The sequence below is a fragment of the Pyrus communis genome, chromosome 3 (assembly GCF_041283825.1).
Source record: "Pyrus communis isolate YQ-2024b chromosome 3, ASM4128382v1, whole genome shotgun sequence".
Taxonomy (NCBI): domain Eukaryota; kingdom Viridiplantae; phylum Streptophyta; class Magnoliopsida; order Rosales; family Rosaceae; genus Pyrus; species Pyrus communis.
In genome coordinates, this window is record NC_142567.1 from 9,351,804 (window position 1) to 9,495,041 (window position 143,238).

Here is a 143,238-nt window from a genome sequence, read left to right on the forward strand (position 1 = left end):
GGTTGGATCGTTGAAATTAATTTCGTAGAATGTGCATCCCATCAGATCAATATATTCACTAACACTTAAGAGTTTATTCATACTTTCATTAAGTATAACATAGGATTTTGTAGTATCCACTAGTGTAAATATTTTAAATTGAAGATCGAGTTCATTCATTGTATTCATATAGGGTCAAGGAGTGTAGCTGTAAAAAATCATCAAAATCAGAGTTAAAATAACTGTTAAATCGTGATTTTTCATTGATAACCGTCGAAAAGTTTTGTCTCGTTACTTGATCTCTGAATGTTTGTTTTTTACAATTTTTGGCGTATGCGATCTCGAAGTATATACAAACATGTTTGACAGTTGGATCGTTGAAACTAGTTCCGTAGAATGCGTATCCCATCAAAACAATAGATTCACTAACACTTCAGAGTTTATTCTTACTTTCATTAAGTTTAACATAAGATTTTGTAGTATCCACTAGTGTAAATATTTTAAATTGAAGATCGACTTAATTCAATGTATTCGTATAGGGTCAAGAAGTGTAGCTGTAAAAAAATCATCAAAATTGGAGTTAAATAACCGTTAAATCGTGATTTTTCGTTGATAACCGTCGAAAAGTTTTCTCCCGTTATCTCTGAATGTTTGTTTTTTGCAATTCTTCGCGTATGCGATCTCGAAGCATATACAAACATGTTTAACGGTTGGATTGTTGAAACTAGTTTCGTAGAATGCATATCCCATCAAAACAATAGATTCATTAATACTTAAGAGTTTGCTTATACTTTCATTAAGTATAACATAAGATTTTGTAGTATCCACTAGTGTAAATATTTTAAATTGAAGATTGAGTTCATTCATTGTATTCATATAGGGTCAAGGAGTGTAGCTGTAAAAAAACATCAAAATCGGAGTTAAAATAACCGTTAAATAGTGATTTTTCGTTGATAACCATCAAAAAGTTTTGTCCCATTACTTGATCTTTGAATTTTTTTTTTTTTGTGATTTTTAGCGTATGCGATCTCGAAGTATATACAAACAAGTTTGACGGTTGGATTGTTGAAATGAGTTTCGTAGAATGCGTATCCATCAAAACGATAAATTCACTAACACTTAAGAAATTGTTTATTTTGTATGTATAACACTTAAGAAATTGAATGGTATGTATATTTAAGCCGATCTTGTCACATCCCGGCCCAGGGCGGATCACTTCCCGGGCCTGCTCCACCACCGTAGCACGATATTGTCCGCTTTGGGCTTACCATTCCCTCACGATTTTGTTTTTTGGGAACTCACGAGCAACTTCCCAGTGGGTCACCCATCATGGGATTGCTCTAGCCCCCTTCTCGCTTAACTTCAGAGTTCCTACGGAACTCGAAGCCAGTGAGCTCCCAAAAGGCCTCGTGCTAGGTAGGGATGGGAATATACATTTAAGGATCACTCCCCTGGGCGATGTGGGATGTCACAATCCACCCCCCTTAGGGGTCCGATGTCCTTGTCGGCACATCACGGCCAGGGTTAGGCTCTGATACCAATTTGTCACATCCCGGCCCGGGGCGGATCACTTCCCGGGCCCGCTCCATCACCGTATCACGATATTGTCCGCTTTGGGCTTACCATTCCCTCACGGTTTTGTTTTTTGGGAACTCACGAGCAACTTCCCAGTGGGTCACCCATGATGGGATTGCTCTAGCCCCCTTCTCGCTTAACTTCGGAGTTCCTACGGAACTCGAAGCCAGTGAGCTCCCAAAAGGCCTCGTGCTAGGTAGGGATGGGAATATACATTTAAGGATCACTCCCATGGGCGATGTGGGATGTCACATATCTAGTGGTCACCAATTTTTAATATTTAATTTAATATATATATATATATAATTATTATAGTTTTTAGGGGTATAAAATTGTTAAATTAATATATATAATAATTATAATATTTTTTTAGGGTTATAAAATTATAAAATTAATATTTTGCTTATCGTCTATCGTGTTACCCACTTGTATACCCGAACCAACCCGTTATCATAATAGGTGTTTATCGGGTTACATGATAACGACCCGATTCATTATTGTGTTGACCTAAACACCTGTTAATTTCGTGTCGTGTCGTGTCGTGTCGGGTTATCGGGACATGTCAAGAATTGCTAGGCCTACTCACCCTAACTCATTTTCGCCTCCATTTGCACTGAACTTGCACTCCATATATTCTTTCTTTGATCAGCTTAGGTGAAGACCTTTTGATTCCAACACTTCTCTCCAATGATTAAGCTTCACATTTACCCCTTCTTGAGTTTCATCTATCAATACTATATCGTCTACAAAAAGCATACAACAAGGAATATCATCTTGAATATGTCCCGTTAATGCCCAGAAAAATTTGGAATTGGGAACATGATGGGGCTTTAGGCAATACCTAAGTTCTATAATTTTTCCCGTTTGTTGTTATTAGCAATTTCTTCGAGCATGTTAGTTTGATAGTGTTTTGCTGCCCAAGATTTTTTTTTTTAAATTTAAAATATCATGGGATTGAGGTTTTAAGATTTTAACAACAATTGGTAAGAATTTTGGTGAAATTTGATGCTCAATGGACTTTGTTGAAAATTTGGAATTGAGAACGTGATGGGGGTTTTGGGCAATACCCAAGTTCTGTAACTTTCCCCATATGTTGTTATTAGTGATTTCTTCGTTCATGTTAGTTTGATAGTGTTTTGCTGCCCATAATTTTTTTTTTTTTTTTTGAATTTAAAATATCATGGGATTGGGTTTTAAGATTTTAACAACAATTGATATGAATTTTGGTGAATTTTGATGCTCAATGGACTTCGTTAACAGCTTCTTTGTTATGCTTTGAAATATTGGTGGGTTTTTGTCAAATTTTGCTTTTATCTTTGTGCAGTGTGTTGATTGTATTATCTGGTCACAGATGCCTTAGTTCGGTAATCTGAGAAGCATGGGGAGATAATAGACTAATCAAAGAGATGCATGTGATCAACGATAAACAACTAAGCATCATCCTCTTCCTTTTTTTTGTTATGATTGGTTGTATAGAGAATTGAGAAAAAAGTTGAAGATAATTCCACACTTTTGAGTTGTAGCTATTAGTAAATATAAAATGACATTGATTAGTTCACTCAAGTGTTGAATCCTTCATTAGTTTATCTGTGGTGTGGGCTTGAGAATGAAACCAATGGACAATATATGGAATTGATGTTCCTTTTAATGTCAGTAAAGAAAGGAAGTGTTCCTTTATTAGCAATTATATGAAGCAAGCATATTATGCAATACAATGTCTACAATCGACTATTTTACTTTTTGTATATAAGTACAATTGTTGATCGAAAACCACATAAACTACCTAAGACCATCTCCAATGGTGACCTAAAACTTAAAAATATTTAGCCCAGAAAATTTAGGTTTTAGCCCAGAAACAGCTTTTCTACTCCAACCCTTCTGGCTAAAAATTTTAGCCCCAGATTATCAAAAAATGAATTAAGGCTATTTTTTTTTTAAATTAACTTTTTTAAAAAAAAATTTATGTTGACTATCCTAAATTAATTTTATGAACATTTTAACCTAAAAATATTTAAATTCCGATAAATTTTGAAAAATCACTAAATCAATACATGAAAATCAAGATAAACCACATAAACTTAATACCAACAACATTTAATAAACCACATAAACTTAAAAAATAAAAAAGACAATTAATAAACTACATAAACTTAAAAAATAAAAAAAACAATTAATACTACATAAACTTAATACAATCGAAAACTCATAGACTACATAAACTTAATAATGATATTCACCATCTTGACTTGGTGATGGACTTGGGTGATAGTCTTGAAATGAATCATCATCTTGAAATATACTCCTTGTGGCATTCCTTCGTAAAATTTCCTTTTGCTTACCACGTAAGTATCTCTTCCTCTCTGGAGTGTATTTGTCGAGGTCCTCCATTATCAAATTAGTTTCGTACCTTTCTTGCTCCCTATCCCCTTGTTCCTTCATGGCCAAAAGCATTTGGGCCGATTCTTCTTGCCGACGGCACTGGATTTCGTTCATTATTGCCATTTCGCTAGCAAATTGTGCACGTGTCGGATCTTGGGACTTCCCTTTTCTCTTTGCTTCCTTTTGCTTATCTCTACCCGGGGGCCTTGCAAAAGAAGAAGTTGGGGCCATTTGTTCGATACCTTCATTGTCGGCAAAATTTACACCTTCATTGACATCATTTGGGGGTGGGGCTTCATTATGAAATAATCTTCCACATTGTTGGTTCGCATCGGTTCCCCACCTCGGACAATCCTTGAGGATGTTCCAAGCATGATGCAACTTAAAAGCTTGATTTTTTGGTGTAGTTCTTGTCTTGTAAATTGTCATTGCTTTGTCACCCTATGCAACAAATACATAAAAACAATTAGTTGCAAAATACTATTATGTACATGACAACTAAAATATCAACAAATAAACTCACAATTTCTGAGGCGCCCCTTCCAATAGGCATGTCAACCATGGCTCTCTCCAAGCTTCCTTTCCACAAAGTGCACGCTTTGTTGATAATCTTCCACCGATCATAAACACCACCAACTTCCCTTCGATCGGCGTTGGAGTTTTCATGGAACTTATCAACGATTTTACCCCATAAAACCTTTCTATTTTGATTGGTGCCGACGGCACCATCTTCACTAATCGAAATCCATGCCAAACATAAAGCAATATCTTCGTCAAAGGTCCAATTACGACCTCTAACATGCTCTTTTGCCATCTTGAAAATTCTAGAAATGAGAATAAATGGTATAAAGAAAAATTAGAAGAATTGTAGGAGAAAATTGAGTTTTGTGTGGATGTTTGAACAAATACATAGGTATTTATAGAGTTTTTGGTTGCATTTTAAGTTAAATAATTTTTTAAAATTATTCTAGCCGTTGGATTTAAATTTGGACCATTAGATCTTTTTTTTTTTACCGTTATATTTAATTATATTTGATCTAAGCCATTGGATTCAATAAATACATAAATATAAAACTAAAAAAAAAAAAAATTGAACCTGGACCGTTGGATTAACCAACGGCCCAGTTAAATGCACCGTTAGATATAAAAAGTAGCCGTTAGGCTACCTTTTGGAATAATTGCTGAGGTAACAGCCCACGTGGGGCTGTCGGCTGGAGCAGAAGGGCCTGGCGCGTGGGCGAGTGACGGAAAGGAAAATGGGCTTCACAGCCCGTGTTTCACTCACAACAGGTAAGGCCCATAATGACTTTTGGCCTAAAAACGGGCTGGTATTTGGCCTTCTTTTAAGTTTTGGCTTTTAGGTTTTATTTAGCACATGGGTTGGAGTGGGTTTTGGGGGGGAAAAAAAGGGGAATTTTAGGTTATAAGCCATTGTTGGAGATGGTCTACGGGACGACGAACTGTTTGTGTTAGAAGAACAGAATATGGTGTAAAGCTTAAATTTTGGGCACTTCAAAGTGTGTATGTGTGTGTGTGTGTTTTTTTTTTTTTTTTTTTTTTTTCAATTACAATAACTTGCATGAAAATTCAATTGGGTTTGTTAGTCTCCAAGAATTTTGCTTTGTTTGGTTACTAATTAATTTATGTGGTGGGAGTTTAGTTTTTCCTTTTCTGCCTATGTATGTATGATTCGAAATGGACCATTCAATTTGCTATATATAAATTTGTAATCGAAAAGCTCGAAAAAGAGGTGAATCAGAAACAGTGGTGGTAGAGTGATGGAGTTGAGGAGTTGGGAGTTTACGAGGTTTACTTGAATTTTTGTATGATGTCCCTGGTATGTTAGATCGTTGAGACTAACTATCTGGTTAATCACTAATTTGAAATATTTGAAGTGTAACTTTTCTTTAATTCCTTTTCCTTTTGTATTTTCCTTGGAGTGCAGATAAAAGATATTTCTTTTATCTTTTTCAACCACAAACTTTTTGATGTCTTCTTAGAGTGGTCCAACTAGAGAATTGGATAACAAGTTTAGGTTTAATATATTGGAACTTTAACGAAAAGCTCCGGTACTGTTCACTTTAACGAAAAACCATATTTTTATACTAAAAAGTCAATCCGGGTAGGCTGGTACTATTCATTTTACCATTTATTTTGTTTTTATCGTTAAAACTCAAAGTTTTCAAGCTCTTTTTATTAGTTTTCCTTCAATATATACTTGAGTTCCCACAAGAAAGATGGTATTTTAGAAGTTAACAAATTAGACCCTAACGATAGACTTCTTAGAGCTACTGCTAAAGTACCCCAAGCAGGAAGGAATAGAACTAGATAGACGATTACCACCCAAAATTAACTCGGCTAGGTTGTTTAGTTGACAGAGTTCATACAGGATATGTCCTCCCAGTTCATTATCATTCAAATACAAACCTTGGAGATTTTGTAGCCTTTGCATTGAAGTTGGAATTGCTCCGCTCAACTAATTATTTCCCAGGCTTCAATCTATCAAGTCGCTGAAGTTACCAATATCAACAGGAATGTTACCGTTGATGTTGGAAATGCTTAAATCAATAGTTAGAAGGAGTTATACCAATGAATTGAATTGGGTAGAAACAAACCCATTAGATTAAAGAAGTTGAACACTACTCATTTTTTCTTATTGTAGATATGGCTTGTAAAAAGATTTCCACATGTATATTAGTATATATGGCTTATCATAAATATATATTTAAAACTTTCTACATGTTTTATACAGTTTCAAAACCCGCAGTACTGCACGAGCACTCTTGCTGGTATAAACTTATTCGTTCAATGAAAGATTTGTCTCATTTTGGAGTTTGGTGTTGTGAACCCTTTTGTACATACAAGTTTATATATATCTATATCTATATATATATTATATGCAGGTTGCATGAAGGTGAATGTTGACAGACATGAGTCCTCCCCATATGCTGCCATGCTTGCAGCAGATGTTTCACAAAGATGTAAAGTCTTGCTGCATTTTCAATATATTGTTCTTGGCTGTTCGTGTTTTCTTTTGATTGATTTGTAAAAGATTTGTTTCAATTTAGAAAAAGTTGTGAGACTCTTTAAAAGTTATATGTAAGAAGGGATTGTGGTTAAGTGAGCTTCACCGCATGAAGAACTTGGGTTCAACGTGGGATTCTGAAGGACTTGGTTGTAAATTACGTAGGATTTGTCGTAAATTATGTGGAATTTGTTGTACATTATTTTTTATTTTAGGAAAATTTTTTATTTTGTGTTTTATTTCAAATTTTTACATTTTTTTGGTTTCTGCATTGTTGCTATTGCTCTATGGGCACAAGTGGGTGCCCTTTGGCATCACCCCTTCTAATATTGCATCCCGTTTCATTTGTCTATTAATCATACGAATCAACAATATTTTGTTTGCTTTGCTCAAGTTCTATAGGACGGAATAAATAAATCTAAAGAAAATCAATACAAAGCAAGATATTGGGGGTGTAGAAAACGTTTTCCTACTTTTCTTGGTGCATTGTAGGGATCAGGATTTTCTCCCATTCTTTTTCCATCCCTTTCCATCCTCTGCTATCACATTCTTTATTTTGTCTTTTTCTTTCTATAAAAAATTAATATAAGATATTGACATGGTTTAACCGTGATTGTTCAAATAGGAGGGGAGGGAAGGAGAGGAAAAAAAAGAAGGGAGAGAATCCAACTCCCACTGCAGATGCCTTTACAGTTGCTACAACTAAGGCTCTGACCTATTTAGTCTGGCTTCTTTGATGCAATAATATCTCAAGTTAATCAAGTATTTTATGTGAAAAAAAGTAATACGCTAAGAGACTACAGTGCGTAAATGAATTTGAGGAAGGGCTTGGTGCGGTGATCAAAATTTTGGAATGGTTTTCAGTATTCATGCCCAAATGGTGAATTAGATGGTCTATATGCATATAGATTTTTAGAACAAAAACAACCGAAAAAAGCAGACACAAAAGAAGATTCCTCCCCAAGAATTTGGCAACTTCATCCTCCTCCTGCAGCTCCTTGTATTTGCATTTCTCCACAAAACCCACTACTGAGTCTCGGTTTCACTCAAGTGTTCCTTCAGTTGCATTTACAAGTTTCATAGTCTCCGATGTTGTATTTCCGTAAAGCTTGACACATTGGTGAAAGCAAGATTAATTAGTTGTAGGTGTGAGTTGAATGTGTTGATATATTGTATGAATAATGAGTGAACTTAATGATACATTTATGCATATAGATGATTTTCGTATCAAACTGAATGTTTAGGAGCAGGTGATTGATCAAGTATATATAGAAGGAATTCATGTTTGTAGAAAGTGTAAGTTGTACAAATAAATTTGTAATATCCCACATCGCTCAGGGGAGTGGATCCTATAAGTCTTATATGTATATACCCATCTTTACCTAGCACGAGGCTTTTTAGGAGTTCACTGGCTTCGGGTTCCGTAGGAACTCCGAAATTAAGCGAGTTCGTGCGAGAGCAATCCTAGGATAGGTGACCCACTGAGAATTTCCCATGTGAGTTTCCAGAAATAAAACTGTGAGGGTGTGGTCGGGGCCTAAAGCAGACAATATCGTGCTACGATGGAGTCGAGCCCTGGATATGGTGGAGCCCGGGTCGGGATGTGACAATTTGGTATCAGAGCCAATCCCTGGCCGGAAGTGTGCCGACGAGGATGTCGGGCTCCTAAGGGGGGGTAGATTGTTAGATCCCACATCACTCAGGGAAGAGGATCCTCTATGCCTTATATGTACATGCCCACCTCAATATAGCACGAGGCATTTTGGGAGCTCATTGGCTTTGGATTTCATTGGAACTCCGAAGTTAAGCGAGTTTGGACTAGAGCAATCCCAGGATGGGTGACCCACTGGGAAGTTGCTTGTGAGTTCCCAGAAACAAAACCGTGAAGGCGTGGTCGGGGCCCAAAGCGGACAATATCGTGCTACGGCGGAGTCGAGCCCGGGTTGGGATGTGACAATGTTAGATCCCACATCGCCCAGGGGAGAAGATCCTTTATGCCTTATATGTACATGCCCACCTCTATATAGTATGAGGCATTTTGGGAGCTCAGTTCCGTAGGAACTCCGAAGTTAAGCAAGTTCGCGTGAAAGCAATTCCAGGATGAACGACCCACTGGGAAGTTCTCGTGTGAGTTCCTAGAAACAAAACCGTGAGAGTGTGGTCGGGGCCCAAAGCAAACAATATCATGCTACGGCGGAGTTGAGCTCGGGATGTGGTGGAGCTTAGGTTGGGATGTGATAGTTTGGTACCAGAGCCAATCCCTGGCCAGAAGTGTGCCGACGAGGACGTCGGGCCCTTATGGAGGGTGGATTGTAACATCCCACATCACCCAGGAGAGTGGATCCTTTAAGCCTTATATGTATATTCTCATCTTTACCTAGCACGAGGCATTTTGGGAGCTCATTGGCTTTGGGTTCCGTAGGAACTCCGAAGTTAAATGAGTTCATGTGAGAGCAATCCCATAATGGGAAGTTCTCGAGTGAGTTCCCAGAAACAAAACCATGAGGGCGTGATCGGGGGCAAAGCGGACAATATCGTGCTACGATGGAGTCAAGCCCATGATGTGGTAGAGCCCGGGTCAGGATGTGACATACATGCCCACCTCCATATAGCACGAGGCATTTTGGGAGCTCATTGGCTTCAGAGTTCATCGGAACTCCGAAGTTAAGCGAGTTTGGGCTAGAGCAATCCTAGGATGGGTGACCCACTAGGAATTTGCTCGTGAGTTCCCAAAAACAAAACGGTGAGGGCGTGGTCGGGGCCCAAAGTGGACAATATTGTGCTACGGCTGAGTCGAGCTCGGGTTAAGATGTGACAATTTGGTATTAAAGCCAATCCCTGGCCGGAAGTGTGCCGACTAGGACGTCGGGCCCCTAAGGAAGGTGGATTGTTAGATCCCACAACACCCAGGGGAAAGGATCTTGTATGCCTTATATGTACATTCCCACCTCCATATAGTACGAGGCTTTTTGGGAGCTCACTGGCTTCGGGTTCCGTAGGAACTCCGAAGTTAAGCGAGTTCGCGCGAAAGCAATCCCATGATGGGTGACCCACTGCGAAGTTCTTGTGTGAGTTCCTAGAAACAAAATCGTGAGGGCGTGGTTGGGGCCCAAAGCGGACAATATTGTGCTATGCCGGAGTCGAGCTCGGGTTAGGATGTGATAATTCGGTATTAAATCCAATCCCTGGCCGGAAGTGTGCTGACGAGGACGTCGGACCCCTAAGGGGGGTGGATTGTTAGATCCCATATTGCCCAGAAACAAAACGGTGAGGGCGTGGTCGAGGCCCAAAGTGGACAATATCGTGCTACGGCTGAGTCGAGCTCGGGTTAGGATGTGACAATTTGGTTTTAAAGCCAATCCATGGCCAGAAGTGTGCCGACGAGGACGTCGGGCCCCTAAAGGGGGTGGATTGTTAGATCCCACATCGCCCAGGGGAGAGGATCCTCTATGCCTTATATGTACATCCCCATCTCCATATAGTACTAGGCCTTTTGGGAGCTCACTGGCTTCGGGTTCCGTAAGAACTCCGAGGTTAAGTGAGTTCGCGCGAGAGCAATCCCAGGATGGGTGACCCACTGCGAAGTTCTCGTGTGAGTTCCTAGAAACAAAATCGTGAAGGTGTGGTCTGGGCCCAAAGCAGACAATATCGTGCTACGCCAGAGTTGAGCCCGGGATGTGGTGGAGCCCGGGTCGGGATGTGATAAAATCAATTTGGAATATCAAAGAGTTTGTTCAACTAAGTTGTTGGGTGGGAGTTCTATGCAGCCCTTGGGATGTTATATCCAGAAATTTGTTAGTAGGCTGCTTCTACCCTATTTTTTCTAGTGTTTCCCTTTGCTTTCACATGAATATACAAATTTTCTTTCACATGAATATTCAAAACTAGCAAAACTTAGGTTGGCAGCTGTTCTCGCTTATGGTCTGTTTGATGCAGTTACATATACCGCCTTTTTCGTCCTTGCATTTCTCGGGTTCGAGAAAAGTACATGGAACAATCCAGCAGCTAGTATGAAGGCACTTTTAGGGATTACTTGTTACACCAAAAAAGGTTAACTGCAAAAATACATTTGAAAGGTTTCGTTTGGCTACTAAGAAAGTTGGGAAGAGGTCAATTGTCATAGGTTGAGATTACATATACAAGGGTGTGAGGTTTACGTAATGGGTTTACATAATGAGTTGTTGATGACTACATACATATTGAGAATTTAGCTTATGTCTTTGTGTCCGATGCGAAGAGTGGGTTTTTTTATTTTTTTATTTTTTTGGAAGTAACGAGAGAAGGAAATCGATCAAATTTCAATTTTTTACAGTTTGATTGTTCTTATAAGAAGGAAATCCATCAGTTTTTATCTTCCAACTCTCTATTTTTCAATTGTATTTTGGTGTCATTCCATTTTAATCTTAGTCCATTCAAATGAAGACATTTGAAGAACCTAACGTAAAACATCCGTACAAGCAAAACGTAGCTTAGCAACGCCAATAAAATCATCTATGAGAGTTAATCAAATCCAGGTAGGCCACATGGGGGGTTACTGAAGATAAAGCTGCTGAGATCCATATTAAAACTCCAATTTGGCAACTGATGAACAACACATTTCCGCTCCCTAAAAACATGCCTTATGCTTCAGCACAGCTCACATCTAACCAAATTGACTCATCAATGTTTTGCATCTGCTCACAGTTGTATCAAGAGGATAATAGCTATCAACCAAATTTTGTTAGAACAAAGTGACAGCAAACACATCTGTCAATAAAATCTCCTTGTCCCAAATTGGCAGAGAACTCCACCCGCACCAATCTTGAACCATCAACATAAAGCATTTACCAACGAATATCAGGAGGTTCCCAAGCAATGGGAGCAGCCTTCTATTAGGTTTATGGGGGAGAACCAACTCAAGCTTTCGCCAGTTCTCGACTTTTTGCGTGTTTACTAACAAGCATGGAATTTGAAGGGTTTGTTGATTCGTAACTCAATACCTAAAATTAGGAATCAAATCAAAATGTTTATTTTTTATTGGTAAAACATTTGCAAATTTGGTTCAAAATTTTGATTACCTGATATTATCCTAATACAAATATCTTTTGACAAATAAAAAATATACACAAAGATAATTTTCGGGGGTAATATTTAGACACTCTTTTTTACTTTTCACACACATCTACTCTTTCCCGTAGGTTGATCAATTGAAACAGCCAAATGACATAAATTAATAAGTGATGTCTGAGAAGTAGAAATAAATGTGCGAAGACGCCACAAAACTAAACATACACCCAAAAATACCCCAGCACACAGAGTCAGTCAGTACATTTTAGTTGCAAATGAAAAATACAAACACTGGGATTTGCTCTCTCTATCGCTGAGAGATTCTCTGTGATCGATGGCAATGGCGGACAATGGGCGAGTCGTCTGCAAATGCACAACATCGAGCAAGAGCATCTTCTGCTTCAGATAATTCAGTTTCGACGACAAGCCCAACCACCGAAACCTCATCCGAAACGTTTCGACCCTTCCCGTCTTTAAAAAAGGCCTCTTCACTCGTTGCAGCCCATCCCTTGCCGGAAACAGTATTCTCAGGTTTATCTCACATAATTACGGGTTTTTTCTGTTTTCTTTTGAGTTGCACTGTCTGTTTGGTTCCCGAGAAAATGCAGGAAAATTTATATAGTTTTTGAGCTTATGTAGGGTTTACTGAAGTGAATACTTAACTAGGTTCAATTGGGTTGTTGATAAATTCAAACAATGAAATTTAGACGCGAATGCTTTTAATTGATTTGAAGAGAAGTTTCTGAGCTAGTTTATTGCTTCGAATGTTCAAATTGGATCATATAAATGTGTCTATGTGATAATTAGATGATTTGTTGCTTGCAGTATGGATGCACAGGAGAATTCGAGGTCCTCGATATTGCCATCATCCCTAGATAAGAGAATTCCCATATATGGGATGATGCCTTCTGCATTGATGGTACGGGGCGTCCAAGGATTAGGAAGTAAGTTTTTTATGACTTTCTGTTGATAAGGCTATGATGCATTTTCATTCTTCATTTAATTGTTATACTCTTTTAAACGACGGAGTATAATTAGCTACAAGGTTGCAGCTAACTATTTTGATCTCTTCCCAATATAAGTTATATACACGTATGTTTCAAAATGGTTCTAAATTTATTTATTTTTAATTTAGTTTCCTTTTAAGTGAGACAGAATCTCCTTATATATTGCTCGATTTATTCTTGTTTCAGAATCAAGGCCTTAACTGTAGCACTGAAAACACTCAAGTTGGCAGGTGTCCACAGAATTGCAGTTAAGGTTTGGTGGGGAATCGTAGAGCGTTGTTTTCCTCTTGCATATGATTGGTCTCTATATGAAAAGCTTTTCAAATTGATTTCTGACTCAGGTTTGAAGTTGCATGTTGCCTTGTCTTTTCACTCAAACGTTAACCCTTCTTCTAGCAGAAAAGGGTGTGTAACTCTTCCGCTTTGGATCATAGAGGTCTGTTTTCTCTGCAATTTTGAAATCCCATTTGACTGCTTGCCTTTTATTGGTAAAGTGCATGTGGGTGTATTGGAATGCTTAATTTACCCGATCATACTCTGTTGTGACAACATAAGAAACATAACCCATTAGCATACGTGATTTTAGCTTTGATGTGCATAAAAAGTTTATCTTTGCAAAGGGATGTGACAGAAAAATGATAGTTTGGCCTTCATTACATGCCCATCAGTTTGAATCCTGAATTTAGATAAAGAAGTTGACCTCTTCTGTTTTTTATCTCCCAGATTGGTGATCAGAATAAGCATATATTTTATCAGGACCCAAATGGATTTTCCAATGATGATTATCTTACACTCGGAGTTGACCATGTTCCTCTCTTTTGCGGCTGGACTGCCCTCCAATGTTATGAGGATTTCTTGTCAAGTTTTGCTAAGAAATTTGAATCCTTAATTGGAACTATGATAGAAGAAATTAGTGTTGGTCTTGGTCCTTCTGGTGGACTTAAGTATGTTACTGTTACACTAGAACCACAAGTATGAAGCCAGTCCAATGATTTCTTATGCAATATTGGGGAGAGAAGGGGCCACAAAATGCTGGCTGTTGCAACAATCTCCCATCTGAAGTTCCTTTCTTTGAAGAGGGAGAGGAAAGCATTCTTTCTGATTATGGGTGTTTTTTCCTTGTATGAAACTGATGGAAGCAGCTTGCTTTATTGTTTCCCATGAAAAAATTCTGTATAACTGAAGCCTAGTGTAAATTGCACGAAATCATTGTTTGTATTTCATCCTCGAACTACTACATTGTTTCTTTAGCCAGGAAACACTTCTGTGTAAGTGCCTGTAAACAATATGGGCCTGCAATATATATTTTCAATCTTTAAATCATGTATGGTTCTTTATCATGCAATACTTGGCATAACATAATTAAACTTATTGGAAAACAATGTGGAGCTTAGGAGATCTGACAGTGGCTTGACTTGTAGTAGGGATGGTACAGTGGTTGGTTGCTCCATCATGCAGATGATATTCTTGCAAAGGCAGCTAACATTCTGAAGAAATATCAAGAATAGAAGCAAACTTCTATTCTATTGGCAGCTAAAATTGGTGGTACCAGACGAGAGCACACCCTGCTGAATTGATAGCTTGATACTACAACAGTGCTCTTAGAGATGGTTATGATCATGTTGCTTCCATTTTGTCTCGTCATGGAGCTACTTTGCATGTTTCGTAAGATTCCAAGTTTTAAGGTTCTGACTGGAATTTTGTTCATTGTCTACCTGATAATTAGGGTTGCTTACACATTCACTTGATTTCAAATGTATCTAGTCTACCATGTTCACATACTAAATATTTTCAGGAAAACCAATGAAAAGGGATTGAAAACTTTGAGTTTTAACGATAAGGACAAAATAAAGGATAAAGTGAATAGTACCAGAATTGACTTTTTAGTGTAAAAATGTGGTTTTTTCTTAAAGTGAACAGTACCGGAAGCTTTTTGTTAAAGTTCCCAATATTTTATTGCAGCAGCTTAGCAATGATGGATGGTGATAACCCAGCATCCTATCTTTGCAGTTCAGAAGGATTACTCCAACAGGTACGAGGCCTGTTAATTAATAACGCTTCCTTAGCTTATTGCTTTGTTGGTACTTTTTTTTAACTTACTTTCGAAATTTTATCTGTATAATTCAAGCTTTTAAGTTAGGTAGGACTAACCCATGCAGCTGTGCTTGTCACAGCAGGTCATGCAGGGCCTCTAGGTTCAACATGGGCTTGGAACGGGCCAATATGAGCTTTTTCAGTATTACAGATATTGGGTATTTTTTATCTGTTTTTTAGGCTTCTTTTAGTATCTTATAATTCATTCTGAAGTAAATCTTTAGTTTTAATTGGGTTGGCTTGCCCAGATATTAAAGAAGAAACATATGACAAGTTGATCAATAACCATTTTTCTGTTTTATTGAAGTTTGGAATACAATTGATAATTTGATATTACTAAACAACAAAAATAGAATTGCATCCGTATAATAGTGTCGTACTACTTTAGATTGGCATGGTCTGTCCATTTACACCGGTGGGTGGTGGTAGTGCCTAGTGGTGGCTTCTGTTGTCTACAATTCTATCAGTCAATTGGTTTCTTCAATAAAATGTCTGCCTTATGCTTTGTTTATTGGGTATATATCATATTATACAATTCCAATGTAGTCTAACATGATTCGATTTGCACCAGATATGGAGTGTTTCAAAGAAAAGGGTACATTTGATCAGGAGAAATACCAATGAAGGATTTGACAGGGTAAGTTCTTCCTTTCCTCAAGAACAAAAGCAAATTTCAGCTACCATTTATTTCTATTAGACATATATTGGATATTGCAAATGTCTTATAACTAGAAACACATGGCTTCTTCTTTTGCCCATTCTGTGTTGCGTGTTCACGCGTCTGCTTCTCTTGCACGTTGGTTTATGCAAATACATACTAACTATTACCATTCCCAGGCCGAAGCTGTAAGATCATTTACATATTTCAGAATGAATGATAAGATATTTAGGGCTGAAAATTGGAGTAATTTCGTTCCTTTTGTTAAAAAGATGAGCACAAATTGGTGAAGCAGCCAAAAATCCCAACTTAAATAGTAAATTTATTGATCTAGAGTAGCAGCCTCATTGCCCTATAATTTTTTGTCAAGGGCATGTGTAGAAGTTTAGAAGTTTGTCACTTCCTGATATATTGACTGAAATAACTTTGTGTTTCCATGACAGGTGTTCTTGACCTGGAAGTGTAAATTTTTTAAACGGATTTGGTTGGCCATAGAAACTAAATGCTTTACCATCAAAATATGAGAAGAATAATTGGAATTGCAATCTTGGTACTGCTAGTCATATTGCCTAGTCAAATACAGGTACAACATTTCAATTTAAGGAATATCCACATACTATCATATCCGTCACTATACGAAACTAATGTAGGCTTTGCAGATCGAAAACAACAATAAGAAAATGGATCCGAAAATATAGAGAACAAAAAGAACTAAGAGTTCACACCTTCACAGTCCTTCAAATACCTAGTCTTGATTTTGGTGAGTGAGATTGCAGCATCTTTCATGTTAATTCTCTCTCTCGGCAATGCTGCAGTGCAAGCTAAAGCTAATCTCATAATGGATGATAAGCAATCCCTCTTGCTCACGAAATCACCATCTTCCTCTGTCCCGAGTATATCGGCATCCACAACTTCATCTATAGCAGCATCTGGAAATAATGAATCTGCAATCCATTGCTTTAAATTCATTTCCCCAACAAACATCTCATCTGTTGGCTTCCTTTTTGTGAATGTCTCTATGAGTACAATACCAAAACTATACACATCCCCACTCATCGAAATGCTTCCTTCGATCCCGAACTCTGCAAAATTTGTATGTTAATTTAGTTATATATGATAAAAAGGAAATTATAACTCCTAATAAGACCAACATATACAAAATTGAAAAAATACATCACCTGGAGCCATATATCCAACTGTGGCTAGAGTCATGGTTTCTGTCATCGAATCTCCACCGCTAACGAGTCTTGCAATGCCAAAATCAGCAACATGTGCAACCATATCATCATCTAGTAGTATATTGCTTGGTTTCACATCACAATGAACGATAGGTATCGAGTAACCATGATGAAGATATTCTAGTGCCAATGCAACATCTTTCATTATATCCAACCTCTGCAGGATATTCAAGGAGCGTTTTGGAGAATACAACCACTGTTCGAGGCTTCCATTAGGCATCAATTGAAGTACCAAGGCTTTGAAATCAAGTTCATCGCAATAACTTATGATTTTAATAAGATTTCGATGACGGATATTGCTTAGCATTTCACATTCCTTATCAAAACTCTTGAATGCCCCTTCTTGCTGTAAATTGAAAACCTTGACGGCGATATGTATCCCGTCTAACAGTGTTCCTCTGTATACTGAGCTAAACCCCCCTGTGCCTAGTAAGTTACTCTCGTGAAGTCCATTTGTCGCCTTTACAAGTTCTAGGCGCGAAACTCTTCTCCAAAGAACTTGATGTAGCAAGGCAGTTTCTCTTACAACTTCGACATTCCTTTTCCTGCATAGTATCAGAATCAATGCAGCAGCGGCTAGGAGTATTACTGACATGACCCCTGAGATGATACATTTAGCTTTCCTCCAATTGGGCTTAACTGCTGTTTTATATTTGCACAATGGAACGTGGAATCGGGAAGCACCGCAAAGTGCACCGTTTGATATAAATGAATCAGCAGAGAAGTTTCCGAAAGGCCCGTCGGTTGGAATTTCTCCTTGGAGTTTGTTGAAAGACAAATTCAAATGCTTGAGATACAAAAGTGCTTCCAATGACTTTGGGATCTCTCCAGATAGATTGTTTTTGGACAAATCCAAGAATTCTAGGCTTAGCAAGGTTTTAAATGAACTGGGAATAGGGCCTTCTAAATAATTGTTTGCCAAGGACAAATTAATCATATTTTGAAGACCACCAATGCTACCGGGAATGTTTCCAGTGAAGTGATTATTTGATAAATCTATATCCACCACATCTTTTAACTTTCCGATGTCTTCTGAGAGTGGTCCAACTAGAGAATTGGATGACAAGTTTAGGTGCAATATATACTTGAGTTCCCACAAGGAAGATGGTATTTTAGAAGTTAACAAATTGGACCTTAATGATAGATCTCTTAGAGCTACTGACAAAGTACCCAAGCAGGAAGGAATAGAACCAGAGAGCCGATTACCACCCAAACGTAACTCGGCTAGGTTGTCTAGTTGACAGAGTTCATCCGGGATATGTCCTCGTAGTTCATTATTAAACAAATACAAACCTTGGAGATTTTGTAACCTTTGTATTGAAGTTGGAATTGCTCCCCTCAACTGATTGTTTCCCAGGCGTAATGATATCAAGCTGCTCAAGTTGCCAATATCAACTGGAATGTTACCCCTGATGTTGGAATTTCTTAAATCAACATATAGGAGTGACGTAGAGAGATTCCTGCCAGAAGCTGGAATCGTGGTGTTTAGTGGATTATTTGACAAGTACAATGCTGTCAAATTTCTAAGATTAAACAAGCAAGAGAGAGAGCTTACTGCTTGTGGAGTAGAAGCATCAATTGTCAAATTATTCGAGTGCAAGTTAAGGTACTCGAGGTTTTTCAAGGAACAGAGTGTGCTAGGAAGAAACCCGGTAAATGAGTTGTGGCCCATGTCTAGCTTCTTGAGCTTGGAAGCATTGGAGAGGTTAGGGAGTAGTCCAGCCACGAGGTTATTTCTTTCTACAAAAAGGAATTCTAGGTTTGGAACATTAAGACCGATGTTTGCTGGGAGGCTACCTGAGAGCTGATTAATAGGAAACGATATTATTCTTATCATGGAGAGATTGAAGAGTTTGGATGGGATGACGCCACTGAGATTATTAATACCCAGTGACAACGCCTCTAACTGTAGAAGATCACTAATCTCATCCGGTATTGTACCTGTCACAATTGCAGCACGTTTGCATTAAATTTTTAACTTCAGTTTAACTAAAAACTAAAAGCGAAATGATTATCAAACAGTCCTAAATTTACTACCTGTTAAATTATTTCTACCAAGATAAATCTTGGTTAAGTAGGTCAAATTGCCAAGACTTTTCGGTATGCTTCCACGGAAATTGTTATCTTCTAATGTCAATTTACGAAGCTCTTTGCATTGCCACAGTTTGGAGGGAATAAGACCGTCAAACTGGTTTCGACCCAAATTAAATATTCGAATACTCGGAAGATGCTCACATATATTGTCCGGAAGATTGCCACTCATGTTGTTTCCATATAGAGCCAAAGTAGTCAAAGAAGATATGTTGAGGACAGGCACAAGAGCAGAGCCTTTTAGGGCATTGGACTGCACATACAACTCCTCCAGCTGGCCTAAACTGCTCATCTCGTTTGGAAGTTCTATAAATCAATCAGTATATATTGTTAAAATCATGTAAACATATATACGAGTTGCTTCTTACTGGGAGTCCCATTCTACCATAGCAAAAGAGGGATAACATTATAAGGACCAAGCGCTCACTATATAGGTTCTCTTTTTGCTCCAGCATAAGAGGGGTCTTACACAATAAATATATGATTCCTATGATAGTTATAGTTCTCTTATTGTATTTTTATTAAAGTGGAACGAGATTCCTGCTAAGAAGGGGCTCGTATCTAAACTACTTAGTACCTATTAATAGAACTTTGCTCTCAACCAAAACTACATGAAATTACAATTTTAAACCCCACACCAAAATTGCACAAAAATAAAAAACTATGGGTAATTTAGTAATTACATGAACATAAATTTTGTTGTTATTTAGGGCAACCTCACAGCCAGGTCACCAAAGCATGCCATATTTAAAAATAAAAAATAAAATAAAATAGTAAATAAAAAACATGCCTACTTTAGAAGAAATTGCTCATCATTTTCCTAATTTTTATAAGGGGTGTGCTATTCACGCACCCATTTTTACTTCTCACACGCCCCTTGTTCATTTATGTCCATTGATCTTCTTCATTTCATCCAATCCGACGGCCGAAAATTAGAAGGGTGTGTGAAAAGTAAAAGGTGTGTGGATATCACATCCCTTTTTATAATTGATTTATTTTTTAGGAAAACTAATGAAAAATGTTTGAAAACTTTGAGTTTTAACGATCAGGATAAAATAAAAAGTAAATTGAATAGTACCATGATTGACTTTTTAGTGTAAAAATGTGGTTTTTCGTTAAGTGAACAGTATCGTAAGTTTTTCGTTAAAACTCTCTTATTTTTTTAGAATTTAAAAAACTAATCACACTTCATAGTAAAAAAAAAAACAAAATGAAATGAAATTATTCACAGTGTGTGTGGGCATCTATGAGTATACATGTGACAAAACCTAAGTCATACAGCATACCTTCGAACTTGTTGTCTTTAAGGCTTATGACCTTCACCATTGTTAAGTTGCCTATTTCTCTGGGTATGCTACCTGTTAAATATGTGCATGCATTCCAACAAAAAGGAAGGAAAAAAAAAACAAACGAGATGATTGTTATACATCTTATATATAGATGTTAAAATGAAACAAAGTTGTTAAAATGTAATCATGAAGCAAGCAACATTAATTTATATTCCTAGGTGGTTGGTAATGGTGGTACGTACGTACCTGATAGTTGGTTCCTGCTCAGATTAATTATTTCGAGTCCAGATAAGTTGAAGATAGCAGCGGGTATGAAACCAGAGAAGCCATTACCGTACAATTTGATGGTTTGAAGTTTAGGAAAGGACCCAAACCACGAAGGAATGGTTCCCATAAAGCTGTTGTTTCCAAAGTTAATCGCCTTCAACCGGCGCAAACGAGATAGTTCTTGCGGTAGGGGACCATGAAAGCTATTATTCTTAAGGCCCAACTCAACGAGAAATGAGAGGTTGCCTAGATGCGGAGGAATAACTCCGGCAAGACCCATGTGCGAGAGATTTAACGTCGTGACTCTGTGGTGGCTAGCACCACAGCTAACGCCAACCCAGTTGCAAATGTCGAAATTGGAGGTAGACGACCAGTTGGCGGTCAAGATGTTTTGAGGATCACTAGTGATGTGAGCCTTGAGAGTAAGAAGCGCAGACTGATCTGTGCTGAAATTGGTATGAGATATTGCTGATACACCTGTAGTTAAGTAATTAGCCATAATCATCATATTGATATAACACAAGCAGTGTATCATTGACAACATTTTTGATAGTAGGAAACGACTTCTCTCCTTAATTGTAGTAGTTTTCGTCTTTCGGTTTAAATTCGATTGAAAACTAGAACTCAGTACATTCACATAAATAGGGAAGCAAGCAGGTGTTACCAAGACTAGTCGAACGAAGACGTGTGATTTGGATTTTTGAACATATCAAACACACACCATTCATTTTTTGCAGATAGGTTAGCTAGGAGAGGAGGAATAGTCTACGTCCGACTTTTTCGTCGAAGTGAGGAGACTTAGCTAGTGGAACGTAGGCTTGTGATTTGGATTTTTACATATCTAACACACTCCATTCATTTTTTGCTGATAGCTTGAAGGTGACGTACGCCGTAACACCTACCAACTGCAACTTGGAAGTGCGCAATCAGTGATAAGGATGTTTTGGCCTGTCGGGGTGATATTTGGTAATTGGTGCTGCTAGCCGACGAGTTCTGTCCATTTTATGGCCACAGCTGGAGATGCCCAAATGTGGAATTTTAGGCTTCAGTTCACCCTCAAAACAAACAACACCATAAATTTCAAGATTGATATTTAATGATGACTACATTTTGATTCAAATGCAAATGCAAATGCGACCAAACACATAACAGTTACATTCTTCCGGACGAAACGTTTTCAACGACGTTTACATATAATCAAGCTCTAGTTGAACACTCTTCGGATTCGAAAATCATCTAAACTTGGCTAAATTAACATAACATAATGTATGGTGGTAGCATAGGGGATAATATGAAATGACCAGAACAATATGAGGAGAGCAACTTCATAATGGAGGAAAGACAAGAAAAAAAACTACACTTGCACCCTCAAGACATATAGAGAATGTATCTAATCAGAAATTGTTTTTTCCTAAACCACAACAAACAGGTTTTCGACGTCCTCAGAAGGAAAAGTAGGAACAAGTATAATGAAGCAACTAAACACACCAGCAAAAACATGATGAAAATAAAACGCATGGAAACCAGATTCTAAATTAAAAAAGAAATTTGTTTCCAAGGATAAGGTGGTCGTATCTTATAAGCCTTTTCGAGTACACTAGCAAAAATGCCCGCGCTCCGCTGCGGGGACTTCTAGAAGTATGATCTTGTACCATCTGATTTCTTTTGCTATTCCTAGTTCTTTTTGGCATCATGTGCAAAACCAAATTGATAGATAGGAACAAAAAATGAAAACACCTGCATAAATTATATTTTCTATCACCCTATATTATAATTAAATAAAACAAAACACAATAATCATCTCACAATTACAGAAGCAAGGACTTTAAAATGCCCCAATTATTTAACAACTACTATGCATAATTCTTAAAAAATGAGTATAAAATTAACCTCTTTTGAAAAACGAAGGAAAAGATGAAAGCTTAAGTCAGGGAATATAACTATGTTGAACTCAATTATTTGACATTAATTACACAAACCCAATTCCATATATATAGCCAGACAGAAGCTTTATCCTAGAGAGAAACCATGCCCAAATGATTATATAATCTCCAGACTGAGTGTGAATTCAGAGCATGAAAGGGAAGTGAGTTCCTTGGTTCCCACATTGGAGAGACTAAATCTCAAAACTTTGCCAAGCATTACAGGAAACCATGGAAAGAATAAAAATGACAACAAAGATTGCAAAACATTTAACCACAGGTGGTGTTTATATGCCCACTGAGAGAAAAAAGCTTCTGCAAGTGAAAAAACATATTTATATAAAACAGGCAAGTACCATCTGAAAGAGCCTCTTGTATCCATTCCAATTATCCTTATGTCTACCATATCCCTCTACAATTCCCCACCACCAATCCACCATAACTGATTTCAATACCCTTAGCTGCTTTAGTAGACCATCTAGTGACACCTAACTGCCACCAAAATAAAAGACATGATCAACACCATACAGATTACAGACTAAGCTTAAAAACAACTGTTATCTATTAAGCAAAACTCGAACTCCTTGACATGGCAACCTCTTAATCCAGGATGTAGAGTAGAAAAACAAAATTATTGACAAACCGAAAAATAACAATTTAACTTGCATAGTAAACGAATATTAGTAAAGTTACATAACTCAATGGATTACATATACCAGTAAAAAAGCGAAACATCAGTATTTGGGAAGTTACCTTATTTGAAATGTAAGGAGCATCTGGTGTGCATACAGGGTAGACTGTCCTTGCAAAATTCAGGGCTTCAAAATAAATTCAAAAGAAATCAAAACTATTAATCCTAACAACTGTTTAGTAAAGGATAAAACAATCTTTCCATCAAACAAATTTGAGAAACAAAAAGAGGGAAATAAATTTAAGTTGAATAGAGGTGACAATTGCCTACCCAGAAATCCAAACGAAATCCCCAAAAATTCACGCCCCCAAAACCCTACAAATCACCAGAGTTGAAAACCAGCGCTACACTGGGATCATCCACACAGCGACGAACTCCGATCATTGTCACCGATCTCATCTCCTTCCAAAGCCAAAACCCTTTTAAGAAAAAGAGGGTAATGAATATGATAAAGCCAGTAATGAATGAAATAACCCAATTTCTATCGCCAATCACCCTTGCTGAGTGATGATTCACATACTTCCTCATATTTGTTTATGGGTTCCTATCCAACAAAATTTCGACTTAGTACCCAAATACTGTATCAGCTCACGAACACAGAGATGTTTATCAAATTCAAAGCAAAACCCACACATATTCTGAAGATTCTAGAGTTAAAAGAGGAGCAAAGAGGTTCGGTTACGGAACCTAAAACGCTATTTTAATGAGCAAATGAATATCTAAACTGGGGTTAACAATTTTCAGCAATAAAAAACATGTCTTTCGATCGAAGTTGCATAAATTACAGAACTTTGGGATTAAGGAGGAACAAAAAGCCCAAATTCCAATCAAGAAAAATAAAAAAAATTGTATGTAAATTTAAGATTTACCTGTAGATTGGCAGACGCAAAAGCATACTGGATCCAACGGGAGCCACATGTGAGAACTGGATGCCCAGCCTTTGACACGTTATCGAGTGAGTTTAGGGATCTGGGTTTTGTGTTTGCCGTTGAATTTTGGAATGATCTGGAGAAATTTGGGTTTTAGGGTTCTAAGGATTTGAGTGAACCGAAATTGATTTGGATGAGCAACTTTTAGTTTCGATTCGCGGTGGAGCAACGATGAAGAGGTGGAGGAGGAAGGAATGAAAGACTTAACTTCTAAAGTTTCAAGTGCTCAACAAATTTCGAACAATGTATGTTTCAATACTTCAAAAAAAAAGGACATGCATCAAAGACTCTTAGGTGGAAAAAATATGCATTGGCTGAAATGGAGATAATTAGGATTTAAAATGTTAAAAATTTTCTTTTTGCCTCACTAATTAGATGCAAAAGTGAGATTGTATGAATAATTTTACATTCAAAAACATGAACTACACATAATCACAACTGATCTAACAATGAGAAAGTATATAAGACAATACACTATCAATAGGCTAAAACACTCTTTTAATTGATCTAACAATAGCCTAATAGGATTAACTAAACCATTAGAGACTACAACAATGAGAAAGTCTGAAGATTAAAGTTCTAGTTGAATATCTTTGAACCCCTAGGTGTTGGAAACATTTTCAGTAAATTTGTTCAGGAAAATATAGAAACTCATGATGCAATTCCATTGTCTGGGATAGCACGTATTTACCTAGAATCCAACCTTAAGCTAATATTTTTCATAAGTTTATTATTTTTGTTAACTACACTGGAATTTATAAAACAATTTTAGAAAAACTCGAGTTTAGATAATGGACTTTTGTTGCAGTTTAAAAATTTTTGACTTGTGTTCTAAGCACAATAATGTATTCACATTTCAATTGTCAAAGGCATCGCAATAATCCCCGACTGAAGATATTAAATAAAGACAATAGCATGCCAAAGATTAAAACCCCTCATTTCAAACTCTGCGAATGCACAGCTCTGTTTAGTTTTCTTCTCCAGAGACCAGACTGAGCGAGGAGTCAAGTTCTCCAGTGCACCATCAATCTCCCGTTCGAGCAGCCATCACCACCTCACTCGCCACTCCGGCGAGGCACCACCTTGCCACCACCCTCATGTCTCACTTCCTCTCTACCACTCTCCCTATTTCCCTCACCTCTTTCTCTCGATACTGTGCTCACTGCACAGAAACAGCAAGGTGACCACCATCACCATTTTTCACGGCGAACTAGGCGGTCACGAAACCATCACCATTAATCTCGCCACCTAGGCGAGTTTTACCATCCCCGAACCCACCCTCTGCAAACTGCCTTCATGCCTTCTAATTTCAATCCTTGCATTTCTTGTATGGTATCCATGTTTTGCACATTCAAATACTTGTATACCGACTGAGAATAACAATATAAATACCACACCCACCTCTTTTTCCCCACTTGAAAAAATACCTAAAAAGCACATTAACCACCATAGTTTAAGAATCCAGACATGGCTCCAAATTTCAATCTAATTAATTAAATTACAGAGGATTCTACCTACCTCATGAAAACAAATATGTTCAGTTAAAGAAATTCCCTAATCATTGCAGTGCATCTTAAACTACTTTTTAACTATGTCAGCCATACCAATCTAATAAAAAATCCATGTTTCAATCGATTTTTATTAATTCCAACTCCAAGTATTTCCGCATCTAGATTATCGAAAAATCGTAACAAAACAAAACTCAATCTTGGTGCTAAAGCACACTTCGTTAACCTCACCTTCCTCAAGTCCATGATTCCTGCCATGAGATCTTTCTCTTAATCCAGACTCGGCTTCAGATGCAAGATCAAAATAACGAAGCATTCAGTTCCATTTCTACGCACAGCAAATTGAAAATTGAAATATGTTATAATTTACTCGGAATCTTCATTTGTATTATGAAAGCATATAAACAGATACATTTGAAAACTTATAAAGCTACCTAATTAAGTTAAAAAGTCGCTAATTAAGATCAGGTGCCAGTGCATCCAGTGAGCCTTCCAAGGAAAGATGGCCCCGTGGACTTAGACCTTGAAAACTGAGGCTTGTTTTGCCTTGTAATTGTATGATCAGTAGCATTCATATGGATTGTAATTGTATGATCAGTAGTATCCTTATGGATTCCCAGATGAATCCTCAAAATTTTGTTCTCATCCGTTAGCTTATGCACATGGGACAAAAGCCGCTCAATTGTTTCACACTTCTCCTTGTTTCTCCTTATCAACTCAGCTCGCTGCTGCATATTTCGTCAATGAGTTCCGAGATCTTTTCATGCAACATTTTATCTTTTTCAACCACATTACCATCAGATTCTACACCATGATCAATATTCTCTTTTTCCATATATTCTTCGAAAGTACACAAACCAACCTTTTTTAGGATAGACCAGCATTTGTTTGTTTTGATGGCTCTGATTTTTGCTTCCGTTTTCTCTTTTGTGGTGGTCCGATCAAGATGCACCACAAAAAATTAATTTGAGTGCCTACACAGATGAACGTCGCATAAAAATAAAAAATAAACAGCATCAGAGATCAAAAAAAAAAAAAAAAAAAAAAAAAAAGGAGAAAAAGGAAGATAATAATGCTAAAAAAAATTTAAGTCAAAAGTTGAAGGAAGCTCTGTGAGTTAATTTTTCGAGAAAAAAAATTTTCTATCAATGCATTCTCATACAAAAAAATTCTTTAAATACTAATTTCATGCAATCCAGGAGCTAAATGCTTAAATCAGAAAAATTTCTCTAACCAGATACTTTTATATTGCAGTGCAGCAAAGTTTTTCTTGAACCTTGACGAATATCACTAAAAAATTATCCCAAATATATCTCAGAGATTCCAGAAATTCAGACTATCAATAATGAGACATCCAGAATGTTCTTCATTCGTTTGTCCTCTGTACTTTACCTTAATCTTCTTAGGATTTTAGTTAAACAACTTGCTCCTGTAACAGCTATATTAAAGCATAAATACTCATGGACACTCATCACCAATAGCAAAAAGACACAAAGTATTTTTCCAAAAATCTAAAGATCCCTTTTGTGCCCCAAACCCAGGTTTGTCCTCCCTTTGTCTTCCTTCTTCAGGGCATAATTAGAGATACCAACCAACAGTATAACAAAAAAAATTGCAGTGAGATTTTAAAATACGAACTTTATTTGATATTGCAATGAAATATAACAAAATGTACAAAAATTATTATTTTGGTAAGGGTGAAGGGCCGGTTTAGTCATTGAACTATCACCTTAATGAAAATTAGGTCCTTGAAATATTTTCGGTAAAATAAATCTCTATTCATTAAAAATTGCTAATTTCATCCCTACTCTTATATTCAAAGTCTTTTTATCCAATTTTTCATCAACTTAAGCCACTTGACACACTTTAGAGTGTAATAACGTCATTTTCTTGCCATGCCCTTAATGTTTCATATAGGGTGCGAATCTAACATCTAATTTAGCCTCAAAGTTAACTTCATACACTATTTCTTTATAGAAAATTACCAGTCTACCCTCCAATGTGTATCATGTGACATCCCACATCGCCCAGGGGAGTGAACCTTAAATGTATATTCTCATCCCTACCTAGCGCGAGGCCTTTTGGGAGCTCACTAGATTCGGGTTCCGTAGGAACTCCGAAGTTAAGCGAGAAGGGGGCTAGAGCAATCCCATGATGGGTGACCCACTGGGAAGTTGCTCATGAGTTCCCAAAAACAAAACCGTGAGGGAATGGTAAGCCCAAAGCGGACAATATCGTGCTACGGTGGTGGAGCAGGCCCGGGAAGTGATCTGCCCCAGGCCGGGATGTGACAATTTGGTATCAGAGCCTAATCCTGGTCGCGTGTGTGCCGACAAGGACGTCGAGCCCCTAAGGGGGGTGGATTGTGACATCCCACATCGCTCAGAGGAGTGATCCTTAAATGTATATTCTCATCCCTACCTAGCACGAGGCCTTTTTGGGAGCTCACTGGCTTCGGGTTCTGTAGGAACTCCGAAGTTAAGCGAGATGGGGGCTTAAAGCAATCCCATGATGGGTGACCCACTGGAAAGTTGCTCGTGAGTTCCCAAAAACAAAATCGTGAGGGAATGGTAAGCCCAAAGCGGACAATATCGTGCTACGGTGGTGTAGCGGGCCCGGGAAGTGGTCCCTCCCGAGTCGGGATGTGACATATCACATGCAAGTAACATGAGTTAAATTGACGAAAAATTGAATATAGTACATTCGAATCTAGTTAGGGATGTAATTGGCAGATTGTTATAATTCAAGGACTGATTTTTTTTTTTAAAAAAGTTTAAGGACCTAATTTTTACTCAGGTAATATTTCAAAGACTAAATTAGCAATTTACTCTTTTGGGAAACAAATAGACAGTGGAATACCCGAAGAAGCTGAACCCAAAAAATAAAATACACATACTCACAGTAGAAGAAGCAAACCCAAGAAAATACAGAAAATAAAATAAAAGGGTGCAACTTTTATTGGCGGTTGAATGAGTAGACAATAAAAAAAATGCATACTTTGAGTTCAAGACAAACCTCGTACCGTTAGAAATTTGAGACTTGGAGTCGCCCACGGGAAGGGTTTTTTGAGACGATAGTATTAGGCGTGCTGAAGTTAGTTTATGCTTTTAGTTGTAGATTCATATCTAATACTAATTGAACAGGAATTTTAGCAAATACGCAGAAGAAATAGCAAGAATTGATTTCAGAAATGGGAAAAAATTAAATTAAAAATAGAAAACGAAAGTGTCAAAAAGCAGCGTACCTAAACACCATTTCATATAATTTTATCCTCTTCGAAGATCGATCGATTCCAGAAAGAGGGAGAGAGGAGGAGGGAGATGACGAAGGGGAGAGGAGGGAGACGGAGGCGAGAGGAGGAAAACGACGGAGGCGATTTACTGTCTGCGTGGTTCTTGCGGGGACTGTGAGATGAAGGGGGTGGCTCTGGGCTCGAGGGCAGAGAGAAAATGAGAGACACAAATGGCTAGGGTTAGAAATGAGAATCCAGGCTCAGTGGCACAGAAGATTTGGAAATGATTTTTACCTTTCAATTTGGAAATGATTCGTGCTGACCACTGTTATGTTCTGTGATTTCTTTGATCATAAGAAATCAAGTTGGGGTCAAATTGTAATAGTTTGCGATCAATTTGCAATTTACAGTTTTTAAGTGGTATTTTATTTTACTAGTTTGTCTGTTAGTGCCAAGTGGCAAGTCACGCATGTGTAAGAGCAGTTCCAGCGTGTGAAACCTCCCTCCAGGCAATACACTATGCTATCCACCCAGTAAACAGTAACTGCCCTTAATGAATAGTAATCGCCTTTTGCATCTCCACCTTTGCACTTCAATATCCCTGTCAATAAGCAATAAAATATTAGTATTTTTTTTATTTATAAAATAATAAAAAATAATTTTAATTGTAATTTCGGATAAGATTTTTAATCGTTCTTGTTGCGCCACATGTCATTATCTGAAAAATTATTAAATAATACAAAATAATTTTATTTGTAATTTCGGATAAGATTTTTAATCGTTCTCGTTGCGTCACTTGTCATAAAATCCGAAAAGACAATTATTGGGGATGGATTTCGGATAAGATTTTTAATCGTACTCGTTGCACCACGTGTCATTATCCGAAAATACAATTATTGGTGATGGATTTCTGATAAGATTATTAACCAATCACGTCGCGCCACTTGTCATAATCTGTTTACAATCTTAGAGGATAGTTTTCCATCAGATTTTTAATGAATGACGGCATGCCACGTGTCATTATCCAAAAGTACAATTATTGGTGAAAGATTTCTGATAAGATTATTAACCAATCACGTCGCGCCACGTGTCATAATCTGTTTACAATCTTTGAGGATAGATTTCCATCAGATTTTTAACAAATGACGGGACACCACGTGGCATTATCTACAACCTAATCCTTTCTGAATCCTCCATATAATCTACCATCCATCCTCACAAATCTCACACCAATTTTCTCAAGATCTCTATCATTATTCATGGTTTCTACTTCGTTCTTCACCAAAATCTCTATCATTATTCATAGTTTCTGCTTCCTTCTTCACAAAAATCTCTATCATTATTTATAATTTCTGCTTCTTTCTTACAATGTCTTCTTCTTCGTCAAGGATGATGTGGGAACTCGATCAGCAAGAGGAAGAATTGTTTAACCAATCAGAAGGAATGTTCAATCTCCAGGTGGCAAAAAATGAGAGAGAAGAGGATAAGGAGCGTAGAATGAGAGATGACGAAGCAAGAATGGGCAAAGCCTCACATTCCCGTTGAGTCATTCAAGCTGTGGGTCAGATCTGCAAGCCCAGCCATTCCAGAAACCTTGATAGAAGCAGGCAACGACAAGGTATGAAACTCTTGGACGATTATTTTGTCCGTAATAGTGCATTCCCTGATACGTACTTTAGACTTCGTTTTAGAATGGAACAATATTTGTTCAACAAAATCATGATTGCTGTTTGCAACCATGATTCTTACTTTGTCCAAAAGAATGATGCTTTTGGTGCTATGGGTCTCCTTCCTCAACAAAAAATTACTGCTGCCTTGCTTATGCTTGCATATGGAGCAGCTGCAGACCAAGTGGATGAGATAATGAGGATGGGGAAATCAACCATTCTTGAGTCCCTGATAAGGTTTTGCGGAGCAATCGAATATATCTACACCGCAGAGTACCTCCAGAAACCTACAAACATGAACTTGCAAAGGCTTCTGAAGAAGGCCGAGATGCGTGGTTTTCCTGGGATGATTGGAAGCATTGATTGTATGCACTGGACATGGAAAAACTGTCCAAGTGCATGGCAAGGTGGTTATGGGGACAGAAAATGATCAAAAAGTATCATTTTGGAGGCGGTGGCATCTTTTGATACATGGATTTAGCACGCCTTTTTCGGGGTTCCAGGAACTCAAAATGACTCAACGTCCTTACCCAATCCCTAGTGTTCAACGATGTCCTGCAAGGAAAGGCACAAAAAGTCACGTACTATGTCAACGGACGTATGTACGACGAGCCATACTACTTAGCTGATGTCATTTACCCAAGGTGGTCAACATTTGTCAAAACAGTGCCACGTCCGCAAAGTATAAAGGAAAAACACTTTACAAGCTATTAAGAGGGGTGCAGGAAGGACGTGGAACGTTGTTTTGTATCCTCCAAGCTCGTTGGACAATCGTCAGGGGTGCTGTCAGATTGTTTGATGTAGAGTCACTTCGATCCATCATAATGACGTGCATCATTCTTCACAACATGATTGTGGAAGATGAGTACGATTATGATGCCATTGATGAATATGAGCCGGACACGATGAACAATTCAAGAACACGTATATGTTGCGCTCATGACGCCACCAAAGAACCCGTGCAACATGAGCCATTAGAAAGGGATGGACGTTACAATGAATTGGTCATTCAACGATATACTGCACTTTAAAGGCCATGTATGCACAATGCTCGGCAAAATGACTTGATAGAGCACTAGTGGGCATTGAAACAAGCTGAAGATAATTAAGTTCATTTAGTGTGTTTGTTTTTATTTGGTGTGTTTATTTAATTTTAGTTGGTGTGTTTTTTTTTAGTTCAGCTTTAGTGAGTTTTTTTATTATTCGGTATGTTTATGTAATTTTATTCGGTGTGTTTTTGTCATTTAAATAAATATTCTCTTGGTATAAATAACTTACCAAATTCAATAAATTTATTCTTACTTTAAATAAAGTACTAAATTCATTAAATTGGAAACAACATAAAGTACTATATTCAATAAATAATAAATTACAACCCAAAGTGATTGGAAAATTATGAGCTCCGATTACAAAAACTACTCTATTCATCATCACTTAACCAATTTTTGGTGCTAGGATGATCTTCTATTGTGGTGCTAAGACCATCTTGTCTTGCTCTCGCTTCTCTTGCATGCCTCCTTCGCACCACGTCCGCTTTCTCCGACTTCCAAAAAAATTTAGAATTTGGAGACTTCCCTTCTAAAGGCATGTTCATAATCTCACGATCTCGTTAAGCCATTCTTTCTTCTCTAACATGTTCCCTTTCTTGCCTAAGTAGCTCTCTTTCTCTCTCATTAGCTTGAAATTCTCTCTCAATAGCTGCAGTTTTTGCCTCCTCTCTAGCCTTATCAGCCTCAAATTTCGCCATTTACTGTGCCAAAGTCAATTCACATTGGCGAGCAAGTTCTTCCATGTACTTTGCATAATCATTCTTGGAAGCACTCCCTTTTCTATTTAAAGCCTTCTTACCTTTAGGCCTAATTGGATAATGGGTCAAACCCGACGCTTGTTCAGGGAGGGGCGTTTCGGGCACTTTTTCTGCATCATCTTCATGAACATGCAAGCCATGATCGGGTGTAGAGTGTAGAGGGGTGCTGTTCATGAAAACTTCTGGACCGACAAGCACAACTCTGAATTTAGGACAATCTTTGACAATATTCCAACAATCCCACCGATTGAATGATTTATTTTTGCTTTTGGTTTTGGCACCGTACCAAGCTTGTGCTTGAAGTTGGTACACAATGCGGGAGAAGAAATAATTATAATGAAAATAGGTAACAAATAAATAATACAAAAAAATAATTATAATGTAAGTAGGTAACAAATAAATAATACAAACAAATAATTATAATGTAAATTTGGGTATAGTACAAACAAATAAATAATATAGTGTTACCTAATCCGAGTAATTTTCCCCACTTCGAATATTAGTACTAGTTTGTGCCAAGGCGTTTCTCCACATACTAAACGATTGGCTAAGCAATTTCCAACGACTGGACATCGATTCTTTGGTTCTTTTCCCACCCATTTTCTCAAGATAATTGGTATGAATAAGACTCCACATTTCTCGCAACTGCATCTCATTACCCGTAAGCAAACTATGAGTAACTTCAACCCAGCTAGTACAAAACACAACATCTTCAAGAAGTGACCAATTCGTCCCTGCATCAGTAATCATTTTGTTGAAAAAAATTGGATTGAAACTTTGAGAGAAAAATAGGAATGTGATTGAAAGTAGTTGAGAAAATATGAAATTGTGGTGTAAGGTAGATGATAATGAGAAGGTATTTATAGAAAAGTAAAAACAATTTTTTTTAAAAAAATTTCAGATTATTTTTTGGATTTTTTACAATTTTTTTTTTTAATTTTTATTCAACTAATTAATCTCTGCTGTTGGATATAAAAAAAAATTGAATTCCAACACTCCAGATTGTGCCACGTGCCACAACGGTAACTTTTCTTAATTTTAAAACTTATTTTTCTTTTATTTATTTATTTATAAAGCAAATTAATATCAATTGTCGATCTCAGATCGAACGGTTGATATTAAATTAGAAATTTTTTTTATTACCGTTGCAAATTGGACGACCCATTTTAAAGAGCCGTTGAGATCGAACAGACCGTGGGAAGCCACGTGGCTTCCCAACGGTAACTGAGGCACACTGCACTGTGGGCCCCTGGGGTTGACTGACGTGCCCCCACGCACGGGTGAGGCGCACGCACCTGACAGAAAAAAAATTTAAAAATGTGACTGACGCCAAGCTAACGTCAGCCATGCGCCAAGTCCACCTCGGGCTCGCGGGCTGGTGATTCCTCACATACCTCTTGCTCGGGCATGCCCAGTCCCTCGGGCTCCCAACGCTGGAGGGCTTTTGCCAGGCTATCAAGCCCTGTTTGGTCCACTGTCCCTTGAGCAATCCATAACGGTGGACTTGCTCTAAAGGGTTGGCTATATAGAGCCACACTCTTTCTTCCAACGGTTAGAATGAATTTAATATAATTTTACGAAAGCTGAGCTGAGCTCCTTCTTCCTTCTTCTACTTTTTGTATCTTGCAAGTTCGGTCAAGGTTAAACCGTAGTTGGAAGCTGGTGCTATTAACCCACAATATTGGCTAAGTGTCTGCGGGAATGGCCTTGCTTTTTAAATCCCGCCATCTTCTCTCTGCACTCTCTCTCCCTCCCTCCCTCCCTCACCCTCTGCAACACTAGCACATCCCTCACTTATTCAAGTCTATGGTGAATTTTTAAATGAAGAGGTTGCAAATGCAGCGGTAATGAGTGGAAAAGTTTATACTTAATTTTATTAGTATTAAAGTCTTTATCAATTTCTAAGTTAACATTTTGTTTTGACTAGCTCTTAACTTACCAACCAAATCCATCTCCTTTGACTAGCTATAGTATCTTGGTTGGGTACTCTATCCATTCCCAGCGCCTACTTTCCAAAGACGAAGTTGAGACAGGTTGGGAACTCTCTCTCTTTCTCTCCTTTTGTTTTAGTTCCCAAGAAAGTTGATTGGATTGAAGAAAATGGAACAAAAAGAAATGAAAAAAAATTGAAATTTGTTGGTGCTTCTGTTGATGCTGAATTTGTAATATATTAAGACCCAAAAACTAGATAACTGGCTAACTTTGATGTAAATTGATACAGCAAACCACTAGGTCAAAAAATAGTGAGTCTTACCTTAGAGTTTTTGGGGATATCATAATTGATAACCATATCCACTGATCGAATATCCAATCTTGTACTTGCTGCATCAATTCTTTATGCGTGAAATGTTAAGAGACTCATAAATTTATCTACTCGCAAGTATATGATTTTTATGCAGGTTATAGGAAACAATAAAACTGTAAAGGCATAATTTGTGTATATTCAAGTCATTTGATACATGTATGAGTGTAAAACAATAAAATTGTGAAGGCATAATTTGGGATTTAGGTTTGTATGACAATGATTAGGTTTTCTTTCAGTAGCATTTTTCTTACTTGAGATTAAATGTGTATTTCTACATATAGCAGCACAATAGATTTTCTTTTGCTCCATGTGCTTATGTCTATGCAGATAGAGATAGCAATTAGTGTGGTTCAAGCATTAGGAGCAGTATTTCATTCTCAATGGACTTTGTTTGGAGGTGTTCAAGGAAAAGTGAAGTCTTTCAAGTGACAAATTTCTTTGTTATTAGAGGCCTATTTGGTATTTCATGTGCAGTTTGATATTGACCTTAGCTTTGTTCAACTTGTAATACATTTTGACAATATGATTATTTATGAAATTATTGTATTATAGTAAATGTTTAATTTTGTCGATTCTTATATATATATTAAAAATTAAAATTAAAATAAATGTAAATTACTGCATGCAAAATTAGCAGTAATTGTTGATGCGAGTCTTCATTTACGATGTACGACGTATGCTGTAATTACTTTCACAGTATTACGACACTCAACAAACGCCATATCAAATATAAATTACGGCACACAGGTATGCTGTAATTGTTTTTGCAGTATTACGACATTTCATTAATGTCGTATCTAATACCAATTAAGGCGCGCAAGGCATGCCTTAAAGAGCATTTACGATGTGTTTTGCTTAAATTATTCACGGCTACTAGAGAACGTATTTGACAAAACATCTTTTATGACATGGGCTTTTACTGCTTGGGGGCTTACCCTGTGAATAATCGTTTACGACACTCTTTGTGCGCCGTAAAAGACCAATTCTATTGTAGTGATATTATGTAACAAATGCTCAATTTTCTTTTGCACTCTTTTATGAATTTCATTTGGATGGGAATGGTTAGGTGACATTACTTGTTACACCAGAAAAGGTCTGGTTTTGGTATAAAAGCTTAATTGCAACAAGGCATATGAAAGGTATCGTTTAGCTACTAACAAAGTTTGGGAGGGGTCAAACGTCTTAGGTTGAGATTACATATACAAGGGTGTTAGATTTACATAATGGGTTTACATAATGAGTTGTTCATGACTACATACACATTGAGAATTTAGCTTATGTCTTTGTGTCCAATGAGGGAGTGGTTTTTTTTTCTTTTCTTTTTTTCTAGTGTCATTCCATTTTAATCTTAGTTCCATTCAAATGAAGACATTTGAAGAACCTAACGTAAAACATCCGTACAAGCAAAACACAGCTTAGCAATGCCAATAAAATCATCTATGATAGTTGATCCAATCCAGGCAGCACGCATGAGGGGTTATTGAAGACAACGCCGCCGAGATCCATATTAGAACTCCAATTTGGCAACTTATGAGCAACACAATTCTGCTCCCTAAATACATGCTTCATGCTTCAACTCAGCTCACATCTAACCAATTAACTCATCAATGTTTTGCATTTGCTCACAATTGTATCAAGAGGATAATAACTATCAACCAGATTTTGTTAGAACAAAGTGATAGCAAACACCTCTGTCAATAAAATCTTCTTATCCCAAATTGGCAGAGAACTCCACCCGTACCAATCTTGAACCATCAACATCAAGCTTTCACCCAGTTCTCGACTTTTTGTGTGTTTACTACAAGAATGGAATCTAAAGGGCTAGTTGATTCGTAAATCAATACTTGAAAATTAGAAGTCAAAACAAAATGTTTATTTTTTATTGTTAATATATTTGCAAATTTGGTTTGAAAATTAAGTTACTTGATATTATCCTAATGTATATATCTTTTGACAAATAAAAAATATACACAAAGGTAATTTTGAGTGGTGATATCCACACTCCTTTTTACTTTTCACACACCTTTATTATTTTCCGACTGTCGATCAATTGAGAGAGTCAAATGACATAAATTAATAAGTGATGAGTGACAAGTAGAAATAAGCATGTGAAGAGGCCACAAAACTAAACAGATACCCAAAAATACAACAACACACAAAGTCAGTCAGTACATTTCAGTTGCAAATGAAAATTATAAACAATAGGATTTGCTCCCTCTATCGCTGAGAGATTCTCTGTTATTGATGGCAATGGCGGACAATGGCAGTCGTCTGCAAATGCACAACAGCGAGGAGGAGCTTCTTCTGCTTCAGAGAAGTCAGTTTCGACAACAAGCCGGACCGCAGAAACCTCCTTCGAAATGTTTTGACCCTTCCCATTTTAAAAAAGGCCTCTTCACTCACTGCAGCCCATCCCTTGCCGGAAACAGTATTCTCAGATTTATCTCACACAATTACGGCTTTTCCGTTTTCTTTTGAGTTGCACGGTCTGTTTGGTTCCCCAGAATACGCAGGAAATTTTTTAAAGTTTTTGAGCTTCTGTAGGGTTTACTGAAGTGAATACTTGACTAGGTTCAGTTGGGTTGCTGATAAATTCAAACAATGAAATTTAGACGCTAATGCTTTTAATTGATTTGAAGAGAAGTTTCTGAGCTAGTTTATTGTATTTGAATGTTCAAATTGGATCCTATAAATGTGTCTGGGTGATAATTAGATGATTTTTTGCTTGCAGTATGGATGCATGAGAGAATTTGAGGTCCTCGATATTGTCATCATCCCTAGATAAGAGAATTCCCATATATGTGATGATGCCTGTTGATGCCTTCTACATTGATGGTACGGGGCGTCTAAGGATTAGGAAGTAAGTTTTATTATGACTTTCTGTTGATGAGGCTACGATGCATTTTCATTCTTAATTTAATTGCTATGCTCTTTTAAACGACGGAGTATGATTAGCTACAAGATTGCAGCTAACTATTTTGATCTCTTCCCAATTCAAGTTATATACACGTACGTTTCAAAATGGTTCTAAATTTATTTATTTTTAATTTAGTTTCCTTTCAAGTGAGATAGAATCTCCTTATATATTGCTCGATTTATTGTTGTTTCAGAATCAAGGCCTTAACTGTAGCTCTGGAAGCACTCAAGTTGGCAGGTATCCATGGAATTGCAGTTGAGGTTTGGTGAGGAATTGTAGAGCATTTATCTCCTCTTACCAATGTATTAAAAGTATGAGGCGTGGGCGAGGTGTCCGAGGGATAGCCTAGCCTAGGCGTGAGGTGTGAGGCGTAGCCTCACGGGACCTAAATTTTTTAATATATACACTGAGCATACACATATATTATATTAAAAAAGAAGAAGATTATTATCAATAATCATCCTGAGCACATACATATATTATATAAATACATATACACACATATATATACATATTATATATATATATATATATATATATAATGGAGGATGAAAAGCACAAGGAGCACACATATAACAATGCACGTAGACGGCACACACATCCTTTATATAAAAAATAAAAATCAGAAAACAAGGCAGAGAGATGATAGTGCAAGGAAGAGGTATGAAGTAGTAAAAACCCTACCCAAAATTTGGGTTTGGGAGTATTTTAAAAAAAATAAAAAAAAAATCCCTTGAGGCGCGCCTAGGCGGCTCCGGCAACGCCTTCCGGCGCCTTCCGTCCACTCCCTGAAAACAGAGGCGGCAACCCTCAAGCCCAACCTCACAGGGCGCCTAGGCACGCCCTGAGGTGAGCGTTTTAAAACATTGCCTCTTACATATGATTGGTCTCTATATGAAGGGCCTTTCAAACTGATTTCTGACTCAGGTTTGAAGTTGCATGGTGCCTTGTCTTTTCACTCAAATGTTAAAACTTCTTCTAGCAGAAAATGGAGTGTAACTCTTCTGCTTTGGATCATAAAGGTTTGTTTTCTCTGCAATTTTGAAATCCCATTTGACTGTTTGGCCTTTTATTGGTAAAGTGCACATGGCTGTACTGGAATGCTTAATTTACCCAGTCATACTCTGTTGTGACAAAATAAGAAACATAACCCATTTGGATGACTAGAGATGGTATCAACTTTTCTTCAGTATCCTGCTCTGCAACATGCTATGGTCCTATGTTCCCCATTACCACACTTGATTTTAGCTTTGATGTGCATAAAAAGTTTATCTTTGCAAAGGGATGTAACAGAAAAACGATAGTTTGGCCTTCATTACATGCCCATCAGTTTGAATCCTGAATTTAGATAAAGAAGTGGACCTCTTCTGTTTTTTTTTCCTCCCAGATTGGTGATCAGAATAAGCATATATATTATCGAGACAAAAATGGATTTTCCAATGATGATTATTTTACACTCAGAATTGACCATGTTCCTCTCTTTTGCGGCCGGATTGCTCTCCAATGTTATGAAGATTTCTTGTCAAGTTTTGCTAAGAAATTTGAATCCTTAATTGGAGTTGTGATAGAAGAAATTAGTGTTGGTCTTGGTCCTTCTGGTGGACTTAAGTATGTTACTGTTACACTAGAACCACAAGTATGAAGCCAGTCCAATGATTTCTTATGCAACATTGTTACATTGCTCACACAGATATCTTGCACATCCTTTTGGTGAAGGTAAATGGAAGTTTCCTGGAATCGGTGAATTCCAGTGCTATGACAAGTGCATGTATGCTAAAAATCTTTCATTCCTGTGATAGAAATTTGGTTGCTATTGAACTTTTCCTATTTACAGCTTTGCTTATTCTAGGATGGGCGACCTAAAGATGGCTGCACGCGAGGAAGGAAAGCCTCAGTGGGGAGAGAATGGACCACAAAATGCTGGCTATTACAACAGTCTCCCATCTGAAGTTCCATTCTTTGAAGAAGGAGAGGAAAGCATTCTTTCTGATTATGGGTGTTTTTTCCTTGTATGAAACTGATTGAAGCAGCTTGCTTTATTATTTCCCATGAAAAATTTCTGCATAACTGAAGCCTAGTGTAAATTGCACGAAATCATTGTTTGTATTTCATCCTCGAACTACCACATTGTTTCTTTAGCCAGGAAACACTTCTGTGTAGGTGCTTGTAAACAATATGGGCCTGCAATATATATTTTAAATCATTAGTGGAACTTTTCTTATAACTAACTCTATTTGCTTCTAGAGGTTATACTTGCAGACTGTTTGCTTGAGGAGTCTTAAATACTCTTACGCAACATGATTAAAAGTAGATATGTTTTAATGATTTAATATGAAGTCATGACAATGGAATGGGTTCTTAAGAAACTGCACTAAGTTAGATGCAATTTGATTAAGAATGAAATGCATTGATGCTTGTCTTCTGGAAAGAAAAAAAAAATCATCATAGGATGTACTGGTTAGTAAACTAAGGACAATTATGGATGTATAAGTGGAAATTTAAATCACGTATGGCTCTTTATCATGCAATACTTGGCATAACATAATTAAACTTATTGGAAAACAATGTGGAGCTTAGGAGATCTGACAGTGGCTTGACTTGTAGTAGGGATGGTACAGTGGTTGGTTGCTCCATCATGCAGATGATATTCTTGCAAAGGCAGCTAACATTCTGAAGAAATATCAAGAATAGAAGCAAACTTCTATTCTATTGGCAGCTAAAATTGGTGGTACCAGACGAGAGCACACCCTGCTGAATTGATAGCTTGATACTACAACATTGCTCTTAGAGATGGTTATGATCATGTTGCTTCCATTTTGTCTCGTCATGGAGCTGCTTTGCATGTTTCGTAAGATTCCAAGTTTTAAGGTTCTGACTGGAATTTTGTTCATTGTCTACCTGATAATTAGGGTTGCTTACACATTCACTTGATTTCAAATGTATCTATTCTACCATGTTCACGTACTAAATATTTTAAGGAAAACCAATGAAAAATGATTGAAAACTTTGAGTTTTAATGATAAGGTCAAAATAAAGGGTAAAGTGAATAGTACCAGAATTGACTTTTTAGTGTAAAAATGTGGTTTTTCCTTAAAGTGAACAGTACCGGGAGCTTTTCGTTAAAGTTCCCAATATTTTATTGCAGCAGCTTAGCAATGATGGATGGTGATAACCCAGCATCCTATCTTTGCAGTTCAGAAGGATTACTCCAACAGGTACAATCCAAAAGGATTACTCCAACAGGTACGAGGCCTGTTAATTAATAACGCTTCCTTAGCTTATTGCTTTGTTGGTACTTTTTTTTAACTTACTTTAGAAATTTTATCTGTATAATTCAAGCTTTTAAGTTAGGTAGGACTAACCCATGCAGCTGTGCTTGTCACAGCAGGTCATGCAGGGCCTCTAGGTTCAACATGGGCTTGGAACGGGCCAATATGAGCTTTTTCAGTATTACAGATATTGGGTATTTTTTATCTGTTTTTTAGGCTTCTTTTAGTATCTTATAATTCATTCTGAAGTAAATCTTTAGTTTTAATTGGGTTGTCTTGCCCAGATATTAAAGAAGAAACATATGACAAGTTGATCAATAACCATTTTTCTATTTTATTGAAGTTTGGAATACAATTGATAATTTGATATTACTAAACAACAAAAATAGAATTGCATCCGTATAATAGTGTCGTACTACTTTAGATTGGCATGGTTTGTCCATTTACACCGGTGGGTGGTGGTAGTGCCTAGTGGTGGCTTCTGTTGTCTACAATTCTATCAGTCAATTAGTTTCTTCAATAAAATGTCTGCCTTATGCTTTGTTTATTGGGTATATATCATATTATACAATTCCAATGTAGTCTAACATGATTCGATTTGCACCAGATATGGAGTGTTTCAAAGAAAAGGGTACATTTGATTAGGAGAAATACCAATGAAGGATTTGACAGGGTAAGTTCTTCCTTTCCTCAAGAACAAAAGCAAATTTCAGCTACCATTTATTTCTATTAGACATATATTGGATATTGCAAATGTCTTATAACTAGAAACACATGGCTTCTTCTTTTGCCCATTGTGTGTTGCGTGTTCACGCGTCTGCTTTTCTCTTGCACGTTGGTTTATGCAAATACATACTAACTATTACCATTCCCAGGCCGAAGCTGTAAGATCATTTACATATTTCAGAATGAATGATAAGATATTTAGGGCTGAAAATTAGAGTAATTTCGTTCCTTTTGTTAAAAAGATGAGCACAAATTGGTGAAGCAGCCAAAAATCCCAACTTAAATAGTAAATTTATTGATCTAGAGTAGCAGCCTCATTGCCCTAAAATTTTTTGTCAAGGGCATGTGTAGAAGTTTAGAAGTTTGTCACTTCTTGATATATTGACTGAAATAACTTTGTGTTTCCATGACAGGTGTTCTTGACCTGGAAATGTAAATTTTTGAAACGGATTTGGTTGGCCATAGAAACTAAATGCTTTACCATCAAACTATGAGAAGAATAATTGGAATTGCAATCTTGGTACTACTGGTCACATTGCCTAGTCAAATACAGGTACAACATTTCAATTTAAGGAATATCCACATACTGTCATATCCGTCACCATACGAAACTAATGTAGGCTTTGCAGATAGAAAACAACAATAAGAAAATGGATCCGAAAATATAGAGAACAAAAAGAACTAAGAGTTCACTCCTTCACAGTCCTTCAAATACCTCGTCTTGATTTTGGTGAGTGTGATTGCAGCATCTTTCATGTTAATTCTCTCTCTCGGCAATGCTGCAGTGCAATCTAAAGCTAATCTCATAACGGATGATAAGCAATCCCTCCTGCTCACGAAATCATCATCTTCCTCTGTCCCAAGTATATCGGCATCCACAACTTCATCTATAGCAGCATCTAGAAATAATGAATCTGCAATCCATTGCTTTAAATTCATTTCCCCAACAAACATCTCATCCGTTGGCTTCCTTTTTGTGAATGTCTCTATGAGTACAATACCAAAACTATACACATCCCCACTCATCGAAATGCTTCCTTCGATCCCGAACTCTGCAAAATTTGTATGTTAATTTAGTTATATATGATAAAAAGGAAATTATAACTCCTAATAAGACCAACATATACAAAATTGAAAAAATACATCACCTGGAGCCATATATCCAACTGTGGCTAGGGTCATGGTTTCTGTCATCGAATCTCCACCGCTGACGAGTCTTGCAATGCCAAAATCAGCAACATGTGCAACCATGTGATCATCTAGTAGTATATTGCTTGGTTTCACATCACAATGAACGATAGGTATCGAGTAACCATGATGAAGATATTCTAGTGCCGATGCAACATCTTTCATTATGTCCAACCTTTGTAGGATATTCATGGAGCGTTTTGGAGAATACAACCACTGTTCGAGGCTTCCATTAGGCATCAATTGAAGTACCAAGGCTTTGAAATCAAGTTCATCGCAATAACTTATGATTTTAATAAGATTCCGATGACGGATATTGCTTAGCATTTCACATTCCTTATCAAAACTCTTGAATGCCCCTTCTAGCTGTAAATTGAAAACCTTGACGGCGATATGTATCCTGTCTGACAGTGTTCCTCTGTATACTGAGCTAAACCCTCCTGTGCCTAGTAAGTTACTCTCGTGAAGTCCATTTGTCGCCTTTACAAGTTCTAGGCGCGAAACTCTTCTCCAAAGAACTTGATGTAGCAAGGCAGTTTCTCTTACAACTTCAACATTCCTTTTCCTACATAGTATCAGAATCAATGCAGCAGCCGCTAGCAGTATTACTGACATGACCCCTGAGATGATACATTTAGCTTTCCTCCAATTGGGCTTAACTTCTGTTTTATATTTGCACAATGGAACGTGGAGTCGGGAAGCACCACAGAGTGCACCGTTTGATACAAATGAATCAACAGAGAAGTTTCCGAAAGGCCCACCGGTTGGAATTTCTCCTTGGAGTTTGTTGAAAGACAAATTCAGATGCTTGAGATACAAGAGTGCTTCCAATGACTTTGGGATCTCTCCAGATGGATTGTTTTTGGACAAATCCAAGAATTCTAGGCTTAGCACGGTTTTAAATGAATTGGGAATAGGGCCTTCTAAATAATTGTTTGCCAAGGACAAATTAATCATATTTTGAAGACCACCAATGCTACTGGGAATGTTTCCGGAGAAATTGTTATTTGACAAGTCCATATTCAGCACATCTTTCAACTTTCCGATGTCTTCCGAGAGTGGTCCAACTAGATAATTGGATGACAAGTTTAGGTGCAATATATACTTGAGTTCCCACAAGGAAGATGGTACTTTAGAAGTTAACGAATTGGACTCTAAATATAGACCTCTTAGAGCTACTGCCAAAGTACCCAAGCAAGAAGGAATAGAACCAAATAGACGATTACCACCCAAACTTAACTCGGCTAGGTTGTCTAGTTGACAGAGTTCATCCGGGATATGTCCTCGTAGTTCGTTATTATACAAATACAAACCTTGGAGATTTTGTAGCCTTTGTATTGAAGTTGGAATTGCTCCCCTCAACTGATTGTTTCCCAGGTTAAATAATATCAAGCTGCTCAAGTTGCCAATATCAACTGGAATGTTACCCCTGATGTTGGAATTTCTTAAACCAACATATAGGAGTGACGTAGAGAGATTCCTGCCAGAAGCTGGAATCGTGGTGTTTAGTGGATTATTTGACAAGAACAATGCTGTCAAATTTCTAAGATTAAACAAGCAAAAGAGAGGGCTTACTGCTTGTGGAGTAGAAGCATCAATTGTCAAATTATTCGAGTACAAGTCAAGGTACTCGAGGTTTTTCAAGGAACAGAGCGTGCTAGGAAGAAACCCGGTAAATGAGTTTTGGCCCATGTCTAGCTGCTTGAGCTTGGAAGCATTGGAGAGGTTAGGGAGTAGTCCAGCCACGAGGTTATTTCTTTCTACAAAAAGGAATTCTAAGTTTGGAACGTTAAGACCGATGTTTGCTGGGAGGCTACCTGAGAGCTGATTAAAAGGAAACGATATTATTCTTATCATGGAGAGATTGAAGAGTTTGAATGGGATGACGCCACTGAGATTATTAATACCCAGATACAACTCCTCTAACTGTAGAAGATCACCAATCTCATCTGGTATTGTACCTGTCACAATTTCAGCACGTTTGCATTAAATTTTTAACTTCAGTTTAACTAAAAACTAAAAGCAAAATGATTATCAAACAGTCCTAAATTTACTACCTGTTAAATTATTGCTATCAAGATAAATCTCGGTTAAGTAGGTCAAATTGCCAAGACTTTTCGGTATGCTTCCACGGAAATTGTTATCTTCTAAATTCAGTTCACGAAGCTCTTTGCATTGCCACAGTTTGGAGGGAATAAGACCGTCAAACTGGTTTCGACCCAAATTAAATATTCGAATACTCGGAAGATGCTCACATATATTGTCCGGAAGATTGCCACTCATGTTGTTTCCAAATAGAGCCAAAGTAGTCAAAGAAGATATGTTGAGGACAGGCACAAAAGCAGAGCCTTTTAGGGCATTGTCTTGCACAAACAACTCCTCCAGCTGACCTAAACTGCCTATCTCGTTCGGAAATTCTATAAAATAAATCCGTATATATATATATTAAAATCATGTATAGACATAGGAGCAGCTTATTAGTAGAAATCCCGTTGTACTGTAGCAAAAGGGGGATAACATTATAAGGACCATGTACTCACTATATAGGGCCTCTTTTTTGCTCCCGAATACGAGGGTCTTACACAGTAAATATATGATCCTACGATAGTTCTCTCATCTCACTTTTTGCTAAAGTGGAACGAGATCCCTGCTATAGATGTAATAAAACCTAAGTCATACAGTCTACCTTCAAACTTGTTGTCGTCAAGGTATATGCCCTTCACCATTGTTAAGTTGCCGATTTCTCTGGGTATGCTACCTGTTAAATATGTGCATGCATTCCAACAAAAAGGAAGGTAAAAAAAAACAAACGAGATGATTGTTATACGTCTTATATATAGATGTTAAAATGAAACAAAGTTGTTAAAATGTAATCATGAAGCAAGCAACATTAATTTATATTCCTAGGTGGTTGGTAATGGTGGTACGTACGTACCTGATAGTTGGTTCCTTCTCAGATTAATTATTTCGAGTCCAGATAAGTTGAAGATAGCAGCGGGTATGAAACCAGAGAAGCCATTACCGTACAATTTGATGGTTTGAAGTTTAGGAAAGGACCCAAACCACGAAGGAATGGTTCCCATAAAGCTGTTGTTTCCAAAGTTAATCGCCTTCAACCGGCGCAAACGAGATAGTTCTTGCGGTAGGGGACCATGAAAGCTATTATTCTTAAGGCCCAACTCAACGAGAAATGAGAGGTTGCCTAGATGCGGAGGAATAACTCCGGCAAGACCCATGTGCGAGAGATTTAACGCCGTGACTCTGTGGTGGCCAGCACCACAGCTAATGCCAACCCAGTTGCAAATGTCGAAATTGGAGGCAGACGACCAGTTGGCGGTCAAGATGTTTTGAGGATCACTAGTGATGTGAGCCTTGAGAGTAAGAAGCGCAGACTGATCTGTGCTGAAATTGGTATGAGATATTGCTGATGCACCTGCAGTTAAGTAATTAGCCATAATCATCATATTGATATAACACAAGCAGTGTATCATTGACAACATTTTTGATAGTAGGAAACGACTTCTCTCCTTAATTGTAGTAGTTTTCGTCTTTCGGTTTAAATTCGATCAAAAACTAGAACTCATTACATTCACATAAATAGGGAAGCAAGTAGGTGTTACCAAGACTTGTGAACGACTTAGACTTGCCCGGCTTCTACGTCAAGGTGGGAGACTTAGACTAGTCGAACGAAGACATGTGATTTGGATTTTTGAACATATCAAACACGCACCATTCATTTTTTGCTGATAGCTTGAAGGTGACGTACGCCGTAACACCTACCAACTGCAACTTGGAAGTGCGCAATCAGTGATAAGGATGTTTTGGTCTGTGGGGGTGATATTTGGTAATTGGTGCTGCTAGCCGACGAGTTCTGTCCATTTTGTGGGCACAGCTGGAGAATGCCCAAATGTGGAATTTTAGGCTTCAGTTCACCCTCAAAACAAACAACACCATAAATTTCAAGATTGATATTTAATGATGACTACATTTTGATTCAAATGCAAATGCAAATGCGACCAAACACATAACAGTTACATTCTTCCGGACGAAACGTTTTCAACGACGTTTACATATAATCAAGCTCTAGTTGAACACTCTTCGGATTCGAAAATCATCTAAACTTGGCTAATTAGTTTTTCTGAACAGAACAAAGCAAAGATGATACGCAAATTGTCAAATAATTACGGTCTTATGCTTCTAAATTATTAATCACGATCACATGTACACATTCATTGCAGCAATAACGAAGAAGGGAAGTACTAACCAGAGGTTGAAAACTAGTTCAGATACGTACATACACTATCATGCAGACTTGCCATTGGAGATGCTCTGAATATGCAAAGGCTTCTTATATGACTGCAGAAAGGGAGAACACACCACGCTTAGAGATGAAGCAGGCATGCACCTGCAAGCCATGGTGGTAATCGAATTCCAGTTAAAGGGAACAAAACTCCAGCCGCCACCGGCATGCTGAGGATATTGTAGCCCAGGGCCCAGACATAATTCAATCAAATTCGAGACATGGTCCTTCTAGAGAGATCAATGGCTGTAACTACATCTTCCAAGTTGCTCTTCATCAGAACTATAAGCAGCTTCTATAGATAGCTACGTTGGTGCCAGCACCAATTGATATGGATAACTCACATATCAAGTCAGAAACAAACTTAACATAGAAAAATGAGTTTGAAGATTTCTATAAGACATTATTTTACCCTAGATAAGTCATTTGAAATATAATTTAGTAATCCTCAATCTGCGTTCAAAACCAGAACAAAATTACTTGTGGAGCTGGGTAATTGTAATCCACTCACACCACCCCTGTAACTATTATATAATCGTAACTGTAATTCTTTGATTCTATCAGGTTTTCCTAGTGGATCCATCTCAGCAGACACCTTATCAATGCCAACCTCCATCGCACTGGCTGCCGCTGTAGCCCAGTTATCACCAGTAACCACGATGCTTGTAATGTTTATCAAGTGAAGATAAGAGATGACTCGTGCAGCCTCTGACTTCACCGGATCAGTTACAGCAAAAGACCCAGCAATCTTTCCATCAATGGAAACCAACACACACGTTCAAGCCAGATTATCATGTTCTGAAACATACTTGTCAACCTCAGGACCAACCTGGACATTATTTTCCCGCATGAGCCTCACCAATCACCATTTACCTACATATTTCTCAAATAGAAGCATGTTAGCATGATTGACAAAAAAAATTTACAATAGCATAGTCACAAAGAGTTGTCTCATCTGTAACTTAACTGTACAAACACAAATTTTTTAATGCAAGTATGCAAAATAAACGTTTCATGTACAAATTTGAATCATAAGCACCAACCTCTGTGACAATAGACACAGCACAGAACTCCTCCATTGAGTAATTGGAGAAGAGCACCGCATTGACTACTACGGGTTTCCCAACTGCCAGAGTCCCTGTTTCATAAAAAACAACCGTTTTCGCTGGCATGGATCAAACACGTCCGTAAACGTCCAGACACCAACAAAGTGTCAAATACTAAGAAACGTATCAACCTTCATGAATTAGGTACCGTTTGTTCAGCTTTTAATTTTGGAAAGAACATAAACCCTAAAAAGGACGAAACAATTATTAGCCTTGTTATTGAAAAAAAAAAAGGAGTTGGGGTAGAGAGAACTCTCCTTCAATGAGAGCTGTCATCTACAAGAAATGGGGAGTTAAAACTTGGCGAGTACGGCTTGGTGACATGGACAAGGTGCATACAGCCATCAATCGTCCAGAACCAAAGGGTCATATGAGACAGATTCCAACTATAAAATGATAGTTGCACGTTCAATCCCAATATATGCAGGAAGTACATCCTCCATACCCAATGACATAGATTGCATTTAGGTTTATGTCAAGAGCCTAAACGTTGATTGAGCCAAGGCAGAGCGTTTTACTGGTCAGGAATGAAGTACATAACTTGTAATCATACGGAACATTAACATAATGTATGGTGGTAGCATAGGGGATAATATGAAATGACCAGAACAATATGAGGAGAGCAACTTCATAATGGAGGAAAGACAAGAAAAAAAAACTACACTTGCACCCTCAAGACACATAGAGAATGTATCTAATCAGAAATTGTTTTTTCCTAAACCACAACAAACAGGTTTTCGACGTCCTCGGAAGGAAAAGTAGGAACAAGTATAATGAAGCAACTAAACAAACCAGCAAAAACAACATGAAAATAAAACGCATGGAAACCAGATTCTAAATTAAAAAAGAAATTTGTTTCCAAGTATAAGGTGGTCTTAACATGATCAACACCATACAGATTACAGTCTAAGCTTAAAAACAACTGTTATCTATTAAGCAAAACTCGAACTCCTTGACATGGCAACCTCTTAATCCAGGATGTAGAGTAGAAAAACAAAATTATTGACAAACCGAAAAATAACAATTTAACTTGCATAGTAAACGAATATTAGTAAAGTAACATAACTCAATGGATTACATATACCAGTAAAAAAGCAAAACATCAGTGTTTGGGAAGTTACCTTATTTGAAATGTAAGGAGCATCTGGTGTACATACAGGGTAGACTGTCCTTGCAAAATTCAGGGCTTCAAAATAAATTCAAAAGAAATCAAAACTATTAATCCTAACAACTGTTTAGTAAAGGATAAAACAATCTTTCCATCAAACAAATTTGAGAAACAAAAAATGGGAAATAAATTTAAGTTGAATAGAGGTGACAATTGCCAACCCAGAAATCCAAACGAAATCCCCAAAAATTCACGCCCCCAAAACCCTACAAATCACCAGAGTTGAAAACCAGCGCTACACTGGGATCATCCACACAGCGACGAACTCCGATCATTGTCACCGATCTCATCTCCTTCCAAAGCCAAAACCCTTTCAAGAAAAAGAGGGTAATGAATATGATAAAGCCAGTAATGAATGAAATAACCCAATTTCTATCACCAATCACCCTTGCTGAGTGATGATTCACATACTTCCTCATATTTGTTTATGGGTTCCTATCCAACAAAATTTCAACTTAGTACCCAAATACTGTATCAGCTCACGAACACAGAGATGTTTATCAAATTCAAAGCAAAACCCACACATATTCTGAAGATTCTAGAGTTAAAAGAGGAGCAAGGAGGTTCGGTTACGGAACCTAAAACGCTATTTTAATGAGCAAATGAATATCTAAACTGGGGTTAACAATTTTCAGCAATTAAAAACATGTCTTTCGATCGAAGTTGCATAAATTACAGAACTTTGGGATTAAGGAGGAACAAAAAGCCCAAATTCCAATCAAGAAAAATAAAAAAAATTGTATGTAAATTTAAGCTTTACCTGTAGATTGGCAGACGCAAAAGCATACTGGATCCAACGGGAGCCACATGTGAGAACTGGATGCCCAGCCTTTGACACGTTATCGAGTGAGTTTAGGGATCTGGGTTTTGTGTTTGCCGTTGAATTTTGGAATGATCTGGAGAAATTTGGGTCTTAGGGTTCTAAGGATTTGAGTGAACCGAAATTGATTTGGATGAGCAACTTTTAGTTTCGATTCGCGGTGGAGCAAGGATGAAGAGGTGGAGGAGGAAGGAATGAAAGACTTAACTTCTAAAGTTTCAAGTGCTCAACAAATTTCGAACAATGTATGTTTCAATACTTAAAAAAAAAAGGACATGCATCAAAGACTCTTAGGTGGAAAAAATATGCATTGGCTGAAATGGAGATAATTAGGATTTAAAATGTTAAAAATTTTCTTTTTGCCTCACTAATTAGATGCAAAAGTGAGATTGTATGAATAATTTTACATTCAGAAACATGAACTACACATAATCACAACTGATCTAACAATGAGAAAGTATATAAGACAATACACTATCAATAGGCTAAAACACTCTTTTAATTGATCTAACAATAGCCTAATAGGATTAACTAAACCATTAGAGACTACAACAACGAGAAAGTCTGAAGATTAAAGTTCTAGTTGAATATCTTTGAACCCCTAGGTGTTGGAAACATTTTCATTAAATTTGTTCAGGAAAATATAGAAACTCATGATGCAATTCCATCGTCTGAGATAGCACGTATTTACCCGGAATCCAACCTTAAGCTAACATTTTTCATAAGTTTATTCCTTTTGTTAACTACACTGTAATTTATAAAACAATTTTAGAAAAACTCAAGTCTAGATAATGGACTTTCGTTGCAGTTTAAAAAATTTTGACTTGTGTTCTAAGCACAATAATGTATTCACATTTCAATTGTCAAAGACATCGCAATAATCCCCGACTGAAGATATTAAATAAAGACAATAGCATGCCAAAGATTAAAACCCCTCATTTCAAACTCTGCGAATGCACAGCTCTGTTTAGTTTTCTTCTCCAGAGACCAGACTGAGCGAGGAGTCAAGTTCTCCAGTGCACCATCAATCTCCCGTTCGAGCAGCCATCACCACCTCACTCGCCACTCCGGCGAGGCACCACCTTGCCACCACCCTCATGTCTCACTCCCTCTCTACCACTCTCCCTATTTCCCTCACCTCTTTCTCTCGATACTGTGCTCGCTGCACAGAAACAGCAAGGTGACCACCGTCGCCATTTTTCACGGCGAACTAGACGGTCACGAAACCATCACCATTAATCTCGCCACCTAGGCAAGTTTTACCATCCCCGAACCCACCCTCTGCAAACTGCCTTCATGCCTTCTAATTTCAATTCTTGCATTTCTTGTATGGTATCCATGTTTTGCACATTCAAATACTTATATACCGACTGAGAATAACAATATAAATACCACACCCACCTCTTTTTCCCCACTTGAAAAAATACCTAAAAAGCACATTAACCACCATAGTTTAAGAATCCAGACATGGCTCCAAATTTCAATCTAATTAATTAAATTACAGAGGATTCTACCTACCTCATGAAAACAAATATGTTCAGTTAAAGAAATTCCCTAATCATTAAACTACTTCTTAACTATGTCAGCCATACCAATCTAATAAAAAATCCATGTTTCAATCAATTTTTATTAATTCCAACTCCAAGTATTTCAGCATCTAGATTATAGAAAAGTCATAACAAAACTCAATCTTGGTGCTAAAGCACACTTCATTAACCTCACCTTCATCAAGCCCATGATTCCTGCCATGAGATCTTTCTCTTAATCACTTGGCTTCAGATGCAAGATCAAAATATCGAAGCGTTCAGTTCCATTTCTGCGCACAGCAAATTGAAAATTGAAATATGTTATACTTTACTCGGAAACTTCATATGTATTATGAAAGCATATAAACGGATAGATTTGAAAACTTATAAAGCTACCTAATTAAGTTGAAAAGTCACTAATTAAGATCAGGTGCCGGTGCATCCAGTGAGCCTTCCAAGGAAAGATGGCCCCATGGACTTAGACCTTGAAAACTGAGGTTTGTTTCGCCTTGTAATTGTATGATCAGTAGCATTCTTATGGATTGTAATTGTATGATCAGTAGTATCCTTATGGATTCCCAGATGAATCCTCAAAATTTTGTTCTCATCCGTTAGCTTATGCACATGGGACAAAAGCCGCTCAATTGTTTCACACTTCTCCTTGTTTCTCCTTATCAACTCAGCTCACTGCTGCATATTTCGTCAATGAGTTCCGAGATCTTTTCATGCAACATTTTATCTTTTTCAACCACATTACCATCAGATTCTACACCATGATCAATACTCTCTTTTTCCATATATTCTTCAAAAGTACGCAAACCAACCTTTTTTAGGACAGACCAGCATTTGTTTGTTTTTATGGCTCTGAATTTTGTTTCCGTTTTCTCTTTTGTTGTGGTCTGATCAAAATGCACTCCAAAAACTAATTTGAGTGCTTACACAGATGTACGTCGCATAAAAATCAAAAAATCAAAAATCAAAAATCAAAAACAGCAGCAGAGATAAAAAAAAATTACAATAATTCTAAAAAAATTTAAATCAAAAGCTTAAGACTAAGGTATGGTTTGGGGTTGAGGTGATTTTAAAAAATGGGATGAAAAAAAGCTGGGAGAGTTTTTGGTGTTTGGTAAACTTCCAGCTTCAGCTTTTTTTCACAGTTTTGGGTGAAAAAAAGCCAAAAAACAGAAGCAGCAAAAGGCAGCTTTGAAAAACTGGCTTTTCAGCTTCTGCGCAAACCTCAAAACACGTATGAACAGTAACCCCTTAATGAAAGTTTCTAGCAATCCTACCCTTAAATCCAAATTATTGATTCGAACAGAACGACATAAACATAAATCACCACAAAATCTCATCTCTGAAATCCAAAAAAGTCATGAACATCACAAAAAGTACAGATTTTCAACCTGAAAAACCACCTACTCAGAAGCATTTCATCTAAAATTTTCCACCTATCAGTTAGATGAACCCAAGAGCCATGCAAACACAGCAAGCACAAAAATCCCAGAAAAAAAAAATAATACCCACAAACAGATGCACTGCAATCGCATCCAAACATCAAAAGAAAAAGGAAATTTACGGGCATACTAAAATGGCAATATACAAGAACGTGTGAAACTTTATCGAACAAACACGTACCCTCCCTTCATCTCTATCATCCCCCTTTTGCTCCTCCCAGCTTCATCTCTACCAAAGATCTTTGAAGATTTGTGTCGCCCCCAGCTTTATCGTCGAGCTCGTTGTCGAAAGGCATCGCTTCTCCTCTACTCAGATCCTCGGCTTCCTCGACTCCCAATCTCGCTCTTCGCTCGACCATTGCCTTCATCCGCTACGACATCGTCGACAAACTCCACGATGCTAGCCAAAACCCAGAAGACAAAAAACACCGATCTGCCGAGACCCATATGAAATTCAACTTGTGAAAAATCCAAAAAACAAAAAACCCATATGACAAATCTAGAAGTTTTTTTTTAGAATGAATGAGAAAAAATGGAATTTGATGATGAGGGAGAAAGTGGCGAAAAGAATGGAATTTGGTGATGAGAGAAAAAGTGACGAGGGAGAGACAGAGAGGTAGTTGGACGGGAAGGATAAAAAAATGAAGATGATTCTAGAGACAACGTTCTAGAAAAGTAAAAGAAAAGAGAAAAGGGAAAATTCTAAAAGATAGAGTTAAGCTCGGTTATGAGGAACGGAGAAAAAGAAATATGATAGATAAGTTTGGTTTTGGTCATTTCACACGGTTACAGTTGTTTTACATAAAAATTTATCAAACGCAATCATATTTTTTTTTTTCTCCAAAAGCACTTTTACAAAAAAGTTCACCAAACACTTTGCTGCTTTTTTCTCTAAAAGCACTTTTACAAAAAAGTTTACCAAACACTTTTTTTCAAAGCAGAGTAATACCAAACCAATCCTAACTCACAGGAAGCTCTGCGAGTTAATTTTTTGGGAAAAAAAAAATTCTATTAATGCATTCTCATACAAAAAAATTCTTTAAATACCGATTTCATGCAATCCAAGAGTTAAGTGCTTAAATCAGAAAAAAAAATTTACCAGATACTCTTATATAGCAGTGCAGCTAAGTTTTTTTTTCTTGAACCCTGACGAATATCACTGTAAAATTATCCCAAATATATCTCAGAGACTGTAGAGATTCAGACAATAATAATGAGACAGCCGGAGTGTTCTTTATTCGTTTGTCGTCCATACTCTACCCTAATCTTCTTAGGATTTTAGTTAAACAACTTGCTCCTCTAACAGCAATATTAAAGCATAAATATTCATGAACACTCATCACCAAGAGCAAAAAGGTACAAAGTATTTTTATAGAAATCTAAAGATCCCTTTTGTGTCCCAAACCCAGGTCTGTACTCTCTTTGCCTTCCTCCTTCGGGGCATAATTAGAGATACCCACCAACAGTATAACCAAAAAAAGTGAGCCAAAAATATGAGAGCCCCCAAGACAGTCGGCTACACCAAAAATATGAGAGCCCCAAAAAAAGTGAGCCAAAAATATGATTGCTCAGTTGAAACTCATTATTGTTATCTTTTATTATCGTTATTGTTGATTTGGATCAGAAATATGAGAGCCCCCAAGACAGTCGGCTACACCACCGTCTCAGAAAAGTGAGCCAAAATCTCGCGAGATTCAAGCTGCGCATGAGCAAATCCAAAGGACAAACCTCCGATCTTGAAGTCGACACACCCAAAGGTAAAAATTTCTCATCCTCTCTCTTGAATTTCATTTATGTTGTTAGATTAAAAAGGAAAATATGAGAACTAACTCAATCAAATGTTCTGGATGTAAGCTAAAAGATCAATTTAGCTTCTCTTCCCTGTCAATTTAGTGCTTCTTCTTTTCTTATTACTTTTAGGAGTTAATTTTTTCAGATATAATATGACTAACAAATTTACTGTTGCCTCTGTCATATTTTTTGCTGAAGATTTCTTTTTTAAAAACTGTATGCCATGACAAAATAAATTTACAAATTGCTAATTTTCTGTTTTGTATAAAATCTTTGTTCACTCTACCTGAACAGGTACACTTGACTGAGAAGGAAAGTCTTTTCATATGAAATCCATGTTAGCCTGACCGCTGCCGCCCTGGAACCATCGCTCTTCGGTAAGTTTTCAACACAGTATAGGTCAAATCCTCTTAATCATGTTCTTGAATTTTACTATATCTATCGTGTTCTTTGCATTTCGTTATCTGCACTCTGTTATTTGAATTTACTTACCTGAATGTGCCTAACATTGGATGTGGCCAGTGGCTTTGTATGGCTGGCTGGTGTGATTTGGGAGTGTTTTTAGTCAATGGGAGACAGGGGACAAAGGTGTGGGGCAGCGAAGTCAAGTGGGATTAGGAATTTAGGATAGGAGAATTTTTGCTAATTTATGGCTGTGTCTTTAGATACAAGGGTGCCCTGGGTCATGTGCCAACAAGACGATGCTCCTGCATCCGTGGTGAGGCTTTTGTAGTCTGTTTTCATTGTATTTAGGCCTGGCAATTTCTGACACGACCCGATAACCCGACACGACACGACACGAAATTAACTGGTGTTTGTGTAACATCCCGTCCCGGAATTATTAAAACGTACATGGAAAATTACAATTTTACCCCTAATCTATTCGTTTACGTGTAGTTTTGTGTTGTGTGGTGTGTAGGACCACACACACACACTCCTACACCTCGTCTCACTCCCCCGGGATTCCCTCACTCCCTGTCTCTTCTCTGTCTCTTCCCTGTCTCTCTCTCACTCTCCCCGAGCTCTTCTTCTTCTTCCTTCTGCAAACACACAAACACACTCAAACCTTCACCAATCGAGAAACCAAGATCACCATCGTGTTCGTGGAGTTGAGAGGAGTCCAGTGGTGCCATTTTCAGGTAAGGATATCGTTGTTTTCACGTCGTTTCGACGAGGTCCGATTTGAACACTGTTCATGCAAGATTAATCTAGCTTGTTTTAGGAAATTCTAAGCTTGTAGTTGTGTTTGTGAGGTTCCCAGGAGCTTGGGAGTAGTTCGTTGGACGAGTTTGGACGTCGGGAAGGTTAGGTTCGAAAGTTGGCCGAGATTTGACCTTGAAAACAGGTATGATCTAGCAATTTTTAGGCCTTGAAACTAGTCTATCGTGATTCTACTAGTCCTAAGCTTCATTTTGGCTTTTGAATCGTGAAAAATGGTTGAAAAACGAAGGAGAAAACAAGGTTTGAAAATTTTCCAGTTTTCCGGCGACGGCGCCGGCGACGGCGGCAGCGCCGGCGGCGGCGCCGGCGACGGCGACTGGCCGGAGAAGGAAGGGGAATATTCCGTTAAGTTTAACGGAATATTCCTAACGGCAGTGACGGCGTCAGTTAGGGAATATTCCGTCAGGTTAACGGAATATTCCTGACGGCGTCAGTTGACGCCGTCAGTGTGCAGTGCACGTGGGCCGCGCGTGGGGGCGCGTGGGTCCGTGCGTGGTCAGGCGCGTGGGGGCGCGTGCGTGGTCCAAAAATTATTTTAAAAATATGGGTGTGATCCTGAGGTTGTGTAGATCACATTGGTATATTCAATTGTCCAATTTGAGCAATGTATGAGAAGTTATTACGAGAAGTTGCTTAGGTGCTTTTAAATTAATGTTTTCGTAACCTTGTCGCGTATAGGTGATTCGTTTTCCGAGGACGAGCGTACGCACTCGAGGCAGGGGGGCTACGACCCTTCTAATTATCAGTGAGTGGGCTTTTGTTTTCCGTATATACCTATATACAGTTATATTCCCAGAAATTAAATAGAAAATGTTATTTGTTTTATGCCATGCATTATATGAATGTTATTTACGCATCATTACATGTATTATTGGTGATATACATACATATATACATGTGTATTTGGTGCGGTGGATGCACAGGTAAGTGCTAGGTAAGCGGTATTCAGGTGGTTATGCATTCCTGTTTATTATGCAATCGTAGTTTGAAATGCTTAGAGAGCTTATAATCTGCACCCCCGGTGTTAGTGCTCCCGTCCAGGGCCAGGGCACAGCCTTCACGTGTATGTTCACCAGCACCGCATGCTCGTCTTGGATCCAAGTTAGGTGCAAGCCTGTCGTAGAGATCACATTAGGTGGTTCCGACTTGTAGGTGACCCGCGATTTATCGCCAGCTTCACGTGATCGTAGCACTAGAGCATACATATATATTACACCCAGCTTGTCGTGCAGACCACGTTAGGTGGTTCCGACTCGTGTGCAGATTCAGTGATTGAGTTGAGCGTGGAGCTCTAGGTGCAGCGGTACATGTCACGTTAGGTGACTCCCGGCTGCCAGTTTATATGTTGTTGATATGATTTACGCTTGAGCATTTATATTTGATTATGAGTTTCTGTCATGGCATATTCTCGAGCATAAATGGCATATCATGGAGCATGATTGACATACCTATAAATACGTATATATGTTCATTTTCTGGGAAGTATACAGGTTTTACGGCGAGGGGTTAGGATGTATTTTGCTAAAGAGTTTTCAAAGAACTTTGTTTTTGCCCACTCACGCTTTTGTTTTTCGCCCCTCCAGGTTCTAGTGGTCTAGCAAGTTCGGTGGTTTATCCCAGAGGGCGTCCCGGCATTTCTGACAGACACTCACCATTGTAGGGTCACCTTCGGGTGTACATACATCGTATCTTTTCCTTTTGGACTGTTGTAGAATTGCTCTGAATTGTGTCTCACATACACTAGTACTTTGTATGCTTTTAGGTTTTTAATTATTCGTACTTTTATATTACTATCTTAATAGCTTCCGCACGCGCACATGGCTACGTCACCTTCGCGTGACGGCCAGCACGCCCTGATCTCGGTCGGGGTGTGTCAGCTTGGTATCAGAGCCTAGGTTTGGCAGTCCTGTGTCTTTGTGAGTATTCTAATAGTTGGTGTCTTCTGTCAGAATCATGCCGCCTCGTCGGGAACCACGTCGCTCAGATGAGCCTAATTTTCCTGATCTTACTCAGTTGGGGGAAGTGATTGCTACAGCCCTTCAAACAGTGATGCGCCCTCCCCAGAGGACTCCTCTGGAGACTATGTATAACCTGAAGTTGGATAAGTTTAAAGGTAACGAGGGTCATGAAGGCGCAGAACGTTGGTTGGAACACATAGAGAAGACTTTTCGTGTGTTACATAACCAGGGGAACCTTCCTATGGAAAGGTGGGTTGAGACAACCTCTTGGTTTCTGGAGATGGAGTCTGCAGCTTGGTGGGAGCAAGAACTTCGTATGTTGACTCCAGCCCAGAGGACCGATTGGAATGTTTTCAAGGATGTGTTTCAGAGGAGATTTGTACCTCCTGAGTATATCGACCGTAAGAAACAGGAATTTACTGAGTTGAAACAGCGAAAGATGACGGCTAACGAGTATTATCGTAAGTTCACTGATTTGTCTCGTTACTATCCTGATGTCGCTGGTAATCCGGCGGAGATGCTTCGTCGTTTTCGCTTGGGCACTAAGAAGAAATGGCGTTCTATGGTGACTACTACTCACTGTGAGTCATATCAGGAGTTCTATGAGATATTGTTGAGGGTAGAGGACTCTGAGAATATGTCAAGTGATAGTGACGAAGAGAAAAACGGCAATCAGAAGAAAGACGACAAAGGAAAAGGTCAAACATCGCTTGGGCCTCGCCAAACTCAGAATTTTAAAAGGGGTGGTGCAAGTTCAAGTTCGTCTAGTGGTGGTTTCAGTGCCTCTGGACAAGGACGTGGAGGTAGGTTTTATGGAAGTGCTCGAGGCCAGAGACAAGGTGATGGTGACCGAAACCGACCCCCATTTTGCCGGAGGTGTAATAACCGACACTTTGGCGAGTGCAGGCAGATCAGCGGTGCTTGTTTCACGTGTGGACGGATGGGACATAAAGCAGTGAATTGTCCCCAGGGTCAGCAACAGAAGCCGCAGCAGACCTTTATGCCGCCACCTGCACCGATTCTGCAAATCCAGGGTCCGAGTAATTATGGTCAAGCAGGTAGAGGTGGTGCCTATCACTATCAGGGTGATGCTGTTCCCTATGCCCCGGGACCGTATCAGTACCCCCAGGACCCGTATTCACAAGGTGGTTATCCCCCATATCCCAGCAACTACATGCCGTATCCTCCAGCTCCGATTGGTGGTTCTCAGTGGTACCAAGGAGGACAGTATCAACAGAGTGAGAATGCCACTAGTAGTGCAGGATCTTCGAGACAGATGGGTCAGCCCAGTCAGGGGCGTGGAGCTCAAGGTCGCGGTGTTCATGCGAGCAGAGGTCGTGGTGGACGACAGCAGGGCCAGGGGCGTATTCACAATATTTCCCTGCAGGATGCTCAGAACAACCCAGACTTGATAATGGGTACGTTAAATATTCTTGGTTATTTTGCTAGAGTCTTAATTGATTGTGGAGCTACACATTTCGTTATTTCTCATATATTTGCTCAAGTAACGCAACCTCGCCCCACACCTCTAGGGTACAATTTAGAGTTCGCTATGCCTAGAGGAGAGAGATGTGTCGTAGATTGTATGTACCCAGGATGTCCAGTGATAGTAGAGGGTGTTGTTATGCCAGCGGATCTAATCCCGTTAGATATTGTCGATTTTGATGTGATTTTGGGCACAGATTGGTTGCACTTCTATCGTGCTAACATTGATTGTTACGGGAAAGTAGTTACTTTTCACCGTCCTGGATTACATGAGGTTACTTTTGTGAGTGAGCAGAGTGGAGTAAGACATGGTGTTATTTCGGCTTTGCGAGCGAAGAAGTTGTTGTCTAAAGGTTGTCAGGGGTATCTAGCTCATGTGTTGCTAGAGGAGGCCGTTCCTAGCAGAATTGAGGATGTGAGAGTGGTTAGACACTTCCCTGATGTTTTTCCTGAGGATTTACCTGGTTTACCCCCAGATCGAGATGTGGAGTTCAATGTTGAGTTGCTTCCAGGTACCAATCCTATTTCTTTAACTCCTTATCGTATGGCTCCTGCTGAGTTAAGGGAATTGAAAGTTCAGTTACAGGAATTAGTGGATAAGGGATTCATTCAGCCTAGTACTTCACCTTGGGGCGCTCCAGTGTTGTTTGTGAGAAAGAAAGATGGGACTTTGAGGCTGTGTATCGATTACAGACAATTGAATCGGGTGACGATTAAAAACCGTTATCCATTGCCTCGTATCGACGATTTGTTTGATCAGCTGAGAGGTGCTTGTGTATTTTCTAAGATAGACTTGAGGTCTGGGTACTATCAGCTGAAGATTAGTAGGGATGATGTTCCTAAGACGGCGTTCAGGACTCGTTACGGTCATTACGAGTTTCTGGTTATGCCATTTGGGTTGACGAATGCACCAGCAGCTTTTATGGATTTAATGAACCGGGTATTTCAGCCTTACCTGGATAGATTTGTTATTGTCTTCATTGATGATATTCTGGTGTATTCTACGTCCAAAGCAGAGCATGTTAGACATCTTACTTTGGTGTTGAAGAGGTTGAGGGAACACCAATTGTATGCTAAGTTTAGCAAGTGTCAATTCTGGTTAGATCAAGTCGCGTTTTTGGGGCACATCATTTCTGCTCAAGGTATTCTTGTTGATCCTCAAAAGGTTGCAGCTGTGGAGAGTTGGGAGCAACCACGAACCGTCACTGAGGTGAGAAGTTTTATTGGTTTGGCGGGATATTATCGGAGATTCGTTAAGGATTTTTCGGTGATTGCCTTGCCACTGACGAGGTTAACAAGGAAAGATGTTAAGTTTGAATGGAATGATAAGTGTGAGCAAAGTTTTCAGCAGTTGAAGCATTGTCTTACTAATGCACCTGTTTTGGCACTTCCGGACGATAGTGGTGATTTCGAGGTTTATAGCGATGCTTCCTTGAATGGTCTGGGATGTGTATTGATGCAGCATGGTAGGGTGATTGCTTATGCTTCGCGGCAGTTGAAACCTCATGAGATGAATTACCCTACACATGATTTGGAATTGGCTGCTATCATCTTTGCGTTGAAGTTGTGGAGACACTATCTTTACGGAGAGAAGTGTAGGATCTTCACAGATCACAAGAGTCTTCAGTATCTCTTCACCCAGAAGGAACTAAATCTTCGTCAACGGAGGTGGTTGGAGTTGCTCAGCGATTACGATTGCACGATTGACTATCACCCAGGTCGTGCAAACGTAGTAGCCGATGCACTTAGCAGGAAGTCACATGGCCGTATTAGTGCGATGTACGCTAGTCGTATTCCTCTTTTGGTGGACTTGCGTGCTACGGGAGTAAGGTTAGAAGCAGAAGATCGAGATGTGGCATTACTTGCTAATTTTCAAGTTAGACCAATCTTAGTTGATCGGGTGCTTGAAGCTCAGGTAGCTGATGAACAGACTCAAGAACTAATTCGAGCTCGAGATCAAGGAAGGAGGCGAGATCTCAGAGTTCGTGATTCTGATGGCATGTTGATGTTAGAGGGTAGAATGTTCGTGCCTAGTAATGTGGAGTTGAAGAAGGAAATTCTAGATGAAGCACATATCTCGGCTTATGCCATGCACCCAGGGGCAACTAAAATGTATCATACCATTCGACCATTTTACTATTGGCCGGGTATAAAAAGGGAGATAGCTGAGTATGTGAGCAGTTGTGCTGTTTGTCAGCAGGTTAAAGCAGAAAGAAAGAAGCCGTTTGGATTGTTGCAGCCGCTTCCCGTTCCAGAGTGGAAGTGGGAAAATATCACTATGGATTTTGTGTACAAGTTGCCGCGTACACATAATGGCTTTGATGGCATTTGGGTGATCGTTGATCGGCTCACTAAGTCGGCACATTTCATTCCAGTAAGAGAGAAGTATTCTTTGAGCCGGTTAGCAGAATTGTTTATCTCAAGGGTTGTAAAGTACCATGGTGTCCCTGTAAGTATTGTCTCGGATCGTGATCCACGATTCACATCGAAGTTTTGGGTAGCTTTTCAGGAAGCTTTGGGTACGAGACTACTTTACAGTACGGCATATCATCCACAGACGGACGGACAATCCGAGAGAACTATTCAGACCTTGGAAGATATGCTGCGAGCTTCGGTGTTACAGTTCAGTGATGTTTGGCACCAGCGGTTAGATTTGATGGAATTTGCCTACAACAACAGTTTCCATTCGAGCATTGGCATGGCGCCATTTGAAGCCTTGTATGGTAGATCTTGTCGCACTCCGTTGTGTTGGTCAGAGGTTGGCGAAAGAGTTTTGGTAGGTCCGGAGATTGTCGAGGAGACTACTCAAAATGTTCAGGTAATTAGGTCTAACCTGAAAGCAGCTCAGGACAGGCAGAAAAGTTTAGCGGATAGACATGCTACGGACAGAACGTATAAGGTCGGAGATTGGGTATTTCTGAAGCTTTCACCGTGGAGAGGTGTTGTGCGGTTTGGAAAGAAGGGAAAGTTGAGTCCCAGGTACATCGGACCGTACATAGTCACAGAACGAGTTGGTGAGGTAGCTTACAGGTTGGAGTTGCCTCCGGAGTTGGCTAAAGTGCATAACGTTTTTCACGTGTCTATGCTCCGACACTATGTTGCCGATCCGTTACATGTGATACCTCCTCAACCATTAGAGATAAATCCAGATTTGACGTATGACGAGGAACCGTTAACGATCTTGGATTGGAAAGAGAAGGTTCTGAGGAACAAGACGGTAAATTTGGTGAAAGTCTTGTGGAGGAATCACTCGGTTGAAGAAGCGACATGGGAGACAGAAAATAGAATGAGGGACTTGTATCCTAGATTGTTCTTTGACCGTTAGGGGTGTAATTAGTTGTTTTGAATTTCGGGACGAAATTCTATTAAGGTGGGTAGGTTGTAACATCCCGTCCCGGAATTATTAAAACGTACATGGAAAATTACAATTTTACCCCTAATCTATTCGTTTACGTGTAGTTTTGTGTTGTGTGGTGTGTAGGACCACACACACACACTCCTACACCTCGTCTCACTCCCCCGGGATTCCCTCACTCCCTGTCTCTTCTCTGTCTCTTCCCTGTCTCTCTCTCACTCTCCCCGAGCTCTTCTTCTTCTTCCTTCTGCAAACACACAAACACACTCAAACCTTCACCAATCGAGAAACCAAGATCACCATCGTGTTCGTGGAGTTGAGAGGAGTCCAGTGGTGCCATTTTCAGGTAAGGATATCGTTGTTTTCACGTCGTTTCGACGAGGTCCGATTTGAACACTGTTCATGCAAGATTAATCTAGCTTGTTTTAGGAAATTCTAAGCTTGTAGTTGTGTTTGTGAGGTTCCCAGGAGCTTGGGAGTAGTTCGTTGGACGAGTTTGGACGTCGGGAAGGTTAGGTTCGAAAGTTGGCCGAGATTTGACCTTGAAAACAGGTATGATCTAGCAATTTTTAGGCCTTGAAACTAGTCTATCGTGATTCTACTAGTCCTAAGCTTCATTTTGGCTTTTGAATCGTGAAAAATGGTTGAAAAACGAAGGAGAAAACAAGGTTTGAAAATTTTCCAGTTTTCCGGCGACGGCGCCGGCGCCGGCGACGGCGACTGGCCGGAGAAGGAAGGGGAATATTCCGTTAAGTTTAACGGAATATTCCTAACGGCAGTGACGGCGTCAGTTAGGGAATATTCCGTCAGGTTAACGGAATATTCCTGACGGCGTCAGTTGACGCCGTCAGTGTGCAGTGCACGTGGGCCGCGCGTGGGGGCGCGTGGGTCCGTGCGTGGTCAGGCGCGTGGGGGCGCGTGCGTGGTCCAAAAATTATTTTAAAAATATGGGTGTGATCCTGAGGTTGTGTAGATCACATTGGTATATTCAATTGTCCAATTTGAGCAATGTATGAGAAGTTATTACGAGAAGTTGCTTAGGTGCTTTTAAATTAATGTTTTCGTAACCTTGTCGCGTATAGGTGATTCGTTTTCCGAGGACGAGCGTACGCACTCGAGGCAGGGGGGCTACGACCCTTCTAATTATCAGTGAGTGGGCTTTTGTTTTCCGTATATACCTATATACAGTTATATTCCCAGAAATTAAATAGAAAATGTTATTTGTTTTATGCCATGCATTATATGAATGTTATTTACGCATCATTACATGTATTATTGGTGATATACATACATATATACATGTGTATTTGGTGCGGTGGATGCACAGGTAAGTGCTAGGTAAGCGGTATTCAGGTGGTTATGCATTCCTGTTTATTATGCAATCGTAGTTTGAAATGCTTAGAGAGCTTATAATCTGCACCCCCGGTGTTAGTGCTCCCGTCCAGGGCCAGGGCACAGCCTTCACGTGTATGTTCACCAGCACCGCATGCTCGTCTTGGATCCAAGTTAGGTGCAAGCCTGTCGTAGAGATCACATTAGGTGGTTCCGACTTGTAGGTGACCCGCGATTTATCGCCAGCTTCACGTGATCGTAGCACTAGAGCATACATATATATTACACCCAGCTTGTCGTGCAGACCACGTTAGGTGGTTCCGACTCGTGTGCAGATTCAGTGATTGAGTTGAGCGTGGAGCTCTAGGTGCAGCGGTACATGTCACGTTAGGTGACTCCCGGCTGCCAGTTTATATGTTGTTGATATGATTTACGCTTGAGCATTTATATTTGATTATGAGTTTCTGTCATGGCATATTCTCGAGCATAAATGGCATATCATGGAGCATGATTGACATACCTATAAATACGTATATATGTTCATTTTCTGGGAAGTATACAGGTTTTACGGCGAGGGGTTAGGATGTATTTTGCTAAAGAGTTTTCAAAGAACTTTGTTTTTGCCCACTCACGCTTTTGTTTTTCGCCCCTCCAGGTTCTAGTGGTCTAGCAAGTTCGGTGGTTTATCCCAGAGGGCGTCCCGGCATTTCTGACAGACACTCACCATTGTAGGGTCACCTTCGGGTGTACATACATCGTATCTTTTCCTTTTGGACTGTTGTAGAATTGCTCTGAATTGTGTCTCACATACACTAGTACTTTGTATGCTTTTAGGTTTTTAATTATTCGTACTTTTATATTACTATCTTAATAGCTTCCGCACGCGCACATGGCTACGTCACCTTCGCGTGACGGCCAGCACGCCCTGATCTCGGTCGGGGTGTGTCAGTTTGGGTCGACACGATAACGAATCGGGTCTTATCGGGTAACCCGATAAGCACCTGTTAAGATAACGGGTTGGGTCGGGTATACACGTGGGTAAACACGATACACGATAAGCAGAATATTATTTTTATAATTTTATAACCCTAAAAAAATATTGTAATAATTATATACATTAATTTTACAATTTTATACCCCTAAAAATTATAATATATATATATATATATTAAATTAACTATAAAATTTATAATAATTATAATAATTATATATACTATAATAATTATACTCCCAAAATATTAAGTCTATCTATACTAATTTTATATATATATATATATATATATATTAAATTTTATAAAAACTATAATAATTATTAATTAATAATTTAATATGCATGATCATGCATTGCATATTTGCATGATTTTGCATCCATTGAAATTTGATGCGTCAGGACTCAGATGTGATTTGTTTCCATTCTCAAATTTCAATAATCAATTTCTTGCCATTGCCATTTGCCAACTTGCCGTCCTTTTCGAAAAAAAAAATGGAGGGAAAATGAAAATGTTAAGAAATGTTGAAAATAAAACAAAAAAGTGAGGGAATTAGGGAAAGATGTTGGAGGGAAAAGTGAAAATGATAAGAAAAAGTTGAAAATGAAACAAAAAAGAGAGGGAAAAATGAAAATTAATAGAAGTGGTGAGAATTTTTTTTTTTTTTAAGTTATTAACTTTTTATCACACACATGACTGTCATGACATATCTCACTATCTTTATAATGACACACGTGACACGTGATGTATGTACTATTCCGTGTACCAGTCAATTATAATTTATACGTACAAAATAAATAGATTTAAATCTACTTAATAAATATATATATACACACACACACACACGAAACTTGATTGATGGCATACGAATTCTCCAAAACTATTTTCAACGATCCCAACCGTCAAACTTGTTTGTATATGCTTTGAGATCACATCAACAAAAAATCATAAAAAATAAACATTCAGAGATCAAGTAACGGGACAAAGCTTTTCAACGGTTATAAACGAAAAATCACGATTTAACGGTTATTTTAACTCTGATTTTGATGATTTTTTATAACTACACTCTTTGACCCTATATGAATACAATGAATGAATTCGATCTTCAATTTAAAATATTTACACAAGTGGATACCACAAAATCTTTTGTTATACTTAATGAAAGTATAAATAAACTCTAAGTGTTAGTCAATCTATCGTTTTACGAATTCTCCAAAACTAATTTCAACGATCCAAACCGTCAAAATTGTTTGTATATGCTTGGAGATCACATCAGCAAAAAAATCAATAAAAAAAAACATTCAGAGATCAAGTAACGGGACAAAGCTTTTCAACGGTTATAAACGAAAAATCATGATTTAACGGTTATTTTAACTCCGATTTTGATGATTTTTTATAACTACACTCCTTGACCCTATATGAATACAATGAATGAATTCGATCTTCAATTTAAAATATTTACACAAGTGGATACCACAAAATCTTATGTTATACTTAATAAAAGTATAAATAAACTCTAAGTGTTAGTCAATCTATCGTTTTACGAATTCTCCAAAACTAATTTCAACGATCCAAACCGTCAAAATTGTTTGTATATGCTTGGAGATCACATCAGCAAAAAATCACAAAAAAAAAACATTCAAAGATCAAGTAACGGGACAAAGCTTTTCAACGGTTATAAACGAAAAATCACGATTTAACGGTTATTTTAACTCCGATTTTGATGATTTTTTATAACTACACTCCTTGACCCTATATGAATACAATGAATGAATTCGATCTTCAATTTAAAATATTTACAAAAGTGGATACCGCAAAATCTTATGTTATACTTAATAAAAGTATAAATAAACTCTAAGTGTTAGTCAATCTATCGTTTTACGAATTCTCCAAAACTAATTTCAACGATCCAAACCGTCAAAATTGTTTGTATATGCTTGGAGATCACATCAGAAAAAAATCACAAAAGAAAAACATTCAGAGATCAAGTAACGGGACAAAGCTTTTCAATGGTTATAAACGAAAAATCACGATTTAACGGTTATTTTAACTCCGATTTTGATGATTTTTTATAACTACACTCCTTGACCCTATATGAATACAATGAAGGAATTCGATCTTCAATTTAAAATATTTACACAAGTGGATACCACAAAATCTTTTGTTATACTTAATGAAATTATAAATAAACTAAGTGTTAGTCAATCTATCGTTTTACGAATTCTCCAAAACTAATTTCAACGATCCAAACCGTCAAAATTGTTTGTATATGCTTGGAGATCACATCAGCAAAAAATCACAAAAAAAAAACATTCAGAGATCAAGTAACGGGACAAAGCTTTTCAACGGTTATAAACGAAAAATCACGATTTAACGGTTATTTTAACTCCGATTTTGATGATTTTTTATAACTACACTCCTTGACCCTATATGAATACAATGAATGAATTCGATCTTCAATTTAAAATATTTACACAAGTGGATACCACAAAATCTTATGTTATACTTAATAAAAGTATAAATAAACTCTAAGTGTTAATCAATCTATCGTTTTACGAATTCTCCAAAACTAATTTCAACGATCCAAACTGTCAAAATTGTTTGTATATGCTTGGAGATCACATCAGCAAAAAATCACAAAAAAAAAACATTCAGAGATCAAGTAACGGGACAAAGCTTTTCAACGGTTATAAACGAAAAATCACGATTTAACGGTTATTTTAACTCCGATTTTGATGATTTTTTATAACTACACTCCTTGATCCTATATGAATACAATGAATGAATTCGATCTTCAATTTAAAATATTTACACAAGTGGATACCACAAAATCTTATGTTATACTTAATAAAAGTATAAATAAACTCTAAGTGTTAGTCAATCTATCGTTTTACGAATTCTGCAAAACTAATTTCAACGATCCAAACCGTCAAAATTGTTTGTATATGCTTGGAGATCACATCAGCAAAAGATCACAAAAAAAATAAACATTCAGAGATCAAGTAACGGGACAAAGCTTTTCAACGGTTATAAACGAAAAATCACGATTTAACGATTATTTTAACTCCGATTTTGATGATTTTTTATAACTACACTCCTTGACCCTATATGAATACAATGAATGAATTCGATCTTCAATTTAAAATATTTACACAAGTGGATACCACAAAATCTTATGTTATACTTAATAAAAGTATAAATAAACTCTTAAGTGTTAGTCAATCTATCATTTTACAAATTCTCCAAAACTAATTTCAACGATCCAAACCGTCAAAATTGTTTGTATATGCTTGGAGATCACATCAGCAAAAAATCACAAAAAAAAAACATTCAGAGATCAAGTAACGGGACAAAGCTTTTCAACGGTTATAAACGAAAAATCACGATTTAACGGTTATTTTAACTCCGATTTTGATGATTTTTTATAACTACACTCCTTGACCCTATATGAATACAATGAATGAATTCGATCTTCAATTTAAAATATTTACACAAGTGGATACCACAAAATCTTATGTTATACTTAATGAAAGTATAAATAAACTCTAAGTGTTAGTCAATCTATCGTTTTACGAATTCTCCAAAACTAATTTCAACGATCCAAACCGTCAAAATTGTTTGTATATGCTTGGAGATCACATCAGCAAAAAATCACAAAAAAAAAACATTCAGAGATCAAGTAACAGGACAATCTTAAAAACAAAAACTCTTTATCCTTGCACATTTAATATTTGTAATAGATTAGTAGTGTATGTATTATTTTTTTTATTAGGCTTTCATTTTCGAGTGTAGATATAGTACTTGAACGAGAAATGTTTTAATGTTTTCAAGTAATATTTATGTCACAATGTGTGGTATGTGCAAATTTTAAAAAAATATATTTTTTTCTTAACGGGTCATAACGGGTTGGGTCACTTTACCCGTTGGGTAAAGTGACACGACCTGTTAAGTACCCGTTAAGATAACGGGTGTGACACGACACGACTCGTTAAGATAACAGGTGTTACACGAAAACGACACGAACACGACAGACACGACCCGTTTGCCAGACCTAATTGTATTGTATTGTATTGACTTTGACCTTTTTTATCATCATCCAATAGCAATAGGTGCAGTAATTCTCAAACCCTAATTTTAACTGTTTGGATCATTGCAGATTTGGGTTATTTATTTATTTATTAATTGCGTTGCTTCTACTTGCTGTATATTGGCTGACGGTTTCAAAGTATTTTTTGTTTTGTGATTGGATTTCGATGTGTCGGATTAGTTTGGTTTGCTATGATCGGTGAGCCTTAAGTTATTTTTGATGGGTTTGGTTAACTGGGTTTTCATTCCTTTTCAGGTTTGTTTCGACACACACTTCTCGAAATTTGCAGGATGCTATGGTGATATTTTCTATGATGAAAACAAATTAACTATTTAATGTCAATGGTTTATGTTATATAAAGCTACGTATGTTAGGAGTAAAGTAATTTATTATTTGTTCTTAGCCCTTAGTTTATAAATCCCAACTTTAAAATTCCAAGTAGATGTGTCTGTTAATTGATTGCATTTGGGATGGAAATGGTTTTGAATGATTCGGATTTTCATTAATTTTAATTCATCTGCTAATCATAGTTTCATGTATTAGATAGCTGCTTTGCTCTCGCAAATTTTGTTGGTAGGGGTTCAGCGAAGCTTTCTAGGCTAAATCTTTGGTTTGCTATTGGGTATGTTTACTTTATGCTTTAGTTTTTATTTTTTATGTCCGGAGTAAATATGCTTAAGATCTCACATGGTTAAGGGTGGAGAAATCAGCGTCCCTTTTTTTGTAGAAGTTTGTAAATGTTTTTAAAAATATGTGTGGGTTGCTGAAACTAATTAATTTGATCAGTGTGATTTTTGTGATTAGGAATTTAGGACCTTGGTAACTTGATTGATTAGGAATTTTGTGATTAGGAATTTGTGGGTTTTCCTCCGAATTTAGTCTCTTTCTTAAGAGGGGTCCTACCATAACACACAGCAGCAATGATGGGGGAGGAGAAGTGGCACCAAGTTCGGCGATCAATCTGAAGAAGAAAAGGAAGAGTTCAATTCCGAGCACGAGTCCAATCCCCAGCCCAATTTTGTATGATCATCTAATTTCATGTTTCCTTTCTATTCTGATTCCAAAAGTATGTTTGGGAATGATTAGGGTTTCAGTTTTTGTTCTAATCTTAGCTAAAGGAAGATATAGGGTGTGGTTTTGTTAATGGCGGTGGATGATTTGGATCAAATTATGTATCTTTGGGATTTTTTTGCTTGCAGTTGTTTAGGCCCGGACTGAAGAAGTTTTGAGGAATGAGATTCTTATCAGATTTTTATACCGAATTGTTTATGTGTTTATGGCAGGTAATAAAGATGGTCCAACCAATAGCTGATAAAATGTCATTATATACATGCTTTTGTCGTTTTCTGCTACGATAATGAGGGAATCCAGAGGATCGAGGCCAGTCGATCTGAGGTTTGTATTACTCTATCCCCGTGTCTCTTTCCGTGAATTTCTTGAAATTGACGATGCACGCTTGGATTCTCGCTATGTTTGGGAGCGGAGAAAGCTTTGGATTAGCTTTGATCACTTGACTTATGTCTTATTTAGTTCAGCACAGTCGGACTACATAATCCTACCATTGGGCTATTTCTAGGAATGGTTTATGTTGACTTTTGTTATTCCGTTGACAGTTTGGTATGTCTGTCATATTGATGTAACACAATTGTGAGTTAATTATGGTTTAGATTGGAATTTTGAATTCGCAATTCCCTTTGGGAACTGTCACAAGTGATGTGTTTGATGTGGCTACAGGAATCAAAAGCGAGTGAAAGGTAAAGCTTTTCTCTCCCAGCATTCATCGCCAGCAATCGCAGCCAAAGCCAAGTATATCTTGTATATCTCTCCTCTTGCTTTTTCTCTATGACGTTCAATACCAATTTCTCTCGGAAAGTAAGAGTTCGCAAATCCCAAGTAAGATCGGTTCAAGATCATGGGATCCTTTTCCATCAGATAGGAAGGGCTGTTGCACAAAATGTACTTCTAATTAATTGCTTGATAGATCCTATATCTATCTATATGAAGAAGAAATCATGTAACAAAGGGGATTCTTATTTGTACAAATGGTACTTCGAACTTGGAACGGGCATGAAGAAATTAACAATACTTCTTTATCTTTTGAGTTGTTATGCCAGATCGTTCGCTCAAGACCTTTGGTCTCTACCCCGACCCGATGAAAAAAATGGGATCACTTCTTATGGACTCGTTGAGAATGATTCTGATCTAGTTCATAACCTATTAGAAGCAGATTTTTGTTTGCATTCTTGGATTAGATTTGATTAAATCTTATCCTTAATTTATCTAATTAGATTTGCATTCTCTCTTCCTCCATCTATGACATCTTCGTTCTGGGGTCAAAATATGTTCACTTTTACATAGAAAATTGTGTGTTTTATTTATTTATTTATTCAAGCATTTGAGTTAGGTAGGACTAGCCCATGCAGTTGTGCTTGTCACGGCAGGTCGTGCAGGGTCTCTAGGTTCAACATGGGCCTGGAACGGGCCAATATGAGCTTTTTCAGTATTACAGATATTGGGTATTATTGATCTATTTTTTAGGCCTCCTTTAATATCTTATAATTCTTACTTGGGTTGTCTTGCCCGGACAATAAAGAAGAAACATATGACAAGTTGATCAATAACCATTTTTCTGTTTTATTGAAATTTGGAATACAATTGATAATTTGATATTACTAAACAACAAAAATAGAATTACATCACTATACCGTATATTAGTGTCATACTACTTTAGATTGGCATGGTCTGTCCATTTACACCGGTGGGTGGTGGTAGTGCCTAGTGGTGGCTTCTACTGTCCACAATTCTATCAGTGATTTGGTTTCTTTGATAATATGTTTGGCCTTTTGCTTTGTTTATTGGGTATGTATCATATTATACAATTCCAATGTAGTCTAATGTGATTCGATTTGCACCAGATATGGAGTGTTTCAAAGAAAAGGGTACATTTGATCGGGAGAAATACCAACGAAGAATTTGACAGTGTAAGTTCTTCCTTTGCTCAAGAACGAAAGCAAATTTCAGCTACTATTTATTTCTATTAGACATATATTGGATATTGCCAATGTCTTATAACTAGAAACACATGCCTTCTAATAGCGTTAGTTAAACACTTCTTCTTTTGCCCATTATGTGTTGACTATTCGCGCGTCTACTTTTCTCTTGCACGTTGGTTTATGGAAAATACATGCTAACTATTACCATTCCCAGGCCGAAGCTGTAAGATCATTTACATATTTCAGAATGAATGATAAGATCTTTAGGGCTGAAAATTGGAGTAACTTCGTTCCTTTTGTTAAAAAGATGAGCACAAATTGGTGTAGCAGCCAAAAAACCCGACTTAAAAAGTAAATTTCTTGATCTAGAGTAGCAGCCTCATAGCCCTATAATTTTTTGTCAAGGGCATGTGTAGAAGTTTAGAAGTTTGTCACTTCCTGATATATTGATTGAAATAACATTGTGCTCCCATGACCCGTGTTCTTGACCTGGAAGTGTAAATTTTTGAAATGGATTTGGTCGGCCATAGAAACTGAATGCTTTATACCACCAAAATATAGGAAGTAAAACTGGAATTGCAATCTTGTTACTACTGGTCTCATTGCCTTGTCAAATACTGGTATGTCGATTCAATTTTAGGAATATCGTCATATTTTCATATCCATCACTATAAGAAAATAATGTCATTTTTTAAGATTGAAAACAACAATAAGAAAATGGATCCGAAAATATAGAGAACAAAGAACTAAGAATTCACTCCTCCAGAGTCCTTCAAATACTTAGCCTTGATTTTATTGAGTGTGACTACGACATCTTTCATGTTAATCCTTTCTTTCGGCAATGCTGTAGAGCAAGCTAAAGCTAATCTCATAACGGATGATAAGCAATCCTTCATGCTCACGAAGTCACCATCTTCCTCCATCTCAAGTATATCGGCATCAACAACTTCATCTATAGTAGCATCTGGAAATAATGAATCTGCAATCCATTGCCTTAAATTCATTTCCTCAACAAACATCTCATCCGTTGGCTTCCTTTTTGTGAATGTCTCCATGAGTACAATACCAAAACTATACACATCCCCTCTCGTCGAAACGATTCCTTCCATCCCAAACTTTGCAAAATTTGTATGTGAATTTTGTTATATATGATAAAAAGAAAATTCTAAGTCCTAATAAGACCAACGTATACAAGATTAAAAAAAATACATCACCTGGAGCCATATATCCAACTGTGGCTAGGGTCATGGTTTCTGTCATCGAATCTCCACTGCCGATGAGTCTTGCAATGCCAAAATCAGCAACATGTGCAACCATATCATCATCTAGTAGTGTATTGCTTGGTTTCACATCACAATGAATGACAGGTATCGAGTAACCATGATGAAGATATTCTAGTGCCAATGCAACATCCTTCATTATGTCCAACCTCTGCAGGATATTCATGGAGCGGTTTGGAGAATACAACCACTTTTCGAGGCTTCCATTAGGCATCAATCGCAACAACTTATGATTTTAATAAGATTCCGATGACGGATATTGCTTAGCATTTCACATTCCTTATCAAAACTCTTGAATGCCCCTTCTAGCTGTAAATTGAAAACCTTGATGGCGATATCTATCCCATCTGAAAGTGCTCCTTTGTATACTGAGCCAAAACCCCCCGTGCCAAGTAAGTTAGTCTCATGAAATCCAGTTGTCGCCTTTACAAGTTCTAGGTGCGAAACTCTTCTCCAAAGAACTTGATGTAGTGAGGCAGTTTCTCTTACAACTTCAACATTCCTTTTCCTGCGTAGTATCAGAATCAATGCAGCAGCCGCTACGAGTACTACTGACATAACCCCTGAGATGATATATTTAGCTTTCCCCCAATTTGGCTTAACTTTTGTTCTATTTTTGCACAGTGGAACATGGAGTCGAGAAGCACCGCAGAGTGCACCATTTGATACAAATGAATCAGCAGAGAAGTTTCCGAAAGGCCTGCCGGTTGGAATTTCTCCTTGGAGTTTGTTGAAAGACAAATTCAGATGCTTGAGATACAAGAGTGCTTTCATGACTTTCGGATCTCTCCAGATAGATTGTTTTTGGACAAATCCAAGAATTCTAGGCTTAGCAAGGTTTTAAATGAACTGGGAATAGGGCCTTCTAAATAATTGTTTGCCAAGGACAAATTAATCATATTTTGAAGACCACCAATGCTACCGGGAATGTTTCCGGAGAAATGGTTATTTGATAAATCCATATCCACCACATCTTTCAACTTTCCGATGTCTTCTGAGAGTGGTCCAACTAGAGAATTGGATGACAAGTTTAGGTGCAATATATACTTGAGTTCCCACAAGGAAGATGGTATTTTAGAAGTTAACAAATTGGACCCTAACGATAGACTTCTTAGAGCTACTACCAAAGTACCAAAGCAAGAAGGAATAGAACCAGAGAGCCGATTACCACTCAAACGTAACTCTGCTAGGTATTTTAGTTGACAGAGTTTGTATGGGATATGTCCTTGCAGTTGGTTATCATTCAAATACAAACCTTGGAGATTTTGTAGCCTTTGTATTGAAGTTGGAATTGCTCCACTCAACTGATTGTTTCCCAGGTTTAATGATATCAAGCTGCTCAAGTTGCCAATATCTACTGGAATGTTGCCCTCGATGTTGGAACTCATTAAACCCACATGTAGGAGTGATGTAGAGAGATTGCTGCGAGAAGCTGGAATCATGGTGTTTAGTGGATTGTCTCCCAAGTCTAAGTTTTTCAAATTTCTAAGATTAAACAAGCAAGAGAGAGTGCTTGCTGCTTATGGAGTAGAAGCATCAATCGTCAAATCATTCAAGTCCAAGTAAAGACGCTTGAGGTTTTTCAAGGAACAGAGAGTGCTAGGAAGAAACCCGGTAAATGAGTTTCTGCTCATGTCTAGCACCCTGAGCTTGGAAGGATTGGAGAGGTTAGGGAGTAGTCCGGACACGAGGTTAGTTTCGGCAACATCAAGGATTTCTAGGTTTGGAACGTTAACACCTATGTTTGCTTGGAGGCTACCTGAGAGCTGATTAAAAGAAAGCCCTATTATTCTTATCATGGAGAGATTGAAGAGTTTGGATGGTATGACGCCATTGAGATTATTAATTAACAGTCCCAAAATCTCTAACTGCGGAAGACCACCAATCTCATCCGGTATTGTACCTGTCATAATTTCAACACGTTTGCATTAAATTTGAAACTTCAATTTAACTAAAAATTAAAAACGAAATGATTATGAAACACCCCCAAATTTATTACCTGTTAAATTATTGAAACTAAGATAAATGTTGGTTAAGTATGTCAAATTGCCAAGACTTTTGGGTATGCTTCCACGAAAATTGTTAACCTCTAATACCAATTCACGAAGCTCTTTGCATTGCCACAGTTTGGAGGGAATCAGACCGTCAAGTTGATTTCGACCCAAATCAAATAGTCGAATACTCGGAAGATGCTCACATATATGGTCCGGAAGACTGCCACTCATGTTGTTTCCATATAGATCTAAAGTAGTCAAAGAAGATATGTTGAGGACAGGAACAAAAGCAGAGCCTTTTAGGGCATTGGATTGCACAAACAACTCCTCCAGCTGACCTAAACTGCCCATCTCATTTGGAAGTTCTATAAACCAATCCATACATATTGTTAAAATCATGTAAACATATATAGGAGTAGCTTCTTACTTAGAATCCCGTTCTACTGTAGCAAAAGTGGAATAACATTATAAGGACCATGTACTCACTCTCTTTTTTGCTTTAGAATACGAGGGTCTTACACAGTAAATATACGATTCCTATGATAGTCCTCTCATTTCATTTTTGCTAAAGTGGAACGAGATTCCTGCTAAGAAGGGGCTCGTATCTAAACTATCTAGTATCTATTAATAGAACTCTGCTATCAACCAAAACTACATGAAATTACAATTTTAACCCTCACACCAAAACTGCAAAAAAATAAAAAATATGGACAATTTAGTAATTACATGAACATAAATTTTGTTATTATTTAAGGCATACCATAGCATGCCCTAAGTCATACAGTATACCTTCAAACGTGTTGTCGTCAAGGTATATGCCCGTCACCATTGTTAAGTTGCCGATTTCTCTGGGTATGCTACCTGTTGAATATGTGCATGCATGCCAACCAAAAAGAAGGGAAAAAAATAAACGAGATGATTGTTATGCATTTTATAATGTAGATGTTAAAATGTAACAAAGATGTTAAATGTAATGAAGCAAGCAACACTAATTTATATGCCTAGGTGGTTGGTAAGGGTGCTACGTACGTACCTGATAGTTGGTTACTTCTCAGATCAATTGTTTCGAGTGCAGATAAGTTGAAGATAGCAGCGGGTATGAAACCCGAGAAGCCATTACCGTGCAATTTGAAGGTGTGAAGTTTAGGGAAGGACCCAAACCACTAAGGAATGGTTCCCATAAAGTTGTTGTTTGCAAAGTCAATCGTCTTCAACCGGCGCAAATGAGACAATTCTTGGGGTAGAGGATCATGAAAACTATTATTCTTAAGGCCCAACTCAATGAGAAATGAGAGGTTGCCTAGATGTGGAGGAATAACTCCGGCAAGACCCATGTACGAGAAATTTAAGGCCGTGACTCTGCGGTGGCGAGCACTGCAGGTAACACCAATCCAGTTGCAAATGTCGGAATTGGAGCCAGAGGACCAGTTGGCGGTTAAGATGTTTTGAGTGTCACTAATGATGTGAGCTTTGAGAGCAAGAAGCACAGACTGATCTGTGCTGAAATTGGTATGAACTATTGCTAATGTACCTGCAGTTAAGTAATTAGCCATAATCATCATATAGATATAACACAAGCAGTGTATCGTCGACAACATTTTCGACAGTAGGAAATGACTTCTCTCCTCCTTATATACAGAGTATATATATGCTCTCCTTAATTGTAGTAGTTTTTGTCTTTCGGCTTTAATTCGATAGAAAACTTGAACTCATTACATTCAAATAAAATAGGGAATCAAGTTGGCGTTACCAAGACTTATGCACGACTTAGACTTGCCCGGCTTAGACAAGCAGTATATATATGCTCTCCTTAATTGTAGTAGTTTTTGTCTTTCGGCTTTAATTCGATAGAAAACTTGAACTCATTACATTCAAATAAAATAGGGAATCAAGTTGGCGTTACCAAGACTTATGCACGACTTAGACTTGCCCGGCTTCGAAGTTGAAGTAAGGAGGATTTAGACCTAACTTATTCCACTAAAGTTCCACTGTCTGGTGTGCACTAATTGCTCTACCAACTTAATTAAACTTTTTATTTGATCCCATATAATCTCTCTCTACACTCAACTTAAACTTTAAATGTGAATTGTCTTTTATACCATATTACTTAATTACCATTAAGTACAAGATAAAATTAATAAAACTAAAATTTATTAATAAACCCACAACCAAATCAAACCATAACATAGAGAAAAACAAGCTCTTTTTGAACAATGATCAGACTAAAGTATGAATCGATTTATCCAAGTTTGTTTTCAATTTTTTTTTTTTTTTTAAGGATTTAGGAACAAAATCAACGTCTTTTCCAAAGTATAATTACTAGTAGAAACATATATGGGATTTTAAAATTTAAAGTCTAGCTACTTGTGTGAATCTCATGCCTTCGTTTCGTTTCATTCGTGAAGGGTGGAGGCCATACTTTGCTTGTACTTTTGATGGCAGTGTATAGCAGCAATATAGTGACTGTCTTGAATTTAAAGGTGTTGAGTTCCTTCTATATGGTGAAACAAATGTATAGTCTCCAAAAGCTTCCCCTTCTTCCTCTTGTTTCAATCAATATTATTTTTTCATAATTTAATTCGGTTGTTGGATGTTGAAAATATTTTAATTTCATGAAAATATGGGAACGTGAGGTTCAAGCAGGCATAGAAAATATGAGATTATTAGGTACCCTTATCGTCATTTTTAGATGTGAATTTTTTTCTCTTGAATATCAGAACATAATCTTGTTTTGATTATGAGATTATTAGGTACCCTTATCGTCATGTAATGTGTGCCTCTACTTCTTTGCAAATTGGTGTAGGCATTGGAAGGCTATTACCCCTCAGCTAGTGAGACTTCATGAAATGCTTAGAGTGGAAGACAAAGTTTGAGATAATCTTCGTCTCCTTTAATTGTGATGAGGAAAAATTCAATGAACACTTCAAGTGAATGTTGTGGTTGGCAATGTCGTTCGATGCTAATCTTTCATAAAAGATTTTTATGCATTGGAACTGTTTAAGAAAATGTCTGAGAAGGGTAGTGTAGACAAAATGGAAATATCTCACTGGAGAGACCGCTCCAGTTTCGAGATCACTAATTATATGTGGAATCCCTTTGGTTGCACAATTATTGTTGAGCTTTTAGTAAGTACATTTGAAGGAATCTCTCCTACTTTTCACCAATATGCTACAAGTGGACCACAAATTGGGAATGAGCTTTCCCAATTTAAAAATGTGGAGTTCGATCATGTTGCGAAGGAAATTGAGAATGTGGTTGTCAGATGGATATCACTACCCACTGCTTCAATCTTAATTCTCTTGTTTGAAGAAATGACTATGAGATGTCTTTACGATTTGGTGCCAGTTTCTTCGGCCACCAAAGTATATTTGACAAATGAAATTAGCAAGATGTCAGGCTCAGGAATTTTTACCGCCCTACAAACCCAGTTCTGTCTCAGGAAATTGCTTGCTACATGGGTCTTGAACTTGGATGGATTATGATCAAAGGCTTTGCTGATGAAGAGATATATGTTCAGTTGCATGAGAGTGTAAGAGGGTGTGGTGTATATCTTATGCAACTCACATGTCCTCCTGCAAATGAAAATTTTATGGAGCTTTTTGTCATGAGTGGTCTGTTGGAAATTCAAATAAAAACAAGCTGTAAAAGGTTGCTTCTAGCTGTTAGTTTCTTTACAGGTTGTATCCACACATGCTGCAACTACAAAGACTAAAGTTTCCTCCATGTGCTAGCTGAAATGGTGATGAAAGACAGCAAGTGTGCTGCCATGTGATGTGCTAGCAGGAAGACAGCAGTGTGCTGCTGTGTATTAGCCGAAAGAGTGTTGATTGCAAGCTGGAAAGATAGCTGCATATGTGTGCTAGACTGTCCAAAGTTCTTGCATGTGTTTTAAAGGGTGTAAAGATGTTAAACACCCCATTCATTGCATGTGTTGTTGCATTGTTTATCAATTTCTGTTTTGTATAAATAGGCCATCTTGCTAAGCTTAAATCATCCCATCCAAATCCCATTTCCATTCTCATTTTCAGCTTGTAAGCTTTAAGAGTTGTAAACTCTTCCAATATTTCAAAGTGTTTGTTATCACCAAGCTTGCTACTTCTTTCATATATCAAAGTCCAAGTGTTTTACCAAAGCTTGTTGCTTCCCTCCTTTCTCTATTTCTTTGTCCAATTTTATTGAGAGTGAAAGTGAGAGGTGTGATAGAGTTTGTAAACTTATCACCCACATATTTTGGTATTGAGTTAGTAAACTTTGAATACCAACAATTGGTATCAGAGCCAGAATACCATTTTGGCAAGTGCAGTAGCTATGGCGTCCAATTTAGTGCAACTCCAAGTTCCCACATTGAAGAAAGAAAATTATGAAAGATGGTGCATCCAATTCAAAGCATTGTTTGGATCACAGGAGCTATGGGAAGTTGTCAGTAGTGGGTATGTTGTACCCACTGCCGAGCAAGAAGCCGTATATACTGCGGATCAAAGGAACACTCTCAAGGACTTACGAAAGAAGGACCAAAAGGCGCTGTATCTTCTATACCAGGGTTTGGAAGATTCAACGTTCGAGAAGGTTGCAGAAGCAACAACGAGCAAGCAAGTATGGGATACACTCAGTACAATCTACAAAGGAGTAGATCGAGTCAAGAAAGTGAGGTTACAGTCACTTCGAGCAGATTTTGAAACTGCTCACATGAATGAAGGGGAGAGCATCTCCGACTATCACTCAAGGCTCATTGTGATAGTAAATCAGATGAGGAGAAATGGCGAGAGACTCGATGAAGTACGAGTTGTGGAAAAGATACTCCGGTCACTCACATCTAAGTTTGAGCATGTGGTGACTGCCATTGAGGAATCCAAGGATTTGGAGGTGATGAGCGCAGAGGAGCTACTAGGATCCCTCCTAGTTCACGAGCAACGCATTCAGAAGAATGCAAACCCCACAACGATAGAGCAAGCTTTGGAGTCAAAGTTGAATATTGACAAACCAAATGGAGGTCGTGGGCAGTGGAACTCACGTCGTGGGAGTTCATCTAACCGTAGCCGAGGATGAGCTCGAGGAAGAGGTCGAGGCTATGCACAAAATCGAGGTCAGTCTCAGGAGTGGAGATCTACTCGAGGAAAGGCGCATATCCAGTGTCACAACTGTAAGCAATATGGACATTATGCCAATGAATGTTCACATAAAAATGGTGAGCATGTCAACATGGCAGAATCAAGTGGAAATACTGATGAAGAACTTACAGTCTTGCTAGCACACCATGATTCCAGTAGCCAACAAGATGTTTGGTATTTGGACTCTGGTGCAAGCAATCACATGTGTGGAAAGAAGGAGTTTTTTGCCGAACTCAAAGATGGGGCCTATGGATCTGTAAGTCTTGGTGACTCCTCAAAGTTGCCAGTTGAAGGCAAAGGGAAGATCAAGATCATCCAGAATGATGGTAAAGAAGAATACATCTCCGATACCTACTACATACCAGGTATGAAGAACAACATTCTAAGCATTGGTCAACTGCTCCAGAAAGGGTACATTATACATATGGAGAGCATGCTTCTCACTCTCAGGAATGCAAGGAGAAAGCTTATTGCACGTGTTCAAATGTCAAAGAACCGGATGTTTCCGTTGAATTTGAACATAAAGATTGGAAGCTGCAACATCGGTGTAATGGAAGATGAGTCATGGAAATGGCATCTTCGATTTGGCCACCTTCATTTCAATGGCCTAAAGTTGCTGTCAAGTGGAGGAATGGTTCGTGGTCTACCCCAAATTGAAGCCACACACCAAGTATGTGAAGGTTGTGTGCTTGGCAAGCAAGCACGACTATCGTTCCCTGTTGGTGATACATGGAGAGCAAAGGCACCACTGCAGTTGGTGCACACAGATATATGTGGTCCATTGGATCCCATGTCTTATGGAGGTAATAGGTATTTTATTACCTTCATTGATGATTTCAGTAGAAAGACTTGGGTCTATTTTCTCAAGGAGAAGTCAGCTGCCCTAAAAATTTTCAAGGAGTTCAAGGCACTCACAGAGGCTGAAAGTAACCACAAGCTTGTGGCTGTGAGATCAGATAGAGGTGGAGAGTACACCTCCAATGCTTTCCAAGCATACTGCAAGGAGCAAGGAATTAGGCATCAACTTACTGTTGCCTATACCCCACAGCAAAATGGGATAGCCGAAAGAAAGAATCGAACCATCCTTGACATGACAAGGTCCATGCTTAAGGAGAAGAATTTGCCAAAAGAGTTATGGGCAGAAGCTGTAGCTTGTTCGATTTATTTGTTGAATCGATGTCCAACAAAGAGTGTCAAGAGGACGACACCACAAGAGGCTTGGAGTGGATACAAGCCGAATGTTACACACCTAAGAATTTTTGGGTGTGTTGCATATGCTCAAGTTCCAGAAGCCAAGAGGAGGAAACTTGATGATAGAGGTGAGAAGTGTGTGTTTGTGGGCTATAGTGAAGAGTCCAAGGCATACAAGCTCTACAACCCACTAACTGGCAAACTAGTGGTTAGTAGAGATGCCATCTTCAGTGAGGAAGAGACATGGAAGTGGAACAACAAAGAAGTCAGTAAAGAGAAGATCGTCTCCACTGATTTTGAAGAACCAGAAGTTGTACCACCTATTGAGCAACAGCCTGCTCAAACAATCACAACAACTCCAGTGCACAGAATTGCAAGGGGTGGTCCTACATCTAGTGAGGAAAGCAGCTCCTCAACTCCAGTGAGGTTAAAGAGTCTCACAGAGATTTATGGACAAGAAGAAGAAGAAACCAATTTTTTCTGCTTCTATGCAGACTATGAGCCGCTCTCATTCAATGAAGCTGTGGAAGAAAATTGTTGGAAGAAAGCCATGGAAGAAGAGATCCATGCCATCGAGAAGAATGACACTTGGGAGTTGACAAAGCTTCCACCAAATCAGAAGGCTATTGGTGTTAAGTGGGTGTACAAGATCAAACGCACTGCAGATGAGAGTGTAGATCGGTACAAATCAAGGCTTGTAGCAAAGGGCTACAAACAGAAGTATGGAGTGGACTATGATGAAGTCTATGCTCCAGTTGCAAGACTTGACACGGTAAGATTACTAATCTCTCTTGCCGCTCAGCATAAATGGAAAATTTATCAATTAGATGTCAAGTCAGCCTTCCTTAATGGAGTTCTTGAGGAAGAAGTGTACGTGGAACAACCGGAAGGCTTCCAAGTACAAGGAGAAGAAGAAAAGGTGTATCGTTTGAAGAAGGCTTTGTATGGCCTCAAGCAAGCACCACGAGCTTGGAACTCAAGGATTGATAACTACCTTCACCAAAATGGAATTCAGAAATGTCCATACGAGCATTCAGTTTACATGAAGAATGGTGCAAAAGGGGAGTTCTTAATTATTTGTCTCTATGTAGATGACTTGTTGTTTACAGGAAACAATGAAGCAATGTTCTGTGAGTTCAAGCAATCCATGTTCAGTGAATTCGAGATGACTGACAATGGATTAATGTCATACTTTCTTGGCATAGAGGTGAAGCAAGAAAGTGACGGTATCTACATCTCTCAACAAAAGTACATGAGAGATATATTGGAGAAATTCAATATGGACAAGTGCAATATTGTCAACACTCCAGTTGCAACTGGATTGAAGCTGTCCAAGGAAGGAGAATGTGAGTTTGTAAACTTAACCGTGTACAAAAGCTTGGTTGGAAGCCTAAGGTACCTTACAATCACAAGACCTGATATAGTTTATGGTGTTGGACTCGTGAGTCGATACATGGAAACACCAAGGGAGTCTCATTGGCTGGCCGCCAAGAGAATTTTGAGGTACATAAGAGGTACTCTAAACTATGGTCTATTTTATAATTTTGGTGAAGATGCAAAATTATTTGGTTATTCAGATAGTGATTGGGGAGGTGACCAAGATGAAAGGAAAAGCACAACTGGCTATGTGTTTTTTCTAGGATCAACAGCTTTTTCATGGACTTCAAAGAAGCAATCAATTGTTGCTTTGTCATCGTGTGAAGCCGAGTACGTTGTTGTAGCCTCAACCGTGTGTGAGGCAATTTGGTTAAGAAATCTGTTGAAGTCAGTGTGTCATCCACAAGTGGAATCGACTGTGATTCATGTGGATAACATCTCAGCTATCAAGCTTGCTAGGAATCCAGTCCAACATGGAAGGAGTAAGCACATTGATACCAGGTTCCACTTTCTAAGGGACCATGTGAAGCAAAAGACAATTGAGCTTGTCTATTGTCACACAAAGGAACAAGTGGCTGACATCTTCACTAAACCACTACCAGTTGAATCATTCCGGTTATTGCGTGAAATGCTAGGCATGAAGGCGTTTTGATTTGAGGGGGCGTGTTGGAAATTCAAATAAAAACAAGCTGTAAAAGGTTGCTTCTAGCTGTTAGTTTCTTTACAGGTTGTATCCACACATGCTGCAACTACAAAGACTAAAGTTTCCTCCATGTGCTAGCTGAAATGGTGATGAAAGACAGCAAGTGTGCTGCCATGTGATGTGCTAGCAGGAAGACAGCAGTGTGCTGCTGTGTATTAGCCGAAAGAGTGTTGATTGCAAGCTGGAAAGATAGCTGCATATGTGTGCTAGACTGTCCAAAGTTCTTGCATGTGTTTTAAAGGGTGTAAAGATGTTAAACACCCCATTCATTGCATGTGTTGTTGCATTGTTTATCAATTTCTGTTTTGTATAAATAGGCCATCTTGCTAAGCTTAAATCATCCCATCCAAATCCCATTTCCATTCTCATTTTCAGCTTGTAAGCTTTAAGAGTTGTAAACTCTTCTAATATTTCAAAGTGTTTGTTATCACCAAGCTTGCTACTTCTTTCATATATCAAAGTCCAAGTGTTTTACCAAAGCTTGTTGCTTCCCTCCTTTCTCTATTTCTTTGTCCAATTTTATTGAGAGTGAAAGTGAGAGGTGTGATAGAGTTTGTAAACTTATCACCCACATATTTTGGTATTGAGTTAGTAAACTTTGAATACCAACATGGTCCTTGTCGGCTGACTGAGGGTATGAGGATCCATGAGTATATGTTGAAGGTGGGATTAACGAGGAATCCCCAGGTTACGAATGCACAGCTGGATCTTTATGCAAAGAGTGAAGACAATATCATTATTGGGATATCTTATAATGCCATAAAGATAGCAATAAAGCATTGGATCAATTTTGGTACACCACCACGTACTACTGTCAAGAGCTATTTTTCCTCGACTAATCTTGAGGTGTGTTTGTCAGTGCCATTTTCCCATGCCTGGGTATACTTGAAGACCATATATGCTTTGTTGAACCTAAACTTGTCAAGGTCTTGCAACGTTAATAATGTCATGACTATTCCAGGCTTTGCTTATACTTACAGCTTATTAAATTTCCTCATTTTGGGAACATCTTTCTATTCTACAATTGAGACCTCCTTAGTGCTTTCAAGTTGTGTGAGGCAACCAAAATTTATTGTGCACTGGTGGGTATCCTTCAGCCTTCACTCCTACATACTCAACATTACTTATTGGGACTGAACCTCACTCCAAGAGAGTCAAGGTTACATGGGAAGTTCAGTCAGATGTCCTTCATGGAGCTATCATAGGTGCGAATAAAAAACATAGGTGCGAATCATGTTCACGGGTTCATACCATCCCTGTCCAGTGGGTTGTATCCGTGCAACTTCACCAGCATGCTTCTCCCAAACCCACAATTTTCATCTGGAGTAGCTGATCGTGAAGCATGGTGCTGCTGCTAGAGCCATAGAGAGTTAAGCATGGTGATTGAGAGTTTGCGAAGCGGGTGAATCAGCAACAAAACAGTAGGGTGAATTACAAGCAATCAAGGCTTTGTTCTTTTATGAAGTCATCTGCAAAAGAAATTGCTTTTGATTAGCATTTTCAACATGCACTACAAGGTGGAATTGACAAGCTTGCGGGTGTTATTGGCCTTAGTTTTGGTCCTAGGGGAAGGAATGTTGTATTGGATGAGTGTGGTAGTCCTAAAGTTGTGAATGAGGGAGTCAAATTTGGCAAAGCTATTGAGTTACTGCACGACATTGGAACTGTTGGTGAAGCTCGAATTAGAGAGGTATTCAGCAAGACCAATGACTCTAAGGGTGACAGAACAACAAATACATTGAAAAGAGGGAATGAATGCACTAAGGGTACCTATTTGGATTTAGCATGCTCTCTCGAAGGTCACCTGGAAAGCAATTTTGGTGCTTTGGCTATTGATTTACATGCTGATTTCTCTCTGTTGTTCACTAGTAAATTTGATTTTTGGCCTGTTTGGGATCCGGGAGATACATCGGCTAAAGGTGTCAAGCTAATACTCTATTTTCAGTACAAGGACAGCAAGCGAATGGGTGCTTTTCCAAAGGGAACTACCATTGAAAGTTTTGATGTTGAACAGAGGGCAGTGGTTGTAGTTGAATTGCAAACATGCCTTTTCACAAGTGTGGCGCTGCAAGTTCTTATGCATCATAATTGGTGGTCTTATGCTTCTTCCTTAGCTCTCAAAGTTGAGCCTTCCACCACCTTGCTACTGAGCACTAAGGAATTTCGAGTGCAGAAGCTCTCCCCACAAGCAGTATTGGCTCACCTGAATTCTCGCCTTCCTTCCAAGAACAACAAATTCACACTTCGGTTGCAAGGCTCCTTAATTGAATTTCACTGCAAACAGTTCCAGATTTCAATTGCTAATCCTAACCTTGAGGACAAGGTTGTTTTTCAAGGGAAGGGCAATGTTATGAACTTAGGATTTAGCGATTGACTTAATCACTATTAGGAGTTTAATATTGGATTTGTTAGGCTTATTGCTGTTATTTAGTGAAGTGTGTTAGAAATGCCAGCTGGCATTAAAAGTGTAAAGTCTATAAAAGCAGCTGAGCTCTTGAATTGCAGGAGATCAGAATTTACAAGAGAAATACAAACACAAAAAAATATATTGGAGCCCTGCTCCCTTCTACTTCATCTTTTCCGTTTGCCATTACTATTGCTGCTTGCAAGTCGTCTGCAAATGCACAACAGTGAGGAGGAGTTTCTGCTTCAGAGAAGTCAGTTTCAGCGACAAGCCCGACCACCGAAACCTCCTCCGAAATGTTTCGACCCTTCCCGTTTTTTAAAAAAGGCCTCTTTACTCGTTGCAGTCCATCGCTTGCCGAAAACAGTATTCTCAGGTTTATCTCACACAATTACAGTTTTTTTCCATTTTCTTTTGAGTTGCACAGTCTGTTTGATTCCTGAGAAAATGCAGGAAAATTTATAAAATTTTTGAGCTTCTGTAGAGTTTACTGAAGTGAATACTTGACTAGGTTCAGTTGGGTTGCTGATAAATTCAAAACAATGAAATTTAGACGCGAAAGCTATTAATTGATTTGACGAGAAGTTTCTGAGCTAGTTTATTGCTTTTGAATGTTCAAATTGGATGGTATAAATATGTCTATGTGATAATTAGATGATTTGGTGCTTGCCATCTTCCCGAGATAAGAGAATTCCCATATAAGTGGTGATGCCTGTCGATGCCTTCTGCAGTGATGGTATGGGGCGTCCAAGGATTAGGACGTAAGTTTTATTATGACTTTCTGTTGATGAGGCTATGATGCATTTTCATTCTTAATTTAATTGTTATACTCTTTTAAACAACGGAGTCTGATTTGCTACAAGGTTGCAGCTAACTATTTTGATTAGCTCTCAAGTTGGTAGGTGTCCACGAAATCGTAGAGCGTAGAGCATTTGGTGGGGAATCGTAGAGTGTTTCTCTTCTCTTGCATATGATTGGTCTATATATGAAGAGATTTTCAAACTGATTTCTGACTCAGGTTAGGTTTGAAGTTGCATGTTGCCATGTCTTTTCACTCAAACGTTAACTCTTCTTCTAGCAGAAAAGGGGGTGTAACTCTTCCACTTTGGATCATAGAGGTTTGTCTTCTTTGACATTTTGAAATCCCATTTGAAGTTATTAGTCTGGTACAATGCACATGGCTGTATTGGAACGCTTAACCCATTTGCATGACTAGAGATAATATCAATGTTTCTTCAGTTTCGTGCTCTGCAACATGCTATGGTACTGTGTTCCCCATTAGCATACTTGATTTTAGATTTGATGTGCTTAAAAAGTTTATCAATGCAAAGGGATGTGAAATAAAAACTATAGTTTGGCCTTCATGACACACCTATCAGTTTGAATCTTGAATCTAGATAAAGAAGTTGACCTCTTGTTTTTTTCCTCCCAGATTGGTGATCAGAATAAGCATATATATTATTGGGACCAAAATGGATTTTCCAATGATGATTGTCTTACACTGGGAGTTGACCATTTTCCTCTCTTTTGCGGACGGACTGCCCTCCATTGTTATGAAGATTTCATGTCAAGTTTTGCTAAGAAATTTGAATTCTTAATCGGAACTGTAATAGAAGAAATTAGTGTTGGTCTTGGTCCTTCTGGTGAACTTAGGTATGTTACAGTTACACTAGAAGTACGAGTATGAAGCCAGTCCAATGATTTCTTATGCAACATTGTTACATTGCTCACACAGATATCCTGCGCATCTTTACTATTTACAACCTTGTTCCTTTTAGGATGGGTGACCTAAAGATGGCTGCATGCAAGGAAGGAAAACCTCAGTGGGAAGAGAAGGGACCACAAAAGGCTGGCTGTTACAACAGTCTCCCATCAGAAGTTCCTTTCTTTGGAGAGGGAGAGGAAGCTTTCTTTCTGATTATGGGTGTTTTTTACTTGAATGAAACTGATGAAAGCAGCTTGCTTAATTATTTCCCATGAAAAATATCTGCATAGCTAAAGCCTAGTGTAACTTGCATGACATAATTGCTTTTATCGTTCTGTTCATGCACATTTCATCCTTGAACTACCACTTAGAATAAAATGCAAACATTGAATTGAAGTTGTAGGAATATATATTTTCAATATATATTTTCAATCTTAGGAGATCTGACATTGGCTTGACTCATTGTAGGAATGGTACAGTGGTAGGTTGCTCCATCATGTAGATGATATTCTTGCAAAGGCAGCTAACATTCTGAAGAAATATCAAGAAAACAAGCAAACTTCAATTGTATTGGCGGCTAAAATTGGTGGAATATATTGGTGGTATCAGGCGATAGCACACCCTGCTGAACTTACAGCAGGATACTACAACACTGCTGTTAGAGATGGTTATGATCTTGTTGCTTCACTTTTGTCTCGTCATGGAGCTGCTTTGCATGTTCCGTAAGATTCTAAGTTTTCAGAATGAATGATAAGATCTTTAGGGCTGAAAATTGGAGTAACTTTGTTCCTTTTGTTAAAGAGATGAGCACAAATTGGTAAAGCAGCCAAAAAACCCAACTTACCAGTAAGTTTATTGAACTACCTAAAGGATCAGCCTCACTGCCTTGAGCTGGAATAACTTCCTGATATTTTAACTGAAATAACCTTGTGTTCCCATGACACGCGTTCTTGAGCTGGAAGTGTAAATTTTTGAAATAGATTTGGTTTACTACCAAATATGGGAAGAATAATTGGAATTGCAATTTTAGTACTACTAGTCTCGTTGCATTGACAAATCCAGGTACGACATTTCAATTTTAGGAATATCGTCGTATTCTCATATAGAAAACAACAATAAGAAAATGGATCCGAAAATATAGAGAACAAAAAGAACTTAGAGTTCATTCCTCCATAGTCCTTCAAATACTTAGTCTTGATTTTGGTGAGTGTGATTGCGGCATCTTTCATGTTAATCCTCTCTCCTAGCAATGCTACAGTGCAAGCTAAAGCTAATCTCATAACGGGTAATAAGCAATCCCTTCTGCTCACGAAGTCACCATCTTCCTCCACCCCGAGTATATCGGCATCCACAACTTCACCTATTGCAGCATCTGGAAATAATGAATCTGCAATCCATTGCTTTAAATCCATTTCCCCAACAAACATCTCGCCTGTTGGCTTCCTTTTTGTGAATGTCTCCATGAGTACAATACCAAAACCATACACATCCCCTCTAGTCGAAACGCTACCTTCCATCCCATACTCTGCAAAATTTGTATGTGAATTTAGTTATACATGATAAAAAGAAAATTATAACTCCTAATAAGGCCAACACATACAAAATTGAGAAAATACATCACCTGGAGCCATATATCCAACTTTGGCTAGGGTCATGGTTTCTATCATCGAATCTCCACCGCCAATGAGTCTTGCAATGCCAAAATCAGCAACACGTGCAACCATATCATCATCTAGTAGTATATTGCTTGCTTTCACATCACAATGAACGATAGGTATCGAGTAACCGTGATGAAGGTATTCTAGTGCCAATGCAACATTGTTCATTATGTCTAACCTCTATAGGATAGTCATGGAGCGGTTTGGAGAATACAACTAGTTTTCAAGGCTTCCATTAGGCATCAATTGAAGTATCAGGGCTTTGAAATCAAGTTCATCGCAGCAACTTATGATTTTAATAAGATTCCAGTGACGGATATTGCTTAGTATTTCACATTCCTTATCAAAACTCTTGAATGCCCCTTCTAGCTGTAAATTGAAAACCTTGACGGCGATATCTATCCCGTCTGAAAGTGTTCCTCTGTATACTAGGCCAAAAACCCCTTGTGCCTAGTAAGTTACTCTCATGAAATCCATTTGTTGCCCTTAGAAGTTCTAGGCGCGAAACTTTTCTCCAAAGAAATTGATGTAGTGAGGCAATTTCTCGTACAACTTCGACATTCCTTTTCTTGCGTAGTATCAGAATCAATGCAGCAGCCGCTAGGAGTATTACTGATATGACCCCTGAGATGATATATTTAGCCTTCCTCCAATTTGGCTTAACTTTTGTTCTATTTTTGCACAGTGGAACATGGAGTCGGGAAGCACTGCAGAGTGCACTGTTTGATACAAATGAATCAGCAGCGAAGTTTCCGAAAAGCCTGCCGGTTGGAATTTCTCCTTGGAGTTTGTTGAAAGATAAATTCAGATGCTTGAGATTCAAGAGTGCTTCCAATGACTTTGGGATCTCTCCAGATAGATTGTTTTTGAACAAATCCAAGAATTCTAGGCTTAGCAAGGTTTTAAATGAACTGGGAATAGGGCCTTCTAAATAATTGTTTGCCAAGGACAAATTAATCATATTTTGAAGACCACCAATGCTACTAGGAATGTTTCCGGAGAAATGGTTATTTGATAAATCCATATCCACCACATCTTTCAACTTTCCGATGTCTTCTGAGAATGGTCCAACTAGAGAATTGGATGACAAGTCTAGGTGCAATATATACTTGAGTTCCCACAAGGAAGATCGTATTTTAGAAGTTAACAAATTGGACCCTAACGATAGACTTCTAAGAGCTACTACCAAAGTACCAAAGCAAGAAGGAATAGAACCAGAGAACCGATTACCACTCAAACGTAACTCTGCTAGGTATTTTAGTTGACAGAGTTTGTACGGGATATGTCCTTGCAGTTGGTTATCATTCAAATACAAACCTTGGAGATTTTGTAGCCTTTGTATTGAAGTTGGAATTGCACCACTCAACTGATTGTTTCCCAGGTTTAATGATATCAAGCTGCTCAAGTTGCCAATATCAACTAGAATGTTACCCCTAATGTTGGAAAATCAACAGTTAGGAGTGACGTAGATAGATTCCCGCGAGAAGCTGGAATCGTGGTGTTTAGTGGATTATCTCCCAAACCTAATATTATCAAATTTCTAAGATTAAACAAGCAAGAGAGGGTGCTTGCTGCTTGTGGAGTAGAAGCATCAATCGTCAAATTATTCGAGTACAAGTTAAGTTTCTCGAGGTTTTTCGAGGAACAGAGTGTGATAGGAAGAAACCTGGTAAATGAGTTTTCACTCATTTCTAAATCCCGAAGCTTGGAAGCATTGAAGATGGCTACATGCACGGAAGGAAAGCCCCAATGGGGAGCGAAGGGACCACAAAACGCTGGCTGTTACAACAGTCTCCCATCTGAAGTTCCTTTCTTTGAAGAGGGAGAGGAAAGCATTCTTTTTTATTTTGGGTGTTTTTTCCTTGTATGAAACTGATGGAAGCAGCTTGTTTTATTATTTCCCATGAAACATTTCTGCATAACTAAAGCCTAGTGTAAATTACATGAAATCATTGTTTGTATTTCATCCTCGAACTATTGTTTCTTTAGCCAGGAAACACTTGTGTAGGTGCCTATAAATAACATGGGCCTGCAATATATATTTTCAATCTTTAGTGGAACTTTTCTTATAATGTTATTGGAAAACACTGTGGAGCTCAGGAGATCTGACCATGGCTTGACTTGTTGTAGGAATGGTATAGTGGTCGGTTGCTTCATCATGCAGATGATATTCTTACAAAGGCAACTAACATTCTGAAGAAATATCAAGAATAGAAGCAAACTTCTATTCTATTGGCAGCTAAAATTGGTGGTATCAGACGAGAGCACACCCTGCTGAACTTACAGCTTAATACTACAACAGTGCTGTTAGAGATGGTTATGATCCTGTTGCTTCAATTTTGTCTTGTCATGGAGCTGCTTTGCATGTTTCGTCAGATTCCAAGTTTTAAGGTTCTGACTGGAATTTTGTTCATCGTCCAACCTGATAATTAGGGCTGGTTACACATTCGCTTGATTTCAAATGTATCTATTTCACATACTAAATATTTTATTGCAGCTGCTTAGAAATGATGGATGGTGATAACTCAGCATCCTATCTTTGCAGTCCAAAAGGATCACTCCAACGGGTACGGGGCCTGTTAATTAATAATGCTTCCTTAGCTTGTTGCTTTGTTGGTACTTTTTTTAGCTTACTTTAGAAATTTTATCTGTATAATTCAAGCTTTTAAGTTAGGTAGGAGTAGCCCATGCAGCTGTGCTTGGCACAACAGGTTGTGCAGGGTCTCTAGGTTCAACATGGGCTTGGAACGCACCAATATGAGCTTTTTCAGTATTACAGATATTGGGTATTATTGATGTGCTTTTTAGGCTTCTTTTAGTATCTTATAATTCATTCTGAGGTAAATATTTAGTTTTAATTGGGTTGTCTTGCCCAGTTAATAAAGAAGAAACATATGACAAGTATTTTTCTGTTTTATTATGACTTTCTGTTGATGAGGCTATGATGCATTTTCATTCTTAATTTAATTGTTGACGAGGCTATGAGGCTATGATGCTTTGTTTCTTGGGTATGTATCATATTATACAATTCCAATGCAGTTTAACATGATTCGATTTGCACCAGATATGGATTGTTTCAAAGAAAAGGGTACATTTGATAGGGAGAAATACCAATGAAGGATTTGACAAGGTAAGTTCTTCCTTTGCTCAAGAACAAAGCAAATTTCAACTACCATTTATTTCTATTAGACATATATTGGATATTGCAAATGTCTTATAACTAGAAACACATGGCTTCTGATAGCGTTAGTTAAACACTTCTTCTTTTGCCCATTTTGAGTTGCGTGTTCATGCGTCTGCTTTTCTCTTGCACGTTGGTTTATGGCAAATACATGCTAACTATTACCATTCCCAGGCCGAAGCAGTAAGATCATTTACATATTTCAGAATGAATGATAAGATCTTTAGGGCTGAAAATTGGAGTAACTTCGTTCCTTTTGTTCAAAAGATGAGCATAAATTGGTGAAGCAGCCAAAAAACCCAACTTAAATAGTAAATTTATTGATCTAGAGTAGCAGCCTCACTGCCCTATAATTTTTTGTCAAGGGCATGTGTAGAAGTTCATAAGTTTGTCACTTCCTCATATATTGACTGAAATAACATTGTGCTCCCATGACCCGCGTTCTTGACCTGGAAGTGTAAATTTTTGAAACGGATTTGGTTGGTCATAGAAACTGAATGCTTTATACCACCAAAATATAGGAAGAATAACTGGAATTGCAATCTTGGTATTACTGGTCTTATTGCCTTGTGAAATACAGGTACATCAATTCAATTTTAGGAATATCGTCATATTTTCATATCCGTCACTATAAGAAAATAATGTAGTTTTTGAAGATAAAAAACAACAATAAGAAAATGGATCCGAAAATATAGAGAACAAAGAACTAAGAATTCACTCTTCCAGAATCCTTCGAATACTTAGCCTTGATTTTATTGAGTGTGACTACAACATCTTTCATGTTAATCCTTTCTTCCGGAAATGCTGCAGAGCAAGCTAAAGCTAATCTCATAACAGATGATAAGCAATCCCTCCTGCTCACGAAATCACCATCTTCCTCCATCCCAAGTATATCGACATCCACAACTTCATCTATAGCAGCATTTGGAAATAATGAATTTGCAATCCATTGCCTTAAATTCATTTCCTCAACAAACATCTCATCCGTTGGCTTCCTTTTTGTGAATGTCTCCATGAGTACAATACCAAAACTATACACATCCCCTCTCATCGAAACGATTCCTTCCAACCCAAACTCTGCAAAATTTGTATGTGAATTTAGTTTAATATGATAAAAAGAAAATTATAACTCCCAATATGACCAACATATACAAGATTAAAAAAAATACATCACCTGGAGCCATATATCCAACTGTGGCTAGGGTCATGGTTTCCGTCATCGAATCTCCACCGCCGATGAGTCTTGCAATGCCAAAATCAGCAACATGTGCAGCCATATCATCATCTAGTAGTATATTGCTTGGTTTCACATCACAATGAACGATAGGTATCGAGTAACCATGATGAAGATATTCTAGTGCCAATGCAACATCTCTCATTATGTCCAACCTCTGCAGGATATTCATGGAGCGGTTTGGAGAATACAACCACTTTTCGAGGCTTCCATTAGGCATCAATTGAAGTATCAGGGCTTTGAAATCAAGTTCATCGCAGCAACTTATGATTTTAATAAGATTCCGGTGACGGATTTTGCTTAGCATTTCACATTCCTTATCAAAACTCTTGAATGCCCATTCTAGCTGTAAATTGAATACCTTGACGGCGATATCTATCCCATCTGAAAGTGTTCCTCTGTATACTGAGCTAAAACCCCCCGTGCCAAGTAAGTTAGTCTCATGAAATCCATTTGTCGCCTTTACAAGTTCTAGGCGTGAAACTCTTCTCCAAAGAACTTGATGTAGCGAGGCAGTTACTTCAACATTCCTTTTCCTGCATAGTATCAGAATCAATGCAGCAGCCGCCAGGAGTATTACTGACAAGACCCCTGAGATGATATATTTAGTTTTCCTCCAATTTGGCTTAACTTCTGTTTTATATTTGCACAATGGAACATGGAGTCGGGAAGCACCGCAGAGCGCACCATTTGGTACAAATGAATCAGCAGAGAAGTTTTCGAAAGGCCCGCCTGTTGGAATTTCTCCTTGGAGTTTGTTGAAAGACAAATTCAAATGCTTGAGATACGAGAGTGCTTCCAATGACTTCGGGATCACTCCAGATAGATTGTTTTTGGACAAATCCAACGATTCTAGGCTTAGCAAGGTTTCAAATGAACTGGGAATAGGGCCTTCTAAATAATTGTTTGCCAAGGAGAAATTAATCATATTCTAAAGACCCCCAATGCTACTGGGAATGTTTCCGGAGAAATGGTTATTTGATAAATCCATATCCGTCACATCTTTCAACTTTTTGATGTCTTCTGAGAGTGGTCCAACTAGAGAATTGGATGACAAGTTTAGGTGCAATATATACTTGAGTTCCCACAACAAAGATGGTATTTTAGAAGTTAACAAATTGGACCCTAACGATAAATATCTTAGAGCTACTGCCAAAGTACCCAAGCAGGAAGCAATAGAACCAGAGAGCCAATTACCATCCAAATGTAACTCAACTAGGTTGTTTAGTTGACAGAGTTCATACGGGATATGTCCTCCCAGTTTGTTATCATACAAATACAAACCTTGGAGATTTTTTAGCCTTTGTATTGAAGTTGGAATTGCTCCACTCAACTGGTTGTTTCCCAGGTTTAATGATATCAAGCTGCTCAAGTTGCCAATATCATCTGGAATGTTACCCCTAATGTTGGAAATGCTTAAATCAACATATTGGAGTGACGCAGAGAGATTCCCTCGAAAAGCTGGTATCGTGGTGTTTAGCGGATTATCTCCCAAGGATAATGTTGTCAAATTTCTAAGATTAAACAAGCAAGAAAGAGTGCTTACTACTTGTGGTGCAAAAGCATCAATAGTCAAACTATTCAAGTGCAAGAAAAGATGCTCAAGGTTTTTCAAGGAACAGAGCGTGCTAGGAAGAAACCTGGTAAATGAGTTTTCACTCATGTCTAGCTCCTTGAGCTTGGAAGCATTGGAGAGGTTAGGGAGTAGTTTGGACACGAGGTTATTTCTGGCTACATAAAGGAATTCTAGGTTTGGAGCGTTAAGACCTATGTCTGCTGGGAGGCTACCTGAGAGCTGATTAAAAGAAAGCCCTATTAGGCTTATCATGGAGAGATTGAAGAGTTTGGATGGGATGACGCCACTGAGATTATTAAAATACAGCGACAATGTCTCTAACTGCGGAAGATCACCAATCTCATTCGGTATTGTACCTGTCACAATTTCAGCACGTTTGTATCAAATCTTTAACTTCAGTTTAATTAAAAACTAAATATGAAATGATTATCAAACAATTCCGAATTTACTACCTGTTAAATTATTGTCAGTAAGACCAATCAGGGTTAAGTAGGTCAAATTGCCAAGACTTTTGGGTATGCTTCCATGGAAATTGTTATACGCTAATGAGATTTTACGAAGCTCTTTGCATTGCCATAGCTTGGAGGGAATCAGACCATCAAGTTGGTTTTGACCCAAATTAAGCTGTCGAATATTCAGAAGATGCTCACATATATTGTCCGGAAGACTGCCACTCAAGTTGTTTCCATATAGAGTCAAATGAGTCAAAGAAGATATGTTGAGGACGGGCACAAGAGCAGAGCCTTTTAGGGCATTGTACTGCACATACAACTCCTCCAGCTGACCTAAACTGCCCATCTCTTTCGGTAGTTCTATAAATCAATCCGTATATATTGTTAAAATCATGTAAACATATATAGGAGTAGTTTCTTATTGGGAATCCCGTTCTACCGTAGCAACTCACTATGTAGGTTCTCCTTTTGCTCCAGAATACGAGACTTACTCAGTAAATATATGATCCCTATGATAGTTCTCTCATTTCATTTTTGCTAAAGTGGAACGAGATTCCTACTAAGAAGGAGCTCGTATCTAAACTACCGAGTACCTCTCAACCAAAACTACATGAAATTACAATTTTAACCCTCACATCAAAACTGCACAAATAAAAAAAATATGGGCAATTTAGTAATGACATTAACATAAATTTTGTTGTTATTTAAAGCAACCTCAAGTCACCATAGCATGCCCTATTTAAAAATTAAAAATAAAATAAAATAGTAAATAAAAAACATGCCTACTTTAGAAGAAGCTGTTCATCATTGTCCCAATTTTTATAAGGAAGTTTTAACGAAAAGCTCACGGTACTGTTCACTTTAACGAAAAACCATATTTTTAAACTAAAAAGTCAATCCTAGTAATATTCACTTTACCCTTTATTTTGTCCTTATCCTTAAAACTCAAAGTTTTTAAACCCTTTTCATTAGTTTTCTGTTTTTATAAATTATTTATTTTTTTAGAATTTTAAAAACTAATCACACTTCGTAGTAAAAAAAAAAAAAATTAAATGAAATTATTCACACATACTATCTGCGAGTATACATGTAACAAAACCTAAGTCATACAGTATACCTTCGAACTTGTTGACGTCAAGGTATATGCCCTTCACCTTTGTTAAGTTGCCTATTTCTCTGGGTATGCTACCTGTTAAATATATGCATGCAAAATAGATGATTGTTATACATCTTATATATAGATGTTAAAATGTGACAAAGATGTTAAAATGTAATGATGAAGCAAGCAATCATTAATTTATATTCCTAGGTGGTATGTACGTACCCGATAGTTGGTTTATGCTTAGATTAATTGTTCCGAGTGCAGATAAGTTGAAGATAGCAGCCGGTATGATACCCGAGAAGCTATTACCGTACAATTTGATGGTTTGAAGTTTAGCAAGGGACCCAAACCACGAAGGAATGGTTCCCATAAAGCTGTTGTTTCCAAAGTTAATCACCTTCAACCTGCGCAAACGAGACAGTTCTTGCGGTAGGGGACCATGAAAGCTATTATTTTGAAGGCCCAACTCAACAAGAAATGAGAGGTTGCCTAGATGCGGAGGAATAACTCCAGCAAGACCCATGTGCGAGAGATTTAAGGCCGTGACTCTGTGGTGGCGAGCACCGCAGGTAATGCCAACCCAGTTGCAAATATTGGTATTGCAGGCAGAGGACCAGTTGGCGGTCAAGATGTTTTGAGGGTCACTAGTGAGGTGAGCCTTGAGAGCAAGAAGCGCAGACTGATCTGTGCTGAAATTGGTATGAGCTATTGCTAATGCACCTGCAGTTAAGTAATTAGCCATAATCATCATATAGATATAACACAAGCAGTGTATCATCGACAACATTTTTGATAGTAGGAAACGACTTCTCTCTTTAATTGTAGTAGTTTTCGTCTTTCCGTTTAAATTTGATAGAAAACTAGAACTCATTACATTCGCATAAATAGGGAAATAAGTTGGCGTTACCAAAACTTGTGAACAACCTAAACTTGCCCGGCTCCTATGTAAAGGTGAGGAGACTTAGACTTTTTAACATATCAAACACACAACATTCATTTTTTGCTGATAGCGTAGGTAGGTGAGGAGGAATGGTGACTGCGATGTAAGAGAGTTCAAGGCCGCGAATTGAAGGTGGCGTACCAACCCGGTTGCAAATTGCAAGTGAGCAATTAATGCTCACTTGACCATCAAAACAAACAACATGTTGAAAATACTAGTGGGTAATGAATGCCACAGTATTAAAACAAACAACATGTTGAAAATACTAGTGGGTAATGAATGCCACAGTATTGAAAACCTTGTCACAGCATTGAAAACCTTGGCAGAATATTGATATGTGGAGATCATTTGTCAAAGGTGTGGTGTAAATATTTAAAATGTAATAATACGGAGTTGCTTTATAAATAGAGCACTCCGACTGCTATCAATCTATATAGAAGAAGAGAACGAGAGAAAAGATCAATAACATCATCTATTCCTCCGTCTTTTATTTGTTATCCTCTTGTGCTAAGGTTTTAGTGTGACATTTTACACCTGCTTTACTCCATTCACTAAAAGGTTATCTCTCTCTAACTTTGACCTATTTATAACACGTTATCAGCATGAGTCTCTAAATATAATTATTCTCTCATTTCTCTTCGCCGAACGAAAGAAAGAAAAAATGTTTCCTCTAAGGTTTTTACTGTTCATCTTCTTCCTCTGCCTCAATTGCACGGTATACCCTTGCGACGAACTGTTTGCTCCATGCCTGCTCTTAGTTCTCAACCTAACGGTTACATACAGCTTTGACTTCTTGTTTGGTTTAGAGATTGATTACTAACCCAGTATTTATTTATGTTAATTTTACTACAATCCAAGATGGTGCGGTACAATCGCCCATCTTGAATTGCAAATTTATTTTTACTGCGATCCAAGATGGTGCGGTATCATCGCCTATCTTGGACTGCAGATCTAATTTGACTGCAAATTTTAGGTGGAGCGGTATAATCGCCCACCCTACCCTGCATATTTCAATTTGCCTGCTGTTTAATTTCATTGCAATTTTAGGTGGTGTGGTATAATCGTCCACACTGCTCTGCGTATTTAAATTTTCCTGCTACTTGATGTGAAAATTAACTTGACACACAAATTAAACCCTATTTGTGACAATTGTAGTAGATATGTAAGTAGGGATTGTTCTAAACCGGGGATTAACTAGGGATGCTAATTAATATAAATAAGACTCAAAAACACTAAACTAGACTCTATAGACTCAAAATTAACTTAAGACATTTAAAACAGCAACCAACAATAAAAAAGACTCAATTCTAGACCTAACAAGTCATTTGGACGAAAATAGGACTTAACTTGACTCAAAAGACTCAAAGAAAACAGATTTTGACTCAAATAATAAGACTAAATGAAAGGGGGATTGTTTTTGACGAATTTAAAACTTAAAACATAAACTTTGTAGAAAACACTTTGTAAAAACGAAATTAGGTGAATTAAATGGGTGACAGGCTAGTTAGAGGGTCCTTCTCCACACATGATATATGCATATAAACCAATTTCTAGTTATTTTTCCTTTAGACTATGAATGACAACGTCCCAAGTTAGTTGCATCGCACAACTAACCATCAGATTTTCCTTATTTCATTGAATTAGATGGAATACGCATCTAAACCAAATTATCTTTCTCAAGTTCCCTATATGAAACGCATGATAGAGATACATGTCAAAAGTCATTACGTTCTATGAAAATCATAAGCATTGACAAGGCATTCATCACTATGAAACGCATAAGACTCATACCAAGGATTTACTTAACACGATTGTGACTAGCAACCTCCACTACTGTGAATATAAGTGAATAACTATTACGTGAAACCCCCTTATACTCTAACATTAAATTCATGCATGCAAATTAAGTGTCGACCCCCAACCCACATACATAAACAAGTTTTAATAACTTAGATAAGCAAATCACATTCATGCCTTAAGAAACAATAACTGGACGTAATCAATTCATATAAAACATATAGCTTTGAATTCACCTCTAACTAAAAAGAAATTAGTTCCACATGTTCATCATAATTGAAAACCAAATTAATATAAACATTGAACTAAAACTAAGGATAGAATAAACCTTGAAACACTCCACACTCCAATGGCAGATTGCACAAGCCTTCTTCTCCTTCCTTCCTTGCTTGCGGCACTAGGGTGATGTGGTGTGAATTATGGTGTTTGATGGCTGAATGTGTGAATGAATGAATGAGTGAATGGATGGGTTGAATGGTGCGGCATAGGGTTGTATTTATAGGCTAATTTATGCACAGTTTCTGAAGGAAAAGGATTGCACAATCCAATAGGAAAAGGGTTAAGTCTTTGTAGAAACCAAAAGGGAAAGGGATAGGGAATTTTCGCCAGAAATTAAGGGCTTCTAGAAACTAGGTATTTTGTGGTAGAAATTAGACTTCTAGAAGGGATAAAGGGCAGATTTTTGGACCTAAATGGATAAGGACTCACGGCATAGGTGTAGGAAAGAGATTACAACTCCTAAACCTGCAAGGAATGGCCTATATGCGGCATGCACAAGGATTAGGCTTTTAGAATCTAAGTTGTGTGTTTAAATGTATATCTAATCCCTTCAAAATAGCTAGATTTAAGGCACAACCTGATTTGGATAGGATAAGATAGGATAATGTTAGATTTAGGAAAGGATAAGGTTGGTTAGGATAGGAAAAGATAAGGTTGGATAAGGTTCCTTATTTCTTGCTCTTTCCTTATCCTCTTTGTTTTTGAACTTCTTTCTCCAAATTTGTAACCTTTCCTAGCCTCTCTTGACTTCAATTTTGCCCATCCACTTTGTTCCATAGTTAAGCTATCCAATCCATGCCCAAAACTGCTCCAAATAGCTCCAAAATGCACTTTCTTGCTCCTTTTGCCATTAGGATCTAAAAACATACGAAAATAGCTTAAAAGACTATAATAAGTAGTAGTTAACTAACTAAATGTAAGGAAACAACATAGCTAAGTAGCATAAATATGCTCCTATCACTACTTGAGTGGTGTGGAATAATCGCCCATTCTATGTTACATTATTTCAATGAGAATGGTGCGGTACAATCGCCTTCCTCATTCACCCTGAAAATCTCGAGCCAGAAGTTTCGAGTGCTTATCATTTTGGCCTGAAGATCAAAGTGAAAAATTTGTAAAAACCAGAAGTTCTAACATTATATTCCTCCAGGAATACATATTATTGCAAGTTCTTACACATCTCATTTTCTTTCGGAAAAGAAAATGGCGACTTGGTGAAGCTTGAATTTGCTACCCTGGATATTACTGGGAATAATTACCTTACCTGGGTACTGGATACCAAGATCTATCTGGAAGCAGGGAATCTTGGAGATACCATCAGGGAAGAGAGCAGCTCATCCTCTCAAGATCGGGCAAAGGCCATGATTTTCATTCGTCGCCATCTTGATGAGGCACTAAAGAGCGAGTACTTAACAGTTGAAGATCCGTTAGCTCTCTAGAATGCCTTGAGAAACATATACAATCACCAGACAACGGTGATTCTTCCAAGGGCCAGCTATGAGTGGACTCATCTGAGGATCCAGAACTTCAAGTCAGTGGCAGAGTACAATTCTGCGTTGTTTAGAATTACCTCTCAGATGAAGCTCTGTGGGGATACTATTACTGAGGAACATATGCTGGAAAAGACTTTCAGCACATTTCATGCCTCTAACGTGCTCCTGCAGCAGCAATATAGAGCGCGAGGCTACACTGAGTACAACCAGTTGATATCTGTGCTTGTAGTAGCTGAATAGAATAATGAGCTCCTGATGAAAAACCATCATTCCCGACCTACTGGATCTGCATCATTCCCAGAAGTGAATGCTGCTTCTCTTGAAGTGAACACCACATCCTCTGGTGGTGATAATCATAAACGAGGACGTGGCCACAAGTGAGGTCGGTGGAACAGGAAAGGCAAGAACCATGGAGTTTAGTTTCACAACCAAGTTCCAAGACATAATTCAGGCCCGAGCTTCAAAAATGTGAATCGCCACAAAGGAAAGCTCATATGAACAATGCTCCTAGGAACTCTGAAGGAGCCTTCCATAGGTATGGTGGCAATGGGCATTGGGCGCGTACTTGTCGTGCCCCAAAACATCTAGTGGATCTGTATCAAGCCTCCCTCAAGGAGAAGGGTGTCGAGACCAATTTTCTCGACCAGGCTAGACCAATGGATATACCTGATCCAGTGTTTGACTTATCAAGGCAGTTGAACACAACCCACTTAGATGTTCTAGACTTTATTGTGGAAAGGGGAAATGAAGTATACCGGTCCAATTGAATCATTGATGTACTTTTATTATGCTGAACTTGTAGTTTAAAAGCATTTCAGATTCAATAAAAGTGGCATGTAAATTTCTTGTTATAACTTGCTTTTAACTCTGATTCTCTTACTCAGAGAGCATGGATAAAAACTATGGTCATTATCAGAACATGAGAAATGGCAGAAATATTTGTCTTGCAGACTGCGCAACAATGCATACAATACTTCGTGATCGAAAGTATTTCTCAAGCTTAATACTTACAAGAGTAGGGGTAACAACAATATCAGGACCTTTACATGTAATTGAAGGCTCAGGGAAAGCCCAGATTATGTTACCAAATGGAACAATATTGTCCATACAGAATGCATTGTATGCTATTCGATCTACTCGAAATTTGTTGAGTTTCAAAGACATACGTTTAAATGGATACCACATTGAAACGAAAAGTGCAGAAAATGTGGAGTATCTATGCATTACCTCCAATGATACCCAGAAGCGTATATTGGAGAAGTTACGTGGTTTGTCGAGTGGATTGTATTATACATACATAAGGACAATTGAATCACATACTATCATGAACCAGAAGTTCATTGATTCAAAGGTTTACATGCTTTGGCATGACCGTCTGGGCCATCCAGGATCTACCATGATGCGTAGGATCATTACCAACTCTAATGGACATCCATTAGTGAGCAGACACATTGCTATCTCAAATGATAACCCTTGCAAAGCTTGTTCTCAAGGGAAGTTGGTAATTAGACCATCACAACTAAAGGTTGATGCTGAATCCCCATCATTTCTGCAAAGAATTCAAGGGGACATTTGTGGGCCTATTCAACCATCCTGTGGACCATTTCGATATTTTATGGTTTTGGTTGATGCATCTACCAGATGGTCACATGTTTGTCTCTTGTCTACTCGGAATGTAGCTTTTGCGAGACTTCTTGCTCAGATAACTAAATTACGAGCACAGTTCCCAGATTATCCCATTAAGTCAATCCGACTTGATAACGCTGGTGAATTTACGTCTCAAACCTTTGATGATTATTGCATAACATTGGGCATTGATGTTGAACACCCTGTTCCTCATGTCCATACTCAAAATGGTTTAGCAGAAGCATTGATCAAAGCGGCTTTAGTTAATAGCTCGCACTCTGCTTATGAAAACCAAATTGCCAGTCTCTGCATGGGAACATGCCATCTTACATGCTGCATCATTGGTTTGATTGAGACCTATAGCCAACCATCAATACTCCTCAATACAACTCGTGTTTGGACATCAGCCAAACATTTCACATTTACGAGTTTTTGGTTGTGCTATTTATATGCCTATTGCACCACCGCAACGCACTAAAATGGGACCTCAGCGTAGACTGGGAATTTACGTGGGTTTTGATTCACCATCTATCATTAGATATTTGGAACCCTTGACAAGTGATATGTTTACAGCTCGTTTTGCTGATTGTCACTTTGATGAGATAGTCTTCCCGTCGTTAGGGGGAGAAAAGACCGTTGTAGAAGAATGGAAAGAGCTGACATGGGTTGTTCCCACCTTGTCTCATTTTGATCCTCGAAGCATTTAATGTGAAAATGAAGTGAAAAAGATCGTTCATCTTCAAAGTATTGCTAATCAAATGCCAGATGCATTTAATGATGCTATAAGAGTGACAAAATCACATATACCAGCTGCAAATGCACCTGCAAGAATTGATGTCCCTGTTGGAGAAAATAAAGTGGCAGCAAATGATTCATCTGGTGCACGCCTGAAGCGTGGTAGACCTCCAAGTTCAAAAGATTCAGCCCCTCGAAAGAGAAAGTCGAGGGCACAACTGAATCCAAATGAAATCATTCAGGAAGAAAAAATGAATGATAAATCCATAATTCATGATTCTGGACTTCCAGAAAAAGAAAATGTGCTTGATGAGACACATGTCCCTGAAGAGACAGAAGTACATGAAAGCAAAGAAATCTCCATAAATTATGCATGTACGAATGAATTGTGGGATCGAAATGAAATAATCATCGATGATATGTTCGTATCCGTAGTAGCCACTGAAATCATCTTAAGGGATGATATTGAGCCCCGCTCTATTGATGAATGCAAACAGAGACAGGATTGGCCTAAGTGGAAAAATGCAATCCAGGCAGAATTAAATTCCTTGGAAAGGCGGAATGTTTTTGGACCAGTAGTCCAAACCCCACCTGGTGTAAACCCCGTGGGTTACAAATGGGTATTCACAAGGAAACGCAATGAGAAAAACAAGATTGCAAGATATAAAGCACAACTCATTGCACAAGGCTTTTCTCAAAGACCTGGAATTGATTATGAGGAGACATACTCTTCTGTAATGGACGCAATTACGTTCCGTTACTTAATAAGTTTAGTGGTTTCAGAAAAACTTAACATGCAACTTATGGATGTCATCACTGCGTATCTATATGGAGAATTAGATAATGGCATATATATGAAAGTCCCAAGAGCACTTAAGTTGCCTGAAACAAGTAACAAACCACGAGGTATGCTCTCGATCAAATTAAGGCGATCATTGTATGGGTTAAAACAATCTGGACGAATGTGGTATAATCGTCTCAGTGAGTATTTGATCAAAGAAAGGTATATCAACAATGTCATTTGCCCTTGTGTGTTCATTAAGAAATCCAATTCTGGATTCGCTATAGTAGCAGTATATGTTGATGATATGAACCTAGTTGGAACTCCTTAAGAGCTCAATAAAACTGCTGAATATCTGAAAAGCGAATTTGAAATGAAATACCTTGGAAAAACAAAATTTTGTCTCGGCCTGCATATCGAGCATTATGCTAGTGGAATTTTGGTCCACCAATCAGCTTACATTGAAAAATTTTGAAGCGATTTGGTATGGACAAGGCTTATCCACTCAGCACACCAATGGTCGTTCGTTCTTTGGACATTAAGAAAGATCCATTTCATCCAAAAGAAGATGATGAACTAGTCCTTGGTCCAGAAGTACCATATCTGAGTGTAGTAGGTGCTTTGTTGTATTTAGCAAAATGTACTAGACCAGATATAGCTTTTGCAGTTATCTTGTTAGCAAGGTATAGCTCTGCTCCAACAATTCGCCATTGGAAGGGTATCAAAGATGTATTGCGATACCTTCGTGGGACAATAGACATGGGTTTCTTCTACTCAAAGAACTCCATAAATGACCAGGTCCTTGTTGGATATGCAGATGCTGGTTTTCTCTCTAATCCGCATAAAGCCCGCTCACAAACTGGATATGTGTTTAAAAATGGAGATACAGCAATCTCATGGCGCTCAACCAAGCAAACATTAGTTGCTACATCTTCAAATCATTCAGAAATACTTGCTTTACACGAAGCAAGTTGTGAATGTTCTTGGTTAAGATCAATGATCCATCATATCCGGAATTCATGTGGTCTAACTTCGAAGACAGACAATCCAACTGTCATCCATGAAGATTATGCAGCATGTGTTGCCCAAATGAAGGAAGGATTCACCAAGGGCGATATGACTAAACACATATCTCCAAAGTTTTTCAGTGCACACGAGCTTCAGAAGGCTAAAGTTATTGAAGTTAGACAAATCCGTTCTAATGAAAATTTGGCAGATTTGTTCACCAAATCTCTACCAAAATGCACGTTTCAAGGGTTAATGCAAAGCATCGGATTACGTCGACTTACCAAACAGCTAAATTTAGAGAATGCGGAATCAGGGGGAGATACATATCAAAGGGGGCACCCATGATACATGCATGTTGTACTCTTTTTCCTTCGATTAGGATTTTTTCCATCGGGTTTTTCCTATCAAGGTCTTAACGAGGCAACATAAGCATATTTAACACTATATCAACAATCCAGGAAAAGTTGTACTCTTTTTCCCTCACTATGGTTTCTTCCCACTGGGTTTTTCCAAGCAAGGTTTTAACGAGGCAACTGATGTTGATATGTGAGCATTCAAGGGGGAGTGTTGAAAATACTAGTGGGTAATGAATGCCACAATATTGAAAACTTTGCCACAGTATTGAAAACCTTGTCACAACATTGAAAACCTTGGCAGAATATTGATATGTGGAGATCATTTGTCAAAGGTGTGGTGTAAATATTCAAAATGTAATAATACGGAGTTGCTCTATAAATAGAGCACTCCGACTGCTATCAATCTATATAGAAGAAGAGAACGAGAGAAAAGATCAATAACATCATCTATTCCTCCGTCTTTTATTTGTTATCCTCTTGTGCTATAGTTTCAGTGTGACATTTTACACCTGCTTTACTCCATTCACTAAAAGGTTATCTCTCTAACTTTGACCTATTTATAACACAACACCATAAATTTCGAGATTGATATTTAATGATGACATACATTTTGATTCAAATGCAAATGCAAATGCGACCAAATCTCCCCTAAAACGGGTTAGTAACAGCTAACCCCCTTCCATTTTCAGAGAACTCTCTCTTTTCTGGAGGTTTCACTCCCATTTATAGCATTTTGGTAAAATTACCAAAATGCTACCAACTTCAAACGACTTTAACTTCTCCGTTCTAATTCGGAAATAAGATCCGTTTACACCTACATGCTCATGGGATCGAACTATACCTAACCAATTCCAGAGTTGACCGAAAAGGTCGAGAAAATTAGAAATGACTAAAGTACCCCTCACTTCGTTTTTCTCAAATTTGGAGAAATAAAGAACTAGTTCCAATCAAATCTTCAAAATACGTCAAGAATAAAATAAAATAATAATTTTGAGGACAGGATATCAAAAAATCATTTGGGAAAGCCACTTTAAGAACGTTCCAATCAGATTTGTTCATCAATGTATATTTATCAGAAGGTATATCTGCTTGGATGGATGTGATCTGATGAGCTAACGCGTAGAACCACGTCTTATGACACGGTGTAATCCTTTACATTTTTTTTTTTTGTTCCACTACTACATAAAACACTTTGCACGACGAAATAAGAAAAAAGTTAGTAATCTGAATTGAAATTAATATTACTTAGAATTCAAAATTAATATAGTTTTACGTCGCTACTCCAACCTATAGGAGAAGGGTCTCGAATCGGACATGTGGAGAAATTTTTTTTTTTCAACCGGTTGATCTTGTTTGCCATAGCTCTCTTTTATTAAACACAAAAGGTATGTATTAGTGCGCCTATTTGAAAGAAAATATTAAAAAACATAAAAAATAAAAAAACTATCTAAAAAAATTAATAATGCTGTAAACATTCCTAGTTTAAGTGTGACTGTGTAAATCCTAGATTTGATTTGATTATAGTTATCTTTTCCTATTGTATCTTGTATTCCTTGGGGATGAAGAAATATTTCTCTCCCTTTACTACTATAAATAAAGGCACAATGTAGGAGGGATAACAACACACACATTCCCCTACAATTCTACAAACACATCTCTTTCTCTATTCTCCTTGCCGCCGCCCCTCACTCTCCTTGATAAAATAGACCACAATAAATAAAATATAATTAAAATATTATTAATATACTTACCAAATACTTCGGCTTTAATTCGATGGAAAAACTTGAAGTGAAAGTAGTTGGTGTTACCAAGTCTTTTGCACGACTTGGACTTGCCCGTCTTCTACGTTGAAGGGAGGACGATTCAGACCTTAATTATTCCACTGAAGTTACACTAAACTCCACTAATTGGTTGCTGTATTATCAATACTTATTGTTCCACCAACTATCAGCACTAATTACTCCACTAATGTAGGCTAATGATACCTTACAAGAAACCCTATACTGATACTTTCTTAATAATTTGTGCTGCTAGCCGACGAGTTTTATCCATTTTCTGCACACAGCTGAAGATGCGCAAATGTGAAATTGTAGTCTTTAGTTCACACTCTATCAAAACAGCATAGAATTAAATGCACTTAAAAAACTGTATTAAAATTTCTTATTTTCGTGAAAATTAATGGGCCGTTTGATAACCATTTCGTTTTTAATTTTATTTTTTGGGCTTTCATTTTTTTTTTTTTTGAAAACTTGTTTTGCAACTACTTTTAGTTTTCAAAATAGAACTAAAAACTAAATTTTGAAAACACAAGAAAGTAGTTAACAAAGAATTACAATTTTTTTTATTAAAAATTGAGAAAAATAAAAACTGAAATCAAAATGATTTTTAGTACCTCTTGAGTGGTAAATTGTAACCATCTGGCCAAGTGTTGTCATTCAATCTCTGGTAGTTTATCACCATTTGCGCTTTTCCTCTTAATATCTTTACCCTATTTCTAACCATAAAGGCTGCTGATTGATGAGGACTACTACTTTTCCTTATGACTCCTAATTTATAGAGTTCTTCTATTTGCTTCTGAAATTCTTCTTTATCTTTACTATCATAGTCTATGCTTGTTATTATTCTTAATTCTGGATTTATAATGTCCAACTTTGCCACTTCTTGATTTCTTTCCCAATATTTAATCGGATTTTCTCCCAAAATTTGTGTTTCTTCTGCAATTCTAATTAAATTTTCTAGTTCAGACTTAGTCCTTTTAAACTTACTTTTACTTGTAAAAATTTTCTCTTCGTTTTCATCTACCATCTCATCGTATGAGAAGTCTTCTTGGTCTAGATCTAAATTTTCTTTTAATATTTCGTCTAATTTGCGAAAGTCATTTATAACAAGATCATGATCGCTTTCTTCTTCTTTTTTCTTCTTCTTCTATATGGGTTATATGCCCACCACGATTCGCATGCGCAGACTCTGAAAGTAAATCTAAAAGAGGAATACTAACACCTCTCTTAAAATAGTAAACATGTTCTGCAGATAAAAGAAACCACCCGATAAAGAGCGTAAAAAATTAAACCACAGAATGAACTTATGGCGCACATACATCGTCGTGCAAAGGTCGTGAAGAAACTCATGTTCTTTTCATGAAGGCTAATCTGTTCGTCGCTTCAAGGATAGGGGAACGAAGTATATCATCGCAACAAAGTAAAGGGTATGACAACTTGTCGTCACGTTGAGGTTATGGCGATGACAAGTAGTTGTTAGGTAAACCTCTGCGCGACAAATGGTTTCACAGAGTAAACAAGGATGCAACGAAATTTATCTTATAATATTTGGTTTTCGAATAATTTTAATATTTTGAATTATGAAATTTTCGTGGTTCAAGATGTTGCGCGGCAAGCCTTCCTTGCTTTTAATCTTATGCGATAAAGATCTTTTGTCGTGAAAATGTATTTTTAATTTTTTTTTCTCTTTATTTATAATTTTTTTTTATAAAATTACATATTTTAATTAATTTTTTGTAATTATTTTAATTAATTTATAAACATAATTAATAAATAAAAAAGTATTTATTTGTAATATATATATATATATATATATATATATATATATATGAAAATGACACACCCCGACCGAAATCAGGGCATGCTTCCGCGTACACGACCCACTGGAAAGTTGCTCGTGAGTTCCCAAAAACAAAACCGTGAGGGAATGGTAAGCCCAAAGCGGACAACATCGTGCTACGGTGGTGGAACGGGCCGGGGAAGTGATCCGTCCCGGGCTGGGATGTGACAAAAATGTACGTACCAGCTGAAATTTTTTTTTTATAATATTCGAATAAAAAAAAAACTACAAAAGAAGGTCGTCAAGGTTTGTTGGGTCAGACTGTTGCGTATCTACTAGGTGGAGAGGCTGGGAACCCTAAGGTTACTGAGGAGCAGCTGGTGGCATCGGGAATCAAAAGCTGGACAACTGGAGAGCATGTAAGACGTGGCCCATCTTATCGCACTAGGCCTCAAGCGTCTGTTTTAGGTTTGCAACTTCCAGCATCAACGTGGTGACCTACCCTATGCTCTGTCTGGAAGAGGAGGCAGCAATGTCATGATGTTGCGCATTCCTCATCCCTAAGTAAACCTTACCAAGCCAAAGATCGAGGGTTTGATCCAGGGTCTCAGTCAGGATCTCAAGACCCGCATCCTTAGTCAGAGTGACGTCTTCGATCAGGGTCTGCGAGGGAAGCTATGATGCCACCTCTTGGATAACAGGCTTACTCTTCTCCACCATAGTAGCTTGTAATAATAAGAAAAAACATATTCATATTTAATTTATATTTATACTATTTATAAATATTTAAGAATAATAACAATTATATGAACTTATATGAAGCTACTCATTGGTCTCATTGCCTAGTCGAATATAAATGTCCTTGAACATGTCAATCTCCCAGAACTTAGAACCCTTGTGAAACAAAAACAAGTTAAGAAAAATGTTAGTAATCTTAATTGAAATTAATGTTTATTAGAATTTAAAATTAATATACCTTTACGTTACGTCACTGCTCCAACCTATAAGAAAATGGCCTCAAACCGAACCAGTGGAAAAGTTTCTTTTTCGGGCAGTTGATGTCGTTTGCCTTAGCTCTCTTTTATTAAACACAAAATGTACGTATTAGTGTGTCTATTTGAAAGAAAATATTAAAAAGAATATAACAAAATAACTAACAAATTAATAAATTATTATTAAAATATTATTAATATACTTACCAAATACTTCGGCTCCTGAAAATACTTGCAACAGCAATCCCAATCCTTTGGGTGCTCCACCAACTCTTTAGGGAAATCCTCTTCCAATGGTCTCCGGATCATCATATAGCTCATAATGTGTGTGAAGGTTGCTCTTCCACTGTTTGTGCTTGGTTGTGAAAATGTTAAAATAAGTTGTCTATAAATATGAAAATGTTAAAACAATATATAAATTTTAATTAATATTTGTATACTTTATTGAAAAAAATGAATAAAAGTTGAGAATTTCTATACTAACTGACAACTCATGCCGCACCACCTTCTTCATCTCATTTGACACTGCTCTCCAAGATTGTCACTGCATAGGGCAATGGTTTTGAACATCGGCACCAATGTCATTGGCCAAGCCACGGCGTAGCCATTGCACGATGTCACTCATCATATGCAACCTTAATCCAATCGTTGACCACGCATGTCACCTTCGTCGTCTTCAACTGTCGGCATGGCCCCTTGTTGTTTGTCTTAGCTAGAAAAAAAAAAATTTAATGTAAAAAACATACTTAAAATTCTACCGAAATTTGGCAGAACCTTCTATAGAAGTATAACATTTCCCAAAACCTGCAAACACTAATACGACATTAATTCACATCAAGCCAACATTTTCAACAATGTTTAATTATACATATTGAAATGAAACTAACATTCAGAGTAGACCTGACATTCTTGTCGTGTTTCCTATGGCTTCACTGAATCAGTTACATCAAATGACCCAGCAATCTTTCCATCAATGGCAACCACCACACACGTTCGAGCCAGATTCTCATGTTCTAAAACATACTTGTCAACCTCAGGACCAACCTGGAGATTGTTTTCCCGCATGAGTCTCTTCTTCCCAGCCAAAACCATTTTGTCGCCAACTCTTCCACTAACGCCAGCTCCTGTGTGCACCTCAAAGTCCTTAACCTCCATCACATGTTTAGTTGATAGTTTGATATTACTAAAAAACAAATATAGAATTGCATCACTATCGTATATCATTGTCGTACTACTTTAGATTGGCACAAGGATCATTGGGTGCCCAATGCATGCTGTCTCCACCACCGATGCCGCCACGCCACTTGGAGGGTACACTCCACCACCGATTCAGCTAGCCACCATTTTTGACAATTCTAGCTAACTATTTTAGCTTAAATTCAGATATTCTATTTTTTTTTTTTTTTCCTGAATTTAACAACTCGAACCCTTTTTCTTTGCTTGAAGCCTGCAAACAATGCAATTTATAGTTTTTAATGTTTATCAGAAGTTTAATGGATTTTATGAAGTTTAATAGATTAGTAGAGATTTCATATAAAATTTTGATTTAATTCCCTCAAAATCTCATGAGGAGATGTGAGATTTGTGGATGCTTAAAATACGCTACGAAATCTCAACAATTCCCTCTAATTCCTCAAGTTTTTAAATTCATTAAAATCAATTTTTAATTGAATACACATAGAATGTTATAAACTTCTTTAAAATCCTAATTGAATACACCGAATTTCTAAAAAGAGAATCACTTAAAATCCTAATTGAATACCCCTACATTTTTTAAAAGATTTAAAATATCTCAGAATCCCAATACACTCTCCTAAATTTCGCTAGTTACTATTAAAGTTAAATAGTTGTGCACGCTTGAATTTGTCAGTAAAACCTTACTCATCGCTCGTTATAGCTTATAATCTTAAATTCCAGTAAAAATGACTTCACACCGTTAGACCCTAAATACCTGTTAATTGGACATAAATTCTTATAAAATGGAATATTCATTTCATGCCTCAACATGTACATATTTACATATATAACGTCACACCCCAGTCCTATAACATAGAAGCATAAATGGAAAGGATGGTTCCCAAACTTTGTTTCAATTTAAGTTTTATGTCTTTTCATTTCCGCTATACAATCTAATTTCCGTTGTCCTAATCTGACCTACATCACCGAACAAAAAAAAGGTTACCAAAGGATTCATGCATTCATCTTCTAAACATGCAACAGAAAAGCACTCATGCATAGAAAAAGGGTACATTGAAAATAATTATATCAACTTAAGTGATAACAGTCAATCAACAAACTGAACATAATTTGAAGTTTTAGTAGAATGAGTTAAGAAAAAGGAAACTTAGTTTCCGCATGAAAGAAAAGATCCACTTGAAATGGTAGTCTTTCAAGATGTTTTCTGGTATTTATGAGAATTCTGAAATGCTATAAATGTAAAAGTTACCTCAAGAGCCTTTTCTGCGTTGGTTTCTGTAATCACTCCAACTGCAGCATTTGCAGCCAATATCATGAGAATAACCTGTGCCCTATTAATTCCAAACAATAAATTTATATTAAAAGTCTAACCCCTTAATTTCAAACAGTAAGTCTTTACAAAGAGTCTGAGGCCGAGTTGTATCACACGTGCTTAATCAACAACAAACATAGAAAACACTTATCATATATCATAAAATTCAAAGCCTTAACTTTTAAAGTTTCAAGTGCTCAACAAATTTCGAACATTGTATGTTTCAATACTTCAAAAAAAAGCACATGCATCAAAGACTTTTAGGTGGAAAAAATATGCATTGGCTGAAATGGAGATAATTACGATTTAAAATGTTAAAAATTTTCTTTTTGGCTCACTAATTATTTTAAATCCCGTTCTTGGATTTCATTATTATAATCTACGTATCTGTATTATCAAGATTTTATACTATTTCTCGAGAATTTATTTTAAATTGTTGAATTTAGATTTTAACCAAGGTTCTAAAAATGATAGGCGCTAGTCGGGTGGCGGGCTGGCGCCTAACGCCTAGGCAGTTAGGTGGGCCTAGGCGGGCGCCTAGGCGGATTTAGGTACATTTTTTGTATATATTGTAAATAAGTGCATATTGACACTTACAAAAAATTAAACTTGTACAAAATCCATGGATAAGATAATAAAAGAATAATAAAATGCAAAAAGAGTATCTAACAAGTCCAAAATTTAAAAACACATTAAGCATATATGCCACAGAACCATAGTGAAGAGTATTGTAAGATAACACATGTACAATAAGTTCACAATTTAAAACCACAAAAAATGCAAAATAGGAGGAAAGTAAGGAAATATAGTAATGTAGATAGGTTTTTTTTTTAATTTCAAAAAAAAAAAAAAAAAAAAAAAAAAAAAAAAAAAAAAACCTCCTAGCTGCCTAGCAGTGCCTAGCCGGCTCACTAATTATGTGAAATCCCGTTCTTGGATTTCATTATTATAATCTACGTATTTGTATTATTGAGATTTTATATTATTTCTCGAGAATTTATTTTAAATTGTTGAATTTAGATTTTAACCAAGGTTCTAAAAACGCTAGGCTAGTCGGGCAGTGAGCTGGCACCTAACGCCTAGGCAGCTAGGCGGGGTCTAGGTGGGCGCTTAGGCGGATTTAGGTACATTTTTTGTATATATTGTAAATAAGTGCATATTGACACTTACAAAAAATTAAACTTGTACGAAATACATGGATAAGATAATAAAAGAATAATAAAATGCAAAAAGAGTATCCAACAAGTCCAAAATTTAAAAACACATTAAGCATATATGCCATAGAACCATAGTGAGGAGTATTGTAGGATAACACATGTACAATAAGTTCACAATTTAAAACCACATAAAATGCAAAATAGGAGGAAAATAAGGAAATATAGTAATGTAGATAGGTTTTTTTTTTTTTTTAATTGAAAAAAAAAAAAAAAAAAAAAAAAAAAAAAAACCTCCTAGCCGCCGAGCAGCGCCTAGCCCGCCTAGGCTCTTTTTTAGAACATTGATTTTAACTAAACTAGTTACAAAGTTTGAAGTTTGAAAATTAATTGTTTAAAATCCGTAGACCTTTGGAGGTCACAAATAATATTTTTGAATAGATCTTGAAACCGCGAGCGTATAGGCGAAAATCATTTGCGAGTCCGAATTATAACGGGATAGTTACGGACATTTGAAGTTGTTTTACTAAACTATAGTTTTTAAATCAATTAAACTTCCACAAGGAAGAAGCCTAATCAGATTTAAGCAAAAATAAGAGGACCAATCAGCTGGAAGGAGAAGGACCAATCAAATAAAAGGGGGGAAGGTTTCTGAAAGAATAAAAAAAAAAGGAAAAAAAAAAAAAAAAAGGCTGCTGCTAACCCGTTTTAGGGGCGAATTGGACCTGTTAACCCACAAGCTTGACCTGCTTGTATCTCCTTTATCCGAGCTCCGTTTTGGGTGATCTTGGTGTCCATGGAAAGCTCTTGACGAGCCCTACATCTTTGTTGTGTTAGATTTTTCATTTTCTTTTCCATATTTGTAGTTTGAAGCCCGCAAAGCCACGACTTTTCTGGTGGTTTTATCATTTTTTCGGTGATTCCAGCAACCATTTCCTTCGAGTGAGGTATGAAACTTCATCTACTCTTCATAATCTTCAAGTTGGTATGCTTGGTTCATGCTTTCGTGTTCATTTTAGAGTTGGGTGTTTAGAACCCTAGAAATCCGGTTTCCTTCGGTGAATTTGGACGGTTTCCGATTAGAATTTATCGTTGGCCTAGTTGTGAAAAGTGTTTCCCTTGTTGAGCTCTAGCTACCACGTAAATTTGAGTTCATTTAGTTAATGTTGAAAATTCAGGTTTTCTAAACCCTCCACGTTGGCTACCACCACGTGTGGCGGTGCATGGGACCGTCCACGAGTGTTGTCTAAGTACCAAATACCTTCTAGTGACCCTATGAACCTATGTCTAGCTCGGTTTCCTGAAATTCAATTGTTTGGTGTGGTGATCAAATTGGACCACCAATTGTTTGTGTGATTGACGACAATCCGATCGTTGGATCGTCATACAATTTTGTGAGCACCCTAGTTATCAGTTGTTGGACCTTTAAGAACTTACGGATCGAAAATCAGATGTGTGGATCTTCCAGATTGTATAACCTTAGATTGTTGACCTTAATGGACCTACCTTATCGACGGTTGACGTTCTAGTCAACATGCTCTACTCTAGAGTGTCGTTTATCTCTAGTTTGTTGTTGAAGCTTGATAGAGCTTAGTTGGCTCATCATGAAGACGTGTTGTTCCCAGTTGAGTTATACTTGTTTATTAAATGTGCTTTCTATTGAATTGTTATTTTTATTTTTAGCATCGATCTATGTTTATTAATTGTGATTTAACTGTAGCTTGGAAATGTTTATGAAATGTGGTTAGATAAGTATGATTAGTATGATGTGTATGATTGTTTTTATTACAATGTGAACCCAGAATCTTATGAGAAGTATTATGTAGAACTTTTATGCTTGTATGATAAGATAGTTAGTGGTCATGAGAAGTTGATAGTGCAAGTGATTACAATGTAAATCATAATGGATGAGATAAGGGTAAGTGGTTTGTGTGTTAATCTAATTGCACATGTAGCAGTGGTACATGGATGGTCCTGCTTGGTTAATCCGCGTTGGGGGACCATACTATTTTTGGATCGCGCTTGGTTAATCTGTGTTGGGCGATCCTTATGGCCATTTATACTTAGGGGTGATCACGCTTGGTTAATCCGCATTGGTTGATCATTGCCTAAGTTCTGTAGGTGTGACTTTGCTTGGTTAATCTGCGTTGGGGGGTCACTACCTACTTGGTTATCTTGACCTTGCTTGCTTAATCCGCGTTTTTTTTTTGGGGGGGGGGGGGGGGGGGGGCACTAGTGGTCCTGCTTGGTTAATCCGCATTGGGGGACCATACTATATATGGATCATGCTTGGTTAATCCGCGTTGGGCGATCCTTATGGCCATGTATGCTTAGGAGTGATCATGCTTGGTTAATCCGCATTGGGTGATCACTTCCTAACAGCTGTAAGAGTGACTCTGCTTGGTTAATTCACATTGGGGGGGTCATTGCCTACTTGGTTACTTCCTCAGGGGTGGCTCTGCTTGGTTAATCCACTTTGGGGGGCCACTTCATGTTTGGTTACTTAGGTAGGCTTCAGCCGAACTGCGTTCCTCTAGCCCTAGTTTTTAATGTATATATGAACGATGGTTTTTGGGAATCTTGTGGTTTGAATTAGAAAAACCATTGGATGTCTGAGTGACTTCCACGGAGGTTTCAGCGACTTGATTATGATTCCATAAAGTATGATTCTATACTTGATGTTTATAGATTGTGATTGTTGGTTTGTTTTTATTGAATATCACATACTTGTATTATTGTCACTCACCTGAGCCTCGCAACTTATATGAGTGCCTGATTTGCCAATGTACCATTCCCATAATGTAGGCATTGATTTTACATGTGACAGTCTGGATAGATTACGAGAAACCGCTTGATATTTTGGTTCCATTGAGTGATCTGAAATCTGATGTTGTTGGATTCTGTTGAGTGGTTCGGAATCCTTGCTCTTGTTTATTTCCATACGGTTATCTTAGAATCCTAAATTCGAGTGAATGGGAATTTCCAACAATAGATCTTGTGAATACAAATTAGAATTACCATGTTATTATTCATAATCCAAGTAGGGAATTATATAGAGTTCCTTGGTTAAATTCGTGAAATGATATGTTATCGCATTGTTTGATTAACGTAATTAAATGTTTAGATCGTGCATCTTAGATTCATGAATTGATTAATTGACAGGATTGTGGAATGACGTTGGATATGAGTGTTTTTGTTATGATTATTTTAGTTGATCAATGTTCTAGATAATAATATGTACTTTGTTAATTCTTTAAAATGTTACACACTATGAAATATGATTTTATGTGGGAAACGTGATGATTTATGTGATGGATGAAGTGGAAATGTTAATCGCCATGTGGGATTGTTATGTTGGATATTATTGTTATTGTTATGATTAGACTTGTTGATCAATATGACTAGAGAATATGATTATGCTTGATCGTTTGTTCTTGAAAATATTGCATGTTATGCATTGTGGTTTATTGTTGAAGCATAACGATTTATGTGATGAATATTCGAGTGTAGTGAAATAATGAACTACGAATGACTTGATCCCTATTTAGAGTACGTAAGTAGTCTAACAATGATGTTAGATGAAGCCATAAAGTCTACGAAGAAATATTGCGTAGTTGGATCTTAAGTTGTGTTTTGCCATTACCCGAAGACGGGGTATGTTAGAGATACAAATATTTGGTGACGTCACGTGTCGCTCCTGGACGTTTATCAGGATCGGGGCGTGACAAATTAGGTGCCAATGTGAGAATTTATGAACAATTTTACACCCAGAAACATGAACTACACATAATCACAACTGATCTAACAATGAGAAAGTATATAAGACAAAACACTATTAATAGGCTAAAACACTTTTTAATTGATCTACCAATAGGCTAATTGGATTAACTAAACCATTAGAGACTACAACAATTAGAAAGTCTGAAGATTAAAGTTCTAGTATTCATCTTTGAACCTCTAGGTGTTGGAAAACATTTTCAGTAAATTTGTTCAAGAAAACAACATTTTTCTACTCAAGCATCCATCATACCGAATACATTTCTCAGTAGGGACTCATGAATAATCATAATTGAGATTTCATAAGTTTATTTTTTTTTGTTAACTACAATGGAATTTATAAAACAATTTTAGCAACACTCGAGTCTAGATAATGGACTTTTGTTCCAACAACAACAACAAAGCCTTTTCCCACTAAGTGAGGTCGACTGCATGAATCCTAGAACGTCAATGCCCTCAGTTATGTGCCACGTCTCCAGTTAAAAAATATTGACTTGTGTTATAAGCACAATGTATTAAAAGGCAAAGGCGTCCCATAGATAGTCCCCTCTAGGCATGAGGCGAAGCCTCACCGTACCTAAAATTTTAAAATATATTATATATATAATTATATTTATAAAATAGAATACTTTGTAAAACAAATATAATTATAACTAAATCAGATAATAACATCTTCTTCATTACTAAGTCTAGTTGTACATAGAAACTATCTCATATAGTCTTCAAATGTTGTAATTATTTATTTTATTGTAAGCAATTATAGAGAACTTCAAGAGAAATAAGGCTGAGTGACCACAATTATAGGGAATTTCAAGGAAAGTAAAGGGAATGTTGCAATTATAGACAATTCAAAGTAAATAAAGGTTGAGTGAAGCAATTATCGGGAATTTAAAGTGAAATAAGGGCTAAGTGGAGCCATTATAAGGAATTTAAATGAAATAAAGGCTGAGTGGAGCAAATATATAGGGAATTTAAAGGAATAGAAAGGCTAAGTTGAGCAATTCTAAGGAATCTAAAGAGAAATAAGATAATATGATGTCTCTTTTAAGAAAAGAATATATAACAAAAATAAAAAGAGGTTTTATCTTTTTTTTTTTTTTGTTGTTGGAATGTTATGAGAATATCCATAAAAATATGCTCATCTATAAATAATAAAAACAAAAGGAAATAAAAAGATGCTTATCTACCTATCTAAAAAATAATATAAAAATTAAAAGTGAATGAAAAAAATATAATGAGGTAATAAATGTCAACAAAGTGAAAACTATTTAAATTTTAAAGAGAATAAATTATTAAAAAACAAAAAATCAGAATAAAAGAAAACCCTCGCATTTGTCTTCCCTGGTACGGTTCTGCAACTCAACTTCTTCGTTGGGAACGGCTTTGGTTTGGGTACTTTTACAAAAAAAAAAAAAAAAAAAAAAAAAAAAAAAAAAAAAAAATCGAAAGGAAAAAAATGCCTTACGCCCACTCCTGGAAAAAGAAGGCGGCGAGCCACCCGCCAGCCTTCGAGGCTGCCTAAGCGGGCCCCGAGGCAAGTCTTTTAAAACACAACGTATTGTATTCACATTTCAATTGTCAAAGGCATCGCAATAATCCCCGACTGAAGATATTAAAAATCAGAACTTCTCCAAGTTTTCATTCAATTTATTTCACTTGTCCATCAGAATTTTATTCAGAGAAGATTAAATAAAGACAATAACATGCCACAGATTAAAAACCCTCATTTCAAACACCGCTAATGCACAACTCAGTTTGGTTTTCTTCTCCAGAAACCAGACCGAGAGAGGAGTCAAGTTCTCTAGTGCACCATCAATCTCCCGTCCGAGCAGCCATGACCACCACACTAGCCACTCCGGCAAGGCACCACCTTGCCACCACCCTCATGTCTCACTCCCTCTCAACCACTCTCCCTATTTCCCTCACACCTCTCTCTCGATACTGTGCTAGCTGCACAGAAACAGCAAGGCAACCACCGTTGCCATTTTTCAAGGCGAACTACGCCACCATGAAACCACCACCATTGACCACCATAGTTTAAGAATCCAGACATGGCCCCAAATTTCAATCTAATTAATTAAATTACAGAGGATTCTATCTACCTCATGAAAACAAATACGTTCAGTTAAAGAATATTTCCTAACCACTGCATCTTAAACTACTTCTTAACTATGTCAGCCACCAATCTAATAATAAAAATCCATGTTTCAATCGATTCTTATTAATTCCAACTACAAGTATTTCAGCATCTAGATTATAAAAAATCATAACAAAACAAAACTCAGAACACCCAGATTCCAATCTTGGTGCTAAAGCACACTTTCTTAACCTCACCTTCAATCAAGTCCATGATTCCTGCCATAATATCTTTCTCTTTATCCAGACTTGGCTTCAGCTGCAAGATCAAAATAATGAAGCATTCAGTTCCATTTCTATACACAGAAAATTAAAAACTGAAATATGTTATAATTTACTCGGAATCTTCATATGTATTATCAAAACATATGAACAGATACATTTGAAAACTTATAACGCTACCTAATTAAGTTGAAAAGTAGCTAATTAAGATCAAGTTCCAATGCATTCAGTGAGCCTTCCACGGAAAGATGGCCCCATGGACTTAGACCTTGAAAAATGAGGCTTGATTTGCCTTGTAATTGTATGATCAGTAGCATTCTTAAGGATTGTAATTGTATGATCCGTAGCATCCTTATGGATTCCCAGATGAATCCTCAAAATTTTGTTCTCATCCGTTAGCTTATGCACCTGGGACAAAAGCCGCTCAATTGTTTTACTCTTCCCCTTGTTTCTCCTTATCAACTCAGCCCACTGCTGCATATTTTCGTCAATGAGTTCCGAGATCTTTTCATGCGACATTGTATCTTTTTCAACCACATTACCATCAGATTCTACACCATGATCAATATTCTCTTTTTCCATATATTCTTCGAAAGTACACAAACCCACCTTTTTTTAGGACAGACCAGCATTTGTTTGTTTTGATGGCTCTGATTTTGGTTTCCGTTCTCTCTTTTGTGGTGGTCTGATCAAGATGCACTCCAATGACTAATCTGAGTGCCTACGCAGATGAACATTGCATAAAAATCATAAAAAAATTCAAAACAGCAGCATAGATAAAAAAAATTGACAATAATTCTAGAAAAAAAACATTAAATCAAAAGCTTAAGACTAACTCACAGGAAGCTCTGTGAGTTAACTTTTTGGGCAAAAAAAATTCTATTAATGCACTGTCATACAAAAAAAAATTCTTTAAATACTGATTTCATGCAATCCAGGAGCTAAGTGCTTAAATAAATAAATAAATTCTTTAACCCAGATACTCTTATATTGCAGTGCAGCAAAGTTTTTCTTGAACCCTGACGAATATCACTCTAAAATTAACCCAAATATATCTCAGAGATCGCAGAGATTCAGACAATCAATAATGAGACAGCTGGAATGTTCCTTATTCGTTTGTCCTCCATACTCTACCCTAATCTTCTTAGGATTTTAGATAAACAGCTATATTAAAGCATAAATATTCATGAACACTCATCAGTCATCACCAATAGCAAAGAGGCATAAAGTATTTTTACAGAAATCTAAAGATCCCTTTTGTGTCCCAAACCCAGGTCTGTCCTCTCTTTGCCTTCCTCCTTCAGACCATAATTAGAGATACCCACCAACAGTACAACCAAAAAAACTGCACTGAGATTTTAAAATACGAACTTTATTTGATATTGCAATGAAATATAACAAAATGTAGAAAAATTGTTATTTTGGTAAACAAATAGACAGTGGAATAACAACAGAAGAAGCCGAACCCAGAAAAAATAAAAACACAGAATCACAGTAGAAGAAGCAAACCCAAGAAAACACAGAATCACAGTAGAAGAAGCAACCAGAGTTGAAAACCAGCGCTACACTGGGATCATCCAAACAGCGACGAACTCCAATCATTGTCACCGATCTCCATCTCCTTCCAAAGCCAAAACCCTTCTTAAGAAAAAGAGGGTAATGAATATGATAAAGCCAGTAATGAATGGAATAACCCAATTTCTATCGCCAATCACCCTTGCTGAGTGAAGATTCACAGACAAAAGCTCGACTTAGTGCCCAAAAACTGTATCAGCTCACGAACACAGAGAGGTTTATCAAATTCGAACCAAAACCCACATATATTCTGAAGATTCTAGAGTTAAAAGACGAGCAAGGAGGTTCGGTTACGGAACCCAAAACACTATTTTAATGAGCAAATTACTTTAGTCTAAAGAAGTGTACTGTACAAATGAATAGTTTTTTTATCCCAATTTCACTCTATTTACGGACATGCCATTGCTCTAAGAATTTTGCCTTGTTTTTTTTTTTTTTTTTTTTTTTTTTTGCAGGTTTAGTTGTATGGGCTTTTGCAGGTTTGGCCTGTCACTAGCTTGGTGGGTTTTGTTTGTGGTTGGGTTTTTCGGATGGATGGCCAACACGGGTAGGCCTAGCCTGCAACGATGCTAGCGAGAAGAGAGGGGGGGGTGTCGTGTGATGTGAGAGAGAAGAGAGAGAGGAGTCGTCCGATGGCAGAGAGAAGAGAGAGGGGTCGTGCGATGCCAGAGAGAAGAGAGAGCAGGACTCCTGGAAGGAAAATTGAAGGAGAGAGGGAGGGGTAGGATGAGCAAAGCAATAGGTAGGGCCGCTCAGAATTTGGGTTTTGTTTTTTCTCGGTGAGGTAAGCTTAGAGAAGCGGTGAGGCATCAAGGGACGCCTAAACCGAGGGTTGGTTTCAGAGATTTGGTTCCAGCTGGAAGCTATCTCTGCAAGCATTGATGAGGATTTCTCCCAGCTGGCAGCTTCAATTCCTTTCAAAGCTAAGTGTCCCTTTTGAACCGAATTTTCCCTTATTTCACTGTTTCTGGTTTGAACCTGCTTAGAAACCTGTTTTTTTTGCCTGCTTTGTTTTCTGTCTGGTTCTGGTTCGGTTATTCAACTTTTAGTTGGGAGTGCAAGATATGTTTTTAAATTATTAAATTGGGACAGAAAAACAGATATTTTGTGCTGCTTTCTTCACTGTCTGATAATACCACTTCCTCTTCATTTCTCTTTTTCTTCATGTTGTGTTGGTCTTTCAGTGTTATAGCTTCTCTGCAGAAATCAAACTGTATGCAATTTGGCCCTTTTTGTTCATTACCCTATTATTTGTTGTTGTGCTGACTCTATGAATCAAATAGTCAGTTTTTTTATCCCTCTAAAATACATCATGCATTTGGTTTTTGTTCATTCACATATGATGCACTGTGAATCATTTCCTGGCAAATATGTTGAGATATGTTATTTTTGGTAGCAAATTATGGTTGCTGTTGTTAGAAATAGATTTAATTTTTCTGTTTGGTTTGATTATAGCTTATGTCTTTTAACAAGCATGCTTTTAAAGTTGTTGTCAAGTGTTTCTCATCGTAAACATGATCAGCAACTTTGGCTTTCTATGCGTTTTGCATGATAAAAACAACAAATATATTGATCTTCAAAACCAGGTTTTAGGGTTGACTATTGTTTTTTTATATTTCAATCCTCTTTCAGAATACTAATCCAAATTTATTAACCAGGTGATTTTTCACACAATCCCCAAGTTCGTATTTCTCAGATTGGTGTTGTGTGCAGATTACTGGTGGTCAGCTTGCTAAAGCATTGTATTTAGGTGAAGGTATTTGACCTCCTGATCAGTATTCAAATTTAACTTTTTGTCATATTTTCAGCAGATATTGTAGTTAATCAATTCGTCCCCTGATGTGTTTGAACTTAAGTGAAAATTTTAAATTCAAGTTTGAAAATCTTCTTTTTGGTGAAGCTATTTGTACAAGTAATGAGACTAGGAATGGCAACAGGCAGGGTAGGCCGGGTATTCGCATCCCGCCTCAGCCTCTAAACAGGGCACTGACAACTTTTCATTGTTTAACTTTTTCCTCCCTTAGATAGTTGCATATGTTTGATTTGTTAATATGTTTCTTACACATGTTGTTTCCGAATGGTGAAGGTGGGTTGCCGGATGCATGTGCAGATTACTCGAATAGACGAAGCTAAGAATGACTTGGTATTGAGTGAGAAGGAAGCTTGGGTCAGTTGGATTTCGACATTTAATTTATTCATGTTTTTTGTTGCTTGCTATGTTCTCTCATTGTTTGTGCTGAGATTATGTGATCTTAATTTTCATAAGAACTGACATTGGTTTGCCATATAATGTTTCAGGAACTGTTATAACTTTAAGGAGGGAACACTTTTAGAAGGAACTGTCAAGAAAATATTTCCATATGGAGCCCAAGTGAGGATATGAGAAACTAACATGAGGTATAATGACTTTCAAACTTACGTGTGTAATTACCTCCATAAGTGTGGTTACAAGTTGAGCCTTTTCTTTGTTTTTTTTTTTTTTTTTTTTTTTTTTTTTTGTTGAAGCTTTCCACGCCTTCTTTGTATTCTTTTTCTTGTTTGTTGGCAAATAAGATCATGTTTATTTTTCTTCTAATTTCTGAGTGTGTGTGTGTGTGTGTGTGTGTGTATTTCTCTCCACCTGCCAGAGTCATTCTGGCAGTTTCCTCCTGTCTGATAACTCTGTTTTTATTTTTTTCCTGTTTGTGTTTTTTAGTCTTTGTCATTTAATTGGTTTAGCTTTGCTAGCATCTCTGTTCCGGCAGTGTGTGATTAGTGCTAATGGAATTTCAGCATTGTTTCTGAGCTATTATTTTCGTCGTTGTTCTGTGAGTTAGTGCTAATGGATTTGTTGTGTTTGCGGTTTTCAGAAACTTGGATCATTGGATGGAGCACTTGGCCCTTTGGCTTTTGAGGTATATTTATTTATGGTGGTTTCATGACTGTTACATTTTTTTTTTTTTTTGCGCACGTCGGGACTAGATTTGGCTATGTAATTGTGGCATCCTTTGACTATGTATGGCCACGATAACAGCGGAATGTATAATTGCTATGTCTTAAGTTGGTGTAATGTTAATGGTTTGCAGATGCTTAGGAGACCATCTATTGCCATCAATAAAATTGCCATCGATGAAATTGGGTCGAGAAATAATGTTAATGGTTTGTAGAATTATTATTAACAAGCTTTTGTTGCTCCCATTGTTTGTTAATTATTATTAACAAGTTTTAAGGCACAGACCCATTGGTTATTGATGGTTATTGGCGCAAGGCCATTATTGTTTCACCTGACACGCCCCGACCCCGATATTCCCCGAATACCAGGATAGGTGATGCGAGATTTATACGCGCACAAATTAAACCCTCTTTTTATCAATTGTAGTATAGGTGCAGTAGGGATCGTTCTGGACCGGGGATTAGGAGGGATTGTTAATCACTTGGATTTAACTCAAAAACGTAAAATAAAGTTTAAAACACTAAACTAGACTCAAAGAATGCAAAATTAAAGTTTAAAACACTAAGACAAACCAAAAACTCAAAATGCTTTAAAACATAAACTAAACAGATTCTAAGCACTAAAGAATAAGAAAGTAAAGGGGATTGAGTTTTAGACTAAATTAAACTAAATGCACAGATTGTAAATTAAAGCAGAATGTAAATATGAATGTGATGGAATTGAATGGATGAATGCTAGCTAAGGGGTTCATCTCCACATATGTTAAACTTGTATAATAAAAAGATTTCCAATTGCATTTCAATAAATTATGAAACTCATCACCCCGGGTCAATTAGGTCCGCTTAAATTAACCGTCAAGTTTTCCTTAAGTTAATGAATTGGATGGGTTAGCGCAACGCAATTCACTACATTCTCCAAAAGTCCTTTACGTGAACAACACAATAAAGATACAATCAAAGATCATTAAGCATTATGAAAACTATAAGTGTTGACGAGGCATTCGTTACTATGATGAGCATGAAACTCGTGCCAAGAATTCATTTAACGCGATTGTTTATAAGCAACCTCCACTACTTGTGAATATAAGTTCATAACGATTAGGTGAAACTCACTTATATTCTAGCGTCATATTCATGCATGAAAATTAAGCGTGCACTCTCAATAAACATACATAAATAAGTTATCAATCAAACGGTTAAACAAATTGAATCCACAACTTATGAAACGCAATTAGAAGTAATCAAATCAAAATGCAAACATAAACATTTATTTCGAATCACCCCCTAGCTAAAGGGGAGTTTTAGTTCCTCATGGTACAAAACAAAGAGAATCAAAGAAACACCTAAACATTCCAACAACTCAAACTTGAATTGTATGAACGTTTAGGCCCTCTTCTCTTCCATTCCTCATTCGTACAAAACAAAGAGTATTGAAATTAAACATTGAAATCAAAGAAACACCTAAACATTCCAACAACTCAAACTTGAATTGTATGAACGTTTAGGCATTCTTCTCTTCCTCTTCGTTGTAGCACAAGGTCTAAGGATAGTTTGATGGTGTGAATGGTTTGGGGAGTGGTGGATGAATGGAAGAGGAGTGGTGGAAATGGAAGGATGGTGTTTGGATTGTAAGGGAGGGCACGGCACAAAGGAGTTTGATGTCTACATTCTGAAATGGAAGAAGTGTTGTGAATGGAATGAGAGATGTGTGTTTATGAATGAGAATGCAAGGGTTTTTATAGGAGGAATGGAGGTGTATATGGTTGTTTGTTTAAGCATGCATGTGGATGGTTAATGATGAAAAATAGCTAGGAAAGCATGTGAAAGCTGGAATTGCATGTGTGTGCATGTGAAATCTGCCAAGATAGGGGAAAATATGGAAAATGGAAGTGTATGAATGTGCACGGCTAGGTGGAGTGTGTAAGGGAATATGTGGTGGATGATTAAAGTGCATGTGTTGGCTGAATTGCTTGTAGATGCATGTGCAATGATGGAATGACAATCTGAAATGGGATAGGAACCCACGGCAAGGATGAAGAAATGATTATGGATGCATGTGTTGAATGATTTCTTGGTGAGGGATGTGGAGTGGTTGAATGTGGTGCAATGATAATGTTTTATGGCTGAATTGGTGGTGGAATTATGATGGGAGTGCATGTGATTAAAGAGTGGGAGTGCATGTGGGTGGAAATCTGAAAATGCAAAGGGAAAAGCTGGAAAGGGAGGGAACTCACGGCAAGGAAAGTTTCTTGATGGTTTTGGGGTTGTGATGCATGTGTATGCATGTGGATTAAAGGGGTGTGAATGCATGTGCAATGAGTAATGAAATGGGAAAGCATGGTTGAATGATTAAATGGCTGAATTGGATTAAAGAATAAAGGGTGCATGAGTGAATGATTGAATGTGCATGTGGGTGAATGTGAAGGGAATGCATGTGAGTGCATGTGTGTGTGAATGGTGGTAGCTAGGGTGAATTATGATGAATGCATGTGAGTGACAACTAGGTTAGTGGGTGGAAATCTGAAAATGGCATAAGGGAATGGGAGCTCACGGCAATGAGGGAAGTGTTTGGTGATGGGTGCATGTGTTGGTGGTTTTGCATGGCTTTGATGGATTTGTTTGATTGGGCTAGGGGTTTTCCATGGCTCAAAGGATTTGTTTGATTGGGCTAGGCCCTTTGTTTTATGTCCCAAAGAGCATACAAGGCTTCAATTTCGTCCATCTTCTTTGCACCATGATTAAGCTATCCAATCCATGCCCAAAAATGCTCCAAATAGCCTCAAAATGCACTTTCTTGCTCCCTAAGCCCTTAGAACCTGAAAACACACAAAAGAAGCATAAAGGACTAAAATAACTAGAGAAACATAACGTAAATACACGAGAACAAGCCATTTAAGTCGCATGAATATGCTCCTATCAATAGGCACATGCTGGCCGACACCCGAGGGTGACGAAAGCCATTTATTGAGTGTAAATACTGAAAACAAAGGATAAATAAGGCTTATAAATATAAAAGAATAATGAATATGCAAATAAGGACCGTGTTCAGAGCACACCTCTAATCTAGAACACTAACAGAAAATAATATAAAATTGAATGAAACGAAGGAGTGGGTCCTACACCGAGAGGACTCGAAGATGCCGATGCGGAAGTGCCTGGACGTCGGGATTGTATGCCTCGATTCTAAGTCCTGAAGGGGGCGCAAAACAAACATGAGTGAACCAAGTTGATATACATATATATATATATATATATATATATATATATATATATAATAAAACAATTATCAACGTACTAACCCCCAGGTTTTATGAAAACACAAATATAATGATAAACATAGGTTTTTCGAAACCTAGCATGTCGTGCAATATCTCAAATCATAATTCGCATAAATAATAAACACTAGTGAATGTTCGATATAACTCTTCAGGCCCCATGCCGGCTCCCCGTCTCTGAGCAGACAGTCAAAGGAAAATACACTTCAAGCCCCATGCAGGCTCCCCGTCTCTGAGCAGACAGTCAGAGGAAAACACACTCCAGGCCCTATGCCAACACCAAACCGTCACCCGGGACGGACCGGATCTATCCCTACGTCCCGTAGCGGAAAGGACCACTAGGTAAGTACAAAACCAGTGAACATACATATATTGAAAATCAACTTCATAGTATAAAGTCATCCATCATCTATACTATAAAGAGGTGTTCTAAACATGTTCAAAATATTATATCTTCATCCATCAGATATTCTATAAGAACATGGGTTATAGGAAAAATAGTAATAATTCAAACTAGCCTCAGTAAGCATGTTATCTCGTAAAACGTTTCATAAAACATAATCATCAAATCATGCTTTTCATGTATGCATTTATACTATGAAAACATGCATTTTTAGAAGGGGTCCACTCACAGTACTTCGCCGTCGAAAAGCCACGCCATCTAGCGAAGAAGGAAACGCCACAGATAATTGCCCCTAAGCACATAAATGGTACATTTAGTCAAACTCTACTCAAACGATTGAATTTGAGAAAACGGACATCGGAAACGGGTTTAGAACGTCAAAATTAGCCTAGGAGGGGTCCCGCACGAAACCCAAAAAGTCAACGGTCAAAGTCAACTCTGACCGTTGATCGGGTCAACGGTCAGACCGGGTCCGGGTCAGCAGGTCAAACGGGTCTGGGCTTGGATCCGGGTTGGGTTAAAGGGTTTGGACTTGGGTTGGATCCGGGTTTGGGCCTAAGGGTTTGGTCTAATGGGTTTAGGGTTAACGGGCCGAAGGCCCTAAAGGAAACGGCCCAAAGGCCATTAAATTAACAAAACAAAAAAATAAATAAATAAAAAGGTTGGGTTGGGCTGCCTAGGGTTTTGGGCTTGGCAGGAAAGGCCCAAAGGCCTTGGGTTTGGTGGTTCACCGGATTCCAAAGAGGGAGAAGGCCGGTTTTCGGCCGGAGAATTTCCAAGCTCCGATGGAGCTCAAAATTCAACCAAAACATGTCATTCAATATACCAAATTGAAGCCCCGAAGGTAAGGAATCGAAATATGCCCTTGGTTCCCGTTATCGTGGCCGGAGTTGGCCGAAAAACAGCCTGGAAGCCACGGGTGTCCGCCGGAAATTGGGTAAGATTCAAATGAGTATAACTTCTTCAATACTCAATGAAATTGGGTGAAACAAAAAGGAAAGTATCCCCAAACTTAGTGAAAATACAAAAATACCCATTTTCTTCCGTAAATCCTGGGACGGGTTGTTACATCACCACTGGTGAGATTGTGTTGTTTCTTGAAGATTTTTTTGGTAAGGTTCATGCTGTGTGCTTTTTTTTTTTTTTTTTTTTTTTTTTGTGTTTCTTCCAATCATAAAGTGGGTTGAGCTTGGTTCATGAAAACAAAAAAAACAACAAATTTATTGACTTTTGGACGTGTTTCGCTTAAAAACAGCAAGTTGTGATGTGTTTGTCGTTGTAAACATGATCGGGAACTTTGGCTTTTGATGTGTTTCGCATGATAAAAATGGAAAATATATTGAGCTTGAAAATAAGGGTTTAGGTTTCACTGTCTTTCCATGTATAGAATTTTACCCCTATTTTTGGTTTCTTTATGATTTCAATTATCTTTCAGCAACCTAATCCCTAAACTTATTAAATTCATTGACCAGGTGATTTTGGATTCAATCCCGAAGTTCCTATTTCTCGGATTGGTGTTGTGTGCTCCTTTCTGGTGGTCAGATTTGTAAATCATTGGATTTTACTAAAGGTATTTGACCTGCCTATGCGCCTTTCGTCTCTAAAATGTTTGAATATAGTTGTCTTGGGAGTCTTAGTGTGATCGTTCTTCTATTTCTTAGATTTGAACTGTTTTTAATTTCTCATTTAATTGGTGTAGCTTTGCTCATTTAACTAGAATTTAATCAGATTTGGTCCTCAAATTTCTCTGAATTGCTAAAGGATTTATTTTCTTTGGAAATTTCAAAAACTCGGGTCGTGGGAGGAAGAAGCTGGTTCATAACTATTTGGTGTTTGGAGTCCAGTGGATTGGTATCCGTATCTTATAAATATGTTGGGCAAGACATATGTTAGCTTTCATTTTGCTTTTGCTTTCATTTTGTTTTTTCATTTTCATTTCTTATATCTTGCTTTTGCTTTTGATGCATAGTTTGAAAGCTTCTGGATCATAATATGAATTCCGGTGTGTGTGAGTGTGTGCAGTGTATGTGCATTTCAAATTCTCAAGCGTGATGATATTGCCTAAACATGTAGATTTTACACTGTTTTTGTGCCATGCAGTACCGACATTCTATGTGGCCTCTTAGCTAATGATACAATCACATTATATGAACTTGAATTAGTTTTCATCTCACAGTTTCAAATTCTTTGCTTTGTTTGGAAATTTGTGCGTTTATCTTCGGAGCACTTAATCGATTTAGCTTGCGGTTTAACTATTGAGGATTCTTAATGTATTTTGGTTTTACCTGGATTCCATTTCTATGATTGCCACCCTTAGTCGATGGTATTATCTTTACAATGGATTTAAATTGGGGATTTGGAGAATCTAATAACAAAACTAAATTATATGTTCCATGCTTTTCGTTTTCATTTAAAAAGTTGGAGCTTTGGATCGGGATTTTTCTTTATTGAACTATAATGTTGTGCTTAGGAGACTATCTGAAACTGCTTAAATTTGTTTGCATAGGAACTTTGTTTTTTCTTTTCGCTGTAATCTGTTTTGTTAAAGATGATGATAAAGATTTATCAATATTGTTTGTTCAGAGTTAGGTGGAAATTGGAAAGGAGTAAATTTTGATCGTTTATCCAGCATTTGATAAAATTGGGGAAATAATGTTAATGGTTTGTAGATGCTTAGGAGACTGTCTGGGGCTGCTTAAATTTTATATATTCAATTGCATAGAGTCGACATGACATACACAACCATGGTCAGATTGCCACCCTTAGTTTGTGGTATTATCTTTACAACACATTCAAATTGAGGATTTAGAAAATCTAATAATAAAACAGAAATACATGTTCCATGCTTTTTATTTTCATTTTGGGTTAAAAGGTTGGAGCTTTGGATTGGGATTTACCTTTATTAACCTATAATTTTGTGCTCTGGACACCATCTTGGGAGTCTTAACATGATTGTTCTTCTATTTCATAGATTCAAAATGTGTATAGTATCTCATTTAATTGGTGTACCTTTGCTCATTTAACTCAAATTTAATAAGATTTGGTCCTCCAATTTCTCTGAATTGCCAACGGATTTACTTTCTTTGGAAATTTCAGGAACTCTGGTTGTGGGAGGAAGAAGCCGGTTCCTTGCTATTTTTAGGTATACGATTATGCACCCTGATTGCATGTTCAAAGTCTAATTAGTTATATACATTTTTTATTTATATTTGCAAAGCTTTCGTACTTGAATTTTAAATATGTGATTTGTTTGTGAAAAAACAATACATTGGGTACATTGTTTTTTTATCATTTATTTTTGAAAAAGCCAATATATGCAGCAGCACCTGATGAAGCACTTTTGTTTTCAAATTCCAATTTTAGTTGGTTTCTGTAAAGATTCTAATGGTTTTCTGTTTTTAAATTTGTTCCTGTTAGATTAATGTTTTCAATTTAAATTTTACTCCCTTCCAACTTACTGTGCTTCACTGAAAAAATGATAGAGATTTTAACGTGTGATCTTATTTTAGCTTGCTAAAAATACAATGATTCATCATATATACATGCTGTGTGCCCCACGGTAATGCACTGGTTTCAGTTGGTGTGTCCTCTGACTCAAATTTAGAGATGGTTTATTGACTGTTTAGTTTGTTGAACGACATCCTGTCCTACTTTGTAAAGCTCATTTTCTTTATTTTTGTTCAGATTGGCTAACTCCGCTCTCTCTCTGTCTCTGATTCTCTATGTGATTCTGTATTCCGTAATGCCATTTTTGCTTCTGAAAAAACCCTATTGCAGGTTCCATTTCCATTTCAAATTTTCTGTTATGCTTTGTGCTGCTGTGTTTTCTGTTGTTAATGAGCCTCGATTAAAATATGCATCGATTCAATTGAAATATGCATCATATTTTAATTACTTTTTAACACTCCTCATAGGCCACTATGATTAACAGGTTAATAGGGTAGCAGAAACATTCTGTTATGCTTTGTGCTGCTATATTTTCTGTTCTTAATGAAGCTCGATTGAAATGTGCATCATATTTTTGAAACTCTTTATCTCATTGTTTTTTGAGTAATTTTCTGGAAGTGAGGTTAAATACCAATTGGTGGTCTCTGTCTGAGATTTAATTCTTTTTTAACACTCCTCATAGGCCATTATGATTGATAGTTTAATACGATAGCAGAAATGCAAATTTGTGCACCTATAGTTTATGTCTATTAAGTAAACCCTCTAAAAGTATGTAAGCTTGGTAATTATTTTGACCGGCATGTCTGATGCCTTCTCAAACATGAATAGCCTGTGGAGTTTAAGATTGACATCATCTAGGGCACAGATGAAACCGTGGCAAACTAGCCATTTAGTCATTCAAACAATTGAATGAAAGAATAAAATTATGGCAAAAGTCGTTGTTTGGGAATGATTGGACATAATTTTGTTCTTTCATTTTATTGTTTAATTACCAAATGCCAAGTTTAGCAAGGTTTCATCCGTGCCTTGGATTCTTATCCGCCAATCATCCATGTTAATGAATCTCGATTCATATGGCTGTTGATTTGAAATTGCTTTTCGCTGTGAGCGGGTGCAAATGGCTAATTAGTTAATTGTTTTCACTCAAGTTTTGCTAATTGTTCAAATGAGTTTTAATTACCTAAATCGCGTTATGTTTTTAAATGGGGAGGTTAGTGGGATCTATTTTGATAAGTCCCTTTATGCCTCGATGTGAAGCCCACAAACCAATTTGTCTCTATGTGAGTGATGAATGAAATCATTAGTTTTAGGGTCATTGCTCTTTTTTACACCTTCTCAATGCACTTATGTTATTAATCATGGATATTTTTTGTTGGCAATGATCCGAGTAAGTACCATTTTGCTTGATTGTTCCAAAGTATTATGTAGAGATTGCTTTAATATCTTGGCTTCTTGGCTGTATGTCGAGTGTCTGAGATAGGATTTAGGAGATCTGGTTTAGGTTTTGCAGAGAGAGAGAGAGATAGGGAGTGTCCGAGAGAAATGTGGGAGGATTTAGGCGAGGGATTTTAGGGATTTGTTTAGGGTTTCTTTTTTGCGATTTGCAGACAGAGAGATGGGACAAGGGTGAGAGAGAGAGAGATGGGAGGATTTTCTGCAAGGGTAAAGCGAACGGGTAAGGGAGGTATAGGTATGGGTAGAGATTTAGCACATAAAAGAAGATGCGTGAATCATTACAATTAACCTAATAGTGATTTGGTTCAATGTAAAGACTACTGCTAGGGCACTCAAGTCATTTTCTTAATTTATGCGCATATATATTATACGTAACCAGCACATGTTTTCAAAGGATGTTAGTGTTCATGCTCAGCTGATATTTTATTCTGTTCATTTTGATTTTGTTTTTCAGTTGTGGTTATAGGATTGTTTTGTCTCTCTTTTTTTTCTTTTTTCTTTTTCCTCTGTACAGCTTTTCTAAAATTCAACTGTTCTCAATTTGGTTATTTGAACCGAAGCCAGTTAGGCTGTGCCTTTGGAAGGTCTATTTGCTTTTAAAGTTGAATGGTGCTAACTGAATATAATGCGTTCATTCTTCAGTGTGTGAGTGTGAGCGCATGTAGTCTATGCAATGTATCACTTGGGCAGTTGGCTTTTTGAGGTATATTCATTTATAGAGATTTTGTAACTGTATTGTTGAATTTTAATGTATGTTTGGACTTTAAAGGAGCACCGTATTTATGGGTTGTTGTCCGATTCTAGGGAGATAAGGAGAGGGGATTGAGAGGTCATGCTAAGGAGAGTATATTCCTTGCCACTCAGGAATATACTTCATATAATAGCAATGTCATGATGTGTGGCATGCTTTAACTAAGGGATATTTTTGTGTGGTAAGAAAGCCATATAGAGAGACACATTTTTGTTTTTGTTTTTTTTGTTTTTTTTTTTTTTTTTTGGATTTGGTAACTGAAATTTTATGTGTGAACTACATGTTTCTTCAGGAAACAGAACTTTTTTGGAAACCATCTATTTATAATCAAAGACATTCAGTTTCTTCCCACTCATTGTACAATGTGTTTATATGCCAGCTCATTTGAATGTATATATAAAAAATAAAAAAACTGCTTATCTTATCGATCTCATTCACTCATGTATCTCTCTGTTTGTTCATAATTGTGTGGAATTTATTCAACTTAAATGTGTTTTATTCATCCGATTACACCTGAAACAACAGGTTCCTGCAGCAACGCGTGGGCATATTTTCTTGTGAATATCTAAATCGAGGTTAACAATTTTCAGCAATAAAAAACATGTCTTTTGATCGAAGTTGCATAAATTACAGAACTTTGGGATTAAGAAGGAACAAAAAGCCCAAATTCCAATCAAGAATAAAAAAAAATTGTATGTAAATTGGATCCAACGGGAGCCACATGAGAGAACTGGATCCCCAGCCCTTGGCACGTTAACGAGTGAGTTAGGGCTCTGGGTTTTGTGTTTGCCGTTGAATTTGGAATGATCTGGAGAAACTTGCCGTTGAACCGAAATTGATTTGGATGAGCAACTTTCAGTTTCAATTCGCGGTGGAGCAAGGATGAAGAGGTGGAGGAGGAAGGAATGAAAGACTTAACTTCTAAAGTTTCAAGTGCTCAACAAATTTCGAACAATGTATGTATCAATGCTTCAAAAAAAAAAAAAAAAAAAAAAAGGACATGCATCAAAGACGTTTAGGTGGAAAAAATATGCATTGGCTGAAATGGAGATACTTAGGATTTGAAATGTTAAAAATTTTCTTTATGGCTCACTAATTAGATGCAAAAGTGAGATTGTATGAACAATTTTACACCCAGAAACAGAAGTACACAGAATCACAACTGATCTGACAATGAGAAAGTATATAAGACAATACACTATCAATAGGCTAAAACACTCTTTTAATTGATTTAACAATAGCCTAATAGGATTAACTAAACCATTAGAGACTGCAACAATGAGAAAGTCTGAAGATTAAAGTTCTAGTTGAATAGCTTTGAACCCCTCGGTGTTGGAAACATTTTCAGTAAATTTGTTCAGGAAAATAGAAACTCATGATGCAATTCCATCGTCTGGGATATCACATATTTACCTAGAATCCAACCTTAAGCGAACATTTTTCATAAGTTAATTCTTTTTGTTAACAACAATGGAATTTATAAAACAATTTTAGAAAAACTCGAGTCTAGATAATTGACTTTTGTTCCAGTTTAAAAAATTTTGACTTGTGTTCTAAGCAACGTAATGTATTCACATTTCAATTGTCAAAGGCATCGCAATAATCCCCGACTGAAGATATTAAAAATCAGAACTTCTTCTCCAAGTTTTCATTCAGTTTATTTCACTTGTCCATCGGAATTTTATTTAAAGAAGATTAAATAAAGACAATAGCATGCCAAAGATTAAAGCCCCTCATTTCAAACTCTGCTAATGCACAGCTCTGTTTGGTTTTCTTCTCCATAGACCAGACTGAGCGAGGAGTCAAGTTCTCTAGTGCACCATCAATCTCCCGTTCGAGCAGCCATCACCACCTCACTTGCCACTCCGGCGAGGTGATAGGAGCATATTCATGCGACTTAAATGGCTTGTTCTCGTACATTTACGTTATGTTTCTTTAGTTAGTTTAGTCCTTTATGCTTCTTTTGTGTGTTTTCAGGATAATAAGACGTGTTTGACGAAAGGATGCATTGTGGAGTGTTTTGGAGCACTATTGGGCTAAGGATGGATAGCTTATGCTTGGAGCCCAAGTGTTGGATGAATTTGAAAGCCTTGTATGCACTTTGGACATAAAACAAAGGGCCTAGCCCAATCAAACAATCCTTTGAGCCATGCAAAACCTCTAGCCCAATCAACAACCCTTAGCCACATGCATTTCCACCTTCCTACTTCATCATTTCATCATTGCACCACCATTCACACACACATGCACTTACTCTTTCATCATTGCACCACCATTCACACACACATGCACTTACTCTTTCATCATTGCACCACAAATTCAACACATGCATTCACACACCAACAACCTAGCTCTTTTTCCATCATTATTTCATCCACATACACTCTCAATCATAACAACCACATTCACTCTTAAACAATCACCCACATATTCTCCCATTCCCCCTATAAAAACCCATGCATTCATACACAAAAATCATCTCATTTCATACACAACCCACCACAAACACATCCCTTTCTCCCTTGTGCCGTGAGTCTCCCTTAGAATCCAAAAACCATCTTCCATTTCCATCACTCCCCACTCCATTCCACACTTCCATCCCCCCAACCAACTATCCCTAGACCTTATGCTACAACGAAGAGGAAGAGAAGAGGGCCTAAACGTTCATACAATTCAAGTTTGAGTTGTTGGAATGTTTAGGTGTTTCTTTGATTTCAATGTTTAATTTCAATACTCTTTGTTTTGTACGAATGAGGAATGGAAGAGAAGAGGGCCTAAACGTTCATACAATTCAAGTTTGAGTTGTTGGAATGTTTAGATGTTTCTTTGATTCTCTTTGTTTTGTACCATGAGGAACTAAACCCCCCTTGGCTAGGGGGGGATTCGAAATAAATGTTTATGCTTGCATTTTGATTTGATTACTTCTAATTGCGTTTCATAAGTTGTGGATTCAATTTGTTTAACCGTTTGATTGATAACTTATTTATGTATGTTTATTGAGAGTGCACGCTTAATTTTCATGCATGAATATGACGCTAGAATATAAGTGAGTTTCACCTAATCGTTATGAACTTATATTCACAAGTAATGGAGGTTGCTTATAAACAATCGCGTTAAATGAATTCTTGGCACGAGTTTCATGCTCATCATAGTAACGAATGCCTCGTCAACACTTATAGTTTTCATAATGCTTAATGATCTTTGATTGTATCTTTATTGTGCTGTTCACGTAAAGGACTTTTGGAGAATGTAGTGAATTGCGTTGCGCTAACCCATCCAATTCATTAACTTAAGGAAAACTTGACGGTTAATTTAAGCGGACCTAATTAACTTGGGGTGATGAGTTTCATAATTTATTGAAATGCAATTGGAAATCTTTTTATTATGTAAGTGTAACATGTGTGGAGAAGAACCCCTTAGCTATTCTATCATCCATTCATTCCATTTCATCAATTTCGTTTTTATAATCTGTTTTAATTAGAATCTATCCATTTAGTTTATTTTCGTCCAAACCTCAATCCCCATTTATTTTAAAGAGTTAGATTAGTTAGAAATACTTTTAGTTTGTGTTTATAAGTGTTTTGATTCAATTTGTTAAACAAATTCGTCCAAATTTGTGTTTGTGCTCAAATCTGCCCAGAAAGTGGTTTTTAGGCAGATTTGAGTGTGTTTGTGTTGTTTTGAGTCTTTTGGTTTGTTTGAGTGTTTTAAAGTTTAGTTTTGCATTCTTTGAGTCTAGTATAGTGTTTCATATTGTTATTTTACGTTTTTGAGTCAAATCCAAGTGATTAACAATCCCTCCTAATCCCCGGTCTAGAACGATCCCTACTTATACATATACTACAATTTGACGAAAAGAGGGTTTAATTTGTGCGCATATAATTCTCGCATCACGAGGCACCACCTTGCCACCACCCTCATGTCTCACCCCCTCTCTACCACTCTCCCTATTTCCCTCACCTCTTTCTCTCGATACTGTGCTCGCTGCACAGAAACAGCAAGGCGACCATTGTAGCCATTTTTCACAGCGAACTACGCCATCACGAAACCATCACCATTAATCTCACCACCTAGGCGAGTTTTACCATCCCCGAACCCACCCTCTACAAACTGCCTTCATGCCTTCTAATTTCAATTCTTGCATTTCTTGTATGGTATCCATGTCTTGCACATTCAAATACTTATATACCAATTGAGAATAACAATATAAATCCCACACCCACCTCTTTTTCCCCACTTGAAAATATCACCTAAAAACCACATTAACCACCATAGATTAAGAATCCAGACATGGCTCCAAATTTCAATCTAATTAATTAAATTACAGAGGAATCTACCTACCTCAAGAAAACAAATATGTTCAGTTAAAGAAATTCCCTAATCACTGCAGTGCATCTGAAACTACTTCTTAATTATGTCAGCCATATCAATCTAATAAAAAAAATCCATGTTTCAATCGATTCTTATTAATTCCAACTCCAAGTATTTCAGCATGTAGATTACAGAAAAATCATAACAAAACAAAACTCAGTCTTGGTGCTAAAGCACACTTCGTTAACCTCACCTTCCTCAAGTCCATGATTCCTGCCATGAGATCTTTCTCTTAATCCAGACTTGGCTTCAGATGCAAGATCAAAATAACGAAGCATTCAGTTCCATTTCTATGCACAGCAAATTAAAAATTGAAATATGTTATAATCTAGGATGCATGGACGTAGACACGGATACGGGCATACGACACGATACGACACAGGGACAAGTCAAATTTCTAAAAATGAAGATACGATACGTCAAGGATACGGCAATTAAAAATATATATAAATAAATAAATATATCTAAAATATTATAAAATAAACATTCAAATTTATTACTCAAGTTTAAATTTATTTCAATAAACTCCAAACAGTTAGAAAGATAGTCCATCCAACAAGCAATTAGTCTTCAAACTTGAAAAATTAAAATGAACATCCAAACGAAAATTAAAAAAAACAAAGTCTCATTCAACTTCCACATTCATGATGTCTCCTCTAGTAACTAAAGTAGTCTCCAATGACGGTTCATCAAGTGAAAGGTTAGCTATTTCAAGCATCCCGACACTTTCTTCACCCAAGTTTTCAAAGCCATCTCCTCCAACATCCCACAATTGAGTAATACCTTCCTTGTAGGTTGAGCTATTCCTTGATAAAAGACGAAGATTATTATGCACAAATACCAAATCCTCAACTCTTTGTGGTGTAATCTTGTTCCTTCTTAAAGAGTGAATAAAACTATAAGTGCTCCAATTTCTTTCACAACAAGAGGAGGAACAAGGTTGTCCAAGTAGCTTCAACGCTATGGATTGGAGATTAGGTGTAGAAGCTCCATGGACTATCCACCACATCTCTGGTTCCAAATGAAATCTATCATTCATAGAATCAATAGCTTCAAAGTCATTCAAGCACATAGAGAAAGAGGCATACTCCACATTGATATTTCTTCCAATTTCCTCATTGGAAAAGTATCTCTCAAAGCACTTTTTCCTTTCAATTGTAAGTTCAACATCTCGGTGTGGAGCAAGACGACTAGGGTCTTCTTGGAGCCATTCTGAACTATAATACCTAAAATAAAAGAAATAGCAGTTTAAAAATGTACTCATAAAGCTAAAAATTAATCTAGAAGAATTTATAAGTTAGCAAAATCATTACCTTGGATTTAATGAATGTGCCAAACAATGAAGAGTTGTGCTACTTTTAGTCCATCGCTCCAATAAAATGCGATACACCGCATCAAAAAAGATGCTTTTTTCATGTAATGCCTTTCGCTCATTCCTGTATATAGCAGCTTTCACCTTTTCAATCATAGCATCCCACCACTCATACACCAAGTGAAGACAAAGTTTATCTGTGTCAGCCATTCTAATAACCTCATATATTGGAGCTGTAAAGAAAAGAATATAATCAATCTTCTCCCAAAAATCCTCATCCAATATCTTTTGCTTCACCATCATTGCTTTAACCAAATCATCTTCTTTGTACAAAGCCCAATTCGGGCTAATCACCATTTGTTGTAAACCTTCCTTTAGTTCCTTAAATCTTCTAAGCATCACAAGTGTGGAAGCAAATCTGAAAAATTTAAAAATTAGGACAACTTATAATTGAATAAGGAAAAAAAAAATGGAGAAAACAAACCTTGTTTCGGCAATGGAAAGTAACTTTAGTTTGCAATGTTCATTAAACATGGACAATCTCATGCTATGGTTCATAATAAAAATTTTTATGGACCAAGCATCACTAGCAATAGTTGAAATCCAATTGCAGTCATCATACAAAACTTCTATTTGTTTCGGAGTACATATACTCTTCAAAGCAAGATTAAGAGTGTGAACAACACAGGGTGTCCAAAAGATATGGGGATAGTGGGCCTCAATAAGTAACCCAGCAGCTTTACAAACAGGGGCATTATCAGTGATCACTTGAACAACATTTTCATGACCAATTTCTTTAATAGCTTATGTAAGAAAGTTGGCAATACAATGCCACCCTCCTTCGCAATGGCTGCTCCTGCAGCCCAGTTATCAGCAATAACCATGATGCTTGTAATGTTCATCAAGTGAAGATAAGAGATGACTCTTGCAGCCTCTGGCTTCACTGGATCAGTTACAGCAAATGACCCAGCAATCTTTCCATCAATGGCAACCAACACACGTTCGAGCCAGATTCTCATGTTCTGAAACGTACTTGTCAACCTCTGGACCAACCTAGACATTGTTTTCCCGCATGAGCCTCTTGTTCCCAGCCAAAACAATTTTGTCGCCAACTCTTCCACTAACGCTAGCTCCTGTGTGCACCTCCATCACATATTTAGTTGATCCAAACGTCTTTAGCAGCCTCTTAGCATGATCCACCACCGATTTTGCTATTGGGTGTTCACTATTTGCCTACATATTTCTCAAATAGAAGAATGGTAGCATGATTGACAAAATAATTTTCGATAGTATAATAACAATGAGCGGTCTCATCTGTAGCATAACTCTACAAACACTCAAAGGTTTTTAACACACAAATTAAAGTTTTCATGTACAAATTTGAAACATAAGCACCAACCTCTGTGGCAATAGCACAGCACAGAACTCCTCCATTGAGTACTGGAGAAGAGGCACATCATCAACTACTACGAGTTTCCCAACTGTCAGAGTCCCTATTTTATCAAAAACAACCGTTTTCACCTACAGGGATCAAACACGTCCGTAAACATCCAGACACCAACAAAGTGTCAAATGCTAAGAAACACATCAAACTTCATGACTTAGGTACCGTGTGTTCAGCTTTTAATTTTGGAAAGAAGAAAAACCCCAAAAAGAAGGAAACAATTATTAGCCTTGTTATAAAAAAAAGAGTTGGGGTAAAGAGAACTCTCCTAAGAGCTGTCATCTACAAGAAATGGGGACTTAAAACAGGGCGAGTTCTGCTTCGTGACATGGACAAGGTGCATACAGCCATCAATCGTCCAGACCAAAGGGTCATACGAGACAGATTCCAACTATGAAATAATAGTTACATGTTCAATCCCAATATATGCATAAAGGACATCCTCCATACCCAATTACAAAGATTGTATTTAGTTTTATGTCAAGAGCCTAAACGTTGATCGATCCGAGGCATAGCGTTTTACTGGTCAGGAATGAAGTGCATAACTTGTTATAATACGAAACGTTAGCACAATGTATGCTGGTAGCGTAGGGAATAATATGAAATGACCAGAACCGAGGCAGAGCGTTTCCCTGTTGCAACCATTACCACTGTAAGGGTTGCTAGTCCCAAGGGACAAGGGTAAGCAACCACTAACACTGAGATACCATACTGTAATGCCAGCTTAAATTTATCCATGCCTGTTGCTATCCAGTTTTCGGGGAAAAGACCAAATTCTCCAGGATGAACCATCCAAGCCATGTCAAAAATGCTACAATGACAACCTGATGTAAGAAAGAAAAAAGGGTAAAGTACAAAAAACTACCTCAACTATTGGGGTCACGACAGTTTCATATCTCATCTTTTAAAATTGACAATGTTATACCGCATCGTACGAATTTGTGATAATGTCATACCTCTGTTAATTTTTCTGTTAAGTGCTGACGTGACTTGATTCGAGACATACTTTCTATTAAAAAATTATTAAAACCTAAAAAACAATTATTTAATATTTTTTAAATATTAAAATAATAATAAAAAGCAGAGAAAAAAAAAACCATCAGTTTGTCCCTCCCCTCCGCCTCCCCCCTCCTCTCTCTTCTCCCCATCTTCATTTTCTTCCCCCCGCCTGCAAACCCAAAAAAATAAAAAAAATAAAAAAATTTTGAAAACCCAACAACCCCCTTGTGGAAGAACAAGAAGGAGAAGGAGGAGGAGGAGGAGGAAGAAGAAGAAGAAGAGGAAAAAAAGGAGGAAGAAAAAAAAAAATTTCCCCCCTGTTGGCGTGGAAGAAGAAGAAGATGAAGAAAAATTAAAAAAAATTTGAAAACCCATCAACACCACCCCCCCCCCCCCCCCCCCCCCCCCGCCGCGGCGGAAGAAGAAGAGGAAAAAAAGAAAGAAAAAAAATAAAATAAAATTTGAAAACCCATCAAACCCCAAATCCACCACTTTCATCCATTCTCCACATCCTCTTCCGCACCCAACCTCCACATTCTCTACGCATCCATCT

General features: G+C 37.6%; 8 protein-coding genes, 6 long non-coding RNA genes and 5 pseudogenes across 24 annotated transcripts; 7 read left to right on the forward strand and 12 right to left on the reverse strand.

Moving 5' to 3' along the window:
• Positions 1–3,774: 3,774 nt before the first annotated feature.
• Positions 3,775–4,748, reverse strand: LOC148697893 (uncharacterized). Its single transcript, XM_088690927.1, has one exon. It carries the CDS (start codon positions 4,360–4,362, stop codon positions 3,775–3,777), a length of 588 nt encoding a protein of 195 aa, XP_088547053.1. The 5' UTR covers positions 4,363–4,748.
• A 7,553-nt stretch (positions 4,749–12,301) lies between these two features.
• On the forward strand, positions 12,302–14,323 carry LOC148697894 (inactive beta-amylase 4, chloroplastic-like; annotated as a pseudogene). Its single transcript, XR_015960644.1, has 4 exons — positions 12,302–12,535; positions 12,830–12,948; positions 13,198–13,447; positions 13,735–14,323. The product of XR_015960644.1 is annotated as an inactive beta-amylase 4, chloroplastic-like (transcript).
• An 8-nt stretch (positions 14,324–14,331) lies between these two features.
• Positions 14,332–17,273, forward strand: LOC137714739 (uncharacterized). The gene is made up of 6 exons (XR_015960662.1): positions 14,332–14,676; positions 14,974–15,043; positions 15,189–15,263; positions 15,677–15,742; positions 16,207–16,346; positions 17,165–17,273. It is a non-coding gene; the product is annotated as an uncharacterized LOC137714739 (long non-coding RNA).
• Positions 16,396–29,243, reverse strand: LOC137708579 (uncharacterized). The gene is made up of 14 exons (XM_088690917.1): positions 28,943–29,243; positions 28,721–28,786; positions 26,561–26,672; positions 26,133–26,423; positions 25,930–26,026; positions 24,131–25,617; positions 23,532–23,805; positions 23,324–23,388; positions 22,927–23,062; positions 20,628–22,385; positions 20,379–20,450; positions 19,039–19,398; positions 16,942–18,942; positions 16,396–16,845 (listed from the first exon to the last, which is right to left on the reverse strand). The coding sequence occupies exons 10-14, from the start codon at positions 21,190–21,192 to the stop codon at positions 16,475–16,477; spliced, it is 3,369 nt and encodes a 1,122-aa protein (XP_088547043.1). The 5' UTR covers positions 21,193–22,385; positions 22,927–23,062; positions 23,324–23,388; positions 23,532–23,805; positions 24,131–25,617; positions 25,930–26,026; positions 26,133–26,423; positions 26,561–26,672; positions 28,721–28,786; positions 28,943–29,243; the 3' UTR covers positions 16,396–16,474.
• A 6,887-nt stretch (positions 29,244–36,130) lies between these two features.
• On the forward strand, positions 36,131–72,749 carry LOC148697895 (inactive beta-amylase 4, chloroplastic-like; annotated as a pseudogene).
• Positions 42,111–49,619, reverse strand: LOC137714733 (uncharacterized). 8 transcript variants are annotated; one of them, XM_088690913.1, is made up of 11 exons: positions 49,545–49,619; positions 49,337–49,401; positions 48,153–48,247; positions 47,705–47,982; positions 47,074–47,502; positions 46,540–46,701; positions 45,745–46,242; positions 45,496–45,567; positions 44,867–45,226; positions 42,770–44,770; positions 42,111–42,673 (listed from the first exon to the last, which is right to left on the reverse strand). In XM_088690913.1, exons 6-11 carry the CDS (start codon positions 46,544–46,546, stop codon positions 42,303–42,305), a joined length of 3,309 nt encoding a protein of 1,102 aa, XP_088547039.1. In that variant the 5' UTR covers positions 46,547–46,701; positions 47,074–47,502; positions 47,705–47,982; positions 48,153–48,247; positions 49,337–49,401; positions 49,545–49,619; the 3' UTR covers positions 42,111–42,302. The 8 variants fall into 8 exon arrangements, with proteins under 8 accessions (XP_088547039.1, XP_088547041.1, XP_088547038.1 ...); XM_088690915.1 differs by having other exon boundaries at positions 46,430–46,701; positions 47,104–47,562; positions 47,652–47,982; XM_088690912.1 differs by lacking the exon at positions 49,545–49,619 and having other exon boundaries at positions 47,074–47,562; positions 47,652–47,982; positions 49,337–49,476.
• On the forward strand, positions 54,478–71,782 carry LOC148697896 (uncharacterized). The gene is made up of 3 exons (XR_015960656.1): positions 54,478–54,940; positions 55,269–55,351; positions 70,685–71,782. It is a non-coding gene; the product is annotated as an uncharacterized LOC148697896 (long non-coding RNA).
• A 229-nt stretch (positions 72,750–72,978) lies between the features above and the next one.
• LOC148697897 (receptor kinase-like protein Xa21) lies at positions 72,979–77,173 on the reverse strand. The gene is made up of 5 exons (XM_088690923.1): positions 76,702–77,173; positions 76,458–76,529; positions 75,674–76,033; positions 73,604–75,577; positions 72,979–73,509 (listed from the first exon to the last, which is right to left on the reverse strand). The coding sequence occupies exons 4-5, from the start codon at positions 73,886–73,888 to the stop codon at positions 73,141–73,143; spliced, it is 654 nt and encodes a 217-aa protein (XP_088547049.1). The 5' UTR covers positions 73,889–75,577; positions 75,674–76,033; positions 76,458–76,529; positions 76,702–77,173; the 3' UTR covers positions 72,979–73,140.
• LOC148697898 (putative LRR receptor-like serine/threonine-protein kinase At3g47570) lies at positions 73,888–74,448 on the reverse strand. The gene has a single exon (XM_088690324.1). The coding sequence runs from the start codon at positions 74,446–74,448 to the stop codon at positions 73,888–73,890; it is 561 nt and encodes a 186-aa protein (XP_088546450.1).
• LOC148697899 (uncharacterized) lies at positions 75,195–77,221 on the reverse strand (annotated as a pseudogene).
• A 7,462-nt stretch (positions 77,222–84,683) lies between these two features.
• On the forward strand, positions 84,684–93,629 carry LOC137714452 (inactive beta-amylase 4, chloroplastic-like; annotated as a pseudogene).
• Positions 89,568–91,503, reverse strand: LOC148697900 (uncharacterized; annotated as a pseudogene).
• On the reverse strand, positions 93,585–96,160 carry LOC148697901 (receptor kinase-like protein Xa21). The gene is made up of 2 exons (XM_088690919.1): positions 94,170–96,160; positions 93,585–94,072 (listed from the first exon to the last, which is right to left on the reverse strand). The coding sequence occupies exons 1-2, from the start codon at positions 95,155–95,157 to the stop codon at positions 93,702–93,704; spliced, it is 1,359 nt and encodes a 452-aa protein (XP_088547045.1). The 5' UTR covers positions 95,158–96,160; the 3' UTR covers positions 93,585–93,701.
• LOC148697902 (uncharacterized) lies at positions 95,161–98,230 on the reverse strand. 2 transcript variants are annotated; one of them, XM_088690922.1, is made up of 3 exons: positions 97,582–98,230; positions 97,375–97,446; positions 96,125–96,617 (listed from the first exon to the last, which is right to left on the reverse strand). In XM_088690922.1, exons 1-3 carry the CDS (start codon positions 98,228–98,230, stop codon positions 96,235–96,237), a joined length of 1,104 nt encoding a protein of 367 aa, XP_088547048.1. In that variant the 3' UTR covers positions 96,125–96,234. The 2 variants fall into 2 exon arrangements, with proteins under 2 accessions (XP_088547047.1, XP_088547048.1); XM_088690921.1 differs by lacking the exons at positions 97,375–97,446; positions 97,582–98,230 and having other exon boundaries at positions 95,161–96,161; positions 96,258–96,742.
• Positions 98,231–120,523: 22,293 nt separating this feature from the next.
• Positions 120,524–122,582, reverse strand: LOC148697903 (uncharacterized). Of its 2 annotated transcripts, none has more exons than XR_015960652.1 (3): positions 122,267–122,582; positions 120,903–121,443; positions 120,524–120,759 (listed from the first exon to the last, which is right to left on the reverse strand). It is a non-coding gene; the product is annotated as an uncharacterized LOC148697903 (long non-coding RNA). The 2 variants fall into 2 exon arrangements; XR_015960653.1 differs by having other exon boundaries at positions 122,232–122,582.
• Positions 122,583–123,915: 1,333 nt separating this feature from the next.
• Positions 123,916–124,702, forward strand: LOC148697904 (uncharacterized). Its single transcript, XR_015960660.1, has 3 exons — positions 123,916–124,053; positions 124,384–124,464; positions 124,634–124,702. It is a non-coding gene; the product is annotated as an uncharacterized LOC148697904 (long non-coding RNA).
• Positions 124,703–125,042: 340 nt separating this feature from the next.
• LOC148697905 (uncharacterized) lies at positions 125,043–125,411 on the forward strand. The gene is made up of 2 exons (XR_015960665.1): positions 125,043–125,191; positions 125,363–125,411. It is a non-coding gene; the product is annotated as an uncharacterized LOC148697905 (long non-coding RNA).
• A 2,802-nt stretch (positions 125,412–128,213) lies between these two features.
• LOC148697906 (uncharacterized) lies at positions 128,214–129,332 on the reverse strand. The gene is made up of 2 exons (XR_015960657.1): positions 129,136–129,332; positions 128,214–128,418 (listed from the first exon to the last, which is right to left on the reverse strand). It is a non-coding gene; the product is annotated as an uncharacterized LOC148697906 (long non-coding RNA).
• A 10,223-nt stretch (positions 129,333–139,555) lies between these two features.
• On the reverse strand, positions 139,556–140,815 carry LOC137714456 (uncharacterized). The gene is made up of 3 exons (XM_088690926.1): positions 140,727–140,815; positions 140,244–140,660; positions 139,556–140,156 (listed from the first exon to the last, which is right to left on the reverse strand). Exons 1-3 carry the CDS (start codon positions 140,798–140,800, stop codon positions 139,556–139,558), a joined length of 1,092 nt encoding a protein of 363 aa, XP_088547052.1. The 5' UTR covers positions 140,801–140,815.
• Positions 140,816–143,238: the final 2,423 nt, after the last annotated feature.

Coding starts and splice junctions, on each gene's coding strand:
- LOC148697893 (XM_088690927.1), bottom strand. CDS start 4,362: ATGACAATTTACAAGACAAGAACTACACCAAAAAATCAAGCTTTTAAG.
- LOC137708579 (XM_088690917.1), bottom strand. CDS start 21,192: ATGTTGTCAATGATACACTGCTTGTGTTATATCAATATGATGATTATG. Junction 19,399..20,378: donor TAAAGACAACAAGTTCGAAG/GTATGCTGTATG, acceptor ATTGATTTATAG/AACTTCCAAACGAGATGAGC. Junction 18,943..19,038: donor TGGTAGAAATAATTTAACAG/GTAGTAAATTTA, acceptor CAATTGTGACAG/GTACAATACCGGATGAGATT.
- LOC137714733 (XM_088690909.1), bottom strand. CDS start 46,309: ATGTTGTCAATGATACACTGCTTGTGTTATATCAATATGATGATTATG. Junction 45,568..45,744: donor GAGAAGGAACCAACTATCAG/GTACGTACGTAC, acceptor CATATTTAACAG/GTAGCATACCCAGAGAAATC. Junction 44,771..44,866: donor TGATAGCAATAATTTAACAG/GTAGTAAATTTA, acceptor AAATTGTGACAG/GTACAATACCAGATGAGATT.
- LOC148697897 (XM_088690923.1), bottom strand. CDS start 73,888: ATGCCTAATGGAAGCCTCGAAAAGTGGTTGTATTCTCCAAACCGCTCC. Junction 73,510..73,603: donor GATATATGGCTCCAGGTGAT/GTATTTTTTTTA, acceptor AATTTTGCAAAG/TTTGGGATGGAAGGAATCGT.
- LOC148697898 (XM_088690324.1), bottom strand. CDS start 74,448: ATGAAAGCACTCTTGTATCTCAAGCATCTGAATTTGTCTTTCAACAAA.
- LOC148697901 (XM_088690919.1), bottom strand. CDS start 95,157: ATGATTAATTTCTCCTTGGCAAACAATTATTTAGAAGGCCCTATTCCC. Junction 94,073..94,169: donor AGTTGGATATATGGCTCCAG/GTGATGTATTTT, acceptor CAAATTTTGCAG/AGTTTGGGTTGGAAGGAATC.
- LOC148697902 (XM_088690921.1), bottom strand. CDS start 96,603: ATGGGCAGTTTAGGTCAGCTGGAGGAGTTGTATGTGCAGTACAATGCC. Junction 96,162..96,257: donor TACTGACAATAATTTAACAG/GTAGTAAATTCG, acceptor AAATTGTGACAG/GTACAATACCGAATGAGATT.
- LOC137714456 (XM_088690926.1), bottom strand. CDS start 140,800: ATGAACCATAGCATGAGATTGTCCATGTTTAATGAACATTGCAAACTA. Junction 140,661..140,726: donor CTTTCCATTGCCGAAACAAG/GTTTGTTTTCTC, acceptor TAAATTTTTCAG/ATTTGCTTCCACACTTGTGA. Junction 140,157..140,243: donor GCACATTCATTAAATCCAAG/GTAATGATTTTG, acceptor CTTTTATTTTAG/GTATTATAGTTCAGAATGGC.